Source organism: Pieris napi, chromosome 10 (assembly GCF_905475465.1).
Source record: "Pieris napi chromosome 10, ilPieNapi1.2, whole genome shotgun sequence".
In the NCBI taxonomy this organism is placed as follows: Eukaryota; Metazoa; Arthropoda; class Insecta; order Lepidoptera; family Pieridae; genus Pieris; species Pieris napi.
The window spans coordinates 8,706,701-8,835,194 of record NC_062243.1 but is presented as its reverse complement, the minus strand read 5'-3'; the positions used below and the strand labels follow the sequence as shown (position 1 = coordinate 8,835,194).

The following is a 128,494-nucleotide window of genomic DNA, read 5'->3' as shown; positions in this document are numbered from 1 at the left end:
TCATCAAAAGCTAATTTAATTATCGCCACGGTTTTCCTCAACCTTCGAATGTCATTCATAATTGAGTGTGGGAAGTACACTATTTAGTGATCTTGAGATGGGTAAGATGATAAATGATTTTTAATATAACTTTTATGAAAAAAAAAAACAATCAAATACCCATCACAGATCCTCCTCAATAACAATTCCTCTGGAACTACTGTTTATTGAAATATTTTTTTACTGTCACATTCTGCGATTCCCTTTTTAACATCCAGCTAAATAATATCGCTGTAAACTTTAGTTACTTTAAATGGTTTGTGGACTCAGTTTCCGCACTTATACGTACTTATACTTTATTATAATCCTTATATTATTCAAAAAGCTATTATAGACTAAATATGTATATAGTACACATAGGTAAGATAGTATTTCTCGGAACCATTAGACTATGAGTGAATACTAAAATGAGATTAATGTCTTAGAACAGTTAAAAGTGTATCGTGAGAATCCAGTATTTTATACTGTATATCAGATTTTTCCTATCGGTATCTGTGTTATTGTATTACTTGGAAAGTTTTTTAGAAGATTTCTAACGGAACTCATTGATAACTGAGAAATCAGAACTAAAAAATTTCTTCATGCATTTTCATGATTTAGTTGTGTGTACATTAATAATTAATTATGTTTGTATTTATTTTTACTTTTTTATTCATCCGACGTAAGCTGTCCAATCTGATTCCGTGCCGTTTTGTTGTTCACAATTTTTATAACACACGTAACCAGTGACAGAAAAAATATCTACGCAAATTTAATTATCAAAATCATTATAATAAGTAACTAAAATATACCTGACATACCAATATAATAACTCTTAACAATAGATTATAATTTCTACATGTTATAGGACAACAAGTGATAAAATAAATGCTGAGGCGATTACGAGGACACCTGACAACTATTAACTTTCATTACACGAAATATGATATTACTGCTATCAACTTAGAAATGTATAATTATTACTTCAAAGAGATTTTTACTGAAGCTTAGATTAACCCGGGGGTTTTCAATTTCCTAAGGCTATAATAGTCAACTTTTAGATAACCTAACGTTAACCAACATACAAAATAAGTAGAAAAACTACTTTTGCATTTGTCGCGTTCCTAAACAAGACAATGGTTTACATTTACCACAGCGGTTTTCTAATGTAACATATCATGATTTTACTATATTATTTTGTAAAATAAAATAAAAAAGAATGCATAGATCTGCCTGTGGCAAAAGTAAAATCATTAAATGGATGGAGAAATCTGTCTTGTGCTAAAGAGTTCACATATATTTTCGAATTTACTTATAACACCTTTATTATTTTACTTGGAAGTTACGTAATGGTTTGAACAAAGTCACAGACATGTAAAACCTATTTTGAGCGTCGTAACTCATTTCATTTAATCTGTAGAAATGTACTAAATAATATTAACATTCATTATCAATAACAACGTAGTTTTTTAATACATATTTTACTCTGTTTTCTAATACTTTCCCTAAAGCAAAGCAAACGCGATTGAACATAATATGTGTGTTGATAATTATTTTGATAGCGGAAATTTATTGAATGTGAGCGACAAGACCCGGCTGTGCACGGTTAGACATAATGATGAAATTTAAATTTACAACGTATTCATAATTTTACCACTGTAATTTTTGACCTACGGGAACGTACGTAGAACCATAAATTAGACATATAGTGCCTCAGGTAAGTTAGAGTATAATATCAGGGATTATATGTATATTTATTTATTTACTAACATATTTCAAAATACAACCATAAACAGTTATGTGTAGTTAAAAGCCCTTACATTTCATACATTACCTACTTGTATACGTGCGTATAGTAATAATTTAGTTGTGGGTAAACAAATTTTCAGAATGCAGAGAAGATAAAAATAATATTAATTAGTGTTTATGCTTAGACAATATCAATTTATTGTAGAATCAGATTTTATTAATCTCATATAGCCTAACTATATTGTAATCCGATAATTAATTTTAAATACTTTGTCGCGATGTTTTGTTTTTTGTTTGTATTTGTTGCGATGTCAATTGCCATAATAATTCTAGCTAGATCATCCATATTTCAATCTCTTTGTTGAAATTATCTTATTCGTCTTATAAGTAAAAAGTAACATATTTAATCGGTGATACTTTTCAACACTGAGTTAAATATGTGAGAACGCCATCAACCATCAGTTGCGAGCTTTACCAGCCACATATTTCCTTTGAAAAACCATATATTTAATTTTATGTTTCAGTACATCGCACGCACGTTGTCATAATATCTGCATACAATAGAAAACACAGCGTTTAGTTCTGCCATTCATGTTCTCAAGAGTCGCTTATATAATTTTGTTGATTTGAATGTTTAGTATCACACCGTATAACATTACATCTCTGCACACTCATTGTTTTTAACTTTCGCTTGTTATTCACATCATTAAGTATTCAACAATATTTGGGTGCTTAAGAATATTTAATTGCCAAAGAAAACAACAAATTGTTTAATTACTGTGGTTGAGTAAAACCTAAAAAAGTATTTGTGGTTTTTATGTATGGCAAATACACAGACAGGGAAATTATGAAAGGATTGTCCTGTAATTCATTGCAATTATAACGAATGTTTGTATAAACGAGACTCTAATAACAGATAATTTTACTAACATCCGTAGTCTCACGCGAGTGAGAGATTAATTTAAATACTATTACATTATTTACATAACTCCGTTTCGAGTACTATATAGCAGTCGTGGTTAGCATTTATTTCTATAAAAAAAGTTTCATTTAAATTAAGACCAGATCGTATGATTTATGCTATTTAGTATATACAGCTAAAATCGACCTAACATATATAATTTTCATTTAATTGCATCCATTTTGTAATAAAATTATCTCGTAAACTTCAAGTGGACAAAACTTTTGCTTTGATTCAACTTTGATCTCACCGGAAGTAATGTGGATAATCAAATATCAATACGATTACATAATGAGCAACCAATCTTATCTATCTTATTCACATATACCTAATTGAGGTCAGACTTACTCGTAACGCAAAATTTTATTTAAATTACATTAGATATTCATCAGAATTTACATTTTCATAAGTTATGGTGTTGGCCTAATCTTGAGAAGAAGAGCTTATCAAATTTTGCTTTTAAATTATGATAATAGTTAAGACAAGAGAAGAAAACGCTGAGGTATGGATAGAAATATGATGTGCTAAGCCATTGCCAGAGAAATGGTCGCATTACAGCCTATTCATTAGTGTTATGCATGACCTAATCATTACCGAGCTTAGCAATGACTCAATAAGAAATAAGTTGGATCGTATATACAGCGATTCAAAGTCTAAAATTCATTGTATTACTCACCCTTTAACATGCGGAAGAATGCACAATGATTTTTGTGCAGTCGTCTATTTTTGTAGATTCCTGCTGCGCTAATGTGTATTTTAATTACTTATGATACAGAACAATTTTCTATAACGACAATTACGAGATTTATGACATGTTCATTGTTAAATAGTGAATAGGCATAATGAGAGATTGTTAGTTTTGGGATCGATTACAAATGAGTGTCCAAACTCAAGTTGCAACTCTACTTTTTATTATTAGGTTTTTTTCAAAATTTCGGTTGCAGGGTTCTTTTGTTTTCTTGATTTCTATTTGGTTTTTCTGTTTGGTAGCCAAGCTCTAGAATAATAACTAAAATGGTTTTTGATCCTATTAGTGTCTGAATTTTTAAATAATTACTAATATATTTGCTTAAGGAACTAGTATACTCCTGGCTTTTTATTAAGTTTCAACTCAACAATTAATACCTGTATATTATTTCAAATTTAATATATGTTTAACTTGCTAATTCTTATTTGATATTGTTGATTAAAGAGTACATAACCACAAAACTCAAAAAAAAATATAAATCGCATAGACAATTTAATGTCCTTGATTAAGCGACCTGCGATCATTCAATTGTAAAAACTTTTCATAGACTCGGCAAAACAGGGCCAAAAATTCTTGCACAATCAATAATACAAGTATCATCTATAAATGTCAATGTTGCCTAGCAACCAGCCAATAATGAACGTTGATTGATCTTTCAATTAGGACTAGATAAATAAGATCGGATTTCACGGAACTCGCTTTGAACTTGCGAAGGTTAATAAGGAGTCTTATGATGGATGTTATGAGGTTTATTGATGATTTAGAATCATTAAAATTAAATGGAAACTTACAATTTACATTCACTATTAGAACTTCTCTAAGATTCTGTGAACTTACCTACCTATGTTCTATGTTCTGTATGTTCTTATAAACAAGCTAGGTCTGGATTGGATAGTTTTTATCTATACATAGTATAGACTATACTAAAATTATAAGAGGGAAAGATTTGTATGTAAGTATGTTAACGAATTGGCTCGAAAAGTACTGGACCGATTTTAGAAATTCTGTCACCATTTCAATGCTTCATTATCACTGATTAATATAGGCTATTTTAATTGCAAGAAAAAAATAAAGATCTCTACTAAAATTACAATAATGTTACCCAAGGTGTAAAAAAATGCCTATAAAATATCTTTCATCGAATGCGCTGCGAAAACGATTGATGATAGAACAAAAAAAAGTTCCACAATATTAAAGAACATATCAACAAAAAAATTTAAAAAAATAAATATCCACTCGTGCGAAGCCGGGACGCGCCGCTAGTAATTTATAAATCGATGTATTGTTTTTTTCAGATTCAATCTTGTATTTTATAGTTAGTATAGAGTTATTTATGTACTAGCGTGCCAAACGTTGACAAGCTTTTGTATATAATAAAATTAATATAAACTAATACATTTATCCTCCCTTTTCTGGAGTTGTCGTCCTCGGTTCCAGAGATAGGACCAATTCATCATTCGTCCCGGATTTCTGCTTACGTCACTATAGTTATGGAACAATACATTTTTGTAAATCTAAATGAGTTATTTTATTTGTGTTACTGCGTTCTAATAACATATTATGACTCAGTATATGCCGCATCTGGCCTGCCACTGTTATTTGTAAGTTCCGATAATAATGCGGTTTTTGTATATATTATAATCCTTGTAACATATATAAAGATTATAATTAATAATGTAAAATCATTTTTAATTCAAATACATTTTTAATTAAAATAACAAGTTAAATCTTTAGTTATTTACGCTTTAACCATTGAACAATTTTAAATTATCCTAACCAAATTAACTATAAGTTCTATAACAATAAGCTCGGGTTTTTTTGAAGCTAGTTAAAAAAAAGGTGCTAGGAAGCAATTTTAATGCATTTGGGCACACCGGACGTGATAGTGGTATCATAGTTCATAGTTCCGTTATTTTGTAACTAATAGACATAGTTGTCCCATGAATATTACTTACTTTAACAAATGATATATTATCACACATAAGGAATATTTCGCTGGAGCGATGCGTGGTGGTCATAAAAGTACCATATGTCGTCTCAAGAAATGAATAATTCGGCTGACTTCCATCATCGGACGTCAAGAAAGCAAGATCCTCTCAAATCGACGCCTGACATTCCACAACACAGCGTTTTAAGGGAATTTCTGCCGCCCAAAGAAGTATTTTTATTCAGATACAACTTAGGGGTGTTATAGAAATGAGCGTACCAATCCCGAAAACGTCGCAACACATCCTTTGACAGGTGGCAGGTGGCCATGCGCGCCTGCTGGTTTTTCTCATTAAAAAAAAATAGTGGTAATTAGTGTCTACACACCAAAAGTTTGTTAGCAACACTATTTTCTTATTCAATTTTATTTCAATATAGAAACATTTCCTTTAATATTAGATAAATGAAAATCACTATACGTAATTGTGTCCCTGTATCATTGCAGCATTGTCTTAAGTCAGATCTATAATAATCTGTGTTAATAATTTAAGTATGTAAGTTCCGAAGTAAAGCATAATATTGACCTTAATTTGTCTGAAACTATTGGTCAACATCTGTATGATATAAGTGTTTGCTAAATAGGCTTAATATAGGTGAGGTCTCCCTCACGCGCAAACAGCGATCAATGTCAAGGATCAATCATAAATCTAGTAGATCTTAAAAATAAGTAGTGTCCACACTACCTTTACATTACCATCTCAAGAACCGTCAGACTTATGTTGTTTCATTGATGTATTCATTTGTTTGTCGTTACGTTTAGCAGACGTTAATGGAATACAAGATTTATTAGAAAAGTATAAAACCTTCTTTTATGGGACAGGAGGAGGAACACTTAAAGTTGAGTGTTTACCGCCTCCATAGACACCTGCAACACCAGGAGGTTTGCAAGTTCGTTGCCGTCCTAAAAGGTGAGGCAAGAAGTTTATAAAAAAGCGCTCTGTCGTGGAATGCTTGACGTTAGGTGGAACGGATGAAATTTAACCACAGGTTAGAAAAGTTCCCCGGAAGGCTCTCATAAGATGAAGATGCATAGAGAGCCTACATCTCAGCAACGCCAAAGGATCTAGCCGATCGGAAAGAACAAGATGGTCGACGATTTGAGCCGCTGAGCTTTAAATGCGGTCAAAAGAAAGGAGCTGGTATTGAGGAGGTTCCCAGAGTTGGGAACAGTACTCCATGTGGCCGGATTTGTTGATTTACAGTGGCATAGGGGAACATTCTAAGTATATATAGAAAATTGAATCGGGAGCGTAAAGATATTCCATTATCTTAGTGCGAGTTATGACTCCCGTATCTCAAAGGAAATTCTTAGTGCTAGGTCTCTTTTCTGTATTACCCTTAACTCCCTTAAAAGGCATTAACTAATGGGGCATCAAATCGAGGTTACTTAACCTAAAAAGCTGTGCTTCGAATAATACATTGTACATATATTTTCTTTTTTAATTGTCTTTGTCACAAAGACTAATAAGTAGTTTAAACCAACCTAATTTACTAAAAGCATTAACATAAGAAAGCGTCCAATAACACTATTCATTTATTAAATTAATTATCTTCAGTTTAAGATTCATTTGTTTTGTTTACGCCTATTCCAGTCCGCGGTGGCCTACGTTTTATAACTTGTTCAAGCAATTGCGCGTTGCTACTTCAAAACGGTCATGGTAACGCTTTAGTGCAACCACCATATGAGCAGGCCCTTACCGGAACACTCTATAATACAGCGACAAGTTCAAGGGTCTGTTAGTGAACTTTCTCAACTCTTTCATTTTCCGTATGTGTGTCAAGTACTTACGTCCCTCGTCCCATTTACACCACATAATATCCTTAATCGAATGATTTATTTGTCGCTAAATTTTATGACATCGGAGACCCTTTATTGTTCCATTTCAATATGATCACATAATTAATGCGAATTGCAATCGTTTTGTTGTTTGTATTGGTTTATTTCTGTTGACGTTCTAGTACATACCTATTGTTGATAGACAAACGGATAAAAATTTATCATGGGACGTCGAGGCAGAATACAAAATTCTACATCGACGTTCGTCATTCTACAACTGAGCGTTTTTTAAGACAGTTGTGCCGTGGAGCACCAACTATGTGGAGCCACCGAGAAGAAGAGAGAAAGAGCGTAACAATTCTCAAAATTGCCAGTTGCGAGCCTCTGGCATTGAGAGTGTCCAGTGTGACATAAAGGCCGATTTACATTATCTTAGTGTTTAGGAGAGTGCTTTAGTACAACTTTTTAGGCAAGTTCTTTAGCGTAGCGTTTACTAAAGCAAGTAGCGTTTACATGTTTCAACTAAAGTACTATCCTATAGCACTCTCCTAAACACTAAGATAATGTAAATCGGCCATAACATCAGGTGAGCCTTCTGCCCGTTTGCCACCTGAATTATGAAAACAAAGGACGTTGCGCACAAGATACCACAAGACACACATTTATCATTAAACACTGACTGAATTTAGTCACATTATTAAATTATATTCCTACCTAATTGATTTATATGAATTTATTTTGATTTTTGGACATTAACTGAATTTGTGTTTCGAAATATCGCGGGCTACTCGCGATTTTCGATTGCGAGGAAGATGCATGGATTTTTCACACGTGTATTTCTTATATATTTCTTAAGTGTTTGATTGTATTCGTTTGATGTGTGATGTTTGAGAGTATAAATAAAATTTTACAAAATCTGTTACAAAAGTTTTTGGGTTTTATTCTTGTTTTGTTTAGTAATAAGTTTTCAATTGGATTAGTTATTAAGTTAGTGTAATAATCGAAAACAAGGTAAAAAATTATATAATAAAATTAGTAGTTAATAAATAATATGGTACTATTAAGTGGTACAGACTGAATGTTTTGACCTTATCAGTGTTGAGTGTTACTTCGGTTGACGTTCTAGTTCATACAATAATAACGGTTCCACTCGCAATAATTCGGTCGTATCACGATATTCTATCGTATCGAATCCAATTATAAGTATAAACACAAAAAGTATTATTGCTACTATTACTAGGAATCTGTTTTATCAGCTTTGCAGCGTAAAAAAGTATTTTTATGTAAAAACAAAACACATGAGTCAGAGTTTTGACCTTGCAACCTAAAATCAATATTTCATTATAAATGGTCCCCAAAGATAAAGTTTGACAAACGAGAGATAGTTTTTAAATTGATTCGAATTTTTTGCTTATGGTAATAAATTATTATAAAAAATGGGTCGCTTTTTTATCGGTTATATTTCATCGTTTAATAGATTTTAAAAAGAGTAGTTTCAATTCTAAAATTTGATTTAAATATATTAATGAAAGTTGGAGTAACCTTTAGAGCCGTATTACATATTATTAACAGTCCAAAGTAATTCCAATAACAAAAATATAATATTAAATTGTTATCGTATTTACATAACCACCGCTTTTTGAGAGAGTCGGTAATTAAAGTAATAAAGTAAATAAAGCAAATAAAATAAAGTAAATAAAGTAGTAGGTAATTAAACCTACTAATGTTGTTTACAACACTTTTGTTTACAAACGATTTTTACTCATACAAAGATATTTTTTCCCCTTGGTCCTTGAAAGATAGCCATTGACAGAGTCAGTTGGAAAAAGCTGGAGGCCTTTGCCCGTGAAGGGGTTCCGATCGACGGTACTGAAGGTAGCTAGGATATAGCATATATATGATAACAAGATAAAAATAATGTATAAAATGTAAAAAAGCTAAGCTGTATATTAGAATTTTTGGTATGATTGGAAATTAAACAGGCTTTATTATTATTTTTACAAAGATCTTAATCACACCTTTTATAACCATTGTGTAAAATGTAACAATCTAAAATTAGAGACTAAGATATTTAAACTGATCATATTATTAAACGCTAATTCATTTTTTTTTTGACAATTCACACCAATTGACCTAGTCCCATGCTAAGCTGGTGAAGCTTGTGTTATGGGTACTAGGCAACGGATATACATACATATTATAGATAGATAGACATATAGATACATATTTAAACACCCAAGACTTAAGCACAACACCAAATGCTCATCACATCGATGTTCGTCTCTGCCGGGGATCGAACCCGGGACCCATGGATTCTCAGTCAGGGGTACTAACCACTACACCAATGAGTCGTCACACTTTTGCGCACTAACAACCTAAAAAAATTGAATAATATGGTCTTTTTGAACAACGAAAAATCATTTACTTATTTATAAATGTTTCTGACACAACGCTTGCTTTTAAAAACTAATTAAACATCAAATGAATAATCCGAAACGAATGAACCAATTTTGATAAATTACTCGTCAATCAATTCGCGTCACTTGAGCGTGAGATGGGGTGATAAGTTGACATTCTTTTACGGTCCTCAACTTGTAACCGATGCTTGCAACATGCTGTTATTACAAAAATAATCTAAAAAAGGGGAATATCATAGGCATAACATTCGTGTCTGTACATATTTCCCATTAGTTAAAAATAGTCCTTTTCAATCCCAGAACTCCTTCTTATCTTAAAAAAAATGAATTTTAATTCTTGGGTCCTTGTAACTACAGATTACGCTCCTCTGATAAATTCATTTTGCATCGTTCTTACAGATATTCCTTCGTAGGCTTTTAGTCTTTTAGGCTCTTCACCATAAAGTTATGGAATTTGCTCCCAGATCCCATACTCTCTTAAATCTTCTACACACATCTAAAACTTATTCTTTCCATCTGTTTAAGTGTATTAAATAGTTAATCGTGACTTTTGATATTATTTTTTTTGTAATTGCAAATATATTATTTTAATGTGTTTTCGAAGCTAGCTTTTAGTTTTTTTATTTATTTTGGTTTTTAATTGTGTTTTTGTTAATTTAGTTATGCACTTTTTGAACTTAGTATTACTTTTTCCTTACTAGGGTTGCCTGGACAGTGACAAAGCCGCGCGTCTCATCCTTAATTTATGTTATCTGAATGTATATGTACCGAATATGTAATGCAACAAAGTGCTGATGAATAAATTAATAAGAATACATTTGCTATGTTGCTATGTATGCTACAATCTTACTATTGCTTTTTAAATACGTACGAATAAACTTCTTTAAAACTCCCTTTATTTTTGCAGTACAAAAAGTAGTGGAGATATCACGATATGTCAAAGAGTAATTGGATTTGCAATTACATTTGCTCAGCTTAAGAAGACGTGTCGAATCATTTCGCAACGTATGTATGATTTAAAATGCGGAGTAAATTTTGATATTTTAATCTAAAATTGCATCTATTTATATAATCTTTTTATATGTGACGCCAGTAGTTTTTTCTAACAAAACAATTTATTTAATAAAGTACGCCACATCATATACCTATGTAACATTATATACAGTATAAGTTTCAATCTATCTATTCTAAACTATATAACAATTTCGGTGAAAAAAAATCCAAAATAGCGAAGAAAAAATGAACTACAGATTTTAGTTTTTACCCGATGAATGCTTAACAATTTTTTTTTAATTGATCAGCCCACTACCAAACTGAATAATCAAACTCTGAATAGTGTTCATTCTGTTGTATTCGCAAAGAATACGAATGAGAAAACCCTGAACTCCTAGGTAATGCAGACAGAATTTTGAATATTTTGATTTTGACCCTAATTAATGCACGGATTAATGAACGACAATGTCAATTTTCTGTAAGTGGTAACTGTCTTGAACTATTTAACAGTTTGTATAACTAAACGCTGCGCCGGCTAGAGAACTCAAATTGTATTCAACCTTATAACCTTCTTTATGAGGGAAGCCGGTTGGTAGCCGTGCCGGTCTAAGACGGTTGCGCATTTAGATGAATACTGCATTAAGTTATTCTTTACAGTATATAGATGAGTTGAACAATGATGATGAAGATAATAAATAATAAATTTGCTAAGTCGCTGATGGTCCGGCCTATGAAATAATTTGGATTGATCTTTGAATACTTGCGAATGAAATCAACTTCGTAATAATTATGGTAACTTGTTGATACCTTGAGATGGAACGATTTTTTTGATGATTATATAAACCCCTGGAACCTCTGATATAGATCGTTTCTGTTACCATTTAAAAATGTTCCAGTAAAATTACTGGAACATTTTTAAATACACTATTTTTACTTTAATAATAAGATTTTATTCTCTACTTACTCTCATTACTTTCTCGTACTTTTGAAAGAACATATGAGAGTCATATCTTCCTAGTAAGTTGACGATTGATGTAATAACTGCAGATTCTCAAAGGAAGAGTTACAGCAAAACCGTCTTCGTCCTTTTGATGTTAAGTCTAATATCTCGTTACCTTTGAGTTACGTTTATCGCCGTCGTAAAACCCGAGTTTAAGCAACATTTAACATTATTGCCAGGTTCTACGTAAATACTTCTATATTTAGAATGAACTTGATATAGCCTATCCTGGTTTATGCAATTGATGGGAGTTATTATTAAATAAAAACCTTTCCTCTGGGTGCATTAAGGCTGCGTTACTCCGCTGTCTATGAAAATATTTTGATGATAATAATTAATCATTTAATTTATAACTTACAACTCACGACACCCATATCACGTTATTTTAATTTCAAAATTCAAAACAAAAAAATAACATTCTAAAGTCAATAATAAATTCTGTATTTATTTGTTCATTAGAATTTTTTTTCAAAGCTTTCTGGCTACTAAGCCAAACTCTAGTTTCAGACAAAGAAGTTGTGTCATTTAGGATGTTTCCCTATTACTTTATGTAACAACCTGTTTGTTAGATAAAAGCCGAGCCAATACTATGACATATTTTTAATATGTGGTAGCGCCCGCTTAAGCGCATGCACGATAATGTTGTACTTTGGCGCCATTTATAATTAAAGTAGCCTTTCACTCAATGTCATATTTCCCATTTTAAACGCACTCTAATATTATTCGATAACAACCACAATATATTAAGTTATTTTGTTAGAATCAAACTTATCTTAGTATGTTTTTAAGAAATGTGTGTTTAAAAGTCTTATATCCTTTATCTTGGGGTGTCCTTTGTTGACCCGCTTTGCTTTTAGCCGGCCTCTTTAAACGTAACTTACGATTAACACAATCTTAAAGTTTTTACTAGATTTTAGAAAAACGTGACCGAGATGCAATGACGGAGATTTTTTATCATATATGGATAAGCGGGAGACATCATACTTCGGATATTTAAAGACATATATTAAAGTAATGTTAATTTGGTTTTTATTTGGGATTGCCAGTGTCAAATAATTATTACTTGATTATTGAGTCAAACAATTGAAAGTGCAAAAATCAATATACAGAGGAAGAATGCTGTAAAACAAACGCGCACCTACATAAAGTATACATGCAGCCCCGTACCTGTCAAGTATATTTATTTACTTGTTATGTACAATAAGTATTTAAGCAAACAAAGTTGTATATCAGTGAGACGTGTTACATTATGTTAGTTTAAGCTTACGGCGTTAAGTCGCTTTAAAAGCTCACCTTAAACGCAATAAAACTTTGACGGGTAAAGCTTGTCCAACACTTGTTGCTATAATAACTTCAATGGCTCACCGACAAAATGTTACAACCATGAAGATAATTTGCAAAATAAATTCTTAATTATCAATATAAGAATAATTTTATAGTTACTATTAATAATATGGATGTCGAGAGTCATTGAATCTTTATTGTTTTGATAGTAATGATGTACTTTTTAATAAAAATCAAAATCAATAATTAATGTTAGGTATAGATAATTTAGACTAGATTTTTTAAACCTGAACATCTGTACTTTAAGTTTTTTGTACAGTAGGAAGGTACTTTATTAGTATAGTCATTCTTCAATTGGATCACAGCCCCAACTAACAGGATATAAACGACGCATTGAATTCCGCTCAACTAGCGGTGCAAGTTTATTGGTGTTGACAAAAAACCACTCATGCGCAATAGTTCGCATCTTATTGCTTATTGCCCTTTCTTTATGAAATATTGCTACATTGTGTTTATGCATTACAGTTCCTTAAACAAGCTGTTAAGGAGCACACGTTCATGTGAAAATTAATGTAAATAGATATGGATATTTCAGTCATACAGTATAGTAAAAATATCATTAGGATAAAATTAATATTTTGATATTATGTTTCAATGGGAGCCAATACCTCAATGGTCTGAGTAGACGAAGACGCGGCCCAGCTCACGTTGAGCCTTCATTAAAACGAAACTATTGCACGTGGCGTTTGATTATAATTGGTCAACAGTAGCTCTAGCATACGCAGACAAGCTAAATGTCATTTTAATTCATTGTTCAATCAGGATTTGGGATTCTTAGAGTTTTTATGGGTATTTTTCACTCGGTTTTCTTAAGTAGTAGAAAGTCTACTTTGGGTCGAGTCCAGTTCCTGGCTAGAGAAAATATGCTATTTGGAAATAGATATAGATACCTCAGATATAAATATTGGTTCATTTTGTATTCCTACATCACCAACAAGCAGTTACACAAAATGGCATAGGTAAGTGTTACTTGCGAACTAGTTTTAGGTACTTGCCAGTGGCTTTGTACTAACGATCTTTGCCCCCCCTTTAAGTGCTCGTTCAGACACGGCGGGAACCGCGCGATTGTCAGATCGTGCGGTTTGAACCGCAAAAATGTCGACTGTTCAAACATTGGCGGTTAGTTAGCGATCAGTTTCAAGATGGAAGTCGAAGAGTAACTAACGTGTCTGTGGTTGATAAAGAAAAGGCAGATTCAGAGAGGATCGACTGACACATGGTAAATTTGTAACACTATTGACTATTTGAGAATGTCAATAAAATCTTTTGATGAACTCATTGAACTAATCAGGGAAGATATTTCAAGCTCTGAAACACATAGGAGGGCAAGCGTGTTACCAGAAGAAAAACTCTCCACTTCATCAATAAATAACTCGGTGTCGAAGCGATAGCGAGCTCACGGTGCTCTTGTTATGACGTGTTAATCGCGCGGTGCCCGCAATGCTAATGAACGCTGAGTATGATCTTCATAGTAATAGAACCGCGCGGGAGTATCGCGATTCTATTTTCTGGCGGTTGGGTTGCGGAAACCGTGCGGTTTGATTAACCGCGCGGGTATGTCTGAACGATTACTTAATAACTCATACAAATAAGACCCGCGCGATTTCCATGCGATTCTCAAATCGCGCGGTTCCCGCCGTGTCTGAACGAGCAATAAGTCGTAAACCTGCAACAATAAAATGTCAATAAAAAATGAATAGTGTCAATAACTCAAAACTTATGTTATGTATGAAAAGGAGAAAGCTTTCACGTAGACAATGTTGCCAGATGACAACTACTTGTGAATTGCGTGAAAATTATAGTTTTTAGGCCAGTGGCTGTTTTGTTTTGCCATAGAAAGAGTTATAAAAACGTAACTGTTTATTACTTTAAGGTAAAAAGCGTAAAAAGTTGTAATAATTTCTAGATCTTTATTCTTTTCTTCGCAGAACAGATGTTTGATCAATTTAACTTTCTTCTAAAATAAATATGATTCTATTGAAACAAATATACGTTCACGAAAATAGCGTTTTTTAAATAATTTTTGAACTTCTCTATAGCCATAGTCTAGAATGTTATTCTTACATAAACCTACAGTAGGGCTGTATATACAAAAACAGTGATGTAAAATTGACTTTGATTTACGTGTTTGACAGTGTTCAGATAGTGATTTGACTTGTCAAATAATGTATAAGATCCGTGGCTTAAAAAAGGGTACCATTACCTCTTAAACACATTATTGAACCATAAGAACACTGTCTATTAAATTATTTTCAAAGAGTGATTATGTGAAAGATATAAAATAAGGATATCAGGCGTTCCATATTCGTAAAAATAACTGTTCCGCGAAAATATTTCTACCCTTCGACAGGTGGTGCAACCTCATTATTTTGATAAAATTCTAATTCTTCACTTCCTTTCTTCCCACAGAAGTCATTCTTACGGAAACTTCAAGTCATTTAACAGATGTTAAACCATTTTCTACCTTATAACCTTATAAATATTACTCAAAATAGAACGTATTTTAAAATAATGTCCTCCTTGCGTATACACCTGTTTTTGTAAGGTCACGTTTGTTTAACTAAAAAATATTAATAAAGAAAACAAAAATTACGTGTTTTGTTTGTGGCATTGCCTACTATTACGAATTATAAGAACTTAATATCGGTTCAGTAATTACTATGATGAGCATGGATAAAATTTAACTTCTGAAACGTTTTTGCGAATTCTAGGCGAAGTTAACTTAATGGTAAGATTACTAGTCAAGACTTTTTTAACTATTGAAATTACTTACGTATGTCAAAGTCCAATATTTTTGTAACATATGGGAGTCGACATATTTCAAAACTTAGCAACTATGAACGCGAACTTGAACAAAGAGAAATTGAAAAGAAAAAACGCATATCTCGTGTCTAGTTATGCTCTGTTTCTTAGGGTGAGATCTATAGTCCGCACTTGGACTTTACTCTGACTTAACTATCGAGCTAAGACACAGTCGGTATTTATAGAGCAAACTGCGAATCCCTCCCTAGTGTTGGCTTAGCTTAATCTCAAGTCCACGAAATCGACGACTTACCAAAAACTTTGACTATAAGCCTAACAAAAATAATGGCCTAAAATTTGCTCTACCATCATATCTTTTACTGGACTTTTTATTTTTGTCGGTTTTTAATGAACGGTGTTGCCATTTGGTATCAGAGTTCCATAGACTTTGGGAAAAATAGAATTTGAATTCAAAGAAATTTTAAATGATCTTGATAAATACCTATGAAATGCATGAAATAAAATAATTATACATTATTATGGTATCTATTGTTGTTTATTTACATTATTTATATAAGTGTTCAACCCCATTTTTGAGAGATCTTATAAATAACTGGTGTGATATCGTATCTGTCACCTGGCAGCCCTGGCATATTATAGTGACAACGAAATTCAAACTATAACCTAACCGATGACTCTCGCTTCACATCTGTTATTTTCGTTTCCCTGAATCTTCTACCATTTATTACCTGACTACCCTAAAAAATTTGAGATAGGAGTGGAACATATAAAATTAAAAAATCTGTTAGAAATAGAATTTCTTCAACAAAAATATAAATTAGTATTAGAAATATGTATTACACTCAAAAAAAGAATCAGAAAATAAATGTTTAAAATGAAACAAGTTTTGTTTTGATATTCTTTATTACCGAACAAATTACCTAGTTAAATTGTGCAATCACAGATTGCCGGAATGCTAGACCTGTAGGAGATCTTTCATTGTTTCTGTGTTACTCAACTTCTGCTGTCAGCAAGATCACCATCATCATAAGCATAGGGGATGCTTATGACTCTATATACCTATATTATGCAATACAGCACAAGCTATAATTATATATAACTAGTATATTTTGTCAATTTTGACTGTAGTCCTAGCTGTAAACATGGAAATTTCCTTTTCTACACTCCGAAAACCCTTTCAACAATATGCCTAGTTCTTATTTCAGAATAATTATAATTATTGTCAGCTCTTGTCGTTGGATATAAAAGTGTTGTTAACATGAAGTTAAGTGCCGGATAACCGCTGTCACCTACTAAAACTCCTTCTAGTTCACCATTTAGCAGCCTTGCATACGCCTGGCAGTTTCTAAATATCCTGCTGTCGTGTGAACTGCCAGGCCACCTGGTCACTATATCAAATATTTCCATATCAGGCCCTATTATTGCTTGCACATTTACAGAAAATTACCCTTTTTTATTTCTGTATGCTTCAGAGTGAGCGATACCTTTGGGTCTATTAATTTTTATATGGGTGCAGTCAATAGCTCTGATTATACTGTTTAGGTCATGGTGAGTATTAGATCTTATTAATTCTTCAAACTTCCTTTTGGCTGTGTTCATATTTCTTGGAAAATTTACAAATCTAGGAAGTAATTTACTCAACTCTGCAGAGACTTTATTTATAATTAAACAGACTGTAGATTGGCTTATTCTGTTCAGATCACCACACACCATCTGTAATGTCAATGAATTATTATTAGTTACATATATGTTATGTTTCTGAAAGTCAGAAGACAAATGTCTTCAACATATAATGTATTTAAAATCATTTGAGAATACATAGGTACCTATAATATTCAAATCGAAAAACCATACATATTTATGAACACAATATTACCTGAAAACATCCAGTTGCATTTTTATGCCTTAATGCAAAAAGTATTTGCAATTGCGGTAGGTTTGGCGATCCTCTGTTGTTATAAGGTTGCAAGTTTGTAATGATCAGTGGCAGGATCACATTTAATACCGTGTGTTTCAAAATACGGTTCCTTCTTTTGAATTCATTCTCACCGTACAGGATGGAAGGATTTTGGTTGTATTCGTTCCGAACATATACAACACTTTAGGCAAAATTTTCAATTGTTGATATTTGATACAAGTGCTCTGTTGCTGTTGTCAAAACAATGCGATCCGTTCTACGTAACAAAATTATTGTCATCTTTAAATAATTAATACATTTTCTAAAGGTTACTCGTAAATTTCTAGTTATTGCAATAATAAAATAAATGAATACATAAATAACAATAAATTGAAGATATATGTGTACCGTTTTAGATGTTTAAATATTTGTTATTGTTTACTTTTTTAAAGGATAATAAACAAAGTATTGCATGAACTGAAACATCAATTTGTATTTTGACATTTGCTGTCTTAGCTTGGGCTTAGCTTAATCTCACCGTTAAAATGTCTATAAATACGAAATCATAGTTTAACCTTAGTGTACACTAGGCAAAGTTTTTCGTAAGGTAAGTCTGAGCAAAGTCCAAGTGCGGACTATAGATCTCACCCTTAGTCTCCTAATATCAATATCAAGTATCGCCTGTTATAATAATCTACATTTAAGGTGAGTAGCAGAAAACCGAAGTTGTATTTTTGCAGGGAATTTAGGACCTCCGGGTAATAAACAATGTGGTAAATCTTATAAGAATATCATCGCGAATTACAATTGTATATATTTTCCATAAAGTATATTTGAAATTATTCTAAAAGCAATGAAATACAATTTGCCGCGTTACGACGAAATGTTTTAATTGATTGCCCAATATGTCCCCCAGTTCTTTGGATCTTACAAAACTTACGAGTCACTCTACTAAGAATCTATATCTGGATAAACCCATGTCAACAATGACATCATACTGTTTTAATATAATTTCTTAATGAACAGTTTAATTATAGACTAAAAATACCTTTAATAAAAAAGAAGAATCCTTTTCATAGTGACAGTTCCTAGCAAAAGTGTGCGTAGGCCGGGAATCGAACCCGGATCAACTGCTTGGAAGGCAACTATGCTGACCATTACACCACCAACGCTTGTGTAAGATCATGGAATTATAGAATTTATTATTAACTTACATATTTAATCAACTGTTACAAGAGTGACGTCAATGTCGATAACATAGATTATTAAAGAACTAGAATTTAGTATAATTAACACATTATTATTTTTTCTATAATTAAACAAACAACACTGCTAAAAAGATATATTTTAAGTTGGATGACAAGATGACACGATTCTTAATAAGAATTATATAATGCGTTAACATATTAATTAATTTACTATTCATTTACGTAATCTTATCAAAAATTCATTTTATTCATGAACAGAACAACACAATACAAACAATATATGTTATTAATGTTTAGATTTATGTTTGGGTGAAACAGGATTAACAAAACAAATAAAACATTATTTAATTGCCATCACGATATAATAGTATTATTATCATTTATTATTTACAATTGTAAAAACTATTTAAGGTGCTTAATAATACAGTATTTCTGTTGTAATGGAGTCTATGTTTATTTTTTAATTTAAGTCTAGTTTCACAAATTAAAAGTGATACGAGAATCAAAGAGATTATAGCGTCGAGTCAATTCCATAGTTTTGTGTTCCACAAAAAAAGTAGGCGCTATTTTTTTTATATATAACACAGATTTTGTTTTAACATGTATCCACATGTAAAACGCTAATCATCTATAACAAGGGAGCTAAGCTGCCTTTTTTATTGAGTCCCAGAAACCTTTTATTTCACGGATAGAGGCAAATATTTGTCGGCTTGTCATTGTCTTTGTTCTACCTGCTTCGAGCTATTTAAATTATAAATAAGGTTTTTGCCTCTAAAAGCTAGTTTTGATTTTTTAGCATATTGCTACTAAGCCAGCAGCATTAACTCTAAAATAATATATTATATGTAATTGTAATTTAAAATTACATTTTTAAGGTGCCTAATACTGGTTACAGCTACCGAGCTACTTTGAATAAGTTAAGTTATATGTCGCAATTTTATTAATAATGTCTGACCATAGCATTTGATGGTACTTTAGTCAATTTGAATACGTTTATTAATATAACTTATTTGAAATATGTTTTGTTGGGCAAATCGATGGGTTTTATTCATAACTAGCCGACCCGACAGACGTTGTCCTGTCTTAACTATGAATATTGATTTCAAATAATGAATTAAAAAATATTTCAGAAACAAAGTGTTTATTATTCTAATGCTTTATGTTATACAACATTCTTTGTTTGTTTTTCTGGCTCGCATATTATTATATTATCAATATAATAACTCCGATCGAAGCATTTATTTTGAACGATATTAATTTTTCTTACATCCTCTGACGATATTTGCAGCACGCATTCTGTCAATGTTGTGTTATGTCAAACGCCATAAGGTTACACCAAAAAGTTCGAATTGTATGGTGGTTAAGTATTCTTGAATTTTCTAATTTTCCGCGCAATTTTTTTCTTTTTTTTCTTTTATAAGAACCTTCTCCTGACAATTACAAACAAAAAAAAAATCTGACAAATCGGTCGAGCCGTTTTCATGTGATGTCGTGACAACGGAAAACGGGTTTCATTTTTATATATATAGATATGTCACTTAAGAGTGACAGAAGTGTACGGTTTAGAGTAAGCTTATAAATTACAGGGTAACACTGGATAAAATTATATTTACCGTGCAATATACAAGCATGTCCGATTCCTGACGTATCAGTTACTCAACAAGAAAAAAAAAACTTTATTTCAAAAATCTTATGATATTTAATATCATAATATGTAATATTAATAAATTTCCATTACAGTAGAACGAGCAGAGCGTCGAAAATCTATCGTTACACTTATGCATAGGTACTGAGATAAAAGCCATGATTACATTCAAAGCTATCAAATACTTTGTAACTTTTCACTATTTTATGGACTAAACTTTGTGTCATTTTACATTGTAACTTTTAAATCATTCTATTAAAAAGACCGTCAGAAAAATAATTTCGAATCTCAGACCAGAATACATTTCGGTTTAGTATCGCGAAAAACCGTTTATGTTTATATTATGTCTTCTTTGACAGTCAAAAAGTCAAAGTCAAGGAAGGTTCTCTCACGATTTCCTTCTAATTCTATTAGAAGGAAATCGTGAGAGAACCTTTTATCGATTTTATTCTCCGTAATAGTCGCGCGAAAATGTGCCCACGCCATGATGTATGGTGGTCGGGACTTCGCTAGAAACAATAATGCTTACAAATAATGCGAATAGTTTCGTCATAGAAGGCTCTATTAGTATTCAATTCGGGTAAGCTATTGTGTCGATATAAGACATAATATTCTCGCAATGACATACATTTCATTGGAATACAAGGTACAACTCCAAAAATTTCATTCTTGTAAATATGATTCTTTGTACGTGATGTGTTTGCTAAGCTATGACTAAGATTTGCTAGGCAAAACCAAAAAGAGATTTCGCATAATTTTTTAATTAAAATAAAACGTTTATACAATAAAGTAGTTTACTTTGAATGACTATAAAATTTCTATATTCGCGATTAATTCAATAAAAATATATTTCAATAAAACATCAAATCAAAATTTATTTATTCGTATAAAAAATCAGATTTCTAAATCTGTTTCATGACCATTTTTAAATCTAATAGGCAAGTAGGTGATCAGACTCCAGTGCCTGACACACGCACTTTTCGTTTCGACTTTTTGGGTCTAAGACATGTTGGTTTCCTCACGATGTTTTCCTTCACCGTTCGAGCAAATGTTAAAAGCGCACATAGAAAGAAAGTCCATTGGTGCACAGCCGGGGATCGAACCTATGAAATCAGGGATGAGAGTCACACGCTGAAGCCACTAGGCCAACACTGCTCTTTTTATTATTCGTATAGGTGACTAAATATACTTATCTATATTTAAAAACTAAAGAAAAAACTAATAAACAACTTGGTAAGTGCATCATTATTTTAAAAGAATCGCCATGCCGCGGAAGGCTGTATTAGATAGCTAATAACTAACTAACTTCCTACCCGTTTTTCTTGCATATTAAATCCAGGAAAAAGTTTAAATTTTATAGATAACTAGCAGACCGGCCAAGCTTTGCTGTGGCTAAGGTTTTTGTTATATTACATAGTAGCCAACTATTCAAGGGAACCGGTAGGAGAACACCAGCCATGGGGACCACCATGGTTTTTTGGTGGTTTGCCATTAATGGCCAAAATTAATAATGTATCATCAATCTATGATTATAACCAATCTTGGACTGATTCATATCTAAAGACCGATCTTCAATCTGCATGCCAATAAACATTTCTGCTATCCGATTGTTTATTTGACAAAAGATTGACAGCAATCTTTTGCGTGATCCTTGCCTCTCGACCGCGTTTCGTTCAATGCAATATGTTGTGTTCAAGCATACCAAAAGTTTGCTGTTTTTGGAACGAAATAAAATAAGTAAGACGAAAAGTAGGGTAAGTAGGGTCTGTTTCACAATGTATGGATAAAGTAGCAAATAGCTATGCAACGTTTTGTTTGTTTTTTTGTTACGAACAAATAAAGTTACAAAATTCTATAGAAAAACATAGAACCTTAACCTTTTTGTTGGTCATTTAATATTACTTGTAATGAAACGGGCTGTCATCGTCATATGGTATTTTTGTTTGTTAGGTTATTGAGTATTTTAGTACATATTATTACAAATATAAATTTTCTCTGAGTAGTTTGTGTATGTTGTTTTTGTGATTCGAGGTTGGTTCTTTAACTTAAAAAAATGTCTACGCAAAAACGTGAAAGAAGCGTCAATTTCAGCCGGGAAGAAGTTGACCTTCTAACTTCGCTTGTTGCTGACCATAAAAATATATTAGAAAATAAAAAGAGTGACTCAGTCACCTGGCAGGAGAAAGAGCAGTGCTGGAAGACGCTGGAGGCGCTGTTTAATAGCACAAGTGGGGTAAACTTTCGCAGTGCTAAAGCTTAAAGAGGGATACAAGAAAAAAGTCTGCCTTGAAACATGCTGAAACATATCGTACAGGAGGTGGCCCTAGTGCTGCTACTACTATCGAGGAAAAAGTCAAAGACATGATATTGTTGTCTGTCGAAGGAAATGAAAGTCAATTGAAAGGAAGAGCTTCTAAATAAGAGAAAGCAATGAGCATTTGAAGAGGAAGAAAGAGAGCATAAAAGAGAATTATGGGCCATAGAAAAAAATATATTGTTAAATAAATTAGGAAAATATTAGATTTTGTGCCTGGAGCGAGGATGTATTGTATTAAAAATTTCATATGAACTTCATATGAATTTCGCATTCATATGAACTGCAAAAGGTTATTCTTTACAGTATATAGACGAGTTGAACAATGATGATGAAGATAATAAACATGTATTTTTATTTAAATAAAAGCATTGAATTTTTATTTAATTTATCTCAAAAATGTTGTAATTTATAAAATATTATAGTAATAAAGCAAAATAATCACTTATAAGATTACTTCGTACACTTGCATTTCCCACGTTGTCAATTGCGCTTTGATCAATATCATCAGCTTGTTCATCTACTTGTTGCAGTAGTTCAAAATGTTCATCTCGCATATCAATAGCAATATTGTGCAACACTGCACATGCCACTATCACGGCTTGTACACGAGATACTTGAAGCAAAACCTTTTTTGACAAACCGATTTTTTCCAAACACCATATTATGTCCTTTCCACCACATTTCTGCTTCGTATTTGAGATTCGTTATAAAGATGTTCTGCTGGAGTCTTGAGGTTTTGAAATGGAGTTAGTAGGTAGTATCTATAGTAACAAATATTTTTGGTTGTAGCTAATATTTAAATTTTTTTTACAAAAGTTGATGAAAAGATGAAACCTGCAAGAAGTCATATATGATAGACATCACTTTGTGTAAAAGTGTCTCCAAAGCTTCTTTTGTTAAATGTGAATTCGGCGTCATTCAGGCCCTGGATATAATAAATTCTTGTCTTCTTATGTCTTCGCACAGAAGTACGTTGTCTTCTTCCAGCTTCAGAATTACTATCCCAATCGGATAATTGCATTTAAACTTCCAAATCACTATCACTAGAACTGGAAGATGACGAAGATGAATAAATTTTCCCAATGAATATTAAGTTAGGTCGCAATCCCAAACCCAAATCATACGAGTTTCACCGATAGCAATCCGAGATTGATTTGGCCAATCGAAGCACTGTCAAAATGGACAGATAGGTTGTTGGCATGAGTAAACATTCATTTTCATACAGAGGGCAATCTTCAATCTCTTATCCGCCCTCTGAACGATTGGTTGAATAATTAGATTGGTATCTCAGTCCATGTATTGAATATTGGCATGCTTTTCTTTAGAAATGGATTGAATTGTCAGTCTATGACAGCTAAAATTGGATTGAGATTGCATATTGGTTTTGGCCGTAAATTGTAGCGTATGTGAAACGTTGGTACTTTCAACACAGCGCCATCTGTTTGAATTGTGACTATCAAATAATAAACAAATATTTTGCAATAAAATAATATTGCGGGTATAAATTGAGATGTGAGCTATCCTATCTTTTAAGTTAGATCAAACTGCACACGGTGTGCAAATTTGATTGAAATCGGTTCGGTAGTTTAGGAGTCCATTGCGGACAAACAACGTGACACGTAATTTATATATATTAAGATATGAAAGTTAATGTAACTAGTTAAGGGCCGATTTATTTAAGAATTTTGAAATTCCGGAACTACAGTGTAAAGAAAAAGTTTTATGTTACATGAAATATTTGAAATTTGGCAACATTTACACTTGTAAAAATAAAGTTGAGACACGGCTAAAGAAAGCGAGTATCGAATTACAATGTTTTTAGAACATCAATCAACTTGAAATTTCTTTGAATATTGTGAAATTCGTGGTGGTTTTTTAAAATTATACATACTAGATTGATGCTTTTTGCTCATTAGATTGGTTTGGCTAGCGAGAAATAGTTCAATGAATACTATAAGATTATTTCAGTACCATGTATATCATAATTAGATTTTTCACGGGATAAAAACGAGTTTCTTTATCGTAATGACCTATTTGATAAGATTTTAAAAACCCTTTCAGATTATTTATAAGTGACTATGAAACCTACACAATTTTTTATTTTTATTTCTTTTAAGTATTGACGCTTCTCAAGGCAAGAAAGCATCGCACCAGTTCCTTATAAAGTACCATGCCAATCAATACGTTAACAAAAATCAAGTGTTTTCTCAATTTTCCAAATACACAGATATTCGTTCAAGAACAGTCTCCGACAAAATGAAACTCGGAAGTAATATTAGGTTTTGTAAAGCAAATACAATATTTAGTGCCATGGTACGTCATTGTCGATTCGACTAATCTGTGGCTGTTTTGTGTCACGTGACTCACATACAAAATCCTTTTGATCTTAAAACTTTTGGTACTTTGACTAAGCCAAGTTATTTATAGAGTAAAATAACGCTTTTTAAAGTCATGATCTATAGAGATTACTGTCAATCTCAATGTCAAAGGCTATTTTACGACATCTCGCGTGCAATGAAACGGCCCATAATAATCTTTCAATTAGAATTTTTATCATATCTAAAATTATAAATTACGTATATCAAAATTAGACTACGGAAACTAATGATTTATATAGAAAACTATATAAACACATATTACCTACATGATATTCTTAACTCCAGTGACCCTGTTTGAAGTTATCAATTCGTTTATGCACAAAATAGGAAATTCAAATGAATATCACAATTTTGGACTGAAATTGATACGAAATGTGTTAAAATTGGTCGGCATTATAAACAAAGCAGATCGTTTCGCTTAGTTAATTTCCAAATGAAGACCACACATTCGGCGCGCGTGTCAGACGTGTCAGAAGTAATCACCATCCCCACTAGTGGTTATATGAGTTAAGCTGTCATAAGAGAATGTTTTGGAAAAAAGCATTTCACTCTTTAGTTGTGTATAAACACATAATTTATTTAAATGGTTCATTGTGTATATGTACAAGTTATTTACATTTAAGTATAAGTAGCTAAATATACCACAATAAATGAGGAATATACAAGGTGTCTCAAAAGGAAGTCATATTTAGTTGATCGATTTAAAAAAAATTAAGCCGTGTATCAAAAAAAAATATTCTTTATTAAGTTACGCATTTTGGGAATTTATTTCTTAAAAATAATACCGTCAAATGTAGACCCTCGCATTCGCGGCACTCATTTAATCGAACAATAAAATTACTTATGACGGCTCGGCAGGTGGACTCAGTGATGGCTACCATTTCGTGACAGATATTTTCTTTCAGTTGCGCCAGAGAAGTTAGGCTTAGACTTTAGATTTAAGATAACCCCATAAGAAAAAAATTCCTTAGGGGTTAAATCGTGGGTAAACGTTCAAAAGCGCTCAGTTACCTGATTTAAACTTTCTTTTGAGACACCTGTTATAATAAATATATATTTTAATAATATACCTAGCTATATTATGTGAGTGAGTTTATGCGTGTACTCAATCGACTGAGTTCGTGGTCACCCTACAAAGCTCCCTGAAGCGAATATAATTTGTGAGAATGCACACTTTTTTAAATTATTTCGTTTACGAGAAAGTTAATTGTGGACCACCGGCCACGGCGACGATGAACAAATATTTTTTAGCCTTTTTCCCCAAAAATGCTTGTACAAAAACTTTCAAGAATGCGATTATGGAAAGCAATGTTACTAAAAAAACTACTATATCTATCGTTTAAATTTGTCTACTATAGACTTGATTTTTGTAAAAGAACATATCACTCTTTACGCATGTCAAGAGCCAAATACAATAATTGTTTTTGCAAAGAAAAGAAATTTAGAAAGATTTTTATGAAATTTAGATTATTTATTATTGTCTATGTGTATAGACTGTGATAATACTAAATACCATTCATAGGCTGAAGGCTCATTCAAGCGACGGATAATAGCCATCTCCTGAACAGGCATCTCACTTTACAGTCCGTGTTACTCGGGGAACCGGTGTGGTGTTTGGCCGTAAAGCAGCACCATCTGGATGTGTCGAATAATTAATTCGGCTTGTATGGGTATTATTATGAAAAAAAACAATTGTTCTTTAAACATCTGGTGTGATTGTGGTCAAACGTCTATTCAGTTCTGCTTAAGAAAAGTATGTACGTGATTGTTAATAGCAAACTACTCTTAAAATAAGTCTTATTTCCTAGTCATTTATGGTGACATTATAAGTACTATTGAGATATTTCCTTATGAATAATTACATTTTCAATTTTTCATCAAGGAAAATATTTAAATATTGTTACCACTTTATCCTCATCGTAAATCAATAAAAAAAAACACGTCACACGTACAGTCCAACACGTGCCATCCATTCATACACATTCCACCTACACGCTAAAAGCAACCTTATTGCATTGTACTAAGGACCCATACAATCGTGACCCATAACAATGAACTAGGAAGTGTGACATGTAATACTCGTTTCCTACAAAAATACTCGGAATTGTTAACTTTGTTAATTGAATTTGGCTGTCAAGTAAAACTATTTATATTCATCGGGAGGGATTAGATGTTAAAACCAATCACTAATTCAGCTAATACTTACCGTATGGTATTCATTAATTAGTTTTGTCATATTCGGTCCATCAGAAAAAAGGAAACACGTTGTTTCAGTAGGTAAAAAGAGCAGTGACGTAAGTTCGATCTTCAGCTGTAAACCAATGGACTTCTGTCTATTCCAGGCATGGTCAGGAAACCTGCATGGCATCCTTAGACCCAAAAAGTCGACGGCGTGCGTCAGGCACAGAAGGCTGATCACCTACTTGCCTATTAGAGAAAACAAATGATCACGAAGAGATACAGAAATCTTAGGCCCAGTGTTTGGTTTAATCAACCGGGTTAACAATACCATTTACTAAAGTTGTACATATATCTTCGACGACAACATAGTGGGGGAATTATCTAAAAAAATATTTTAAAAAAATGTGTTTTGCAGGTATTAAATTAAATGTGAAGATACCATTATAAAGAGTTGAATTATAAATATTGTTAATCAATATTTCGAATACAAATAGATTAAAATAAATAACTTTTGTTTATTTAAATCACATCAAAGTATAATCGTATAATATATAATTCACGCTACTGGGAAAAAATTGTTATTTTAGTTGAAGAGAGCTCTACTAATTGTATCAAGAGAAAATAAACGTATTTTAGTATGTTTTTAAAAAGTATTCCACTATTAGAATGCTTTTTTAAGATTTCGTATTAAGATTTCGGGGACTGTGGTGGGGCCCACTACAACCAACTGAGCCCTTTTAACCATTAGAATGCTACACTATCTCTGAATATCTTAGGTACCTATTCCAAAATATTTAAAAACAATTTCCAGCAGTGTGAAGGCGAGATAGGCCGCTAGTCACATCGGCAAGAGAGGAAAATATATTTTCCCATAATAATCATATATGATTTACTCCAAGAAAAAAAGTAGGCACACGTTTTTTTTCGTACAAAAATAGCGCCAGAGATATTATAAGAAACGTCAATAATGCACAATCCTCATTACTATGTATTTAAGTTATTATCGGCTAAAATTCGCTATGTATAAATTAGCGCCCGACACTGTAGTGACAGTAAGGGCATCAACACATTGGTCAGTCTTTAATTGAACAAAAATATATGAAACAGTAATATCTTTCAGTGGGGAAGGTTTCTGCGGTATCTCTTCTTTATACGTGTTTTTTTGTGAAATAATTGTTGTTTCGAAAAGATTGAATCCAGGATACCAAACTATGCATGTGTGTTTCATCAAATTATGGAAATGTCTTTAGCTTCTTTTAATTACTTATAGTACAAAAAACATACAATGCATAAAAGATGGTAAAACGAGATTCTTGCTTTCTTTACGAAATCAGTATGATGTGGAAGCTTATTAAGAGAAAAGTATCTTAAAATTAATCATTATGATGAATTCATTTCATAAAAGCCTTCTCTCATCTAAGCGTCAAATTTTTCTTCTTCTTACTAAAGCCTATAAAGGAGGTTGATACCATGGAGTATTAATTCGGGAAAATATAAATTTTTACACGTGTCTTTGAAATACGCCCGCTTTAGTCTTTTGTTGTTTGAATTTTCTCTATCTCTTTTGATAAAAACAATATCATTGGTACGCAACGCAAATTATAATAATTATCGGATTTCAATGTGTTCTTAAAATATTATTATCAAAATATATTTATATTTTATCATTCACGTTTAATCTTGATAAAAATCTTACTTTAGTTATCATGTGTGTAATTAGCCAATTGATATAATTTCAATCCAGTCCAGATTCTAACTTTATAAACTGTTCATTTACGTCACAGAAATTTTTTAGTAGATTAATTCTAGTCTATATAGTATGGAAGAAACTAACTTTAGCAGTAAGACCGCCCATTTCCTTTATCTTCATTTATTTAATTTTATTTTTCTCTTGTTTTGTGTTATTGTGATGTAAATAAAGTGTTATTATTATTATTATATAAAACATTTACGATGTTTGCTTTGCCGACGCGTGAAGTCTGGCGACTTACTCTATATATATTTTAAGTAAAATAATCTATGTTTTCTCAGAATATTAATTATTTAATTTATTATGCGCGGTATATTGTCCTACTAAAGACAGCATACAACTTTTAATGTAAAAGGCATTCTTCTTTTCGTTCCTCTTATAACCAGTTACTCCTGTTCCCTTCACATATATCCAGCTTTTTCAATTCCTATTTCACTGAGGAGACTGCCATTCGATTGTGAATATTCTACCTGTGGCCCAGACTAGGTAATCTTTTAAAAGTAGACTACGAACATTGAAAATATAACCCATTGTATTATTATATTTCCTGTGCATATATTTTTACATAAGAGTTGTTTTAAGTTCTGTACATTTTTTATAGATTAGATTGAACAGTCGTACTATTTTGTCTGGAACTGCTTATAGCAAAAAGACTGCTTATTGTTGGCTTTTATATTTTTTTCTTGTTTCGTGTGATTGTTTAATATGATGTGTACTATCATTATTCTTACTTAATTTATTATGTACATCTTCATACTGATATATTTATCACTTTTCTCTCACTGCCTCTGCTAACAGAAAGTCTACATAATTCTAATAACTACAAAACGTTTTAATATGAGTGTATAAAAAAAATTGTTCATACAATATAGAACGCGAAATCACGTTTTCTCGCATGGTGTAATTTAACAAGAGCAAACATTAGAGCTATCTATTTTTAACTAATCTAATACATAAACAATGATAGCATGCTTTCTGATCTCACTTGGGGTTTTTCCCTACAACATTCCCAGAATATTTCAGTTGAATGTGTGATGTCATCTCTTCGTAGAAGCCATAAGATCTGAATTTTACATTTACAATCTTACAGGAAACTGCTTTCAGTAGTAAGACCGTCTCTGTTTCGTGATAATGTTTTATTTGTCATTTTAATCAAATTATTATTATGACAAAATGAAAATGGAATAAACATCTCAGGGTTGAAAACTAGATGCTATGCCATTTTGTCGAATATATTATTTCATTTAAGATAGGTTGTGCCTACTAATTCAAAACTGTTTCATTGATAATTTAATCCAGGACCACTATGTTTAATGTAATGGCTATTGTAAATATTTAAAAAATATTTAATGTTATAAAATATTTACACACACGTTGAAAAAACACATATCAAAACCGTTGACGACGACATCGTTTAGAACAACATACCGGTTATATTGACCAAAATCAAAGGTCCCGGCTGAATTCTGAGGTACTTAATTACATATTATAATAACAACGTCATCGGCTGTTACGACTATCGGTTTTTACGACCAAATATGAGTAGTCCCTTCGATGTCGTTATTACAGATTTTGACTGTATAAAAATCTTGTATTTATGGTTGAACTCTTCCTTAACAACTGGGCCGATATATATGTGTTTTTATATATTTTTAATATGTTTTAGAATTGCATTTTATGTATCGTATGTTATACAGTGTAGATATAAAGAAGGCGTATGAAGCCTCGGAAGTCGGAACGCAGCTAGATATTTATTACATATATATATATCACTCTCGAGGTTATCAATTGCGTTTAAAACATAGTTTTCCCGTCGTGAGATCACTCACATGAAATGTTCATTCATATATGAAATATGTATATATCGAAACTGAAGTGGGAAAGCCCCAATGTTAGAATCTGATTTATAGACCAGATGGCTATTCATTACAGGCATCTACGTCATGTTTGCTTTTTATGAAGATGAAAATGTATATAGATCAAACAAAATCAATTATTATTTATAAAAAAACCTGTATACTACAGATTTAGAACACACACACACACTTAGAGATACACAGACATAGAAAAACCGACCCCGACGCGTTTCTATGCAATTTCGATATATGTAGTCCTATTAAAATCAATAGCGCCGATGTTCTTGGGATTGCGCTATACAAAAAGTCAGAGGGAAAGGTGCCCAGACTGATGGGATCAGACCAGACTTCCTCAAGGATCCTAACATATTTTAATAGTCCTCTAATAACAGTCAACATTCACGTTCGTCACTTTAACCTTTTGAGAGTATGACGTCACTCCCATCCTCACAACTTGACTTAATTTGTGACCTGGATGGGACAGAGGGCGTTCATAGGGAGACTCCAACGCGTTCGGTCCATTTTTCCTCGCTCCTAGTCTTTCCGGCTCTCTTTGCCTCATCTGTAACTGATCGCCAGGTTTCCAGGTTTCAGGAATAATTATAAAGGTAATCCAAAGGTAATCCAAAGAAAACCTAACAAAGATCATCCTCGAAAGGTAAATATATAAATTTTTAAAGAGAATCCTTACCTTTTGCCTAACGATATTTGTGAGTGTGGCAATGACGTTGGGGATTTTAATCATATATTCTTCGCCTGTACTCGACATGACCGTTCCGCTTTTATTTCCTCACTTTTATCCATTAAAATTCCTTTTCCTACTTCAATTTCTGTCCTTTTATCTAATATAAATATTGATGTATATAGAATTTTAGCCAGTTTTATTTTTTATAATAATATAAAATTATAACCATTTATGTACTTATATGTATTTATCTGATCCTTTTCTAAATTCCGCTCCAATTTCTAATCCAATAAAATAAATCTAATAACGCAGTTCCTAACTTTTTTACATGGCTGACGCACAAACCGTGCAGGCCAAGAAAGGGAAAAAAAAGAAGAGAATCCCAAGTCTGGCTAGAATGTGCTGTATAAACCTTGATACGTATGCTTTAGGCAATTATTCCTACTATTCATGTCGTTCTAAACATCCCTGCAAACATAAACCACTTTACAGTCACCCCAACGTGTAAAATTCAAATATTTCAAAGTAAACAACATGCCCTATATCTCGTGTTTGTTTAGGCGTGACAAATGGCTCTCCCACCGAGGTGACGTATTTTAAGAGAAATAAGACAAAAAGAATTGAATTGCGCCGAAGCTGTTTAAACAACGACAGTTGTTTTTAAACCATGCATTTATAAAAATTATATTTTGAGATAACCGAAATTTCAAAGACTAGATTTTGAAGCCAACAATTGTTATTACAGCCTACAGGTAACCCACATCACAGCACAAACAATATTTTCAGAAAGAGACGAAACAGTACTTTAGTTAAAAGAGATCAATTTGAGTGATTTAGTTTTCATGAATAAGGGATATAACATTATTTATTACAGATATTATTATTTAATACCTCGCCGATACCCTATGATCCTCTAATAGATTCCAGCTTTAACGTATAAATTTTATACGACATCTCACATGAGCGCAACGGATATGGAAGGAACATAATATATAAAATTTGGTAAATTTTGGGGTCCAAAAAATAAAAAAGCCAGTACAAAAAGTGTGCGTTGGCCGGGAATCGAACCCGGATCAACTGCTTGGAAGGCAACTATGCTGACCATTACACCACCAACGCTTGTTGAGTTATAATTCAAATTTTAGTACAAAAAATCTCTAACATATTTACACAAATGCGGCGACAAATGATCGAAATGGAAAATGTTGAATTCAGTTTAACATAGGTAAAAATTGTTTAGGTCTGATATCCTTCTATGAAAAGTAGAGTACCCCACCCACAGAACACGAATTCGTTTGAGTATTGTTCTGGAACATATATGTATAGGTAATATAAACTTTCTTAAGACAAACAAATAATTAATAAGGTGATCCTATTTTATTTTGGTCTCTTGATTTTATTAAAAAATGCCCGAAATAATTATTTTCTCGTCAGAGACTAATATATATAATTTTTAAGTAGGGCGCAGGTGTGGGAACTTGCCATTATTTAAATGTATTATCTAGACGTTTATAATAAAAACGATTGTTATCCACTATTTCCTACAATGTTCAAGACGAGATATTTATGAAAATGTTAATGCCTCTTTCAATAATATCCTTGATTTACGACCGTTTATTCAAATGCGTATTCCTTAATATAATAAACTTGGTCGCATCCTGCCTGATGATTCAAATCATACATCATACTTGACCGAATCACTGGGATCTGCAAAATGTTATATAATTGATAACTTTTGGTTCGTGCGGATATAGAACCTAATTGTACATTGAGTACTAATATAAACCTTAATGTTATGATTTAAAGTGGAAATTTCAATGTATCGCAAATACAGGGACCCCAAATTTGGCCCACTTTCGCCAGCCATCCGTTCGAAATGGGAGCAATCATTATTTGTTTAATGCGATTTTCGGCAATAGATGGGCTGGATATACATTTTGATTAGATTTTAGGATCTATCTAGAGATTGATCCGGAGACGGTTTTGCAGAATCACACTTGTTTATAACTTTTAACGTCCTGATTTTGGTTTCATTTCTACTAATAATTTTGCTTTATATAGGATGAAAAAATATTAATTCTTTACTATGTAATTATAAAATTTACATTAGTAAAACATGAACAAGGCAATGTTGTCCCACACCTGCGTCGTGCTTAATAAAATTCATTCTTAATTTTCAGAGCTTATAAAAATACAAATACCGCGACCACCTTTGTCTCTAACGAGAAAATACTTGTGTCGGGCAATTTTAATAAAATCATTAATCCTTGAAGATAAATAAAAGAGTGAAACTTATTATGTCTTCAGTTCAATTTCTTTACATTTATTATTGCAAATTATCCGTCAAAATCACTTTAGTATATATTCACACAGCATTAATAAAGTGAATCACGGTTATTTGAAACCCATACCTATTAGGTTGACGCTTAAACATTAATTTACCCGTTACCTTTTTCTCATACTTTGCAATTTGTAATAAATGAAATTGACATTGAGATATGTCGTCGGATCGTTCTCACCTCTGTTCCCGGTTATTGCATATTTGGAGGTCACAAAATATGGGTCAGCTCATGACTGATGCGTTCGTTTACCGTGCTGCTTTTGTTTTTTTATGTAATATCCTGTTGCTTGTCTATTATTTTTCTATTTTTAGTGTATTATGCAAACAATATTATATATTTCCATTTAATATGGTTATCGAATACTCGTACAATCAGACAATATCTATGACCAATGCAACAATGATAGAAGTCGACAAAAGACTAGCATAGAAGAGTTTTCGGGCGCTTAGATAAGTCATGAATAATAAGAAAACGACCATGGTAATTTAAATGAAGCTTTTCAATACTTGTGTACTAATAACATATGGATCTCAAGATTGGGCGCCCACTAAAGCGACAAAACTATAGGTGTGTCAAAGATCGATATAAGATAGGGAAGAAAACAATTAATAAAAAATAATTAAGAATAACTAAGGGAGCAGATGCAGAAAGGGACAATAAAAATAAAACTTAAGTGGAAATGGACGGGGACATGGCAAGAGAAACAGAAAAGTGGAGCAATAAAGTATTAAACTGGCAAACGCAAAAAAAGAAGACGATATAGAAGGTGGATAGACCAGATTAAGAAAACAACAGGTCCATGGCGGACAAGTGACGTACAAGACAGAAATGGCGGGATTTGTTGGCGGCCTTTGAAAAAAAAGAGCACACAGATATCTACAAAGAATGAGATGATAGAAATATAAAGGTATGTATTTTAATGTTATCTAAGTATCTGAAATAAAAGGCTGATATTATTATTATATAAATCTAATAAATCGTTAGTTTATACCCGTTATAAGCTCTTAAACCACAATTTCAATTGGTTTAAAATACATAACATATCTTTCTAATTTAAATGGCACGCGATCGCCAGGTGCGCGAGATTATAAATCATTGTATAGACTTATGCGCGCCCTAATTGTCAAAATTTTACCCCCGTTTATTATGCCATATTAACCCTTATGGATGTGAATTGAAGAAGACATTATGTCTAAACATCCTAAAATACGGCGTAAATCATTTTAACATTAATTGAGGGTATTATTTTTTTACTTCAAACAAGACACTTCATAAATTTTAAACATCGCGCATTTCTTTTATACTTTTTTGGTCTAACTGGAAATCAAGTTGTTTGGGTCCACGTAGAATAATGTAAGCCTAAATATGTCTTGTCAATCATTCTCGTGGAATAACGAAACTGAATTACAAAAAGTACACAAGTACTTTATTTGTATGTTTGTAACGAATAAACTCAAAAACACCAGGACCGTTTTCATAAATTCTTTCACCATTAGAATGCTACATCACTCAGTATGTTACGGATATATGTATTTAAAACAAAGTTTTAGAAATAAATATCGTGCAAAGCGGCTATGTAATAATATTTTTAACTACTGAGAAAATTCAATTAAATAATCTATAGAATTAACCTAAATCGTACAATTAATTAAAATAAATTTAAAAGGTTTGGTGTACCTTTTATAGTACTTTCGACCAAAATTACCAGTCAAGTACTTAGAAGTTACTTTATAATATGGCAGGTATTCTGATTGAAATTCAACACAAACACACCTGGAGTCGCGTGCCTTTTGTTTGCCTTTTTTTAATCCAGCACGAGTTTATTCAGGACCCTATAATCCTTTAAAAGGGTAGAAAATATTTGTTCAAGATTAAATTATTATATTGTTTGGTTAAAACATTCTTCTATAGGTCATATGAATGTGATATTTAAACGCATACATGTTTGACTGTTGATGTTGTCTGCAAAACAATCAAATCCAACCCAGGAGCTCAACATTAGCCATAGCCGTCAAATTATTTACACTTATTGCTTTAATAAATCTGGAATGTAATCAATGTACGCACTAAACCATTAATATTATGTGATTAAAAGATAATAAAAAATTAAATAAAAATATTGTAAATAAAGTTAAAAAAAGTGTGCGTTGGCCGGGAATCGAACCCGGATCAACTGCTTGGAAGGCAACTATGCTGACCATTACACCACCAACGCTTGACATATTCGATATTATTTTTTCATTTCATGAATTTTATCACATTGTGTAGCACACTTAATAGACTCGTTCCGATACATACAATTGTATATTTCTATCACTGATAAATGCTTGTTTCTTGATACATATAAATATGATTACTAAAATAAAACAAATATTATTTGTATATACAATTATATGTTATAACATATAAAGATAATTATAACGATGCAAAAACACAGAATTCTGGACAAATAGTAGGCATTTAAAAATCATTTAGGGTAAGATTCAGAGTCGAGACTTAGCGCTCAATGGGACACCAAACTTATTGATTTGACCCTATTTTACCCTTAGTGTCCTACAGGGTAACTGTAGGCTTCCACACAAGTATAAACCGATCAAACAGTGTTCTTACTACCGCAATACAATTGCCATTCCGTAAGGGGAACAAGATACAAATTTAATTATAATTATCGACTAGAGATCAGTCTCAAAAATATGGGAAATGAAGAAGGTAAGTTTAAACAAGTCAACGAACTAAAAATCCTAAAACTTCAATTTTATTTACATCTGTGATTTATCATTTACGAAATTCAGGTCATGAATCACAAATAAAGCTGGAATGAATAATGATACTTTGTTAATTATTTGCTCGAGTGTACGTCTGTTTGTTTAACACACTTGTTACAACGAAACGACTTTATTTTTGTAAAGTTCAGACATAAATGGGTGTTATTTCAAAATACAGAGCCAATTCTTAATATAAGTAAATTCCTTCTTAAAGTAAACAAATTTAACTAAAAAATAATATAATAGTTCTTTAATTAATAAAGATTGTATGATTATTATTTTAATGATTATATTATTGTAAGATTTTTCAAATAATTGCATGTGGGTGCGGTTCTTCATAAAAAGATGAAGTTTATGTTTTTATGTTAAATGGACTTGAAAAAAATTACGTTTACGTTTGACGTGTATTTTTACGTATGTACATATTGATTGTCAGAACCAATTTTATATAGGTAATCTGACCATCCGTATTTGTATTTTATAAAGTATACGTTTTACAAAGATCATAAATCGATCTGTCGGTCTCTGTTCCACAACGCAATGCATTTAACTATTCATAATTCACTAATATTTATTCGTCACGCCATCTGTAGAACTGATAGACGCAAAGATGAACTAACGATGTCTCAAATAGCTGGTATGTTTAAGTGAAGTTTCTAAAAGCACGATTAGTGTTAATTTTATTAACGTATTAATATCAACTAACCTACAACTCACAGACTTAGAATAAAAATTCAAGTATGTCAAACGAATTTTTATGTTTTTAGAAATAACTATTTTTACAAAGAACCTAACAACCTCTTTTGAATGATAAACACTGACTTTGTTTAATTAAAGATTCAGCACCAATTGATCCAGAAACAAAGCGATACTTTTCATTGTTTAAAGAAGTCTTTTGCACCGCCTGTACATCGTCACTGTTATAAGTAATAAAAATAAGCGTTTATTTACCACTAATCCAAGTGTCAAGTATCAAAGGTAATCCGACCTTGTTTTTGTTCCTGAGTGCCTGGATTATAATGTTTCTTTGTAAAGATAACATTTCTTACATCTTTAAACGTATTTGGTCTTTAAGTACTTATATTATGTTTCCACATCTCCAAATACATGTTGTATGACGTTCTTCTTAATAGGGCGAGGGGCACTTGAACAAGTGTCAATTTGTTGTTTTTAGTCAAGCCAATGATTAGCCTTCATACATACATATTTTTAGGTTTTAGATATTTTTTTGGTCCTCATCATGTTACATCACCATAAAAAAAATTGTGGCGCTACAACCTTTTTAGGTCTGGGCCTCAGATTTCTGTATCTGTTTCATGATCATTTGCCAATCATAGAGGCATGTAGATCAGCCTTCTGTGCCTGACACACGCCGTCGACTTTTTGGGTCTAAGGCAAGCCGGTTTCCTCACGATGTTTCCCTTCACCGTTCGAGCGATGGTAAATGCGCACATAGAAAGAAAGTCCATTGGTGCATAGCCGGGGATCTAACCTACGACATTAGGGGTGGCACGCTGAAGCCACTAGTCCAACACTGCTCTAATCATTCATCATTCATCACCATAAAGCAAGGAACATGAAAAAAATCTATTACTTACATCTCAGCTGGGATTCGGATTGCGAGGCCCGCATACTGACTGGGCTAACAATGCTCATATACAAAGTTAAATTACTACTTGGAATTGATATACTTAATAACCGAATAGACTATTAGGGTGGGTAAAGACCCAGAAATTTAGCAAGTCAGATAGTATGCTGATATGTATTCTATATGATTAATTGGGGCTTGTTTTACTAATTTTTGAAATAGTGTCGGAGAGTTTCTTGCCAGTACTTCATGCCCGCTCTACGCCCTTTAACATCTTTTCTCTTGACGTTCATAAGTGTACTTGGTTACCTATATGAAAACTGCGTAAAAAGGCAAAATTGTATAAGGGATACCATTGCCATTTCAACATAAAATTGGGATCTAGTACTTCTAGACTGTTTGTATACCATAATAACTTACCAATGCGTCTCCGTAAAGTTCAATTCGTATTGCTTTAATTAAAATTACAATTATACTTGCACGCACTGTCGAATCAAATAAAACATTATATTTACGCCCTTCTTAGCAACTATTTTCAAACTTTAACATGGAATAAAACTTTATTACGATCATTTCGTAGAAATAGAGCCTTTATTATAATGTGATAAGGACTAAAATTGTATGTAATGTTATTAACACTTGCAGCGTAAAGATGATTGCGATGTCTATCTTATTCCTATTGGATTGTAATTCGTACAGCCGAGAACAAATGTTGATTATTGTATTTTAGTTTAATACTTTTTGGATTGTATATCACTGAACCTGTTGTTGATAAGATTCTTTTTGAAAATTACATTACAAGTAAAATATTTAATATGTTTTTTGAGATATTTTATTAATTGTGCTTAAAGTATATAAGGACGTAATACCTCGAGATTAAAATTACTCTTAACATAACACATGTATAGGTTGGACTAAATACTAAAAATAATAGATTAAAAAACCTAAAAAACACGCTTTTAAAGCACATCAAACTAAAAAGTGAAAACTATAGACGAAAAATATGGCACAGAGCGCCCCATGCTTTTTCACAATAATACCAGTATTTTTTGTTCATTACCATTTTCAGCCTAAATTAGGAATTATTTTTCACTTTTTAGTTTGATGTGCTTTAAAAGCGTGTTTTTTAGTTTTTGTTTTTTTTTTTTGGATTATTGCCAATTGTCTTTGACAGGTGCGCAAAGTTTGAATAAAATCTGTCCGTTTAAAGTGGGTCAAAATCGAGTCCGAAGGAGTCGGTTACACACATACATACATACAGGTGAAGCTAATATAAAGCGTGTAAAATGTAGTTAAACCAAGAAGAATTTAAAATATATTCCTTCACTGATTGTACATAAACCTTATAATTTTGTTCATTTGCGAATACCGTGATCTTATCAACACCATCAGATCTTTTAAATTTTATAGCAGTTTATGTTTTATTCAAACTGAAATAAAGTCTACGTTTCAGTACCAATATTACCTTGTTACCAATGAAATATGGGGCTCCGCCTTACAGATTTACGAAATGATAAAGAGAATTTTATAAATGTCTTTATCAAGAAGAAACTAAGCAATCTACTTCATAAAAGATTATATCAGCTTTAACTTTGTTGTTATGTGTTTCTCGTATTACTGTTACTGTGACAATTCTCCCTTCCGAGTCTATTGTTTATTTTAATTGCAAAAATTTGAAAAAAATATCTCTCTATTTTCTGATTTACACGTTATTTTAATACAAAATATAAATTTCTAAGAGTAGCTATAGCATAGAGATTGATGTATAGATCATGAATACCACGCGTATCTCCGTTATTATAGTTGCTCAACAATCCATACTTAAAATCATTTTCTTCTACCTACCAAATTGTACCATGTGTATATTTTTTCAGTGTCCTTATCACAAATCTTTGGATACTTTTGTTATAAATTCGCTCGCATCTATACGAAAATATCAGTTTTTCAAAGTGAACAACCAACGGACGTTCGTACTACCGTTTTTTAATTTGAACAAAATGTTCGTACTACCAATTATGTTCAAGTTTTCAATGTTACTTGAAAGCTTCCCAATCAATGAAGTAAACAATTTTTTTTATTTTTTCTGTTCTTTTTTTTTTAATATTATGTAAACTGGTGGCTTGTGCCTGCGCATCTCCAAGGGACAACTAGACTCTAGTGTATATTCCTTTATTTTTTTGTGAAAATACTTATGTCCTTGTGGATTACATGTTTTGTTTTTATATTTAATGTTTTTGTATACAGTGCTATATAAAAATAATTTCTAAAAGTAACTCGTTGGTTGACTGGCACAGAATTTCAGCACAGAGATTGAGTCATTGCATGGGTATTTTTAATACTATTAACATAGGTCGTTTCTAATAACATTATCAATGCATCAACAGCAAAGCTCAGGTGTTTGACCAGTAAAAATTTTCCTCACGTGCAAAAGCGCAATAAATAACCTTTAAATGTTTATTTATTTTTTTATTTACATTTCCTCTGAAGAGCTGCTCTCTGAGTCTGATGATGAAACTGATTCTGTAGCGTTGTAAGCCCATGCTTCTACTTGAAGCTTGTATGTGTGTTTGAATCCTCGTACTGGCAACCTCACCTGTAATAAAAATCATATTGATGGGAGGAAGGATGGATTTTTAATAATTAATGAATAATCCATATTTGGTTTAACTGTTTGTATTAGTGTCTTTAAAGGTGGGAACTGACCAAAGTTACGAGGTGTAATGTAGCATTCGCATCGAGCATGTTAAAATCGGCGTAACATGCTCGTCAAAACTCTGTGCTCCACTTTCGCCGCCAGTGTTCACGAGATGTGATAGTGATAATGTTGATATCTTTCATTCTATTTAATTATTGTTTCATCCAAATTAAGAAGAAGAAAAAATGTTACTGGACATACAACTTATTTAAAAACACAGGCGTATGAGGTGGTTTGTTTTTGATTGCAATATTATAAACCAAATGATTACTGGACAGTATAAAAACTTTGTACGCAGGTCTTGATTTTGAAGAACTGTTGAATTTAATTGGACCAAAAGTACTTAAAAAAGACACAATTTATAGAAAATCATAATCATGATCACTCGCGACGTGCGACGCGTAATTACTGAACCGCGTAACAGTCAAAGGATTCGCCAAAAAATCGACAGCCGGGTGGATCACTCAAAGCAAGCAACGAGCGGCTCGTTGCTCGCTGGTTTCCCTGTAACACGACGTACTGACTGCACGAATGCTCGCTGTGTAACATTTCATTACATGTTACATTACACCTCGTAACGTTAGTCAGTTCCCACCTTTATATGTTATATTTGTTACATGTTAATGTATTAGCCCAGTTAATGTATTCATTATATTAATATGGTATATACAGACAAGTTGCCGAGAATTTTCCACCTCTTGCGTCTCATAGAAAAAATAGTTAAAGAACCAAATTTTTGTAAAATCTATTTAATACTGAATGAACTCAAAATGTATACAATTGTTTTTTTTTTCAGTTTACAATATATTGTATGACTTGTTTAATACCTTAACTTCTGGAGTATCCAGTTGCCAGACCTTGGGCTGTCCAAGCCGATACGGCATGCCTACTTTCACACAAATAATCATGGTGTCACGTGCGGCATCTATCTATAAAAATAAAATACATTTAATTATTCGTTTCTTTAATAATATACAGTATATTTTTGATATTCTTAACCTATACGTACAATTTGTGTCCCTATGGCAGAGTACCTTAAATGCTGGCAGCATAACGCTTTACTGCGATACTTACTCGTTGAGCGAGGAAAGCAGCAGCTCTGGGGTCACCGGTACTAACTACCAGACACCAACTTAAATCTTTAACTAGCACCTGTGCTCTTGAGCCCCACGGACCAAGAATAATAACTACATTATAAAATGCTGTTTTATAATTATCCCATCAATAGGCTACGTGAAGCTTATCCTAATTATCTTTTCATTATGTTCTCAGCCCTATTAATAATGTTCCATTAACATACAAAAATTACATATTATTTTAGGCTGGATAAAGGCTGGCTGGCTAGGCTGGTTTTGGTCCATTAAGGAAATATTGAAAAGGGAGAATGGTCTTGGACACCTGTATCTTATCTACTCTCACATACGGCTGCTAAACGAGGACATACAACACATACACTTAAATAAAAAATAAACTAGTAGCATGCCCGAAAGCAATAGAAAGAAAAGAAAGATGAAAGAAGGAGAATAGAAAGAAAGAAAGAAGAAGAATAAAAAGCGAAAAAATAGAACAAAATCCAAAAGTTATAGACGTCATTATGCCCTAAATCAGAAGTGGCAATGGGCGGGGAATGTAGCAAGATGCACAAACAAAGGTGGACTTTCAAGACAACTATATAGAAAGGACCAAGCGGAAGAAGGAGAAGAAAGCGCCCTATAAAAAGGAGAAGCGAATGGAGAAAGAAAGACATGGATAGACAAAATTTGGAAACAAGAAAAAAATATGTTCTTGGATTGTAAAATGTACAGAACAGGAAAAAGGTATAATAGTTTTAATGATTTCAAAATACTAGTGACAAAATTGTAGATTTTTTCCGCATCGAACGGAATATCTAAATGTTATCATTTAGCTATAATAATTTTAAGTGAAAATATACCTCAAGATAGTATGTCAAATACGTAGTGGTAGTCGGTTTGACCTGGAACACCTCGTGGTAAAATCTGAACATGTCATCTGCGGCTTCTCCCCTATCGTAGCAGCGGAGACCACCCATCCACCAGTGGCCGACCCATGTATGGGCAATCAGATCATAAATGGATGTACGGGGCATCACATATCCTGGTAACATATGTTTTGTTTGTGTGTACTTATACTGTTACTTGTTTCTAGATATTTTATTATTTTTGCATAATTATCCGCCAATAAGAGCACTTGTTCTAATAACCTGTGTCCTTCTAACTTTAATTTCATCGTTCGCTTAAATTTCTTTATGCAATATATAATAGAAGATACACCAAATAAATAAAGAAATACAAGTTACACATTTTGTAAAACAACAGGTAATACTGTGTACTGCAAAAGACTAACAGTAAAAGATTAACAGACAAGTTGAATTCCCAATAGTATCACGAGCGCCTATAAAAAAAAAGAAAATTCTACATGCAACATTTATATTTGGTAAAGATATTAGAAAAAACTAAAACATATTTAAACGTTTACTAATGCAATGTAAATTAAAAAATTCGATTATCTCTCACAATACAATCACCGCTTCTTACCAAAAGGGTCATCCTTAGCAAAAGAACCCACTGCTTTGCCAGTAATAGCAGCCGTGATCCAAGGCACGTACGGGTGAATTAAGGTTTGGAGAGGCGGTGCTGGAGGTCGTCGTATGCGCAGCGGATCTTGACATGGTGACCCACCTTTATAAGACATGTGATTTTTGGTAACAAAACAACGTATCGATCTTTACAAACCTATGTTTAAATAATCAAGAAGGAAATAAATTCACAAATCTCTAGTCAATTATTTCAGAGTCCTAGCCATCAAATCATGTCAATAAAATAAAATAAATTAAAAATAGTTTAGTAGTGTTACGACGCATTTAATTATATACATAAGTTAATTTCAAATGATAATTAGTTTCAGCGTTTCTCGCGCATTGCTAGCTAACCTTGGGAAATAGCTACTATTGACCAGTGGCCAGTATGCTCATGTATGAATAAAGGCGATCCAGATTGGAAACCGCAACCAGTGGTGCACGCTACGCGGTCTTTCGGCAGCTTCGTTACGTTCTGTGGAAATGTTTAACGCCTGATACAATCTTGAAAGCAATAATTACTTGCGAGTACATAATTGATCAAAACTATTTCTAATACAAGATCATTTACAAAGCGGATTAACGTAACAAAGATAATTCACATATAGATGAATACGATTGTCCTTTGTGTACTTTTTAGGTCTGGGCCTCAGATTTCTGTACCTGTTTCATGATCAGTTGTCAATCTAATAGATAAGTAGGTGATCAGCCTTCTGTACCTGACACACGCCATAGACTATTTGGGTCTATGGCAAGCCGGTTTCCTCGTGATGTTTTCGTTCACCGTTCGAGCAAATATATTTATTGAACCTGGGACCTCAGGGGTCAGATTCGCGAAGCCACTAGGCCAACACTGCTACGATTGTCACATATTAATTATTTATTATAGGTAATGATTGATAAAATGTACGTGCAATGAATGTGGACCTGTTAGACCTCGAAGAAACTAGAGATTGATCAACGAAGGCGCATTCTTATAGTGCTATTTAAAATATCACTTACCCCTCCTAGGGGAAGAGCATCATACAAATAGCAGAGCTCCCTCGGAAGAAGTTTCACTTTCTGAATATCTTTTTCTTCTTCCAGAAAATCTCTTGGAACATCTGAATAAATTACCATATACAAAACTAACTTTGTAATTAAAAATTGATTACAAACTGTTTTCTGCGTAAAAGACAGAAATTTTGTTTCACTACCAAAGTTTTGGTACACTTTTCACTCAATGGATTTTGTTTAATAAAACTAATTATAGACAAATATAAATTCAACTTCATTTCAGTGTGACTTCATAACTTTTTCTAAAATAATTCAATAGATGCATAAAAATATATCCATTGCAAATATTATTATAATATTGAGACTGGCATTTTGCCATTACATTATAAGTACTGTCACTTCAATAATTACCACTTGCGAAGTCAATATGGAGAAGACTGTCTGTGGTCTGCTTGCCGCTTCTGGCCATTGCAAAATTCTTGAAAGGGAGACATGCTGGCACCATGTATTCTGGATAAAGACATTTTCTTTCTTACACACTGCTTGTGAGTACATAAAAGAAAGTTCTGTAAATGCAATTCTCTATAATATTGCCAAATGAGCTTAGAAACCCTACTATACAATTATCGCTTAATTGTATAAGCTGTTGGATACTACACATGGAGTATGTAGAGTAACATAAAAGGCATAAACAGAAGTTAATCATACAAAATTAAGTCACTACTAGTACGGAACGGCTACTAAAAGAGGTCGTACCGAGGAGTACCTACAGCCTACAGGCAATAAAGGAAATGGTGGATGAATTTATCGTATACGCCTTATATAATATTAATAATAATAGCCTTTATTGCTGTAAAATACTTATCCTAGTAAAAAAAATGTGAAGTACTATTAACACTAATACTTAATCGGCAAGCCGGTTAATTTCTATTAAACAGCTTGTCGTTGGACGTAGGCCTCCTCTAAGAGCTTCCATTCGCCTCATAATTCATTATATTTTAAACATTATATGTTATTTTTGGAAATACAATAGCTAGACCAGTGCCGATAATTTTTGAAACCTAAAAAAATAATAGTAAGATGAAACCTATTGGAAAAGGAGAAGAATATTATAAAAATTAAAGGAAAAATAATTTACGGGCGATCTGAGGTCGGGAAGGGTAGGGGGGGGGGAGTTTTAAGGGTAAAAAACGGTTTATCTCGATTTCCGGCAAAACTAAAAGTCCTATCGAAGAAAGTTAAATGGCAAAGTTATAGGTAATAAAAAGATTTAAAACTTTTGTATTCACACATTTTTCACATAACCTCAAAATTTATGTGAAAAATTCAAAAAACCAAGTTTTTGGTTTTTAATTTTTATCTTTTACAAATTTCTTTTTTTTTTAACGAAATTTGGTGAAAACTTACCTTTCTATGTCCCAAATACGCTGTAATTTATTTGATTAAAAATATTTATTTTTTCACCTTATTTTGAATGAATATCGAAAAAACACCCTAATTTTCAATCAAAAATTCACCCGTCAAAATATCAGCTTTTTACAAAAAGTTGGTGTGCTTTCAGTTCGTTGAAATCTCTACTTTCCTATGGTAAAAAAATATATATATATTACCATAGTAAATCTTCTCAGAAAATGCAAAACATCGTATGCAGTAACGCCCAGACCCGTCATACCCTTCCCTACTTCTCTATGAAATACGAAAATTTTAGCCCATCTAAAGGCTAAAATTTTTTTTAGGTCACTCAGGTATATATAAGTTATCTTAAAATAGTAATAAATAGGCATCTAATTATAATTTAAAGAAGATTCGTTCGATTAAAAAATAAATATTTTTAATCAAATAAATTACAGCGTATTTGGGACATAGAAAGGTAAGTTTTCACCAAATTTCGTTAAAAAAAAAGAAATTTGTAAAAGATTAAAATTAAAAACAAAAAACAAAGTTATTGAAAATTAGGGTGTTTTTTCGATATTCATTCAAAATAAGGTGAAAAAATAAATATTTTTAATCAAATAAATTACAGCGTATTTGGGACATAGAAAGGTAAGTTTTCACCAAATTTCGTTAAAAAAAAAGAAATTTGTAAAAGATTAAAATTAAAAACAAAAAACTTGGTTTTTTGAATTTTTCACATAAATTTTGAGGTTATGTGAAAAATGTGTGAGTGCAAAAGTTTGCAGCTTTGCCATTTAACTTTCTTCGATAGGTCTTTTAGTTTTTTACCCTTAAAACTCCCCCCCTACCCCTTCCCGACCTCAGATCGCCCGTAAATTATTTTTCCTTTAATTTTTATAATAATCCTCCCTTTCCAATAGGTTTCATCCTACTATTATTTTTTTCACTTTTTATTTATTTTAAAGGCTATCTGCACTGGTCTAAGCTGTTAATACAAATCTAAAATTAAAAAAGGAGACTATCCATTATATTCTAATAACTTTTTGACTCACGTGATTTGACAGGCGTAATAAGCTTCAGTAACGCTATACTATGTTTAACTCCAAAATGTTTGTATTCAGGATGCAACAATACATCGGCGATTGGCATCAACAAAACTGCTGGCTCACATTCTTTGCCTGATGCCAGTTCTTCTACCGTTGTCTTGCATTCCACTTCATCTCTTTCGTAATCTCCGAATACTACGTTACCTCTGAAAAGTTATTGAATCTTCGTTTGAAGAATTTGGGCTAAATTTGTATCTACTTCATTTTTCCTTGAACTTGACTGGCATTAAAGGCGCTATTTATATAAAAAGAATGAGAACTCACCCACATTAAGATAGCTATTTATATGAAAAGAATGAGAACTCACCCACATTAAGATAGCTATTTATATGAAAAGAATGAGAACTCACCCACATTAAGATAGCTATTTATATGAAAAGAATGAGAACTCACCTACATTAAGATAGCTATTTATATGAAAAAAATGAGAACTCACCCACATAAAGATATATAATTAATAAAAACGGTTATAGGAGCATATGCATTCCATCTTCATTCTCATCATATACTTACAAGGCATAGCCTTTAGGTATCAGCGCGGCGTCGACAGAGGTTGTCAGAACAAATTGTCGGCTAATTAGTACCACTCGAGGTACGCGGAAGTAATGAGGCGTGCCGTTCTTTACTGGAACAGGTGACACTTCGTTAGTATTACTGCGTTATATAGTATAATGACCCTGATTTACACCGATTTCCTACTTTCTACAACTATCCTAGGTATCATGATGAGTCTAAAGTGGGACCAACGACGGTAATATATATATGTATATACTTAAGACCTGATTATGACATCATGTCATAATCAGGTCTTAAGTCGACAGTGGACTTTAATTATCAAAGTAATTAATTTAATTATTTTTATAGAGGACTAGCGGTTTTGTACCGTTTGTGGGTTTATTCATAACAAACATAAGGAAAAACAATTTGAAATTAAAAAAAAAACAATTGATTTTAGCTACTAAATACAGTAGCATAAGTACCTACTACCAAAATTTCAATTAAACCAATTATGTCGGAGTTAATAAATGTATATTATACTAGACTCTAAAATTCAGGAACAACTTTATGATTAGGGTGGCGGGTAAGTTTGCAATTTGACTGTTGATATTGACCTCGCCTCAAGTGTGGTGGCAATAAAAGCTATGACACCTGAATTCTTTAGGGAAATAAATATTGTATCATAAGTTGACTGCCCTGTGTTCCTCAACTAATTACGTTTGTTTATTCTGTTCTTTGTACCAGTTAGCCTGGTATCAATCCACCTAATTATTAGGTATTTGTTTAAATGTGATGATTTATATATATTTAGTCCACAATTTAGTTATAAGCTGTAAATCTTATAACTAAATTATAAAAAATCAGAGGTATAGGAATTATGAATTTTATATACCGTGTATATACTGTAACGCTCCAAGCCATGTGAACTGTAACTCGTCTAAAGGCCCTTCATCAGGATCGAAGGCTGGGTCATCGTGGCAGTCGAAGAACTGACAAACCACTACTGCTGATACTGTAACAAGGTGCTTGCTGCAGAAATATAGTAATTCTAAACAACCATACAAAATATAATTGCCTTATGGCTGTTTCTGTTAAACGGGGATTTTTGTTAAAGCTGTGTAATTGAACAGATTTCGATTTAATTATTGCCACTACTATCTAGAATCAGTACAAACCAATATGACTTAGGGTCCTTACAGAAAAGAGCGTACCAATTCTTAAAAGGCCGACAACCCACTCGCGAGCCCTCTGACAATGTGACTGTCCATGGGCATGTCGCTTAACATCAGATAAACCCTCCTGTTTACTCCCTTTTTTTATAAAAAACACGCTTGTAGGAAACAAAATAATTTCAATTTTAGGCTTAACTATCCGTGTATGTAGATACGACACAACATAAAGATAAATAAAAAAAACGTAAAACTAATGAAAAATACATTTATATGTTATACCGAACAACAGTCGCCACATCTCGCGTTCATCTGATATAGTGTTGACATGCGTACGAGTTGTTTGTCTTAATTATGTCAATATTATCGCATTTGTAGGACGTTACCGAAACGTTTTCGTATCTTATATATAGTTCTAGTAGTATAACTATACTACTAGAACTATATATGAGATACGAAAACGTTTCGGTAACGTCCTACAAATACGATAATATTATTAAATAAGGCTGATCCCCTATTTGCAAATCCGTGAAACACAGGACTGTCTGCCCCATGGCCCACTGGAAAGTTATTACTTACATCAAAGACAATATACAATCTATGAGATAATTGTAATAACGCTCGATTACAAAATTTCAATTTTGATTTACAACAAAATCTAATAAATTGAATTCAATTATGTAAATTAGGTTAATCTTAATATATATAAATTACGTGTCACGTTGTTTATCCGCTATGGACTCCTAAACTACCGAACCGATATCAATCAAATTTGCACACCGTGTGTAGTTTGATCCAACTTAAAAGATAGCATCGCTTACATCTCAATTTATACCCGCAATATTATTTTATTGCAAAATATTTGTTTATTATTTCATAGTCACAATTCTAACAGATGGCGCTGTGTTGAAAGTACCAACGTTTCACATAAGCTACAATTTAATGGCATTACCACCAAAAAAGCATGGTGGTCCCCATGACTGGTGTTCTCCTACCGTTTCCCTTGAATAGTTTGCTACTATGTAATATAACAAAAACCTTAGCCACAGCAACGCTTGGCCGGTCTGCTAGTTTCACTATATGTTTTGGATAGTTATAAAAAGTTCGAGTTCGAGTTCGAAAGTTCTTGTGGGTAAACCCACAAGCATCACACATAATATGTATGCGAAAATATATATTGCTATCGCTATTGAGGTTACGTGAATGCTTGCAGGAGTGTTCTACTATTATAGTATATGAACCAAACGGTTTGTTTAATTCTCAGTCTATCAATGTAGAGGTCTTTCCTGTCCTACATTTACCGTGCCGTGATTTGGTCATAAACGACTGTAATAGAGGAATAAATTATTATCAAACAAATAGAAAAAGGACGTAGTCAATCAAAATATTTCTAGGCGCCACCTTGCGAAGTTACTAAAATTGGATGAGTTAATTATATATTTGTTATTCATATTATACATCTTATGATTTTTACTGACATACCTACAAATGTATTTACGAGCTTTGTAAGGACCATATTAATATTTTTTCATCGTTCAAATTAATAATTATTAACTATTATTATTGTTAAAATAATCGTAAGATTGTAATAAATATGCATGTTGTTCGTTAAAAATGTGTTTATTTACATTTAAAAAAAATAGGTTTATCATGTTCATGAACCATTGGTATATATTAGGTCCTTACATATGAAATTGGCGTTTTACGTTTTGTCCACTTTGACCTCAAATATCTCCTCTTTGGTTAAGAATTCCAAATCAAAATTTGTACAGCTATTTACTCATGTATTTGTGCTTCGATGACCGTCATTCATTTGTTTTTTTCTTTTGTTTTTTTCTGTTTACGTCACTCATTTTACAAAATGGAAAACTTAAAGTATTGCATTATTTACGAGTACGAGTTCCGCCGTGGCACTAGTGCTGCGGAAACGACTCGAAGGGTGAATGATGTGTATGGCGGTCATGTTGCAAAAGAAAACACAGTTCGTTTTTGGTTCCAATATTTTCGTTCTGGAAATTTCGACCTGTAGAACAAGCCCCGTGGACGGCCTGAGACCCAAGTTGATAATGAAGTATTGAAGGCTATTGTGGAAGCGGATCCATCGCAAACCACGTCCGAGTTAGCTGCAGGCTGCTGTGTTAGTGATAAAACTGTTTTAATTCACTTGAAGCAAATTGGGAAGATTAAAAAGCTTGAAAGATGGGTACCTCACGAATTGACTGAAGCAAACCGGCAAAAGCGCGTCGACTGCTGCGTTACATTACTGAACCGGCACAATAATGAAGGTATTTTAAACCGAATCATTACCTGTGATGAAAAATGGATTCTTTACGATAATCGGAAGCGCTCAGCACAATGGTTGGATCCTGGCCAGCCAGCCAAATCCTGCCCCAAGCGAAAATTAACCCCAAAAAAGTTACTTGTAAGCGTTTGGTGGACTAGTGCCGGTATTGTTCATTGCAGTTTTCTCAAATCTGGCCAGACTATTACGGCTGATGTCTATTGTCAGCAATTGCAAACCATGATGGAAAAGCTAGCGGCTAAACAACCTAGGCTGGTCAATCGCTCTACGCCACTGCTACTTCACGACAACGCTAGACCACACACTGCATAACAGACGGCTACCAAATTAGAAGAGCTTCAATTGGAATGTCTAAGACATCCTCCGTACTCCCCGGACCTTGCTCCAACAGATTACCATTTTTTTTCGAAATTTGGACAACTTCTTGCAAGGGAAAAAATTTAACTCTGATGGGGCAGTCCAAATCGCCTTCACAAATTTTATTGATTCCCGTCCGACTGGTTTTTTTAGAAAAGGGATCAATGAACTACCTATGAGATGGCAAAAGGGCATAGAAAACAATGGTTCATACTTTGATTAATTAAATATATTATATTTAAAAATATTCGACTTTTTGTTCCTCCCATACAAAACGCCAATTTCATATGTAAGGACCTAATATATCTATTTTAAGAATTATTTTAGAACAAAAATTGTTGTTTCACTCTCACAAGTATCTTTCTTCACACACAATGTTTATTAATTATTGAGATGCGCGCGGCAAATCGCAAATCGCTCACATCCTCCCAGTTATGCATTACAATGTACTGATATAGATGCATTTGGGACACAGGGATTGGCCGACATGCAACATACATAAGTGTTGCTAAATTATATTAAAACAGATTGTAATGCCATAGCAACCAATAATAGGTCACGTTCTATGTGAATTCATTACAAAAATGTTATTGAATATAATTTATTTATCTGTAATGTTTAAGACTATCTAACATATTTATAACACAACCTCTTGACTCATTTTAAATTTTAAAGTATTCAATTATAAGTTTCTTATTTTAAGTGGTGTTAATAAAAACGTTAGCATCTCATCGCATATATGCAGTAAAACAATAATAGTTTTGAAACCCTACGACGCTTCCAGCAGCGTAGGAAAATTCCGCCCATGAAGAAATTTTACCATGACCGGGAATCGAACCATGGCCATCTTACCGTTTATCAAGGTACCATTTCTCTGTTGGTTAATTAATAGGGGTTCTATCTTTCAGTTATTCAGTACAATTAGTTAGAACATAACTTAAACATATTAACATATATTTGAATAATTTTCTACCTTCATATATAAACGTTTATCGCAAATGCAGATTAGTTTTTTGTTGCAATATGAATGTAATAGTGATTTTTTCTGTGATTTGTGCATTTGGTAATATATATTTTTTATTTAAGTTTATTACACTGTTTCTCACTAAAATACTTAAATCTAAAATCGTTCGCAAATGACGCATGGGATCAAAGATTTTGACAATTATTACCCCGCTCTATACTTACTACTTATAACTAACAGGTGCTCACTGTGTACTCGTAGATAGGTACAAATTTAAATTTTAAACAATTTAAAATCAATCCAGAATTTAAAACCGTTTATTCTCACCTTATATTTGACAATCAAAAAAGTTATACTTAATAGTAATTTGACGTCCATAAATATGGAGCAGCTTGTCTGATTAAAAGCAATGTTGAAGTATTTATAGTGAATATAAAATTTGTTACTATGGTCGTTACCATAGTAACAAATTTTATATAGTAACGGCTTTTCTATGTAAAAATAATAGTTACAAAGGAAACATAAACAGTAGGTACTTTAACTTTTCTTAACGAAGAACTTTTATAATTAGACCGTAGTTCTCGGATTAATAAGTAAAGCCCTTACTAGCTAGTACTCTGTAACGTCCAATAGCGTTACCGGCAGCGATTCTGATTTCAATAATGATTGTTTGTACCGAGCAATCCAAATGTTGGGATATCAGCGCTACGGATAATGAGAGAACTATATCGAACTTACATACAATAAATAACGTCGGGTTTAGTATTGTTGTCGCTACACAGTAAGAACGCAGCTACGTCCGAAGTAGTCATGGTAAATGCTACGAGAAGATTTTTGAAGTTATACTTCTTTAGGCGCGTTGTGCAAAATTGATGAGAGTGAATTTGAGCGCGCACCGTTACACAAGATGCTTCGGCATTGGACATAATTTAAAAACAACATTCGAATAATAATAGAATTTATGTTACACTTAATGTAAGAGAATAATAATAAATATTTATTTATTTAATTTTTCAAATGTAAACTGAACTTTATTGACTATAATGACTCCTTTTCCAGTCTTTGATTATTTAATTGTAATTAATTATTTGCATGCAATCAAAAACTATTTTTAATAATGCCAAAGAAGTATAACTTCTTACGCTCGTACATAAGTACACGCAACCTTTTTTTTTGTACAAAGAACATTTGGCCTTAGTTCTTTCTGGGATCAGTGGTAAGTGCAAAAGAATAGTATACAAGAACCGAGTATCTTCCTAATAGAGACTGTAAGTAGTGTCATTCGACACTTTTTATGTTAAATATACTTTTCATTCAATTAGGTTAGTTTTAAATTACTTATTAGTCTTAAGGCTAGTTCATAATGTTAAGATATCATTGTGTCAATTTATAAAAAAGTGCCATATATTATAATAAAATCCTCTGAACTGGTATGGTAAAACAATGGCATAAGAACTAATAGAATCATGTAATGCTTTAAAACAATTAAAGATTACACAAATTACACTTAAGTCAGGGCCTGAAATAATTGAATGGTAGAGAAAGTAAAGAGTACGATTATAAATAAGACTTGAATGGCAGAATAATTAGCTTAAGAAAACAGCGATATGTAACTTTTTATTACGAAATACTTGACGTTAGCTTACTTGCGTTTGTGATAGGATTTTTACGGTAGTTTTAAATTTATACTGTATAGTCCCCTAATTGCTATTTCATACATATTTCAGTCCTTTAAGTCACGTCAGGATGGCCGAGCGGTCTAAGGCGCTGCGTTCAGGTCGCAGTACACTTCTGTGGGCGTGGGTTCGAATCCCACTTCTGACAAAGACTTTTTTGCTTGAAATAAAAACATAGACTAGACTATCTAGCACATTAATCTCTTGATACCGTTGTACCAACTATTGTGGAAAAATCTTCAATCTTTATCACTTCTCAAAAATTATTTTAGTTTCGTTATCTCAGAGTTTTACAATACGTTTGGTAGGCGGCTCTGGGTTTGAATCTCAAAGAAAAAAAGTATTAGGTAATAAATCACAGTTAAAAGTTCTGAATTTTGCGTGGTTTGAGTTGAGAAAGTCCACGGAGACGGAACCATTTTCATATGATCATTCATGAGCATACATATCATGCACACTCAAACCTACATTTTTGTTTAACTGTTCATTTGCTTTCTTCATACTTTTACGTGCTAAGTTTTTGTTATTTAATGTGCCTCGGAAGAGTCTGGTCAACCACAGCTCAGGAATATCCTAGTGAAGATCAGCGTCTATAAAAGAATGCAACAATAATATAAGGTTTAATTATAATAAAAAGTCGACTTTCTACGACTGGATATCAATAACATGACATTTATTTCCAGCATCAGCCGAATTCTTTTCATCAGACAGACGGGATGACTGGGAGAGGATAGTTGGCGGTACAAAAGCGCCAAATGGATCAGTCCCTTACCAGGTGTCTCTCCGTATTTGGGGAGTAAGGCACTTCTGTGGAGCGTCCATCATCACACCCAGAGTTATTTTAACAGCCGCTCATTGTGTAGATAGGTACAAATTAAAATTTTAAACAATCACAAATCAATCCAGAATTTAAACGAATTTATTTTCACCTTAAATTTGCCAATCAAAAAAGTTTCAAAATTAATGTCTAGATTGAGTAAAGTCTTATTTAATTAACTTAATCATTGCCTATCTACATCAGACATTATATTTGTAACGAGATTGTAATATCATATATTAATTACAACAATTTGAATACTTCTTTTTAGGCTAAAACCCCAATATTTCCAAGCAATCGTAGGCACAAACCAGCTTCGATCGGGCGGCGCACCCTACAAAATTCGCAAAGTGGTTCAACACGAGAAATACGACGATGACCTTATCATCAATGATATAGCTATTATTTTCACTGATGAGGCGATGACGTTCAGCAGTACAGTAGATGCTATAGAGTTGAACGATGAACCGGTTGAAAAGGACGAAGAATTGTTGTTAACTGGGTGGGGAACTACATCGGTAAGCATTAAATCATTTTGTTACCGTATTGATGCGGATAGGATAATTGATATTAGACGATTTTGAACTATAAATAAAACAAACTCTATGTATCAGTTGAACGCTATGCAAATGATCTGATGCTGAAAATTTAGTAGCGTTTATAAACGAATTATTGCAAAAAAAAACTGAACGAGCGAGATAAATTTATTATTTTTTTATACGCGAGTAGTCAATATAGTAAGGTAAATTTTGATTAAAACTGATATCCCTTGTGTAAAGCATTACGTTGACCAAGGAAACGTATAAGGCCTACAACGCACTAGCGGCTGGCCGCAATGCGGTGTGCCGCTAACAGCATGCCTAACATTTAAAATTACAGAAACCTTTTACAACACAGATGTATAAAAATTATCTTACTATTGATTAATCATTTTGCAAGCCATATCATCAATTATCAACGCTCCTATGTTGTAGTACCCTGGACATCTGCCAAATGACCTGATGCAGCTGCAGCTAAAAGCAGTTACCTACGAGGACTGCAAGGAAGCCCACCAAACTGTCAACGCAGTCTTCACCACTCAGATATGCGCTCTCACCAAGGCCGGTGAAGGTGCTTGCCACGTAAGATCATTATCAGACATTAAGTAGTACGAGAAAGATCAGATCAGACCGATTATGTTGTATAATAAGATGACAGAATTTATGCACTGGCATAAATTTCTTAAACTTGGCCTTCCAGAAGTAGCTAGCAGCGTGATGCTTGCCTCCACAGCATAGTCGATATCAAATAGCTTGTTGAACAGTGGATATCCGAATTTTTTTTTCTCTTATTGATAAAATCAGTCTAATCATACCGTTTTAACTAAAACACTAATCAGCCTTGCGATTCTGTAACTCACTTTTTAATTATTTATCAGAATGACAAATCATAAAATGACTGCTTCACGACTGATTTGAGAGCGACCGCGGATGCGAAAACCGCTGTGTGAGTTCAAAAAGTGAGTTACTGAATCGCAAGGCTGTATCGATAAGCTAAGGTTATAATTGTTTCAGTAAAGCACCGAAAGTTTATTTAGAAACATTGTGTGCAACATAGAAATGTGTTGGAGTTCTAAGAAGAATAGACAATGCATATATAACATACGAACAAATTCTAACTATAGCAACCTTTTTACAGGGTGATTCCGGAGGTCCTCTGGTAAGAGAAGGAAGGCAAGTCGGCGTTGTGTCATGGGGCGTACCGTGTGCTAGGGGCAAACCTGATGTTTACACTAAGGTAATAGTGATATTAACTTTTATATCCTTCCACACTTCGGTCACGTTGTTAGTAAGTATAAGATTAGCCCATTTTTGGGACATGAAACGCTTTGGAAAACTTATATGTTGAATGTTTCACGAGAAAATTAATCGTATAGGAATTATGAAGTAACAATAAAGTGCGCATGGCCTTAAATTAATAATTTTGCATTGTAGGTGGAATCTTACATGAATTGGATTGAAAAAACTCTTATGGATGACGACGAAGATCACTGGTTGTATGTGCGCAGAAGAATAAATAACAGGCATTAATGAATAATTAACGAACTCTTTCTAAATATAAATATAATAAAAACAACGAATAAAAGTATAAGGCTAGTATAAAAATATATGTAAAACATAACTTGCGTTTAATTAAAAATGCGTATTTAATAAACCCATTTATTTATATTATTTTAATATCACAGAAATCTGGAAAACTTAGTAGAGATAAATTTAACATTCGTTGAAAATAACTCTGTGAACTAGGCTATAATAAGTCTCGTCATAACCATCGTGCCGAAAATTAATTGGAATTTTAAATAAAATAAATAGATTGATATAATTTTTTTTAATATAAATTTAATATTGAAGTATATTAAACTTCTATATATTATACTATTTAAACTAACAAATATTAAGTTTTACCCATAATTTTAAGATACATAGGTACTTTGATCGGTTAATTGAAATATTTCCGGCACTTACGACCTATTTGTCTAGTTTTTTACATCATTATCTATAGAAAGACATTTTTGACATCTCTCATGACAGTAAACCTTTGATACGGGTTTGAAGCTCTTTGAATATTAGTTTAGGACATTAAAAATTAATGCTATCTTTCATTTAAAATAATAATTAATAGAGTTTAATAAAAGCATGTCCAAAAAACTTATAGGAAATTTACACAACAGAAAAACCTGTAGGTAATTTAAAGATTTTGAATATAAATATAATTCAATCCATTTTATAAAATACATAATATCAGTCTCGTATTATTTTATAATATAAATATATATTTCTATTTTAATATACGTTACCCTTGATAAATATTAAAACCCCATTAAATGCCAACCAACGTTCTAATAAACATACAACGTTACTTATTTTAATAAGTAAATATAATTTACATCATCTCCAATATATATATCGATACGATAAATATAGGAACACGCAATCGAATCCAAAGATAATCGAAGAATTCTTGAACATTCTCACTCGAAATGTATGAAGAGAAATCGATAAATTGTTCACTAGATTCGTCAATTGGCTTCGATTCGATGCTGATAATTCCGAAAATTAATACATTATTACATTCATGAATTTCCATATAAACTTGCCTGTTATTTATACCATTTTGTTGGTCGAATTTTATGTTCTTGACATCTGTAGTTTGTAAAATTGGGAACTGCTTGGAGTCCTGACTAAAGTTACTAGATATAGAGATTGTTTTAAAGGTGATATCTGATGAATTTCTGGACCTGCGTAAATAAAAATAACGATATCATATGCCGGTCACTTGCCACCAAGTCTACTTGAGCCGAGTGGTATTGCAAGAGACGATAGCAAAAGACCGGACGGTATGAGTTTATTTCCATGGAAGATGGGCCGGGTACTGGTATGGGATGCAACCTGTTCAGACACGCTGTTGGTTCCCATCTACATGGAACCAACAACAGAGCTGGTGCGGCTTGTCAAGCGGCTAAAAAAGCTAAAGCATGCAAATACAGGGGTCTAGGCTCAGAATATGATTTTGTCCCATTCGGTGTCGAGACCCTTGGTCCGTGGGGTTCTAGCGCTATAAGGCTTTTTAAGGAAATAGCAGCTAGCTGGCAGCTACCTCAGATAAAGATTTAGCCTATCTATTCGAAGGGGGAACGCTGCCAGTATCTTCGGAACCTTGCCTTAAGGGACTCCTTTTAATAATATATTTTAGTCATTATATGTTAAGGTTAGTATTAAATATTTGGTCTTGATCAAAGGCGTGACCACTCTCGTCAGGCAAACTAGCAGGCACTTTAATGGTTAAAGTAGTGGTACGATCTTGTCGTGTATATCACATAACGGTTCTGAAATACCTAGATGGCAGCCGCTGGAACCAAAGTGGTGCGCGGCAATAAACGTCTAAAAAAGTCTGTCTTGAACACCAGGCGTCAAATTTGAACAGGTGGAATTTTCCATTGTGTCTTGACGTCCGATGATGAAATTTAGTCGCAGGTATTGTTCAGAAAAATTCTTCGGAACACTCCGAAAGACAGGCGTTAATAGATGCAGAGAGACCCTACATATCTACGGAAAACTGATGACGCGAAAAAAATATGGAACATATTTTAAGCAGACGTTAGCTTTTAATATTAGTTGTTGTAATTTTAGTTTTGCGTCAAAACTATGGGTGGATTAAAACACGTAACAGAAAGAGCAAGTTAATGAGAGTAAGTGATCACGAAAAGAGGAGAAATATACTTACAGTACAGAGCAAGATTGATCTGGCCCTCCGCAGGCGACTAGGACACAACCCCGAGTGGCCACTGTTTGAGATCCTACGTCCATTGTACCAGTGTGGACTCCTACATTGTATGACACGTCCGAGTTACCTTAAATAATAAAATTAATTAACTAATTTATGTACGATGTACCAACGCTGTACATTTCTGCTCTATGCTCTGTCTTTGACGATTTAATAATAATAAGTATTATTATTCGTATATTAATCGTCAAGGTTACGCCCCGACAGTAGTCACAGGCTCTCTCACACACTCTTCAGTATTCTTTTTCTAGAAGAGCGGGCAAACAGGCAAGAGGCTCACCTGCCGCTAAGTGATATATATGCCCATGGACACGTACACTGCCTGAAGGCCGCAAGTGAGTTACAGGCCTTTTAAGAATCGGAACGCATTGCAGTTTATTTAGCATTTAGTAATTAGTTATAATAAATGCATTGTTTAAAGCATCCCCTAGACCCGAGAACCATAGTGTACCGACAGCTACAATCTATCTGAATCGCGATAAGAAAGTTATTCCTTCAGGGCTTTCGGGTCAGTAAGTCAGTGATTACCAGTCGGGGATCCTCACTTAGGAGGAGGAGTAGAACTTGCCTTTCTCCACATTAGAATCATCATACATTTGTATTAAAAAGAGATGTTTTTCAGTGATATTGCCTATGGCATGCCATAGTTTACTTGTGTCAAGCGTAACTGTTCATGCACAGAGGTTTGAGAACTTGGAGAAACTGATCGTGATTGGTAACACAGACAAAAGATGTCGTAGCCAACCAGATGGACCGATCAAGTGTAAGACTCATCGTCCTCCAAGCACTGTAGTAGTAGAGGAGAAGAGAGGCGCTAGACAGAAACCGGTGGAAACAGATAGTCCACTCCAGATGTTTCCTTGCTGTTCTCGATGCTCAAACATGAGCTACCAAACAAAGAGACCAAAGAGAGGTCATTTGGTAATAATACTATTTTAATAATACCTATTTAATTTGACTACTACAAATGTCAAACGTCAAGTTATGTAAATAAATTTACCTTAAATATTTGAGTATTTTAAATACTAACCAAACCAACCAACCGATTACGTAATACTACTGGTTGTATCAGCAGTGATAGAGAAAAATAGAAAGGAAAAGCCTTTCCGACCCTTTGTTTACGTTTTTTGGCTGAACAAACTTTTAAAAATAATTGTAGTATTTATATATTGAAATGTTTACCTTTTCCCGCAAGTCTTACGTAGAAATGACAACAAACTTCTTCAAAGCATAAGTTTTCCGTGTACCCTTGCATAGCGAGTTCCAAGTCCAGCTTGACGCTGCGAGCCAACTCAGGAAAATCAAATGAACTACTTTGTAATTTTGGCTTATCTGTAATATTGTTTTTGAATAAAAAGTAATTTTCAAAAATTTAATTTGTTCAAACCAAAAACGAGCGAGGCGGTTTACAGAATATCGAAAATCAAATAAAATAAAATATACTGTATAAAATGGCGTATTTTTTTGAAGTGAAAACTTCTTTAGCGGCGTTGTACACTTTTTTTGGAATGGGTAAAAAATGTTAAACTCGCGTCAGGACTCGTGACCTTATCGAAAATTCGTAAGACGGATGGAGATTAGACAGCTGGCGCGGCGTATTTAATGTAATATAAATTGTCATGTTTGTGTACGATAGCGCAATAAATAAATATTGTATTCTACCCCATAAATGATAGTACTTTTATACTGATAATTAAAGCAATTCGTGCAAAATTATTCCCTAACCATTCCAAAATATCAAAAATGCACAACGTTAATATTCAAGTTTTCACTTCTGCCGGCACTCCTGGAGTGCAACCTGTCGTTTTTTTTTCTTTATAAACCTTATTTTAAATCTGTGTAAACTCTTTAACCCTATTTCACCTCATAGATAAAAATTATAAACACTTACTATTTCCATTTTTTTTAATTTCCTTCACAATAATGTTGTCAGACTTCATGGCAACTCCAGTGTTGCCATAAATACCGTTTGTCGAAACCACGTTAATTTTACTAATATATGCCCATGATGATACTAGCTGCGATGCTGAAATGAGATTTGGGTTTTGAGAATTTGATTTTTTTAAATCGGTTAAAAACAACTAAAACTCTATCGTTTTATAGTGTATTGTGTTAGTTTAAGGTGACGCGACAATTATAACAAATTATGAAAAACCTGAATGGAACTGCACTAACGTCGAAACTTTGTGGCTTACTATACCAGAAAATTCACTTGGAGCTAATGGTCGGCGTAATCTTCATATTGGATTGGTCTATATACCTCCCGATTCTAAGCAGCCGCAACGACTTATGACGTTTATTTCCTCATTCAGTCATATAATTGAATCAAACCCAAATGATTACTTCATAATTGTTGGTGACTTTAATCTTCCTATCATTAACTGGTCTCCCACGGGACCTATTATTTTAAAGCAGGGTACGACCCAGTTACAAGAAATCTCCGAAGATTTCATAAAAAAGTTAAATTCTTCTGGCCTAACACAACATAATTTTATTCCCAATATTTGTAACAATGTGTTGGATTTAATATTAAGTAATGTCTCTCTAGATAATACCAGAGCTGACATAGCATTGGTTAAGCCCGATATGCATCACCCCTGTTTAAGTATTGATGCAACTGACTTACTTCTGCGCAAAATGTCTCCAAAAGTTGGTCAAAAGTATAATTTCTATCGCGGTAATTACGAAGCTATTAATCAGGAACTAAGCGAGGTCAACTGGACACAGCATCTTAATGGAGACACTATAGATGAAGTTACAACAAAATTTTATGATATTGTGAATAGAACTATTATAAACAATGTCCCAATAAGCCGTAATAAATGCAATAATAAGTACCCCGTGTGGTACACTAAGTCTCTGATACACGTCATAAAAGAAAAACTAAAAGCTCATAGGCGTTGGAAAATGTACAAGAACCCGCGAGACTATGACGAGTTCTCGTTGTTACGTAGTAGGCAAAAGCGTATATCCAAAAAGTGCATGCTATCTTATGAACAGCATGTACAAGATAACATGGCTAAGAATCCTAAGGCGTTGTGGTCATACTTAAGAAACAAGAGGCAATGTAAATCTGGGTACCCTATTATGCTAGTTCTTGGAGATGAGTCATATAAATCGGAGCCTGAGATTTGTGAGGGTTTTAATAAATTCTTCAACAGCGTCTTCCACTCTCCTGACGATACTTATGACCTACCTGAACTACCTGAGTCAGATATCATATATAATAACATTCACATAACGGAACACGACGTCTTTAAAGCTATAAAAAATTTAAATATAAACAAGGGTCCAGGTAGTGACGGAATACCAGCAGTTTTCCTACAAAGATGTAGTAAGGAACTTGCAGCACCACTATCACATATATATAATCTGTCCCTTAACACATTCTGTGCATTCCCTTTAAAATGGAAAGAAGCACATGTAGTTCCTATTCATAAAAAAGGCTCCAAAAACAGAATTGATCATTATCGACCTATCTCAATCCTTAATTCTTTTAGCAAACTGTTCGAAAAACTAGTACATAATGTTATAAGTCCATTAATCACTAAACAACTACCGGAGCAACAACACGGCTTTACTAAAAATCGCTCAACAGTTTCTAATTTGACTATTTTTACTGACTATATACTGAGAGGTATGGATGAGGGTGACCAAATTGACGCTATCTACACGGATATAGAAAAAGCTTTTGATCGCGTTGATCATATTATCCTGTTACATAAGCTTTTCTCTCTTGGAATACGTGGTGACCTTTACAGATGGATAAAGTCATACATAACTAACAGACGGCAAGCAACAGTAATATGCGGGTACAAAAGCATGTTCACTAACATTACATCAGGAGTACCCCAAGGTTCAATACTTGGCCCATTATTATTTAATGCTTATTTGTACGATATAAAATATTGTTTTTACTTTTCTAAACATCTTATGTTCGCGGATGACCAAAAAATTTTCTTAAGAATAAAATCAATAGATAACTGTAATCAAATTCAACAAGATCTTAATAGGTTAGAAATATACTATAAACAAAATAAACTTTCAATAAATATAAACAAATGTAATAAGATAACTTTTTCGCGTAAAAACAAAAAAATTCAATACACTTACAAAATCGATAACACCCCAATAAAACAAGTAAAATTAGTAAAAGACCTGGGAATACTATTAGATGAAAAAATGGGCCTATCACAACATATCGATGACATAACAGGCAAAGCGTATATGCAACTAGGATTTGTCAAGCGGTCATGCAAGACATTTAATAACATACATTGCATTAAAAGCTTATATTTTGCTTATGTTAGAAGCGTGCTGGAGTATGCGAGTGTTATGTGGTCTCCATATTATACTAAGTATAAAAAAGCAATAGAAAATATACAAAAAAAGTTTGTAAAATTCCTTAGTTTTAAAAAATACCAATGCTTCGATTCTTGCAATTATTTTAATTTAGACTCATTAGAAAGTCGGCGAAGTCAGCAAGACCTGCTTTTTTTACATGGTATTCTTAATGGGCGGATCGATAGCCCCTATTTGCTGTCGTTAATTTCTTTTAAAATTCCTTCTCAATATGCGACAAGACACTCAAAATTGTTCCATGTGCCTCGTACGAACTCGAATTACCTGCATAATTCACCAATGTTTCGGGTTTTATCTAACTATAACACTAATTATGAGGAATTTGATATTTTCCACCTCACCAAGGAACATGTGAGAAAATATTTGAAGGGGCGGGAAGACTCGAATTTTGTTTAGGTTGTATTTGGTATTATTTTTTGTTTTAAATATTAAATTTCAGTTCTCTGTATATATTTTTTCTATTGATGCGCTTATTTGTTTCATTTTTCTTATATAATATTGTATATCTATGTAATCTGTTTTGGCTTTTTGTACTGTATAAGTGTTTGTTTTGTAATATTATGTATGTTAGCTGTAAGATTACTTATAATTAAATAAATAAATAAAATAAATATTATTTTAGTGGTAAAATCTAATGTATGCAAATAATAAATGCCCTACCTAATCAATTAAGATATAAATGTAATTTTGATAAAGGAAAAAAACTCCAATTTCATATTGGAATACTCCATAAACAATATATATATCGATGACAATCTCTTAATCTAAAAAAATAATATATGTATTTGGAAATTCACTTCAAACATCACCCATCTTAAATAATCATCTTAAAACCCATACCATGCAATTTCCCACTACTGCGAGGCCGTGAACCCAGTATTATATAATTACTAAGATTTATATCTTGAGCATTTAATATATCCTCTTCCATCAATACTCCAAATTTGACGCCAAAATCAGTAGAAAACAATTCACTTTTTGAATATGTTGAATTGCAATTAGCTTTGTTCAATGGCTTCCTGGAACTGCAAATAAATCAATTAAATAATATATTAATCGATAGTGATTTATCATAAAACTTTCAATCAGCTTTATCCACTTTAATCAGTTTATATAGGAAAAAGTATAATATTATTAATTAATTAAGTAAGAGATAACAGACAAACAAAAACTTACACAGAAATTATATCCCCATTTCTATTGAATATTAAATTACTTCTGACAATATCTTCATGTTTATTACAAGTTATTTTTTCATATACATGGACTCCAACGTAGATCGCGGTTTCCTTCGCAGCTGTTGAAACCGTCTTCACTATCTGAAAAAAAGTGACTTATAGAATCAATAAAATGTAAATAAAAACTGTTTTCTTTACAATTACTACTATCAAATATTTATAAGCTGGAATAAAAATTTATATGCCAAATTCCCTAATAGACGTTTCAAATATATTAAAATCATTAATTTATACATATTTGATATTACATAATTGATAATACATAATATTTTTCATATTTTTAATTATTGATCATATAAATTAATAAACCCTGTAAAGGGTATCAAAAATTGAGTTAGACTCATTTGAGTGTTCCCCTCCACGGAAATCTTTAGTAAAAGGCGAAAGATTTATACGTTTTGAAGGGAAACCAGAGTAACGAATAAAAGTCTAGGAAACCTTATGTATGAATTAGCTGTCAACTTAATACCGCGTTTTAAATATACAACAGCGCCATCTATTGATAGAGTCGAATATGTAACTCACACACTTGCTTCTCATTGCCTCATTAGTCTCTCTTTAAGGTCTCCAGTTCGATCCTGGTCGGGTCAGTTCTTTTTTTTTTGAAAATTTTTAGGCGTAGACCTAACTATGCAATGGTGCTTGAACAGGAATCTGACATGCCGTCAGATGTCTCATCGTAGTATGAGAATAATGTAACGAATGGGCTTTGGAAAACATTATCTCTAGAAATTATTTATTTTATTTTATTATATCCATCCTCAAATATCGATTATGGATCGAATAATAATAGATACCTAATATGCAAAGCCTGAATGGATCTAAGATCATCTTTTTCAGACCCAGGCGCATCACAAAGTCCTTCATCAGTTATATACGAAGACAGCCTATGGAACACCCATCGTTCCACTATCAACATCCGCGACCGAGCGCGATTATCATGCGGAGCCTCCGCATGATAATCGCGCCCGGTCGCCCTCGGCCCCAGATCCGCCCTTTCGTCCCCCGGACGCCCCGCCTGCTCAGCTGCTTCGTGCCCCAAAAGGACCACCATTCAGCTCCAGCCGTGACATTTTGTGACGACTGACGCTAACACCCCTAGCCCCTCGGATCTATGTGTTCTCGTGTGTGGAGGGAACCTTTGTGTATCGATCAGCTCTAATTTTGACTTAAATAGCCTTAACACTACAGACAGGGTGAGTTCGTTTGACGATATCAATGAGAGGACTAGGAAACTTAATGCCATGAAACGTTTGTATTTAGTATTGTCTTTGATTAACATAACCCTTACACATTTAAAGAAAAACGCTTTTTACCGGATTAAAGTTATGTATTATTATAAATTTACAACTATTTGACATAATTTTAAATTTATCCGACGTTTCGCGTGCTTTACAGCGTGCGTGGTCACGGTGACGTTTGTATTGTTTGGATGATTTTAATTTGTAATTGAAATATTTTGATGTGAAACATCTATAGCCGCACGTAAAACCGATTTCTGGCGTGGCGACGCATGCGGCATGCCGTGTCGACGCGACGCCACGCTATATGATGGTATATATATTATACAGTCTATATGCAGTAGTGTGTATTGTGTGCGTATTTCGAAGTCACTGATTAAACGAATGAAGTAGTCACGATTTGAAATGAATTCGTAAATTTTTGTATTTAATGAAAATAAATGTTTATTCAATAAATAGTCATCGTTATCTGGATAAAAAATCGTAATATTTTATTTTATCATTATGACATATTTAGTTCCTATCACAATCTGTTCTTTTCTGCATATTACTTTTACAAAATAATGTCGATGTTTCACATCTGCCAGGCGTCCCGTGACGGCTCACATTTTTTTTTATTTATTATATTATTTATTTACAATCAAGTAAAAGTACAGTATTTACAATTTTCTTAACCTACAAAATAATAATAAAAATAATTGAAATAATTTAATTTGTAAATCACAGTTTAACTGATCTATTTCTCAAATAGTGACCATAATACATAAGTGCGAAAGTACAGTCATTTTGAAGACCTGTCAAAATTTTCACGGTTTTTGGACTATGGATACTAGAATCTGCAGTGAGCAGTGTTGGCCTAGTGGATTCAGCGTGCGACTCTCATACCTGAGGTCGTAGGTTCGATCCCCGGCTGTGCACCAATGGAATTTCTTTCTATGTGCGCATTTAACATTTGCTCGAACGGTGAAGGAAAACATTGTGACGAAACCGACATGTCTTATACCCAAAAAGTCGACGGCGTGTGTCAGGCATTGGAGGCTGATTAACTACTTGCCTATTAGATTTAAAAATGATCATAAAACAGATTCAGAAATCTGAGGCCAAGACCTAAAGATTTTTATTTAGTTTTGATAGTACAGTTTGATTTTATGTTACAAAGCATTGGGATTTTCAAGGCTGTTTTTGTGTAGGAAGTATATAATTCTGTAAGTAAATAAATGTAGTAACCAAACAGTATATACAATATTTAAAAACTGTGCTCAATATCTATGAAATGTGATTATATAATAAATTACCTATTTACAAATTCAGTTTTAATTTTAGTAAAGTATACTTGGTAATATGTAATGTATCTAATATGTGTTCCTATAATCAATGAATGTACTTATTAACAATAAAGCCATTAAAAAAGTATATATGTGGTTAAATTTTAAATCGTATCATTTGACATTTACTATAATATATTCTTAATACGTTGCTATGGCAACCGTGTATGTAGGTATAAGTGACGATTATAGGAACAAGAAATAAATGTTTGATGTTTGTGATTTCAGGACTATGACCTTAGCCTAGTCAGTCTGTCCGTCCGTCAGACGCGGACCTAACTAATTAAATGTTATACATTATACAAATTATACAGTATAATTATTATAGATATAAGGCGTAAATTGGATAATCATTTTGATGGTAATGTACCTGTTTTGAATTTCTTGCTTGACTAAATACTGACTAATTTCGGTATATTCAAAAAATTTAATTATATAAAATGCCAATTTTGCAGTAGGTACCTATCATATGAAGTGTTTTTGCTCAGAAGCTATAATTTAATTTTGTGCGTTGAATATTAATAGTTTTATTATGATTCTACTATTAAAATTATAACGCAAACAAATGTTTAGTAATAATTTTTTTTGTTGCCGAAAACTTTGAAAAATTTCCACAATATGTAATCCAATTCCATGTGTTAGATTAACTACATTTGACTGTATTCGATTTATAAATAAAATTAAGTGAAATGTCTACAACTGAATGTTTAAAATGTATGTTGTTTGTTATAATAAATGAATAAAACATATAGTTTTTATTATATCCAACCTATAATGTTAATAACCTCCTTGTGCATATATAAAATAGTTTTAAAGAACAATAATAATCAGTAGTGACGTAATCGTATGAGAGTGAGATAGAGCGAACGTCGCATAACGCACAGTGTCATGGAGCGAGAGGTGGAAGAAAGCTATAGTGAGAAAGATTGACAGAGAGAGAGTAAGGGAGATCGAGAAATATACACGCTATTGGTTGATGTATTCGTTGAGTAGTTACATATAAGAACTTTAGATGGCAATTCTGTCGCAACGTCTTGTGCAGTAAACGCAAATTAATTTTGTTTATATATTATCATTAGCACGTATAGTGTGTAAACAGTGTGAATATAGATATACAAATACATGGAGTGATCATATACTAGTACATAATCATCTATTTATTGAGTTCCGCCGGTTATAGTTGGAACTTTCAACATAATATTGTCATCCATCAAGGTATAAGTAATTAAGCATAATATATTACCTACATACATATTATATATAATTGATAATACATTACATACTACGCTGAAGGCTCCTCAAAAATAGTATGTACTATGTATTTTCAATGGCGCCAAACCATAATATCCACCCCGCATGCGCTAAAGAAGGCGCTGCCACAGATTGTGCATAGATTAAAATTACATATACGTCTAATAGGTAGACTTGTCAATAATAATTAACATTAGGCATTTCACTCCTTGGCATTTGCGCTACAGAAATGACAATAAATATAATAATTTTTATTTTATTTTGATAGTAATCTATATTTTTTTTGTATTTTGATAGTAATTATCATTAGAATTGTAAGTACGTTAAGAGAATTTAATATTTTCATTACATTGAGACAAATTTATTAAAAAGAAAAGCGTATCTAATTTACTGCAAGAATGTAATAGTTTGTTATTAAATAGCTATTCAATATTCCTAAACAAGGAATCTATCTAGAGTTCAGATCTTATAATAATATTATTGTAAGATCAGCCGATATATTTAATTAGCCGTTAGGTAAGACTATATTATTCATTCAACTGAAGATAAAAAATGGTGCGTGTACTTATCGCGCGTAAGAAGTTATACTTCTTTGGCATTATTAAAAATAGTTTATGATTGCATGCAAATAATTATTTACAATTAAATAATCAAAGACTGAAAAAGGAGTCATTATAGTCAATAAAGTTCAGTTTTTCATTTGAAAAATTAAATAAATAAATATTTATTATTATTCTCTTCCATTAAGTGTAACATAAATTCTATATTTATTCGAATGTTGTTTTAAAAATATGTCCAATGCCGTAGCGTGTTCCGTGGCACCTTCATTCTGTTAATTTTGTGTCACGGTGCGCGCATCGTAAAATTTCACTCTCATCAATTTTTCATAACGTTTAACTTCAAAAATTATGACCTTGGTTTAAGTATTATGTATATCTATATCATGAAAAACTTTTTAAGGAAAGGTCTAAATTTTCGAGTTTACAACGCATGCCATTATGATTTTAATTAAATTCTGGACTAGGTTTTTGTATCGTTCTCTATCGAATATTTCGGATGCGTCATCTGTCATTCGCTTTTTACGAAACACTGAAAACTTGACGTTGACGGTTTGCTCAAATTTAATCCGTTAATCGGATTAAATTTGAGTTAATAGTAAGTTTATACATTTATATTTAATACATTACCTCATCATAATTATTATCGCAACGGCCACATGATTCTAAGTTCTTATCATTCACAGTTTCTAACAGAAGTATATCCGCATTCTGAAATGTAAAGATTCTTTATATACATGTTTATAATTTGCAATAAATTTCTAAACTATAATCTTTCAAAAAACGAAATCAGTTTCGTAACAAATGAAGTAAATTGTCTCTTTCCCATCAATTCCAAATAGAGCAGTGCTAAAAAGAGACAACAGTAAGTTGTGTTTAAGTGTTTATTTCTTAATAAATATTAATCTCGATTAAGTACAACATAACTTCATCTGAGAAGTTTAGGAAAATACAAAGTCGCGAGCATATCGTGTTGTTAATGCCTGCAAAAGTGAAGGAAAACATCTGTTATAGAAGAAACAGGCATATATACTTTTTTGGGTATATAGACCCAAAAACGGCGTGTGTCACGTTGATCACCTACTCTACTTACATATTAAGAAAAATGATCACGAAACAGATACAGAAATCTGAGGCCGAGCCAACGTAGAAGGTTGTAGCAGTTTTTTTAAGTTTCTTTATATTTTTAAGTTACCAATTTGGCCGCTTCATGTATAAGAGATGCATAGTTTTTAGTGTGTGGTTTTCCGTTGCCTATTATTGCTGCTCTGTAGACATCCTAAAACAAAATTACTATTACTTAAAAAAAACTTCCAGAATGTAGTTGCAATCTACATACTAATTTTATATTGATTACTTCCGCCCGCGGTTTCGCTCAACTCAACTTCATATATAGGGTCCTTATGCTTAATATATTAGGATTTAATTGAGGGTAGATACCTATAGTCTATGCACGTATAGCAAAAGAAACCATGAACCCTTCTTTTATTTCCAAATCAATTTTCATACCACAAATTGGAGGGTTTTATCGTCAGAAACAAACTTGTTATCAAATATAAACAATATATGCAGCTGAATTGGTACATCACTTATCTCACGCGTGATTTCTCTTTCCGATATAAGTAGGAAAAATACTACATTATCTATCCGACCCTTCGTTTTTAAAAGGGACCATCGCGAGCGCAGCGTCACGTACTCACATGCATTCATATTATGAGTAGCTATTGTACAAAGTGACAATTTATACCTACAAATCTTTGAGGAACAATGTTTTTGTTTAATATGAGAAAGAGTCTTATTTTAGTAAATGTCGGATGTAAGTATTTCAGTAAAACATTCCGAATTTCAGTAAACTTCTTGCGAAAAACAAAAATAAATATTTCTTAAATCTGTATCATCTGTTACATGTACGAACCTACATTTTTAATAGTTTAATTTCGAGTACTCGTGCGGTACTGATATTTTACGACTTACATTGTGCCGAACACCTTTATTTTACGGAATTAATTTTTGTTTTATAGTTCTTATATAGTTAATCAATTTTTATGGGCAAAGTAATTACCTTGTGTATAAAATTTCATTTTGAAATTGTTTTTTTTTTGTTCTCACTGACGCAAGTAGTCAGGCAATTAACTTGAATAATGTATTTATATTTCTAAAACTTCTTTTATTTTTTGTTTAAATTATTTTAATTGTGGTTAGTTGTTGTACCTAAGGGCAAGATTCAGAAACAATACTTAGTGTTAAGTCTTGACTCCCGTACGACAAAAAGTATTTTCACCCTAATTGTATTTGATTAATATTCTAAATTATTACAATTCTATTATACATATCTGTGCATAAAGGTTCTTGCTTACCTTTGTATCCATTTGAAGTTATAACTAACTTCAAATGGATACAATTTTTAAAACTTTAATTATTGATAATCAAACGTTAAAAATATTAGACTACTCTTATCTTCTAATAAAAATAATTGTCTTACCTGGCACATTACCATCTGACCACAGACAAATAATAATATAATATTTAATAAAATGGAGCTCATTTTAACACGTCCACCCCGCACTGCTACAAAACACAAATACGAATCGTCAATCGGCTCATGCGTGCGCGGTGCTTAATCCTGACTATTAACTATTTAGGCACTAGTTATATCCATGAATAAGCTTAGAGGATAATTTCTTTAAGAATGGCCGTCATAAGACTAATTTTTTTTATAAAATAATACTTACTTTATTTAAATGCTGGCTGTATGTGATTTCGTATATACAGCACCTCATTTCCACCTTATTATTTCTGGGTAACTATGTAAATGCATTGTGGATTTCAGTAATAGACTTAAAAGTTTATAGTACGGATTAGGTACTTATGAATAATTTTGGTAACATTGGTGACATTGACGATAGTATAACTGCGATACATTGCAAAATTCTACTATGAAATGGCGGGAAATCTAACTGCAACAATTGACGTTTATTAATAATTTACTGGTAAGGTTGTAACGGTAATTTTATACTAACACGAAGTATCAGAAGATATGAATAACAGTCTTCGTCAAATCCATGAAATATTCTGGCCCGAGAGAATCTCTTATCATCAGCTGCTGATTAGAGATTCTCTCGGGCCAGTGCTGATGATGGGAGCTATGCAATTAGGTGCCAATTTACAGGACTATAAATCGCCGAAAGTGGAAGTGGATGGGCCATACACTCCGGATCAAACTCACATTGCCAAGCCAGGCAAAAGGAAACGTACGACGGTAGCCTAAAACAGACCTGGCAACGAAGCATCATAGCAGAGGCGATGGAAGCTGGAATTAAGATTTGCCCACGACCGATCAGGCTGGTTTTCTACACTGGATGCCTTCTGCCCTATCTGGATGACATAGGACCTTAAGTCGTGAACAGTTATTATACCATATTATCAATAAACAAATGGTACATATATATTAATCCAACCGTGTCTATCATATCGAATTATATTACTTAGATTATGTCATGAATTATCAGCGTGTTTATACTTATAGTTTCCGTATGATGACCGATAGAGGTAGGTCATAATTGTTTTTACGTAAATTAAAATAATTTAATTTAATAATTTTACATCAACAGTAGGAAATAGTACGAAAGGCGAATGCATAGTTTATATTAATTTATGTACTGTTCTTGCTTCCTAGTTTCAAAATTCAAGACTTTATCGCCATATATACAATATAGAAATATAAGAAATTATATGATACTTATTATTTATTTTTACTACAGCAATAAAATTTTAGAGCCATAAATTTTGTTGTGTATTTTGACGGGCAAAAGTAATTTTGCGATATATTTGGGGCCATTTTACGAAAGGTGTAATCCACTATGAGTAGTGCAGTGTTGCCTCGCGGCTTAAGTGGGCGACTGAGGTGTCATTCCAGAGGTCGTACGTTCGAACCATGGCTGTACACCAAATGTGAATTTTCTTTCTATGTGCAACCTACGGTGAAGGCGAGGAAACCGGCATCCAAAAACAAAACCTACCACCTACTGAGGCAAAGATCCATTTATGGTTGTAGCGCTACTAGATTATTATTATTATTGTGTAATAGACTCGTCAGTCGAACTTTGTAAAGAGCTAACTTAACTGCGATTATTATATGGATAGAGGGCCACGCTTGTCGCAAGCTATCTATGGTGTCCTTTTTGCACACCTACAAAAATATAACAATATAATACTTAAATTATTAGGCTCATAAATTAAAATTGGAAGCGATCATACGATCGATAAAATAAGATAAGATAAAACAAACTTGCCGTTTAAGACGGAAATTATATCAACTTGTTGATAATTGGTTTCCTATTTATATTAAACTACTCGATTACGGCGAGTTCTTGTGCGTGCAACTTATTTTCATCTCTGTTTTGAAATCATAATTCTAATAATACTACAAACAAACAAACGCGATTTATTTTAAATTTAAGCATAAATAGTAAAATTGTGTCAACGAAACACTAATTGCAACACCAATTTCCCTCTCTTTTCCGTGACCTAATCCCGATAACGAAGGTGCGCTGAAGGTTCCAATTAAAGATGTGTTTTTCCATAAAGCTGCACTAAATAGGACCTCGTTTTGTGACGAATTATTTGATTTTGCGTTATACTATAAACATACGTTTTTAACTACAGAATCTGAATCCCTTTAAACACGCACAGTATACGTAACTAGTTGTCATTTCATTGCTTTTTGCAAAATAGTTTGCCTGAATCAAAAATATTTTCCCATTCTGATATCTTGACGTGAATGATCGCAATTATCTAAACAAAAACATGATAAAATAGCAAAATATTATGGTCTGCCTGTAAACACTACACTAATAATATTATTAAGTAGCAAAATTATTATCTCGTATATTAAATGATTTGTCGTAGCTTAGTTTAGCTTTAATATTATCAAACTGTTGATCAATGGGCCGGGTAAGCCCGTGGTTTACCCTGAGTGAAGGAATGCCAAATGGATTTAAATATCTTGGAGCTCAACACTATGGCAGTACTGTGGAGGTGGCGGCATATTTTAAGCCCAAAAACGTGTCAGGGACATAAGGCTGTTTACTATACATGGCAATAAAAAGAAAAAATATATCAAAGAATCGCAATGAATCTGAGATTAAGAACCATAAAGGGTATATTATTAAACATACATTTTATGTATATGTTAGGTTTAAAATGCACTATGTAAATCAACTGAATCCCTCAGAATCATTTCGTTAAGTATTTCAAATGAAACAAAAATAAGGCAATGTAAAGAAAAATCACATGCATAAATAATCATAGTTGACAAGAGGTTCTATATAATCGTTTTGGTGATTTATTAATTAAACGTATTTATTTAAATAATTATTTAAAAACTGAAATAAATAACACCATTAATGAAGTAACTATGTATTTATATTCACATACAATATAACTAAAAATATTCTACTTTATTTAATACCAATAAGATTTCGCGGGAACCCGATCCTCCTTAATACCCATACTTTCCATTACGTCCATTTCAAATGTTTGAAGTTTTGGTGAAAATGTAATCTAGAACAATTAATTAAAATTATTAAGTTTGCTTTTATTTTTTTAGCAATCATTGTTTAATTTTTTGGGTTACAAAAAATCTCATCTCATCATTAAAATATGTTAATACATAAGTGATGCATATTTAATGCTATTCACAATAAATATTGTACGATAATTTCACTATGATGACCTGGAAAAAAATGACAATCCTATTGAAAACTCTACAATATGTGTTTTAGCTATGATATTGCCGGAAAAAGTCAATTGTATAACATTACATATATGTATTTACATAATTGAGCAGTGTTGGCCTAGTGGCTTCAACGTGCGACTCTCAGCACTGAGGTCTTAGGTTCGATTACCGGCTGTGCACCAATGGACTTTCTTTCTATGTGCGCATTTAACATTCGCTCGAACGGAGAAGGAAAGTATCGTGAGACATGTATCTAAGACCCAAAAAGTCGACGGCGTGTGCCAGGCACTGGAGGCTGATCACCTACTTGCCCATTACATTGAAAAAAGATCATGTAACAGATTCAGAAATCTGAGGCACAGACCTAAAAGAGGTTGTAGCACCACTGATTTTTTTTTATTTATATAATTATTCTAGTACATATATACCTTAGCAGCATCATCAGCAACGGTGTCTTTATCGGGGTTCTCTATGTAGAGCATCTTGCTTTTGTAATCTATGGTTTCCTCGGCTGACTTTGGTATTGGTATAATTCTACTACTTGATTTTGACACACGGACCTATAATAAAACATAAATTTTTAACTTTGTCTAACCATTTAAAAACTTAACACTTAAGAGTGATCTAGATTATGCTATTAGATTGTAGGTACTGAACATAAGTTCTTTTTGCTAAGTCAATGTTTTTAACAGTAATTTCATCATGCAACATATGTAGTTTATAACAGAAAACAATGTGTTAAAGTAATTATAAACTATTTAGTGCTTTACAAGTACAAACCTTTTCTCCATCTTCAGTGTATCTCCATTCAATTTCTGTCGCTTTCAGGCTCTCAGGATCAACCAGTTTGACATCAGTAGTGACTAAAAGTGGTGCCTCTGATTGTACCACTATACCTGGAAAGTCTTTGTCTTTTCCCACCTAAAATATATAATTATTTACAAATTACATCAACAGCTCTTTGAAACCTGAAATACGGTAACCATATAATGGCTTCAAATTAGGCAATCAATCTTCTACTGGCTACTTAAACGCACCACTGTGTAACTATGTGAACATTAAATAGGATCTAGAATATTTTCTATAAATTATGAATATTTTTTCTCAACTTACAACTCTTAGGTTTGTATTAAGCCCTTCAACAATAACCCAATTTCTTTCTTGTATTACTTGCATGACAATTCCTTGCTTTCCTTTATCCCTGCCAACCATAATCTCAACTCGATCACCCCTGAAATTGTATAATAAATGTTACAATAATGCACCAATTTTTACATTATATAACTTATAACTTTTTACTATTTGCTTATTAAGGTAATGTCTTTAAAGATTTTTGTATACGCACTTGAAAAAGCTCCACTCCCCAATTGGCTCTATAAAAACTTTTTTTCTTCTAGTGCCGCGTTCATTTTGTCGCGCGAATTGTACTGTCCACGGTCGATATGTGGTAAAACGGTAGCTTTTACGTGCTACTTGTGCATCGGTGTATTGGGGATGGCCTTTAGGAGTTTTCCAGTAAACCTAAAACCATTTTGTAATTTCACATTAGAGGTTATTTAATGATATTCTAAACAATTATGTATTTATGGAGAATCATATATTTACTTGTTCATAACTTCTTTTAACGTAGGATTCTGGAAGATTCGAATATTTAAGAGTTAAATCTCCAACTTTTTTTGATAAGAAATTAAAAATTCGCATTTTGTTGATTATTGACCATGAACGATAATTCATAATACGAAAATAAACTCCACAGAGACAAAAAGACTAGGCACAAGACTAGAGACTCATACAGACTTAAGCAAGTTAAGGATCACCGAAACAATCATAGCTGCGGTTGACTTTACGTGGTTGATGGATTTCAATTTTAAATGATTAATAACGGGCGATTTAAGTTTTATTAATTGTTTTTTTTCTTTTCGGAAACCATTTAGGTAGCAATATACATATCGATCGTACAATATTATGACAGTAAGCGCAGCACAGGATATACGAAGATACAGGTGATGGAGGCAAGTGAACGGTTCCAGTAAGTTTTAATGCATAGTTTCTGAAAATATAACACTCTAAAATATATTTGAAGTCATCGACTTTAGACAGTTAAATTAACTTCAGTGATTGGCCAAACCCAATAAACTAAGGTTGACATAGAATAAACCAATTAACTATTCAGTTGTAAACTTTCAATTAATAACATGAAACCTGTGAACCAACGGTGAAATTAAAAACCTACCAAGTTAACAGTCAACGCAAATACAGAAATGGAGTATCTTACTTTTTTGGTATTGTGAATTAGTTGATTTTTTTAAATACTAATCTTTAACAAGTTTTGACTCTTTTTTAGGATATATTGTATAAGAATAAATACAGCGAGTGTATTATATTGACGATTTACTGTGCTAATACGAAACACAACCACTTCGTTTGGCTCAAACGTAAAAAAAAAAGGACCTAACTGAAAAACGATTTGGAATTAAGTATAATAAACAATTTTGATGAAACTTGGACTATACTCTAAGTTGGATGGTTTGGAATTTGAAAAATTCATTATATGAAAATTAATTAAAATATTTTATAACAGCCAAGATGTTTATGAGTGCTTTTATGTCAATTAGGATATCAAACACAAATAGGAGGCAATGTTTCAATGTGACAAAGGGTGAGTACAGAGTAACTGAGTAATGTCATTCCCATACAATTTTTTTAGCGGCAGTATCACGCTCCTCGAAAAGTGACTGTCCCAAGCTCCAGGAAGCAATCTTGTTGACATCACTAAAAACAACGATTTTCATTGTATCCATAGACAACTGACGTAAATCAGCTGTCCAACTAAATTGGTTGCTCCAGATGGCAGCACATCATCACGTGAATTTTCATGGCGGTGTTGTAGGGCTAGTCCCGTATCGTCTTGTGATTTCACCAAAAAACTGCTGTTTGGAATATTTAGTGTAAAACAGCAACAAAAATTACTTTGTCGGTAAGTAATATGTTATTAATAAACGTAATGCCAGAATCTTGAACGCTTGAGACAGTTTTACGCGCTACTTTTGTTTGTCAAAGTAGATTGAAGTCATGGGGTGTTTAGGGGTGGTTTTGGGGTGTATTTCTTCAGCTATATTAATACGGCGCCGGAATGTCTGACGACTGAGTGGGCGCCATAAACCTGGAGCCATTATTGATTCACTCCAGAGCCCGTCGAAAGAATTTAGGCGAATATATTATCAGAACGTCGCTCAGTCTTGGAAGATGTACACTGAAAATCGATTTTTCACACAATTGGTCGTGTCTTAAAATAATTAATATGCTACATTTACTATAACAGTCAATTAGCATATAAGATTGTTTATTAATCTTCAGATTCAGTGTTAGATAAATAAATCATTGTCATATTTTTAGTGATTCAGGATGAGTGAATATTGGGTGATCAGTGCCCCTGGCGACAAAACCTGCCAACAAACATGGGATACCCTGAACAATGCCACCAAATCTGGCAACCTTAGTGCCAACTATAAATTCCCAATTCCTGACCTAAAGGTGAGTAAATAAATGTAACTTGGTCCACCTGCAACTAATTAAATGTTTTAGACCTTTTAAGTTGATAAGGATGTCTTTATATAAAAATGAGACAAAATAAATATGGTAGCAGTGAAAATACAAAAGTAGACCAACGGGCATATGGAATGATATTAAAAATGGAAAGATTAAATATATACATACATATATTTCCCCATAAAATTATAAACATTATGTCTATCTTTCTTGATTGGTCTGTTACCTTGATAGTTCAATGTATGCCTCTAATGAAAACTAGAATCTTGTAATTTAAAAATATGAAATCTATTTATTTTGAATTAAAAGTAATATGTTAACAGTATTTGCCCTGAACTTTATTTTTTAATGAATAATGATGCTTAATATTGTATTATTTTAAGATATTGTTAATAACCTAATTAATTTTAGTGGTGAAATTATAAATGTTATCTAGGTTGGGACTTTGGATCAGTTGGTGGGGTTGTCCGATGACCTTGGAAAGCTGGACACCTTTGTTGAAAGTGTTACCAGGAAGGTCGCACAATACCTTGGTGAGGTAAGTAATATTCTACCAAACTTAATAAACCATTTTTGCTTATGCTGAAAATTGCTCTTAGTGTAAGGAACTTGGACATAGAAATTTGAGTCCAATAAAAAAAAATGTATAAATAAATATAAATGTGTCAAACTGTGCGCCATCAAAATAAAATAAGTATATTTGTGTCATTGAAATGCTCACAAAGCATACAAAGTTGTTTTTAAATAATACATCAGACAATTAATAATGTTCCTGGATATAGTGGCATGATCAGTTTATTCAACGACATAAAATTTAGACAACTTGTACATTATAATTGTCTATTAAAAAACTGATCTAAGTAACAGATACAATCTGAAGCCAAGACCCATATCAGGTTGTAGTGCCACTGTATTATTATAATTATACTTATATTTCTGTTACCATAGTTTGTATTGCTTTTTTAAATGTGTCACAACCAATTGTTAAGTGTCACATAAATTTAATTTTATTTATGTCCTTATAATATATATTATGCATTGAATAGCATACGCAAGTTTTATTAAAATTATATTTTTACCATCAAATCTTTCCAAACTACAAATAAATATTTATATTGGCGGTTTAATTGTATTTATGCATGAATTTCAGGTACTTGAAGATCAACGCGACAAACTTCATGAAAACCTCATGGCAAATAATAGTAAGTACTTTTTTTTTATCAGTCATTTTGTACTTGGCACAAAACAATCAATTCATTTTATCAGATTATAGTTAAAGTTAATAGGTGTTTAGTGCCATTTTTGAACTTTAGGAAGATCCAGGGCAATTGCATGAGAAAGATTACTATTTTAGACAAATTAAAGCATGCGTGGGATAATAGATCTTAAAGCTGTATAAAAAGGGCGAATTCGGCATGAATGAATAAACTAATAAAATAGGAATGATAATAAATAGATCATAAAAGCACAGGAAAGTGCGAAACATTTAAGCATGTTCAGTTTCCGTCTTCAAGTTTAATTTAATTTAACTCTTTTTATTTTTATTTGCATGTATATTTATTTTATTACCGATACGGTGTTCTCTTATATTATTCGCAGTTTAAACATTTTCTATATATTACCATTTTCTAAATATTTATGTATTTTACATAATCCCATTTCGAAATATATTTCGCACTAAATTAGTAAGCAATGGATTTTTAAATTACTTTAAAAATTCATTGATGTTGAAGCTAAGAATGCTCAGTGGACAGTGTATAGTTATGGTTCGTCTACATACGACTGTTTCGAACCAGTTTTGCATCCCTGTGTATATATGAAGTAAATTGCACCATTTAAATGTTATTGTTCTCTGCTTACGTCGGTAGTGTACTGGGACTGGCCACTTTTGATAATTTATTTTTACACGTATTTGTTTATAGCAGTTTCATTACATTAGGCGAGTTATGTTAAGGAATGTTTTAGATTGAGAATGCTAGCTCTGTCATTGCATTTCAGTGTCTGAGAAATGGAAAAAAGTTTGCGGAAGTGAGTAATTATTGTAAATGTATGTATTGGGGTGTAATATGTAATAGAGCTTATTTCAATTAAGTTAATGCTTATGTTAAATACGTATACAATAATGTTTTATTTAAATAATATGTAGACAACAGGCTTTACAGAAGATTGCTTGTAAGTTGCTTCGAATAACTTTATTGTATATTAGATGAGGTTTTCAATATGTAACAAATTGTAAGGATACTCTCGGCTTAAGACTAGCATCGAACTGATAATAAATGATTGTGTAATCTTTTATCGGGTTATTTTCGTGTATGAGAAAAAATTGTTCTACGTAAGGGTCACATAGGTAGATAAGGTTGTGTCATACAATTATTGTTGTCCGTCAAAGAATTGTAATACACAGTGTAAGTACATTTGCACCACGGTAATGCAAAATGTACCACAGATCGCAATCACTGCCTCACAGACATTCATAGCTTAGCCATTCCGAGCTTCCATAATGTTCATGCTTCGTGCTTCTTATTTTTATTATTACTATTTATTTAATTTTATTTTTAATTCCTGTCCTAACCAACCTAAACGAGGCAATCCATTTACGAGGTATCACTCTGCGTATTTTGCAGAGTTAGTACAATCGCTCGGAAAGATTTTTAATATAACTAAAAGCAAAATAAAAGAGGCAAGCGCATGTTACGTGCCGGCTGCAGGCGTGGACTCGTATGGCGACCCAGGAGGCGGGGAACCCCCGCCTACACCGACGTCGCCCATCTGCGATTCCGCCTTCTCTGAGCACCACGGATGCTGGCCCTGCGAACATCGCGAGCACTCGGACTGTGCCACGCACTCGCAGCCGTCCAGTGGCCGAAGCTCCCCGCGCTGGGACGATGACGAAGAGGATCGCCTCCACATCTTGAACCAAGGTTTAGGATACCGTCCTGATCCTGTTTGGCATTTGAGGCTTTCCTGCGGCCGGACGCGGATACGGGATCAGAGAGTTCAGTCCTTTAAACCTTGCCCGCGAAGAAACTGCCGTAGAAGCCGGGATCTGGGTCACCTGATCCACCAGGAGCTTAAAAACTGTGACGGTGTCCAGGTGACCTTGTCATACTTTTCGAAAATTGTGTCATTCACAAGATAGCGAATTTGTGTCTCGCTGGATGAACCTGTCTATCCGCCTCTGGCCCAAACCTAATAAATCGAGTCTCAAATACCAATAACGCCCTGGTAGGCGTAATGCTAGTTTACCTTGTAACTGGCGCTGCCTGTGTTGGAGCTTAGGTATTGTGGAGGCAGTGATTGCGATTTTAATTTCATCAGCAGGTGGCGCTAGTGTCGATTAAGCGCCATCCTGAATTTGAAGTCTAGTAAAACATTTTTAAATTTAGGGTGACGCAAGTAAGCTAGGTGACCTAATATCACTTTGTTGTTCGTGTCCAACGCATAATCGCTTGGCTATCACAATGTATTGGTAAATATTTTAAAATACGAATAAGTTGCATTATGCTTGAATACTTACGTATTTTTAGATATTACCGAGTAGTGAGCTAATTATATTGTAAGCTAGAAAATGCTATGTAATAAATAATCCCGTTTGCAAATCAATGCGTTGCTTCTTATTTTTATTTTGCTTTTTATTTATTTAACTATACAAATAAGGTGAACTTCGTTATTTTATAACCAGATGTATAAATTAAGAAACGTAAGTTATTTCAACTGTATTAAACTCGCTGGGTATTACAAAAACAGTCTCCATTAAACATCACAGGTCCACTTAGATCATAATATGTATGTGATTTTATTTTGAAAAACTCTGGGTTAACCTATTAACAAAACAAACATTAAAATAATTTATTTAATTATTATATAACTTTGTGTTTTATAAACCTACAGACGGATTTATAAGCCTACACAGAGTAACTATATTTCCATTTAATGTTATTTGTTTATTGATCGTACAAGAAAGATTATTATCAACAAACAAGAAAGTTCCTTTGTCCTGAAGGGCTTGCCTACCGGCCAAAAACCCAATAGGGGCACCACTCATCTGAAGAATAAAGAACGTTAACTTGAAATTATTATTATTACTGTTACCAACTAGAAAACTAAGTTATTAATAACTGCAAAAAGCGATGAATTTGAATTTTTATTTTTACCCTTACCATGAGGTAATTATCAATAATTTTCACATTTATCGTAATATATGTATATGAAAAGAAATTGCATTCATAATAAGTGATTGCATGTTGCATGATTTATGTTTATTTGTATCGTTTACCGATCGTTTCATCTCTGAACGTTAAAATTAAATTCACAACAGTTTTATTACAAATTTATAACTTGTGATGTGTTAAAGATATAACATTTATTACATAAACATATTGCTCTCTATATTTCAAAAACTTACGTCTTGTCCTGGCTACCACGGCGGCACATTTACTTTAAATAATTTGGAAGATATAGGCTATGATACTCTGAGATTATTCTTAGAAATATATTTGTAAACAAATGTGAAGTATGATTCCTATGTATTTAATAAAATACACTCGGATTTGCATTTTAGCTTCTATTCTTTAATATTGTCGTGAAGAATATGATATGTGCTCAATAACTTAATGAAAGACATTGCATGTTTTTTGTCACGTGATCGGTTTACAATTTTAAATTTAGAATTACATGTGAAATTTTGCCAAATAAGTTCAAAGTTTGTGATATTATTTTTGATTTTCTTTTTTTTGGCACATTGACTCAATTTTTTCATTAAAAATAGCTTTCATAAGCTAGTTTAAGGTTGCCCTTACCAGTAACATTCTTTAGCAAAGACATTCTATTAGGGAAGTTTTATACCATTGATTCGTAGCATACTTGCTGCCGTACAACTTTACTACTAAGAGGACTTTTGTAAGCAACCCTTTAAGAAACAATATTGCATGTTTGTCATTACTTAAATTGTGCATTGAGAGATATGTAGCGTAGTAATAGGAATGTTTTGCATGGTACTATTATCTTACTGTTTTACGTTAGCTTATTTCGTTTCGTTGATATTTGTTTCAGCACTTATCCCAAATATCTAGATTTAAATAGACTTATTTCCTTTTAAAATGTGGCTTTAAATTTATAACTAGACCTTAATAAAGTGCAGATGTTTCCATAGACAAATAGTTTTAAACTTTTTTTGTGTGGCTAATATTTTCAGAGGTTAAGGAGGTTATATATGTGCAGGGGTTTATTGTTTTTGGTATGCTAATGTATGAGAAAGGAATCCATTTTTTTTATTTGCTAATAAAATAGTTAAAACCTTTCGATTAGATATTATTTTTTGATTATTGACTAGAGATAATTTTTTATTAGTTTAGAATCTTTTCTTCGTCATTTATCCGTATAGAATCGATCAACGCGGTCTCACGTCTACGTTAGATGACCTAGTTTTCAAGGCAATTCAAGTTCATAAACATTTGACCTACTATGCGGAAATAGAGCTATGAAATATTAAATTAACTACCACTAAAATATTCTTCAAAGAATTGTAATAAAACATTGTTTGTCTATGGAAGATGGTAAAATACTGAAATGATAAACAGATAGAGTTTACAGCCAATAGCTACGAAGTCTTAAGAACTGTCAAATTTTTTTATAACCTTTACAAATCTGTGCAGAACATTGTATAAACTATATTTCGGTACACGGTACATTTCAAATTCGCCATGGGAATGACTTTATCGCCCATTTTTATCTATTAGAAAACAAATTTAATTATGAGATTTTAATTTATGAGAAAATTAATCAAAACTAAATTAGTTCCTAAAACAACGTAACATTATCTTAAGTATCTTATTTGGGCAAGCATAAGATCCTCTTGGGTTATCGCTAAAGTCTTGGATCTCCTGAGAAGACTTCGACAATTTAACGCAGGGTTTCTTTCTTTTCTATTTGTTCCGTTTTTTTAAAATAATTGCTCTTAGTAGAATTCCATTTTTGACAGTTCTTAAATCTTTCTAAACCTTAGCAACTGTGCCAAATTGTATCTCATAAATTATAATGTATTTTCGGTGTTTTCAGGTGACCTGCCCACTTATTTGACACGTTTCCAATGGGACATGGCCAAGTACCCAATCAAACAGAGCCTTCGTAACATCGCTGATATTATTAGTAAACAGGTAAGCAATAATCATCTTCTGTGGAGATAATTTTAATATTCAAAACAAGACAAAAATATTAACTTATAAAGAATATTAATATATATACATGTGTATAACAACGTATCATGAGTTTGTGATGGGTGAAAAAAAAAGACGGATCGCGGCGCGTGTCTGTGATTGTGGTTCTGTTCTGTGGTCATAGATCAAACAATGATAAGGGGGCGTCCATAAATTACGTGAGGTGTTTTTTTAAATTCTCTGTACCTTCTTCTCCCTCCCCCCCCCTGGTGAGATATCGTGAGATTTTATTCAACCCCCTCCCCCATCCTCCAATCTCACGTGAGATTTTTCAAAATGTGGGTTTCTTACGTAAACGCGTTGGATTGTTATTGTAAAAAGAAAAAAAATTGCTTCGTGCTTTTATTTACGACTAATACCAAATAAGTGAAAAGTTAAGCGTTTAGGTATGGAGTTAGCGGGAAGTTGCAGAGGTGGCCTTTAGGGTCAACCGTTTTTATAAGTTTTTTTTTCAATCAGAAAAAAAATTGCGTGATATTTGCCGAGACCCCCCCTCTCTCCAACGTAAGATTAAATGAGATTTGACTCGACTCCCTCCCCCCCTTAAACACCTCACGTAATTTATGGACGCCCCGTAAGTACATTCATTCATATATCGAGTGTTTCATTTCATATTTTAATAGTGCCTTCAAGATTTCTTAATAATTTATTTGCTTGTCCTATAAAGTAATGAAATTGCATTTATCATATTCTGACCTATGGCCACAGATCTAAAAAATTCTTACTTGTGTTCCAGGTGGGTCAAATCGATGCAGACTTAAAGGTCAAGTCTTCTGCCTACAATGCTCTAAAGGGAAACCTACAGAACTTGGAGAAAAAACAAACGTGAGTATTTTGGTTTCAATCTTTAAATATTGTACTTCAATACTTCCAACTTTCCTATTTGAACCGTCCTAGCGCCAGTGATATTTGATACTGCGAAAGGACCTGTTTCATTTTTTAGCTAAGACTACATTTGAAGACTCGTAATACTTATTAGTGTAATTTCAAATGCTATCGCCGAGAATCAAACCCATTGAAATTATGTTTTCTGATCACTAAATTTTTTTATCTATCTTAATATTACCTGAAGTTTACGCGAGTCGGATATATTTAAACAAAACTTTAACAGAACTTTAGTGAATTTATTCAATATATCAAGTTGTCTACCAGTCAACAGAGAGCGACGACCACATACAATAGTTTGAGATAAAGCTAGGCAATTTTGACTATACTTTTTATATTAGCGCCATTTATAACTAAACTGCCCATTTGTATTTCCTTGATTTTTATAAGTGACTTATTTATTAACACTTCGTTAATAGTACGTATAAAAACAGGCAACATAAATTATTAGGAAGGCAACGAGTCGCAGAGACTGATCAATAGTTCTGACCGTTCTAGGCTATTCATCAGGACACGCCCCTACAAACACTAAAATATAGGTCGTATAACGGGTGAAAAGCACTTCACCCGTTATACGACCAAAACCATAACAAGTGACTACAGGCTACCAAAAAAAAAAATAATAATAATAATACAAAATCCTTATCGTATTTGGCTGTACTTCTATTGGCTTAGTTAAAAAAAAATTATTGACTGCAACAAACCCTTTGGGGTTCTGGCATAAATAGAATGCTCGGCCCCGGTGACAGATTTTAATAACTGCGCAAAATGGACGCATTCTTCTGCAAAGGTTTCTCCTAAATCAGTGGCATATAGTTGTTTTTACTGCTTTGCTTTGCTTCTAATAAATTTACTGTCGTCTAGTTCATGCAGTTTCCCTAAGAAACCAAACGTTGCGCCCCCCTAGATTGTCGCGCCCTAGGCTAAAGCCTAATTAGCCTAAGGGTTAATCAGGCCCTGACGGGTCGGCAACCTTATCGCTAACAAGCGATCTCTTCCAGACTTCTAAGAAGTCCATAACAAAAATGAAATTACAAGTCGCAATACAGAATTTTCCAATTATTAAATACAAAAGCTACTCTTAAGGTTGTTGTGGCCTCTTGTTAGATTAATCCGATTTTATTATAATTTTTTTCTTATTATACAGTGGCAGCTTGTTGACACGTAATCTGGCTGATCTAGTGAAAAAGGAGCACTTCATCTTGGACAGTGAATATTTGACTACTCTTCTTGTTATTGTGCCTAAGTGAGTATCCCATATTTACAAACGTGAAAATCACGTTCTAATGAATAAGGGAGCGTTCAAGTATTACGTAACGCAATTTTTGGAGATTATTTAGCCCCCCCTAAACTCGCCGTAACGTTTTTCAGTACCCAAGTACAGTACTGTGCCCAAGTATAGTAAAACGTTTCGTGACTCTTTAGTTATTATTATGTGGTGTAAGTCGAAAAAAATATTAACAACGCGTTATTTAATCCCCGCCCCGCATCGTAACGTTTTACAAAAGGACCCCCCCCCTCCCTAAATTCGTTACGTAATACTCGAACGCTCCCTAACACAATATCAAACTACCTTCTAACTGTTTTCATTGTATGAATTGAAAAAAAAAAAACATTTTACCTTTTTAATTTTTTTTGCCAATTAATATTATTATTATTAATATAACAAATGAATGCTTATTCCAGGTCGTTGTTCAACGATTGGATCGCGAACTACGAAAAGATAACTAACATGATAGTGCCGCGTTCCACGCAGCTCATACATCAAGATAACGATTATGGCCTCTACACTGTTACACTCTTCAAGAAGGTTTGCTTATTTTTATAAATTCACGACTCTTAGTACTACTTTATATGTCCGAAATTAACTCGGCACAATAATACTAACTAAAAATAATTTATAATGTATCTTAAAGGAGAATTGCTATCGTAATAAAAAAGTAATAATACATTTTTGTATGAAAAGCATTTTAAATGTGTTCCGTGGGTGTATTAAGGACTAAACGGAATGAATATCCAACGTTCAAATAACATATTAAGTCAAATAACTATGAAAATTCGAGATTTCCGAGCTGACACACAAATAGCATTGACGTATACGAATAATTGGCGAAAGTATTGTAAAAATTGTTATGTACTTCTCATTTAAAGGTATATACTTTAAAAGATAATTTAAATGATAATAATAAAAGCCTTTATTGCTGTACTTATACTAGTACTTACATAAACATGTGAAATAATAAAAAATAACCTTAAAAATATTAATAACATTTTTAAATTATACCCTAATATACGTCGATTTGTGCATAATCTTAGTATTAATTGTTAACATGTTTTGTTACAAATCTTGTGTAAAAAATTTATTAATTGATATAAAGATAATTTGGATTGTTATTATATATTAGTTTATTTGCAGGTAGTGGAAGAATTCAAGCTTCACGCCCGCGAGCGTAAGTTCGTGGTTCGCGAGTTCTCGTACAACGAGCAGGATCTCGCTGCTGGAAAGAATGAAATCACCAAACTGGTGACTGACAAGAAGAAGCAGTTCGTAAGTATATCGCGGGCTTCAAGCCAGAGGGGCGTATAAAAAAAAATCGTTTTTTTTTTTATTACGTCAATTATTTCTAAGTTTATCGATACACCACCTCTGTTTTTTTCATATTTGTAAGTTAATTACTTTAGAAGATATTAATAAAATACTTTTAGGCGTATAACTGAAGTCAGATATTATTTTCATGCCAGAAAGACGTACCGCGGTCGTAACCACTAATGACGAATTGTGTAACGGACCACAAAGTCGTACGTACATACGATTTCATACGATTATCGATTTTCATATGACCTACCAATATATTGTCGGGCCATATAGACGTATGTTCATACGACTTTCGAATTTGTTTTGATTACCAATAAAATGTCATGCCAAAAAGACGTATGCGTATACGACCTTGAATTCGCGCCGCGCTCTTTCCACCCGCGCAGTCGCAGTGTTCAATAGTCGGCCGTATAGAGTGGACAGGCGGAACATAGAAACGGATTGATGATGACAGCAATGACTCTGTAGCAGACCCTAATTACCAACCTGAAGACGAGGAAATTCAGTGCTCGCCAATGTCACCTATTACGTCCTCATCTTTAGTTCAAATTAAACAAACAGTCAGCATTACTAATCCACAAGAAATAGAAGAATCGCCCACACTTGAAAGTAACCTTGATGGAATGGAAAATTTAGGCTTTAACGGTGATGACTTTAATGTTCCAATATTATATTCCAATAAATCACCATTGTCAGTATTTTGGACAAACAAGGATTACAGGTAAATTAGCTTGGAGAAATTTTTGCGTTTGTAGTAGTGTATGGTCAGCAAATAAAAAAAAAAACAACATTTTATTTTTAGTTTTTATTTTTTTAAAGGTAATATACGTTTGTGGCTGGAGCACACCAAATGCGTACACGTCTACGCATACGCACTACGTACTAATACGGACGTGAAAATGTGTATCCACTGCATTGTAATCTATGGAACTGTATGAGGCAGATAAGCCAGTTCCAAATATTACAAGCAGTGAATGCCGGTTTTCACTTCAGTGAAGACGTGTATGAATTAGGTGTTCTCCGGCCATAAATGTTTTATTCTAATAATTCATCAACCCCAGGCATATCACAATCATCCCCATCCTCGCTTTCATCAGATGAATTATTTAAATTAATTATGATTCGTTCTGATATTGTGTCTAAAGCTGCGTCTCTACCCTGATATTTGTTTTCCTCCTCAATAGCATGCAGACAAACTTTTCTCCATTCCTCTACAGTTATGGCGTTCATTTTTTCTTCAGCTAATGACATTATAACCTTCATATTCATTGCGACATTCTTTTTTGCGACATATGTTTTCACTATCCCCCATATATTTTCTATAGGATTAAACTCCGGATGGTATGGTGGTAAACGCAGCACAGTATGACCGTGCTGTCGTAATATTTCGTCTATCTTGTACTCTACAAATCTCGCCTTGTTTTGCAGAATCAGTTCATATAATTGAGGCTTAAGCAACGTGGATGAATGCTCAATGTTTCGCAATGTCAGCCAGTCAATCATTTGCTGTTTTCTAGAATTACTATTCGGTGCAGGATTTTGTATTGAGTTATGATATGGTGCGTTGTCAACAACAACAACACTATTTGGTTGTAAGTTGGGTATTAATTGAGTTTGAATCCACCTTGAATAGTTGTCATAGTTCATATTGTCGTGGTAATCTCCACTTTTTTGGTTGGCTTTAAACATAAGCAATGCATTTGGTATAAAGCCATCCATACCACCGGCATGAACAATGATTAAGCGGTTGCCTTTCGATATATGTTGCTTCAAACCTGAAGTGCTTCCATCTGACCAAGATTTCGAGAGGGTATGTGATGTATGTATATATGTTTCGTCGGTGTAAACAATTGGTCGGCGTTGTTCACGATATTCAGCAATTTTCATCAAATAATTAATTCGCAAGTATCTAATTTCGTGTTTTTCCATAAGAAGTTTCCGGTTATCTTCTGTTTGCTTCCAATTAAAACCTAATGACATGACGTGTTTTCGTAACGTGCTGACACAACCTTTATAATCGATATCTTCTTTTAATTTTGCGTGCAAAGTTTTCAAAGTGGGAATTTCTTTATTTGTGATGTGGAAGTCATGAATTGTTCTTCTGATAACTTGCTGATCAAAGTTATCGATTACTATTGTAGGTTTACGATTCGGTTTCTTTTTAGGAGATTTAAATGTTACTTCCTGATCTGAAGGTCGACATTTGCTTTCTGATACTACCTTTCTGACGGATGCTATTGAAATTCCCGTTGATTTAGCAACTAATTGAGTGGGAGTCATAATACTGCTCGGGTTGTTATTACACTCATTTTCGAAATATTTGTACAAACAGTACAAAACTTCTTTAGTTTGAGAAGTCAAAGGCTTGCCTCGACCATGTTTTAACACTGGAGCCATTTTTAATTAACAATATAAAGTTGCAACACTTACACACAAATTAAACACTTCAACAAATATTATAACAATAATAACAAACAATAACAACAATCAACAAATACAAAATTTAACAATTAACGTAATAATTATAATTTTTGAATGAAATGTGTGCTTTATGTTCTAACAGTACCAAGCGACTGACGCCGGACTGCACGTGGCACCTGCGGACAGCGTAAACTGGTTTATTCTGGTTTTGTGCGTGTTTCCACTTTCCACTATCAAGTGACGATTTTTTGCTTTAGATTGAAATATCTCGGAAACGGTGCGTCCTAGGCCAAAAATAAATTTTGACCCCCCCGTAGACCCCCCGGAGTTTTAAAAACCTAGATGAAAGGAAAAAAAAATATATATCGGTCTCTCCTCTTTGAAGTTTCACTTCTATCGTGTGTGAATCGCGCACACACCTTTTTTTTATAAAGTCAAAACCTTTTTTTTTAAATAAAAACTTGTTTTTATTGATAACAAAAATCAGAGTGTTGCTAGGGATAAGTATAATATTAAATAGTAATGTTAGGATATCGAAACATTTTTGTATAGGCCAGAACGATATAGTGGAAACGCGCTCTAAGATCTGAGTAATATACACACCACTACATATGCAAAAATTTCTCGAGACTAATTTCACTGTACGAACTACTAGAATCATCGGTTCCATCAATAGAAAAACAACTTACACCGCTGTTTACACCAGTAGCATCCATACACTCAATAGGAAGCCCTAGCATTATAGAAACTTCTGAAAACCCACATAACGAGAATCTGTCAACTTTCATTGATGACAGCGATGACTCTGTAGCAGACCCTAATTACCAACCTGATGACGAGGAAATTCAGTGCTCGCCAATGTCACCCATTACGTCCTCATCTTTAGTTCAAATTGAACAACCAGTCAGCATTACTAATCCACAAGAAATAGAAGAATCGCCCACACTTGAAAGTAACCTTGATCGTCAAAAAGTGAAAAGATGCAAAAGAAAAATACCGGAAAATTGGAAAAAAAAACATTAGAAAAACGAAGAAAAATTGCGGTGAAACATACATATCAAGTCAAGGAAAAAATGTACCGGCAAAAAAGTGTCGCAATGAAAATTGTAAGTGTCAACGAGCTTGTCATACAAAAATTGATAATAGTACGAGAAAAAATATTCATTTGTCATTTTGGGGTTTGGGTAGTATTGAAAGACAAAGGGATTTTATAGTATCGAACGTGGTTTCAACTGAAGCAACAGGATCACGTGTGACAAACTCGAGAAGGAAATTCACTTTGAATTACAGTTTCAAGATTAATTCGGAAACGGTAAATGTGTGTCAACCTTTTTTTCTTCGTACACTGGATATCAGTGACAAGATGGTCCGTACTGCTTTGAAGAAAGCGCGCCGAGGAGTGGGTAATATACCTTCCCCTGATAAAAGAGGTCATCACATACCTTGCAACAAATTTAGCGAAGACAACATAAAGTTTGCTAATGATCACATAGATTCATTTCCAAAAGTGCCTTCTCATTGGTGCCGTAAAGATACAAAAAAGATTTATTTGGAGACCATTCTTAATAAAGAAAAAATGTACGAATTATATAAGCAGCAATGTTTGGAGAACCATAAGAAACCCATTGGAAAAACTTCGTATAAAGAACTAATTTTAAATAAGAATATAGGTTTCCACAAACCAAGAAAGGACCAGTGTTGGTGTAACAAATATGAGCAATTAACTGAAGAAGAACAAAAGGCGAAACAAGAAGAATACGAAGAGCATGTTAACAGAAAATACTATGCACAGGAAGAAAAAACATCGGCTAAAATTAAAGCAATAGAAGATAGTCGCTCGCATGTTTGTACTTTTGACTTTGAAGCAGTGCTATATTGTCCTTTGGTTTTAGGAAAACCTGTATTTTATAAACGGAAGTTAGGTAGCATGAATTTCACAATTCACAATGCAGCGACTAAACAAGGCTATTGTTATTTTTGGCCGGAATATGAAGGCAACCGTGGATCAAACGAAGTATCAACATGTCTCTATAATTACGTCTCAAATCTCTCCAATGTCGATCACCTGATTTTATTTTCTGACTGCTGTCCAGGGCAGAATAGAAATTCTGTGCTTGTTGCTATGTTCAATTATATCATTACATCACCTGACAATGAGATTAGAGTCATTGACTATAAATTTCTTGAACCTGGTCACACCTACATGGAGTGCGACAACATGCACTCGACAATTGAACGAGCTTCTGAGTATGCCAAAATCTACATCCCTGATGACTGGCAAAATGTCATACGACTAGCTCGTAAAGACAATCCATATAATGTTCAAGTTATGGAACACACAGACTTTTTGGATTTCAAATCACTGCGAAGTACTATTATTCCAAATACAATGAAAGCCACTGATGGAACTGTTTTGCAATGGGCTAACGTAAGATGGTTACGATTTAATAAAAACATTCCCCATTCGTTGTTTTTTAAATATGATTACTGGGAAGAATTCAAAGAGGTAAAATTAAAGGAGAGAGTGACTAGATCGGAACATAATTCGAATCTTGCAAAACTGTACCCAGGACAAATTTTGTTAAAACAAGCAAAACATAAAGATCTGATGGAAATGTGTCGAGATGGGACGATAACCAAGAATCATAACTACTACTATGAAAAACTTCCTGTTCAGTCTGTATCAGGATCGTTGCCTCAGACTAGGCCTCGTCAAGATGATAACGAATTGGAATTATCTGCAACACGAGCCTCATATTTAAGACGTCGGTCAGGGAAAAAGAATTAATCAGTTCATTTGATAAGAACCTACATAGATGTTTGAACTTATTACTTTTGCTTGCTCAGTTGGATCTAAATAGATTAAGTCGTTTGCCTGTACCTGCTCTAAATTTAAATGAGATTGCATGCAACTAAATGGAAAGTACTTACTATTCATGTTTTTCATCTTTATAGATATTTTTATAGATGTATTTTTTTTGTTTGTTTATTTTGTTTCTATTTAAGTAAACATCTATTTTTTAATAGGTAACCAAGTTTAATACTATTCATGTTTTTCATCTTTATAGATATTTTTATAATTAGCAGTTTTTTTAGTTTGTTTATTTTGTTTCTATGTAGGTAAACAACTTTTTTTCAACAGCTTTAAGATCTCTGCAATCGTGAATGCTGAATACGACCAAAGAAACAATAATTATCTTTGTAGTACTAGAGTGTTAATTATACCTATGCTAAGTTTTTCTTTTAAAAGTTTAATGGTTCCAAGTTCCTTTTTAAATAATAATAATTTTAAACTATTTTTGTGCCTTGTTTTATTTCACTGCCATCGAAATTAACCCTAAGAAGCCCTTACGTCTGTCTTGGAACAAAACTAATTTTATATTTTTGACAAGCCAGACGGACGTGTAATCTTCAAAAATGGTAGAAATACTGCATTTAATTATATAAAAAATATTTATTTATGATATTTCACGATACTTGAACTAAGTTCAGATGTTTTTTTAAATATTTCATTGCGTAAAAAGCTTTTGTATTTTACGTCCATCCGATAAAAGCGTTTTCTGAGAAAAGAAAACATACGGTTTGCCTACAACTGTCGAGCCAAATGGAAGTAAGTGCAATATTGCACGTTTTTAAATACTTACAAAGAAAATAATCATTTCACGTTATTAAGAAAGTACTTTAGTAGACACATGTACATTTTCAGATAAAGAGATACATTGCAAAAAAACTTATTAAGTTTTTTTTGTCTCCTGAAAAGTAGGGGTATTGCTTATACGCCCCTCTGGCTTGAAGGCCACGATATATTTATAAAACAAACTACAAAGCAGCCGGGTCACTAAGAGTAAGATTCACCAATGACAAACGACTCGCCCACACACACACCCACACAGACACACACATACATAATCACGTCATTTATTCGTTTTTGAATCTTTTTTTTTTTTTTTTTTATAAAACAGGGGGCAAATTAATTAATTAATTAATTATAAGTGATATTTTAATATCACTGTGTATTATAATTGATAGTTGCTGCCCTTATATATGTATTCTTTTAAAAAACCTGCTGAAATATTTAATAACTACTTGACAAATGGAAGATTTGAAAAGACATATATTTATAATAAATATGTAGGTATTGTTATAATTTCTATTTGATTTAAAATTTTAGTTGTTAACTAGTTTAACTTATAGTTAAACAGTGGAGGCGGAGTTCATTATTTCTTAGTTATTTATTTTCGAACATTTACTTGAATAAAAATCAATTGCTTGAAATCCATTTTCAATCCAGGGTCCTCTCGTCCGTTGGCTGAAAGTGAACTTCTCAGAATGCTTCTGTGCCTGGATCCACGTTAAGGCATTGCGTGTCTTCGTCGAGTCCGTCCTAAGGTATTTTGATTTCATTATTGGGGCCATGCAGTACTATATTGAGCTGCATTAATTAGCCAGCGAAACTAACATTAGCTCTACTACTCTAACATACGAAAGATCTATTTTTTTATTGTTTGAAGGCGCATCAACTCGAAACTACTCCATAAATAAGAATAAGCACTCAGTCCCATAGAAATAAAATTTATCTTTGTGTTAGTCACTTTCCAATAGTGAACAAAATTTTGGAAAGATAAATTATTTTACTTGTCAGCTTGAAATATTAGGTCCTTACATATGAAATTGGCGTTTTGTATGGGAGGAACAAAAAGTCGAATATTTTTAAATATAATATATTTAATTAATCAAAGTATGAACCATTGTTTTCTATGCCCTTTTGCCATCTCATAGGTAGTTCATTGATCCCTTTACAAAAAAAAACCAGTCGGACGGGAATCAATAAAAGATGATTTGAATTTGAAAGATGGTTAAGAATTCCAAATTTTGATTTGGAATTCTTAACCAAAGAGGAGATATTTGAGGTCAAAGTAGACAAAACGTAAAACGCCAATTTCATATGTAAGGACCTAATATTCTAAGTATGAAATTCTAACGACACTCGTCTTTTTGTAAGCATAAAGTATTTGTATACAGTGTCTCTGCTGGTTATGGTCAGACTAATATTTTACTTATTGGAATGTTGCAAAATTTAAATTAGAACTATGTAATTAGTGCATTTATTTTTTTCTTGAAAAAGGAAAAATAAAATAATATCACCGAAGACAACATACATAATATTAGAGATAATTTGTTTCCCAGATACGGCCTCCCTGTAAACTTCCAAGCGGTAGTGATGGTGCCGTCTCGCAAGAGCATGAAGAAACTCCGTGACGTGCTACAGCAGCTGTACGCTCATCTGGACCACTCTGCCCATCACCACTCTGGGGCGCAACAAGAGGTTGGTGTAAATAGAAATAAGAATCTTTCCTAATATTTGATGAACAAATTTAAACGTCTTACCAAAAGGCTAGATGCTATGAATAAACCACAGCTTAATTAAGACCTGGTACGGGTTGCAAGCGCTACAATCATTATTAATAAAAAATCTACAAACCCTATAGTCAACTCAAATGTATGAAGACATTAATCAAAAGTCCTAAAAAACATTAATCAGTGTACCTACACATAAACAAATTATGTGTACACTAATCTTATAATTAATCTTGTAAATATATGATTAGTAATTGTATTTATTTTGAATTCCAGAGTGCTGAGTTAGCAGGTCTTGGATTTGGTCAATCTGACTACTTCCCATACGTGTTCTACAAAGTCAATGTTGATATGATTGAAAAGACCGCTTAGAGAGGATGCTGAATGGCTGTTATAGGTGAAGCATTTCTTAAGTTTTCAATTTCTAAAATAATTATTATGTATAGCCGTAAAAGGAATAATTATTTCTGTAATTATTGTAATTTTGCATCATCGTAATTTTAGACAAAGCTAAATTTAATGTATTACATTGATTTAAGATGTTTAAAATTGATCCCTATGTACCTACTCATCATAACGAATTGACTTGTAATCATTCAATAACATTTCATTTTTTGAGCCTGTGTATTAGTTGACATTTTAACAAGTAATGTTTTCTTATTGTTCATTTTGTTGCAGGTACTGTTACCAAGTTCTGTGCATGACCGTTGTATTAACAACTAGCTGCAATATCGCCTTGTACAATAAAAATAATTGTTATACATTCTAAACCTATTGGTTAGTCATTGATAAATTTTATTCCAATTATATTTTTCTATGCAAATCAAATATCGAAGCAGGTTGTTTATTTATATTAAATTTTTATTTATAATGTTGCCATTTTATGCTTCAGGAATGAAAAAAAACGCAACAAATTTGTTTTTTCAGTATTATGTTGCGTTATTAGAGTAGATATAACAACTGTTACTAAATGTAATATAATGTTCAATAAATTATATTGGTATAATGCAAAACTGTAAATAAGAACATTCCTCATAAAACTTGTGTAGTAAATAATAAATATTATTCAAGTTACTGTTTGTTGTTGGGTTTTATTTACCATTAAGCCCCATATTCATGGTAAACATTTGTTTAGCAACAGTTGCTAAACATTGTTGGTGAGCGGCGAGAATGTTGCTAGCAACTATGTTTAAATCAATACAGGTTGTCCACTGTATCTTGCAACTGGAGATTCATACAGTTCTCTTTCATACACATTCAGAGTATCAAAACAATTGATTAGCAAAATTATACCAGATGTATGTCAAGAACTAATTAACTCACTAGCAGGATATGTCAAGGTACAAGAACACTATTTGTGTAATCAAGTATTTTATTAATTAAAAAACACAAAAAAAAAACAGTGTATGCTATTGCGTTGATTCATCACTGAGATAGTTAACTAAGTTTAGTATAGCCGAATCTTCTGTTTCGTCTCGTAATGCATCTAGTCTATTTGTTTCGTGTCTCTCAATTTCCCTTATTTCAGTTTCCTGAACATTATTTGGTGTTGATGATGGATGAGAAGATGCCGTTTGATATCCATATGTATTATATCGTCCCATTTTTAATTCATACAGTATATTATTAATATGGTACTTTGCCTGTGTCACGGCTTGGTCATCTTTAACACTTCTTAATTCAGCAGCAATATATTCACCATATATATCAAATGGATCCTTCTTCTCCCTTTCATCCATCTTTTTTTTAGCACTTTTCAAAACCTCTAATATTTCATTTGATTCATCTGTCTTATTTCTTTTCCTCGAAGATGTAGATGTTGTAGCATTCGGCCTTGGTGATTGAGATGGCTCTGACTCCATACCACTTTCAAGTGCATTGTTTTCATCTACCTGTAAATTATTATCTTATTATATATTTATTTATTTTTTAGGTTCCAAGTTCGGAACAAGAATGGAAACAAATAAGTCGTGAATTCGAAATACGATGGAATTTTCCACATTGCATTGGGGCCATTGATGGGAAACACGTTATGATTGTGGCGCCAAATAATTCTGGAAGTGAATACTACAATTATAAAAATCAGTTCAGCATGGTACTTATGGCAATTGCAGATGGCAATTACAACTTTATTTACGCAAATTATGGAGCTAAGGGTCGGTCGTCCGACAGTGGAATATTTCAAGAAACACCGTTTTATAATGCATTGTTAGAAAACTCACTTAAACTGCCACGGCCTGAACCAATAACACAAGGCGGAACAGAAATGCCGTATGTAATTGTAGGTGACAGTGCTTTCGCGCTAACGGAGAACATCATGAAACCATATCCTGGCATTCATGAATGTGGGAACAAAAAGCGTATATTCAATTACAGACTATCAAGAGCTAGGAGGATTATAGAAAATGTTTTTGGCATTTTATGTGTGGTGTTCCGTGTATTCACTAAACCTATTCCGTTAAAACCAGCCAATTGTGAACTCGTGGTAATTGCTTGTGTATATTTACATAACTTCTTAAGACGTAACTCAGTTTCCAGATCCATATATACACCTCCACAAACTTTTGATTTTGAAGACTCTGAAGGTAACCTATTAGAAGGTTCTTGGCGAAGGGAACTAAGTTCGTTTCCTATGATTGATTTGCAAAGACGGGGCAGGCCTGCATCACAATCAGCTCTTTGTATTAGAGAACAGTTTGCCGATTACTTTATAACTCCAGAGGGAAGAGTTCCATGGCAAAATAATGTAGCGTAATTGTAATAATTTTACAGACAATAGTATAAAACAATTATATACAAAAACAACTTACTGTTTTAATCATAGTATCCGTTTCACCAGAAGTAGTTGCACCACATAACAAAAATTCCAATGGCTCGTAATAAATCCATTTACATTTTTCTATTGCGCCGCTGCCTGTAGTTTTTTTTGCCGACATCTTTTTTTTCTCTCTAGTAAATTGAGTACGCAGTACATGTATTTTAGTTTCTACGTCTTTTTTGGGTATATTTAGGACTTGAGAAATTTCTTCGAATGCATCGTTCTTTTTGTTTCTATCTTTGTATTGTTTTATAGAACAATCCCATAATAATGGTTTTGATTGAAATAATTCTATTAATTGCATTATTTTATCATTGCTCCACACTACTGCCATGTTTATAAACTGTTGCAAACTCGTCCACACACGTCAACAATTGTCGCTAAACTGATGTTTACGCTTGTCGGGCGAGAGCTTGTCAACATGATGCTGTCAACTCTGCAACACGCAGTGTTGCCAGCAACATGTTGACAGCAACTCCGCAACACGTTGATTCAACTTTGTTGCTCAACAAATGTTTCCCATGAATACGGGGCATTACCATCTTTGTTTCAACAAACTAGTCAACACACAAGACCAAAAATTTAAAATAGCCATTTTTCCTCATACCATCACGTAGTTCAGAAATTTTATATACTTTTATGATTCATAAATTACACTTGAATGTGTGACTAATAACCATTTAAAAATTACATATTATAGTTGGTTTTGCTTGTGATGAAGAAATACCATAAATAAGTTGGGACAGACAATTATTGAAAGTGCTTCAGGCCTGTAAAATTTAAAGAGAACAGATGGAACTATTTAGAGAACTAACAAGCAATAAAGTTTAAGAAAAATGATAAATTTAAATTATAGGTATATATGCCTATTTTACTTAGTTTGACTTATAATCCAATATGTATATAAGAATTTATCTGTATGTCTTATTGTATTAATGAATGATTATATTTCATGTTTTAGTAATTGAAGACTGCAATAAAGTATAGGGGTGATATATGTAGTATGGAGTAGGAACAGTCAATATTATATTGGAAGGAACATATCATTTAAATTTAAAAACAGCTTATTTCAAAAAGTTTACTCTGTTACTTATTATGAATAAATGATTATAAACAGTTAAATTTAAGCTTCATTAGTGCACATTTTTTACAAAATTACATAGCACAATTTCTCGTAAAACAAATTACTAGAACATTACTTCCATTCCTCATTTTCTTCGCTCTCATTATCTGGCTCCAGCATTTTTGACAACATACTATCACCTTCGTTCATTCGATTAAACAATGATGTTAATAACTTCTTGTTTAAGTCGTCAGTTTGTGTTCTTTCTCGAACAGGTACTTCCACGTTCTTTTGTTGATCATTTTGTGTCTTCTCTTCTTGTTCTGGCATATTAATTTTGACCATCTTTTGTCAACGAACCTTTTAAGCAACTGTAAAGTTAAAAGGAGAAGTAGTTCAGTATATAAATTTCAGCAGCAGTAGTAGGCTTTCTTCTTACAAATATTTTTTTTTTATCGCAGGTATATAGATGTTTGTGTAGGAAAATAGAAATACTGAGTGTTCACGGCAATTTAATAAACAAAAAAACTACATTTGCTTTGAAGTTTGAAATTATACGTCAATTTGTTGTATTGTCATAATAAATGATAATTGACTTTACTGTATATAATAAATTGCCAGGTATCATTTTATTTATTTCTAGAACCCGAATGCGGCTAAAGCTAAAGGGATTAATTTATTGCTTATCCTAAATATAATAAACTCTATGATTTATTTACTTTAAGTTCTTACTTTTCCGGTAATTATTAGTCACCTACTAACACATAACGATTTACAATACCACTACTTTAGTACTTCACGATACATTATCATGGTTTTTTGCACTATCCAATTTAAATTGGAATGTCATTGCAAATAAAAACACCATCGGGTGAAATATAAAATAAAAATATGACCTTCATGACTTGCTTAGACGTGCTAGATATATCACAGACATTGATTAAAATTAGGGCATTACAGGCTGCAACTTGCAACACTTTAATTTAAACGTCACCGTTTGTCCAATATCCATCTTTCCGACCAGCTACATTTTCTTGGACTGGTGATAAATTTTTGTTAGAAAATCTAAGAAAAGTTAGTAGTTATTATTTTATTGACAGTGTTTTAATTTTTTAATTGTTATTTTCTTTGATATGACAAGAAATATACATGTGTAGAAGTCGGCATCAAGTGTAATCCTCTTACATAACATCACATAACCTGCATTAGCTTATCATCTGATTGTAAATTTCAGAGTTAAAATGTTAGGCCGCGTAGCTCCGGGTGTCTGCGCCCAGGTGACCATGGTGGTCAACCACCAGCAGAACCGTAACATGGCTACTTTGAAGTCCATTTCGCTTCGTCTGAAATCAGTAAAGAATATTCAAAAAATTACCCAGTCCATGAAGATGGTGTCAGCTGCTAAGTAAGTTTTTAATTGTTGCACAGTGTTATAACAAGGAACAAGGATTTTTTTTATTTTAGAAAATGGAATCGTTAAATTGACATAAATTTGTACAGTTACAGTTAATCTAGTGTCATTCAAAGTATTACTTTTTTTATAGAATAAAATCTTGTTATAAGAATCATAACTAGAATTGTTCATATTTTTCTATTCTCTTATTAACTCTAAGTACATAAATATGTACTTTAAAATTAAAAAGAATATTTTTGGTTCATGGTTCTTATTTTCTCTTGTAACATTAACATTTTAATTTGTATAAATTTTACTTCAAGAAATGTAGGATGTTGAACACTTAACTACTTACTTTTTTAAGTAGATGATTTTTTTATGCAGTTTATTTTGTTCATGACCTGCAATCCAATTTAACCAGCCTTGTTCATTATTGAAACTAAAAAAATTTCAGATATACTCGTGCTGAGCGTGAGTTAAAGGCTGCTAGACCATATGGAGAAGGTTCTGTTACTTTCTATGACCGTGCTGAGGTTAGTTTAGTTAGATAGTATTGTCTTTTATTAACATAACTTTTACACATTTAAAAAAACACTTTTTTACCGGGTTGAAGTTATGTATTAATATAAACTTATAATTATACATAACTTCAATCCGGTAAAAAAGTAGTTTAGTTAGAATTAACAAGGGTTGGATTTAGAATTACGTCGACTGAATTTCATGATATTGATTATGTAGGTGTCTCAGGGGACCTTGATTGGAACACCTCCAAGTTATTTTTGTATTAAAAAAGAAGATTTAAAATTTTGTGAAATGTATTGAAATTCATAAAGAAACCATACATTTTCTACTTTTCTATTGGTTATTGTTGTGACATGTGCAAAAGCACAAACAATAATAAACTTTATTAATTAAATTGTTGATGATAAAAAGATGAGGAGTATACAAAGGCCCTCAGACTAATGTCTTAGTGTGGGGCCCAACAACTGTATAAAAATTTGTTCTTGTGTTGTGGATGACCAGACTCTTTCCAGGTACAAAAAATAAGAAGACTGGTTAAAATCTTGAAGATTTGCACATGGAAATAACAATTTTTGTGTGTATTCCATCGCCAAATCTGTCACACAAGTAATAATTATTCAGTACTACTGTAATGAAGCTGTGATAGCAATAATTTTGTTATTTTCTGTAGTTTGTATCTTGAAAAAATTGAACCACTTCGGAATTAGCCAATTACCTCAGATGTGGAATAATCATTGACAGTGTTCTTGGATGATGGTGTGGCATTTTTGCCCAGTGAGTTTATGGAATTGAGGGCAGGAGAACATGCTTATTTTATATTTTCATGCATAGTCTATTATTATAAGATATTTCTTATGGTAGTTTAAAGAATAAATTTTACTTACAGGTAACACCGCCTGAAGATGATCCTAAGAAATTGTATATTGCCATGACTTCCGACAGAGGTAAAGTGCTAGAATATATATGTTTCGGGATAGTTTAAATTGGTTTAATCCATTATTTATCAATTTTATTTGGATGTTATACAATAAAAAATAAATTAAAGGAATGTATAAAAAATTAAATGCTCATATTTATTTTGCTAACTATATATAAAAAAATAAGACATTTTGTTTTATTAGGTCTATGTGGTGCAGTACACACTAGTGTCTGCAAAGTAATTCGTACCAAGTTGCAAGAGCCTGGTGCTGAGAACATTAAAGTGATCTGTGTGGGAGATAAGTCCCGTGGATTTTTGCAACGTCTGTATGGAAAACACATCATTAGTGTTTGTAATGAGGTAAACCTGCCTGCGATTTTGTCTAAATATGTTTATTATAGAAAAAAATTATACAAGAAAGAAATGTTTTTAATAATGGATTTTATTTTTATTATTTTATATATTAAAACAGAAATCCTAAAATACTAATTCTCTTGTAGATTGGTCGCTTACCACCTACATTCAAAGACGCTGCCACAATTGCAAATGCAATTCTGACCTCCGGCTATGAGTTTGGATCCGGCAAGATTGTTTACAACAAGTTCAGGTCTGTTGTCTCCTATGAACAATCTGACTTGCCTCTCTTCAGCTTGAAATCTATTGAGGTTGGTGCTTGATAATATACTAATATTTATATTGTTACAGAATAATTTATTACATTATAAGCACAAAAGAAAATTAAAAAAAAAGTGTGTGTACTTATGTACATGCGTTAGAAGTTATACTTCCGTATGGAAAAAAAAATAACTAAAATGCACGATAAATATTAAAATTAATCAACAAAATTATTATTAGTAAATACTATCACCGTCGTATATGAAATTGATTTAATAAAAACACCAAAATAATATTTATTCATTCACACTGTTTAATTGTACTGTTACGAAACACGTGTTCTAAATATAAAAATACTAGAATATACAACTTGAACATAGTTATTATCGATTTTCATGCTACCTAGAACTAACTTCATTCTGTTAATTTTGTGTCACGGTGCGCGCGCATCGTAAAATTTCACTCTCATCAATTTTTCATAGCGCGCCTAAAGAAGTATAACTACAAAAATTTCTACACAATACTTTTAATACTAAATTTTTACAGTATAACTGATTGCAATTTTTTTCTATTAAATATTAACTTTCAGAGTGCTCCAAAACTGGCAACATACGATTCCCTCGATTCCGACGTGATGCAATCATACATGGAGTTTTCACTCGCATCCATGATTTTCTATGCGCTCAAAGAGGGCGCTTGCTCCGAACAATCGGCTCGTATGACATCTATGGACAACGCTTCCAAGAACGCTGGAGAAATGATTGACAAACTCACGCTTACCTTCAACAGAACTCGTCAAGCCGTAATTACCAGAGAACTTATCGAAATTATCTCTGGTGCTGCCGCTTTGGAATAGATTCTAAAGTGAGCTCCTGTCGTATATTAGGGCAAATGGTCACTTCAGCTAATTGTAAAATTTAATTTGAAAAAGGTTTTGTCACTTAAAAATATCAATTTTTAAATAAGTTCGCAACAAATAATCATGTTTAAAATATTATTCCGTATTTATTACTGCCGTAGATATACAGTGCTGACATTGCCGATCGAGTTAACCGACTTCATGTAAACACACGCGATACGTAACTGGCTTTAAGATCTTACATGTATTTGGGGACACTCCTTCGATTCCTGGCCGTACTTTGTAAGGATACAGTGGTGGTTAGCAATAAATAAGTGTATAAAATGTTTTGTTTTATTTATTAGTAAAAATATATGTAGTTAATTCATCAATGTGCCGTTTCCTGTTAAAATTTTTATTACATTAAGGCTTACTTTCTTTAGTTATAATCCTAAAAAAATATTAAACCAAGTTTAATCACATTATGTTCTGGTAAAACGATTTTTCGATCTAATAACCGCATTATTGTTAACATGTTTTTTGATTGATAAATTATTCTTCTACACTGAATTTGAGTCGTTCTCCTATTACGCAAAGCAAAAATATGAAGATTGACTTCATATTAATTAATGTCTCGATATCATGACTGGTGAAATTAAGAGTTCGGGTTAGTTGATTGGAAGATAACCGCTGATTAATCGTGTATTGGTGAGATCTAATAAATTCAATATAAGTTTTTAATAGAAAAGTCTTAATTGAATCTTTTTTTCTTCTTCACTTTTTGTCTTTGTTTAAGAGTAGGTACGTTTTATTGAAAACGATAAATCGTACTTTACTGATGGTCGATACTTCCTGTGGTTACGTCATACTAATACAACCAATAAGTCTATTAAGATCACACCACACATGACCAGTACCGGATAAAGCCAGCGCGGGGCCTGTAGCAAATTCTGCCTAGGGGCCCTTGGTTAGGATTTAAATAGTTCGCCTGTTTCCTCAAAATACTGATAATCGATATTATATAAAAATCGATTAGAAAAGTACAATCTCGGCTACGTAAACTCGCAAAATAAATGTATACCTATATAAAAATTAAAATCTGAAGGGTACAAATAACATGCTAGTCTAAATATGTATATCGATTATAATTAAATTTTGAAAATTAACGCTAAAAAGATAAATACGTACTTATTTTTACGATTATACTTGACGAAGTCGAGTTTATTTTTAAGTGGAAGCGAAGCATAGACTAAGCGCTTCGCGTTAAAGGTATGCAAGATATTTGACGCTACTATCTACTACGTCAGACAGGTATTGGAGCGCGGGGCCCCTAAGTTCGCGGGGCTCGTAGCATTTGCTACTCTTGCTATGTGGCTAATCCGGCACTGCACATGACCACCCGAGCACAAGCGCCGCTTCCCGTGGGAAACCCTCAGTGCGGAACCGCCGGCACCCACATCGTGCACAAAAACGCAAGTCGCTCACCCATCATGTCGATTGCCGAGCTTATCACGCACCGATCATATCTGGCCACCGCCTTATTATTGAGGTGATGGCTAGATTGGTACTAAATAGTCTAGTCGACAAGTTGAAAATGGAACAAAATAGAGATACTACTCTTAAAATTATGTGCGATAGCTCATTGGATCCGGAATGACGTCTAGAAAAATGTGCTAAAAGCGTGTATTAGCACATAAAAAAATGCAAAAGTTATAGACCATTAAAGATGAAAAAATAATGGCATTTAGTTTTTTGCCAATATTTAATAAACTATTAATATTTAAGAAATTTCAAATAAAGATTCTGAAAGAGGAGGAAATTTCTAATGAAAAACTCCTGACTCCCAGAACTCTATCTCCATTATTTATAATGTTAATTTAACGCTGAAAATAGGTCTGCTCTTGACATTTTTAGGATTCGCGCGTGGCGTCAAAAGCGACTACGGCACATTAATTAATTTATTTAAGGTATTGAATATTTTTTTTTAAATTTGAAAAAATTATGGTGTGTTCTGAACACTATAATTAATTTATTCCCGTTAAAAATTTTACTTAAAGTTAATTTTTCAACAAGTTAAATAATTGTTAACTAACGAAATTTTCTCGAACGACCGTCTTAATTGTAAGTGAAAAAAAATGTTTAAATAATGGTCGTAAAAATATTTCGCTTCGTAGAGCCTTTCTTACATACATACTTAACAAGATCGTGCCATAAAAGTTAAAAAAATATTTATACTTTGTTTATAACAATTTTTTTACTTAAACAAAAACTTAAAAATCCATGTAATGTTGTTAAAAAAAATTTTTTTTTTCTAAATCATCATATAATCGTTTTTTTATTAATACAAGATATTTATTGATTTGCAAAAAAAAAAATTCCCGCCATTTGTTGATAAATTTTTTTTAAACAAATTGATTAAATCAATATTTTTTAAAAAAAATTTAACACAACTTTATTACATTAAAAATTTTATGATTTAAAAAAAAAAAATTTTTCCTTAATAACAATTTTTAATTGTTTATAATCGTTTTTTTTAATTTTCTATTGTTTAAATAATTAGTTAAGAAATTTTTTTTTTCCTAAAAATCATAATTGACAGTCTTCTATAAAGTAACAGAAAAATTTTTTTTTTTTATCAACAATTCTATTGTTTATTAACTTACCAATTTGTTAAAAACAAAAATTCAACCTTTGTTTATTTTTTTTCTAAAACTTCTAAAATTAACAAAAACAACCATATATAACAAAGTATAGAAAAATTTTTTTTGTAAATTTTTTGATTATCATGAATATTACTTTTATTTAAAATTAAAAAAAAAAATTTCTTTTTTTGCAAATCAATAAATATCTTGTATTAATAAAAAAACGATTATATGATGATTTAGAAAAAAAAAATTTTTTTTAACATCATTACATGGATTTTTAAGTTTTTGTTTAAGTAAAAAAATTGTTATAAACAAAGTATAAATATTTTTTTAACTTTTATGGCACGATCTTGTTAAGTATGTATGTAAGAAAGGCTCTACGAAGCGAAATATTTTTACGACCATTATTTAAACATTTTTTTTCACTTACAATTAAGACGGTCGTTCGAGAAAATTTCGCTAGTTAACAATTATTTAACTTGTTGAAAAATTAACTTTAAGTAAAATTTTTAACGGGAATAAATTAATTATAGTGTTCAGAACACACCATAATTTTTTCAAATTTAAAAAAAAATATTCAATACCTTAAATAAATTAATTAATGTGCCGTAGTCGCTTTTGACGCCACGCGCGAATCCTAAAAATGTCAAGAGCAGACCTATTTTCAGCGTTAAATTAACATTATAAATAATGGAGATAGAGTTCTGGGAGTCAGGAGTTTTTCATTAGAAATTTCCTCCTCTTTCAGAATCTTTATTTGAAATTTCTTAAATATTAATAGTTTATTAAATATTGGCAAAAAACTAAATGCCATTATTTTTTCATCTTTAATGGTCTATAACTTTTGCAATTTTTTATGTGCTAATACACGCTTTTAGCACATTTTTCTAGACGTCATTCCGGATCCAATGAGCTATCGCACATAATTTTAAGAGTAGTATCTCTATTTTGTTCCATTTTCAACTTGTCGACTAGACTATAAAAAGGGAGGCGCGAAAAAATTGAAACCCCGCGAAATGAGGTAACACCCTCGTGGTACCCCGCGCATTCAACGACGCGGGATTGGAATCCACGACGCTCTATTTAGATCTAGTCAAATTGGTCACTTATAATAAATTGCTACATTAATATCATTATATATTAAATAATAAAAGTAGTAAAAAAATGCTTAATGCTTATGCCAATTATAATGAACGAAATATGTATTTGATATATTGTTATTCTATTAATTTCCTTGAAGCAAGGTAATTAGAAAGTATTCACACTACACAAATACCTTTTCCGATTTTTAACGAGTTCACGTAATGAGATGAGACGGACGACAGTGCTTCCCGTAAAATTCGAGTAAATAACGTAAGCACTAAATGATTTAAGTTTAAATAACTAGTAACATATACAGTATTAAAGCCGGTTGCAGTATGAAAACTAAGCTATGCTAAGCAAACTAGGCTAAGCTAAGCTAGAAATAAATAGTGTGCACACCAACAGCTAAGCCAAAGCTCAGTCAGTGTGGCGAAGGATGTGCGGGGTAGCGGGAGGGGCTTAGCTTAGCTCGTGTAGCTGCGAATCGGCATTACACAACTAACTTAGCTTCGCATATTTTAGTTAGCTCACATAGCTTAGTTCGCATAGTTTGCGGTCTGCACACAAGTATGGAAAACTGCGTCAGCTATGCGAGCTAAGCTTAACTAACTTAGCTCTTGGTCTGCAACCCGTATTAATCAAATGTGATGTAATTCTGGCTCAATAACACTCGCCATAATTGAATAAAAACGAAATTAGATAAAATTTTGGTGTTTTCTTCCAGAAATTACTATGATATATATTGTTTTTATATCCGAGTGAACCCTTGAATTTTATTAATAGTGTACGTAATTCCTTCCTTACATAAAATTCGAATCTACGATGAAATTTTGATTTATATGTTAGGTAGCGGCTTACCGCACAGTGCAGGTTCTTCCGAGACCCGTATTATACTCTCTATATCCTATTTTAGTTAAGGCTTGGTATCTTACTGGTTAACTAATATGTCATATGAGTCATAAAAGCGGGGTTCTTTTATACACAATAATTAATTTCATATCTTAATTTTTTTTCCTGGAAGATTTAGAAATATTTCTACCTCGTAAGGATTTTAAACAACAAAATCTATTATACTATTAGGCAATTATGTACCAACATTACTATAATATAGCGTTTTATTTAAATCGTTGCTCCCGCTGCAATTGGAAAGTATTAAGTAAATAAAACAAATCACAATAACTATTTATTCTAACAATCATGATATTACATAAGCAGTCTTAATTTTAAAATTATTCTAAAACAAATGAACATGTCACACAATACTTTTTTTTTTGTATTTTGTCAATAAAAAAATTCTAGACCTATTTTAAACATAGAAAATAAATCATTAACTATTATTGCTAGAGAAAAGAATTACATAATTTTTATTCCATACAAATAGAATACCAATTGGCTTGTGTGACGTACTTTAAACTTGAACATACCCCCCCCGCAAAAATAAAATTTAATAACATTAAATGTTACGAATGCAAAAGAGTTTTAAAGTTAATATTTGATGTTTAAAACTTCATAATTTATAGCCTCGCCGATACTTAGCAACTTTCAATAGCGATCGCGATTTCAATATTCAGTTTTTGTATCGCGCAATCAAGCGCTACATTGATATCAAAATTGCATGCAAGAACTACGCGGTCGTAATCGCTTTGGCTATTGGAACTTATAGAATACTGGCGCAGGTCATGAAACGTATGTCTATTAATCAATGTAAGAGACCAATAAAATAAAAAAATCTTAAAAACGAGTATGTCATAATGAGCCTTAAACTTGAATATTAAAAATACTTAATCAAATTTGAAACCAATTGTAATTTCGCATTATTCAATCATTACTATTAGTAGAATAGAGGTTATTCGGTGGTGTGATTCACTGTCTACAAATTGTCTAAAATTTGTATGAAGAATTAAAAAACTAGTAAAAATCTGAATGAAGCTATTAAATATGTAATACTCAAATTCATTATACATTATAAAGGGCACATTAGTGTAAATTAAAAGCTATATACATTCGCCGCCTGCGACTTTCTCCCTGAGACACCAGACTGAAATCTGTAATAAATAAAATCATTTATTGACTTATCAAAAATGTTTTGAATTTATTTTTAAAAAATGCTGTAGAGTCTGCGGGTAAAGATAGCAACACGGTTCATCAAAATAGTTTGACAGTAATCTTGATACTTTACTGAAAAAAATTAAAAGTATATAATATATATTGTTAATAAAATGGAGGTGCTGTCTTGCAACATAACTTGTGTGATGTGGTATTGTATAATTCGTTACATACTCTCTGAAGACAACGACTAATTATACAGGGTAATCTTTGTACTCTTTCATTTAAGCAAGATTGCCATAGAGGGGTACCGGGTTCGATTCCCGGTTCGAGGGCAAGTTTTAATTTATTTAAATTTGTGCGGTACCGGGCGAGTGCCTAAACCGTACATGGAGGACAGGGTCGAATTTCTAAAGACAAGTACGAATTATAAAAAGTCCTATACTTGACGCTGGCTAATGCACAAATCGTGCCAGAACCATAAAAAAAAAAAGATTGGCATAACATAACTTTGGCTAATTCGGTTCGTCTAACCCCGAACTAAGAAAATCCTAAGACCATTTGACTCCTCCAGTCGCATCTATGAATTTTAGTGACATTTTTGAATCTAAAGCCTGTATTCCTATTTGTGTCTTACACAAGCACTTCTTGCCGTCAAATATGAACAACTTTATATAGAACAAATGTTTTGCAGTTGAAGGAATAATGAAATTTAAAAAATGAGGTAGCTGCAGAATTTTGCGTATTCATGTATATGTTATATATATGACTAGTGGACCCCACAGACGTTGTCCTGCATGATATTTCAAGCTATTAGGATATTAAAGTATGAAAGTACCGACTGCAGCGCCACCTGCCGGGCTGATTTGCGAATCTAAACCATTCTCAGATCCCCTTGAACATCCCCAAAAACATTTCATCAAAATCGGTCCAGTCGTTTGAGAGAAGTTCAGTGACATACACACTCACAGAAGAATTATATATATAGAGATTGGTATTAACAGTCGAAAGCAACACTAATTTCAGAAAAAAACAATATTTTATTTTAATTCTTACATAATATGTGTTAGGGGGCGTCCATAAATTACGTGAGGTGTTTAAGGGGGGGAGGGGGTCGAGTCAAATCTCATTTAATCTTACGTTGGAGAGAGGGGGGGTCTCGGCAAATATCACGCAATTTTTTTTCTGAATGAAAAAAAAAATAGGAAAATGTTTGACCCTTAAGGCCATCTCTGCAACTTCCCGCTAACTCCATACCTAAACGCTCAACATTTCAATTATTTTGTTTTTGAGCTCTCCGAGCTCAATAGTACGATATCTGTGTTATTTTGAGTTCTCCGAGCTGAAAAAGATAGCTTCTTACGCGTTTACGTAAGAAACCCACATTTTGAAAAATCTCACGTGAGATTGGGGGATGGGGTTGAATAAAATCTCACGACATCTCACCAGGGGGGGGGAGGGAGGTACAGAAAATTAAAAAAAAAACACCTCACGTAATTTATGGACGCCCCCGTATAAAGAGCTGAGGACTAGTACTAAGTATTCATAATGCAAAAGCATATAATTTTCTTAGCATACCTTCATTCAGTTACCGCTGGTAGTCTTGGCGGTGTCCTCCAAACTGCTGAAGATGTTCTCTTAAGTCTGGAACGGTCTATGGTCGGGAATATTTCTCTAAGATCCGCTGTCTGTTCACGGACTGAGAATAGCTTGTCTATGTCTGACGTCATCAAACGGTCTTGAATGCACGCTTGGCGGCGAAGGGTCTGAAAAACAAAATTTACCCCAAAATGGACGACTGTGACGACAGCAGTGTAATATAAATAGTGTTAAACTCCTATGTATCGGCCTTCGATTTAACGAAAAAACCCCTAAAGCGTCGAAACCACTCGGCTATGATTGGTTAAGCTTGTCTTCCATACAATGCAGTCTACATAGCATTACAGCCACTCTCAATAACGACAATTAAATAATAAAAAGTACTTTTTAAATTGCCGAAAGCAGTTAAAACTGCGGAACTGTGTACGTTCTTTTGCCGCTATGTATATTGTCCTAACCCGTAAAGCTCGACTTTCGGTATCATACGTATCAAATATTTTAAGAAATCCGTTCTTTTGTTTACAAATTGGGATTGCTTGACATGTGCTTTATTACAAAGCTGCCTCATTGTCGCAAGATATGAATAAAACAAGTAAAAAAAAGGGTGCGTGTACTTATGTACGCGCGTAAGAAGTTATACTTCTTTGGCATTATTAAAAATAGTTTTTGATTGCATGCAAATAATTAATTACAATTAAATAATCAAAGACTGGAAAAGGAGTCATTATAGTCATTAAAGTTCAGTTTACATTTGAAAAATTAAATAAATAAATATTTATTATTATTCTCTTACATTAAGTGTAACATAAATTCTATTATTATTCGAATGTTGTTTTTAAATTATGTCCAATTGCCATCTTCCGTGGGCAACTTCATTCTGTTAATTTTGTGTCACGGTGCGCGCGCATCGTAAAATTTCACTCTTATCAATTTTTCATAACGCGCCTAAAGAAGTATAACTTCAATACAACATAATTACTGTTGCAACAAAAGACGACGAAAATAACAGACTATACGCAATAGCGTTGCAATAAGAATTGTTTTTATGTGATTACTAGTCTTCTATTTCTTTCTATTTAACGAAAACTCTTTGTAACGTCAAAATAGGTCGGTAATAGGAGTGTCGTTATATAGAGTTTACACTGTATATTCAATTTACTAAATCTGTTCCGTTTTATGTTTTTAATAATAATTGAATTTCAGTCACAGATCCATTGAATTAGTTCAAGTTCTGTAATTTTTTTATTTAAAATATATAAGTATCCTATCCTACATAATGTTATCTATTTTTCACAATTTTTTTTCTCAAAATTGAATATACGTCTATAGTTGGTACCTTAGAAGTAGACCAATCAGGGTCTGCTCTTCGTTCGGGTTCAGCTTCCTCATCAGAGTTGAGGTACTGGAACCCGCCTTCCATGTATACTGGGTCTGGTCGATACTTCAGCGGTGTTGGCACTGAAAAGACATTGGTAACTAAAGATTAAGTTTTATAAAAGGGCAGATAGTATGTAATAACGGGGGGTTTACATGGGCTTAGGGAGCGTTCAAGTATTACGTAACGAATTTTGGAGGGGGGGGGGGGGAGGTTTGTAAAACGTTACGATGCGGGGCGGGGATTAAATTACGCGTTATTGATAATATTATTTTCGACTTTCCAGTACTTTACAACAAAGAATGGTATCTTTTAGGTATGAAGAGTCACTAGGTGGTCACGATACGTTTTACTATTCTTACAGAAAGGAAGGGTAGAAAAGAAAGAAGGGTACAGAAAAACGTTACGGCGCCTTACACGGGGGTCAAATAAATAATAACATAAATCAGTGACGCTACAACTTCTTTAGGTGTGTGCCTCAGATTTCTAAATCTGTTTCATGATCATTTTTTAAATCTAATAGGCAAGTAGGTGATCAGCCTTCAGTGCCTATACACGCCGTCGACTTTTTGGGTCTAAGACATGTCGGTTTCCTCACGATGTTTTCCTTCACCGTTCGAGCGAATGTTAAATGCGCACATAGAAAGAAAGTCCATTGGTGCACAGCCGGGGATCGCACCTAGGACCTCAGGAATAAGAGTCGCACGCTGAAGCCACTAGGCCAACACTGCTCTCGGGGGGTCAATATCTAAAAATTCCGTGACGTAATACTTGAACTTACACATTTTTTCTACGAGTATGAAGGCTCGTGAATAAATATAAATCGGACACTGGTATATTTTGTTCTCTATTCCACCCCCAGATTATTCACATTTGAAAAATAAAAATACATTTAAATTTAAACTTTACATAATTAATATGCTATTAAGATGCTTTGCGTGCTCTAAGTTTTTTTCGTTAATATTAGCAGTTTTAGTGATCTAATATTTCCAATAATTGTAGGCAAGCTATAACTAAATGCTGGAATGAAATGCTATTTTGATACGCGGGAGTCACACTTCGCGCTCGTCCCGATTCAGGGTACACAAAGTAAAGATTAGTTAACTTACTTTTTTCACTTTCCAATTTCTGTTTCATTTTTAACTTTTCCTGGTACTCTTTGTTCTTTCTATCCATTTCGCGTTTCAATAGCACAGCTTCTCTTTTATCTCTGAAATATTTATTTATACTTTATTACCTTAATCAAAAACATACACATATCAAAAATAAAAAAAGCAGGTTACAAAAGTTATAAGGCAACGGGCGGCCTTATCGCTAACAAGCGATTTTTTCCAGGCAACCCTAAAGTGGAACAATGAAAAAGAAACACCTACAGAGGGTAAAGTACAAGTAATGCAAATATTATTTAAAAAAAAAATCTCAAAATAACACGTTACTATAAATAAAATAAAGTAAAATTTATAGATAAGATAACAATAAAAATATGTAAAAACAAAAATTTTAAAACAATCAAAAGGTTAAGCAGAGCTTAATACGAGGCAGAAAGAATATGATCAAAAAGAAGAATTTAATTTCTATTTTACAAGAAATAGATTAACGAAATTATTTATTGTTGGGATGCATTGTCTTTTTACCTAGCCTGAAAAATATTCTACGTAAGGGTCGTTTTCTAGAATGTCAATAACTTTAATATACTTTCAGGAACTGTTGTGGAATATTCGACTACAACACGATAAATACAATATGGACCATAAAATTAGGCTAGGAAGTACATTGTCTCCCTATTTAATATACAAATACACACATACATACAATTAGTATTACATTATATATGTATACTAGCAGACCGGCCAAGCGTTGCTGTGGCTAAGCTTCTTGTTATATTACATAGGAGTAAACTATTCAAAGGAAACGGTAGGAGAACTTATGTGAAAGGTAGATAGATAGCTTATGTGAAACGTTGGTACTTTTAACACAGCGCCATCTGTTAGAATTGTATCAAATAATAAACAAATATTTTGCAATAAAATAATATTGCGGGTAGAAATCCTATCTTTTAAGTTGGATCAAACTAAGCGCGGTGTGCAAATTTGATTGATATCGGTTCGGTAGTTTAGGAGTTCATAGCGGACAAACAACGTAACACGTTATTTATTTATATTAAGATTGCAATACATATTTTAATTACACACCTTTTTTTAAATAATATTCGAATAGAGTTAAAAAAAAATTAAAAATCAAAACACACGAATTATACTAATATTATGAAGCAAAAAGTCAATTATTGTATGTTTAAAAACTTTTTTTTTTAAACATTCTTTCTTCAAATCATTCTTAAAAACTACTCACAAATCAGCTTCCTCTAATTGTTTCCTCCTCTCTTCGGCCTTTTTCTGCTCTTCTTCAAGTTTTTTTTGTCTCGCAATCTCTTCTGCGCGCCGCCTCTCTTCTGTCTCTGCTACTTTACGCGCATATTCTAGCTTTTTCTGTTTAATATAGGATGAATATCACGAAACTATTAGGTAATTTAGATTTGTCGGATCTAATAAAACTAATCGAACATATCGCTTATAAGCTACCGTTAATCGGACTATTTAATTGTTCGATTTTAACTAGAGGTCACACTTTTATTCATAATTTGTAGTCGCCAATAATAAACAAACGGTTAAGAGTATTAAATATTTGAAATTTTTATTTTTTTTCAGGAAACTTAGTAATTTAAACGAAAATGTTTCTAAAAAATCCAGTAAACGCGAACCTTTTCCATCTCCTTCAGCCTCTCTTGTTTGCTCATGTCAGCAAGCATCAGCTTCTCCTGCCTCTCCCTAGCTGCTGCAGCCAACGCAGCTCTTCTTTCTCTTTCCGACGCCTCACGAGCTGCAGCCGCGGCCGCCATCTTTTCTTCTCTTTTTCTATAGACGTAATGACGTAGACAAAATTTAATTAATATGAAAAAAATTACTACAGGATTTGACATACAGGAGTTTTACTCAGCTCTAAGTCTTGATTTTGTGTCTATACCGGTTGCACAAAAATTTAACTAAATCACAGCTAAAATGAAATTCTGTCAGAATAATTTATGCCGCGTTCCGTAGACGTATTTAGAAAAAAAAGGCAGAGATGTGGTAAACATAAAGTATGGAAAATCATTGTATATTTACATATACAGGATGAAACTTAATGCCAAAAGTGTAAAATTAGTTTTAGTCCATCAAGAATCAACACAAAATTTTTAAAAGAAAACAATTATAATCTTATTATAACATTAAAAAAACCTTAAACAATGTGCATGATAAGTTATGGGTAAAAAAAGAATTTATTCAACACTTAAAAATAAATAATGTAACAAAAAATAAAAATATAAAAGTTTTCTGTCGAAATAACCGCGAGTTAGTTAAACTAAACATATATGAAATTTAAAATTACCTCTTATGCATCTCCCTCTTAGCCTCCAAAAGTGCCTCCTTTTTCCTTCTGGCATCTTCTTTCTCCCTCTTTAGTTCTTCTGCGGCCTCTCGTGCTCTATTAATACCGCTTAATTTGGATGTGGACATAGGGATTTGAGATTTTGTAACAGGAGTATTTGCTGTCGGCTTCGAGGCAGAGTGGCTCACCTAAAAAAAATGCTTTTAATTAAATTAAAAGATAATAATTAAATAAAAAAATACGATATATTGCTGTGTCCATTGCATTTGTTTTTTTCATAATCAGCAAAGATATAAGAGAAAAAATTCATTCAAATTGAAAACAAAATGAACATATTATGTCATGATCGTAAAATAATGACGAATTTGAAAAAAAATCCAAAATCCACTTTTTATCATATGATACTACATTGACTAAATATTACGACTATATTAAAAAAAATCCATGTTTTAAATGTCAAATTAATCAGTAGGTAAAGTGACGGATTTGATAGACGCTTATTGATTTTTTTAGAAAACTGTGTAATTAAATTTGAATATTTTTATTTTGTTTCAAACGAAACCCTATTTGCTTGTATGCTAATTTTCATAATTACAGAATATGAATTAAAAAAGTTATGACCAAAAACCAAGATGATTCTATTATTTTGAAATGGCTGCCCTGTAAATTTTACTATTTGTCAGATCCGTCACTATTCTACGACTATGACGATTATTTAAAGTTCTTTTTTGATTTTTTTGTTCTTAACCCTTAATTTATATGATTCTTCATATAAATTAAGGGTTAAGAACAAAAAAATAATTAATTTTCTTAACCCTTAATTTATATGAAGAATCATATAAATTAAGGGTTAAGAAAATTAATAGGTATTTCGACATTTGAACCAAATAAACTTAGCCTTCTATGTTCTAATGTGAATACACTGTCTATTTCAAGGACAAAAGAATGTCTAATTTAATAATTTAAAAGTAACACACCCAATGCCTATATGATAAATTAGTAGTATTAATGTAGTCTTATCATAAAGTAAAGTTTGGACAATATTGCATTGCTCTATGTGTAGAGCAATAAAATTGAAGATTTGTCTGTATATTGACATATATTACCTGTGGCATCTTCGACTTGAATATCAAATTATTCATTTTGGCAAGAGTATCAGAAGCGACACTAGAGGGTATTGTTTTATCAGGCGGGGTTTGATTCTCTTTGGACTCCTCCTGTTGAAAATTTCATACTTCTTGTAGATAGTTTGTTTTTACATTATCTATCTACATATATCAAATTTTAAAATATTTTATCATTTATTTACAATCAAGTATACAGTATTTAGAGTTTTCTTAACCTACAAAGTAATAATAAAAATAATTAAAAATAAAAAAATAATAATATTAAAATATATTATACCTATTTATATTAATTCAATATATCCAATTTTAAAATTTGGATATATTGAAATATGACGCAACTGAGTAAAATAAAAATAATACAAAAAGTAGCCACGTCACAATAAAAAAAATTAACTTTATATAAACTTTAAAAACGTAAAACAAATGAATAATTGGAAAACCTACCTTCTTGGCCAACGCCCGTGTCTTCGTCCTAGTAACTCGTGATGCCATTTCTTCGAATTGTTGCACTTTTTCTTTAACTGCCGACCTGCAACATTATTTTTAGGTTATCAATACACATAACAAAATCTATGTCCTTTGAGAAAATAATAATTAATTAAATCTGGGATATATCGGAACTTGGGAAACTATTAGGATTTACAATGCAAAATTTGCGCGTGCGTCACAAAAAAATCTACAGGTAAAATACATCGATCGATCGTAATAATATATTGTTACGAAGACGGGTCAACTGCAATAATTTTAGATTTTTTCCACTAGTTGGAGAACTTTTTGCAAGCTTTTTGAAGCAGGCTGAAATATGATTTATGACCGTTTCAGGAGAGGGTCAATCACATATTAGAAAATCGTAATTTACTAGTTTTCAGGAAGCTGAAACATTTTTTCAGACAGTTTCCGAACAAGGGTAGTCGAGTGGTAAACTTTTCAGGAAATCCGTTTTCAGGTGTTTTCAGGCCTGGTTATACCCCTTTGATGAATGAATATTCTAGAACGAATTTTCTAGGTGTGGGACAGGGACGGTATGATGACGCGAGGGAGAGGGAAGATCGGAACCTTCTCGAAGCTAGACCGAGCACTCTAGAACGCCGTACAACAAGGACGGAGCAGTGTGCGAAAGAGATAGCGAGTACGCACGTTCTAGAATTGTGTGATCGCTACTCAGTAGCGCTTCCGCTTAGAGAGTTCTCGAACATCGTTCAAGACTGTGAAAGTGCGAATATAGTGAACACAAGTGATAAAATACTGTGTGAAGTGCGTATAATTAAAGTAATTAGTGACAGTATTTTGTGTACGTGTAATAAGTGAATTTCTGTGCGTATTCTGTTTTTTTAGTGTAAACAAATTCCTCGTTGATTTGAAAATAAATCCTTGAAGAAATCTACTGCGTTTTCTATCCCATCCCATAGCTCGTAACAATATTATGAGAAGCTTTTCAAAGAAGTTTCTAGAAACGTGACCCATACAAAAATCTGCCGTGAAATAGTTTGTCAATGCCTATTAAATACTGTTAACTTACGTTGGCAGTGGGGTGGGCTTGAGGGGCGGAGTCTTCTCTTCTATGGAATCGTCGTCAGTCATCAATGAATTGTCGTCAGTTACATTTGTAGGCTTCGGATCTAAACAGGAGTTTATATAAATTCGTATTTTGTATTTAAAAGCGGTTGATTTGGGTAAAACTCGTCATAGTCGTAGAATAGTGACGGATCTGACTAAGGGAGCGTTCAAGTATTACGTAACGCAATTTTTGGACATTATTGGAACCCCCCCCCCATGTAACTCGCCGTAACGTTTTTCAGTACCCAAGTACAGTACCGTACTCGATAGTAAAACGTTTCGTGACCACCTAACGACTCTTTAGTTATTATTATGTGGTGTAAGTCGAAACGAATATTAACAATAACGCGTAATTCAATTCCCGCCCCGCATCGTAACGTTTTACACAAGGACCCTCCCCCCCAAAACTCGTTACGTAATACTTGAACGCTCCCTAATAGTTAACTTTACAGGGCAGCCATTTCAAAATAATATAGTCATGTTAGTTTTTTTAGCATAACTTTTTTAATTCATATTCTGTAATTATGAAAAAAGCAAACAAAAGGGTTTCTTTTGAAACAAAATTAAAATAATAACATTAAATTACAGTTTTCTAGGAAAATCAATGAGCATCTATCAAATCCATCACTTTACTGACTGATTATTTGGGAATTTAAAACCAATGATTTTTTTTTTAAATTAGCCGTAATATTTAGTCAATGTAGTATCCAAATATGATTAAAAGTGGATTTTGGTCAAGAATGTCCGTAATACTCGAACGCTCCCTCAGTGATTTATTCTTGGTTTATCGAACTCTTCAAGTCTCAATGTATTTTATTAAACTAAGCTATGGAGGCCATATATTTTAAATTATTCCAAAAATGTTTGGTGCAAAGAGAATTATACGAAACCAGAGATGTCTTCTGATTTTGTCGTCGAATCTCATCAACTGAATTGTGAATTAATGTATAAGAGAAAATTCACAAACCTTTCTCCAAGACGACGGTGGCGTCCATAATTTGTTTGTTTGTGTTATCTTTTTCAATTACTACCGTTTCGTTCATCTTCTGAAAATAATATTTAAATCAATTGAGTAAAAACTAATTTTAAAATGTCCTCGCATAAATTCAATTAATATTAATGTACCCTAGTAAACAATAGGAAATAATACAAAAATATTTCGTTCTATCAGAATTTAATATATGATTTATTTGTAATCGTCCAAATATGGGTTATCATTAGTAAACTAAAAAAAAAGGGTGCGTGTACTTATGTACGCGCGTAAGAAGTTATACTTCTTTGGCATTATTAAAAATAGTTTTTTATTGCATGCAAATAATTAATTAGGTACAATTAAAAAATCAAAGACTGGAAAAGGAGTCATTATAGTCAATAAAGTTCAGTTTACATTTGAAAAATTAAATAAATAAATATTTATTATTATTCTCTTGTAACATAAATTCTATTATTATTCGAATGTTGTTTTTAAATTATGTCCAATGCCGTAGCATCTTACGTGGGCAACTTCATTCTGTTAATTTTGTGTCACGGTGCGCGCGCATCGTAAAATTTCACTCTCATCAATTTTTCATAACGCGCCTAAAGAAGTATAACTTCAAAAAGACAATTATAATAGAAAATATTTATAAATGTACTGATTTTTAAGAAAAAATATACAGGTTATACTTACAGCTTTGATAATTTCAGCATGAATATCTCCATTTGGCAAAACAACATCTTTATCCAAATCTTTTGATAAAGTAACTGTTGTGTTAAATGTCTCAAGAACCCTCGTTTCATCACATGCTTTGCTTGTAGCTGTTACATATGTTTCATTGATTGCATCACACATTTCCAATCCATTAAATCCTGTATAGATTCCATTTTCTACAACGATACCATTCGGTTTGATAATTCCATTTTTTGGTTTTTCAATATCAATACTTTCGGATTGTTTATGTTTTTTCTTTGTTATTGTTTTTTGTAAGATAGGTGAATCTGTGGTAGTTTCAGGAATTGATATTCTTTCTTCTTTGGGGGAAATTGTTTCTGGTGTCTGAACGATTGAAGCGATTGCTTGAGGTGGTTCTTGTTTATCTCTAAAACAAAAAATTATTTGATAAAATAATCTGTTAATTCTTTATTCTGGAACTGGAAAATAATTATGGTTTTTGACACTCTGACATGTCGCCCAATCGGTAATACAAGGGCATAATTCGAAAAAAAAAAAGGAAAAAAAAGTGTCTAAAGATATTGAATTGTCCCACTCCAACTCGAGTTTCTTAATAAAATACTTTTTATTATGGAAGTTTCAGATTTATTCTTTGATAATTTCACTATAGAAGAGTTAAAAATTTATTTCAATTAAAAAAAAAAACTATAAATTACGATACATTTTTCCTCTTATGTACTTATTCTGATTTTTTTTTGTAAATTTAATGCGTTTTCAATCATTTATGTTATGTCGCGATTAGTTTCCTTCGTTTTTTATTATTCATAAACTGTAAATAATTAAAACAGCGAATTATAAAAATCTTATACTTGACGCTGGCTAATGCACAAACCGTTCCAGAGCCATAAAGAGAAAAAAAATTACGATTGACTAAAAAAATAATTTAAGGCCCATATTATATATATAGTAGTACAAAAATTATTCAATCATAATAGTTACTTGTAACAACTTCAGTTTAAGAAAATATAGGGATTTATTACACTTTACCAAAAATATAAGTGAGGCCCTAACTAAGGGAACATTATATTGTGACATACATAATTAAAATGTCATTTATTATATTTAGATATTTATAGCATACTAATTTGACATAGCTTTTTGTGTTTTTATAATTCTATTATCATCTTATGTACTGTTTACATGGCACTAAAATAATTATTAAAAGTCCTTGTGATGATGTCCTTAACATAACCACAAATAGAATTGTAATATGAAACGTGTAAAAATTGTACTTAAGATATAGCTTCGAAGCAGAGTACTTAAAAAAAGGGTGCGCGTAAGAAGTTATACTTCTTTGGCATTATTAAAAATAGTTTTTGATTGCATGCAAATAATTAATTACAATTAAATAATCAAAGACTGGAAAAGGAGTCATTATAGTCAATAAAGTTCAGTTTTCATTTGAAAAATTAAATAATTAAATATTTATTATTATTCTCTTACATTAAGTGTAACAAAAATTATATTATGATTAGAATGTTGTTTTTAAATTATGTCCAATGCCGTAGCATCTTCCGTGGGCAACTTCATTCTGTTAATTTTGTGTCACGGTGCACGCGCATAGTAAAATTTCACTCTCATCAATTTTTCATAACGCGCCTAAAGTACAACTTCAAAAATACTTACGAAGCTTTTCGTCCGCGTCTCGTTCTCTTTGGACGTTTATCTGCTGGTGATGCTGGAAAAAATATTATCTTGTAATCATATTTACTTAATTAGATCAATTTTTTTTTTTAAATGAAATTAATTAGATGTATACGGGGGAACTTACCTATGGAACTGTCTACTACACTTTGGCTTCTCTTTCCGTCTTCAGATACTTCGGGTGTCACCTGTAAGACAAGCAAATAATTAGAAATAGTAATACGAGTTTTATTATCGAGTATTTTTCGAGCTGTGTACTTTTATTTATTTATTTATACTTTATTACCTTAATCAAAAACATAAACATAACAAAAATAAAAAAAACAGGTTACAAAAGTTATAAGGCAACGGGCGGCCTTATCGCTAACAAGCGATACTTTAATAGTTTATAAGTAATGTCCGAATATTAAGTAGTTTGTTGTCGTATTTTACGTCTATGATAGCAATAATCAAATAACTGGCAAGTTGTTGATAGTATTTCCGATGGCTCATAAAAAATAAAGCACCGATTTAAATTATTTTCACAATAAAATTGCTAACGTCTATTTCAGTTGAAAATAATGATAACTTTTTTTTTTTTCGATAGGTTACTTATAATTTTTAATAACTTACTTTTTTAGCCCTAGTCCGTTTGGGCCGTGTTTCAGCGGGAGGTGGATCCATTTCTTCACCGTCTTTTTTCGTGGCTCTTGAACTGGCTCGGGTTGAGCGAGTTGAAGCTGTAATATCAATGATGTCTGGTTATCATATTAAATAAACCAAGAGGAAAAACACTGTTAAATAAAAAAAACCTGTGGCACTCGGGGACTGCCGCGGTAAAGTTATAATTATTTATTATTTTTTTATTTATGAAGTATTTTTATTCTTGGATATTAATTCAAGTTTTTTCTTTGATATTAATTCCATAATCTACCACTCTACCAGACTCAGACTAACACGCCTATATAGTCTGTCTCACTCTAACGCGTACCGGCTGCAACCGATGTGAGACGTCACGTTACGTCATCGTGTGTTAGGTTATTTTCGTTACGGAATTTCTGGATTCGGTCTCCACGCTCAAGGCCCGCGATAGAAGCTATGCAATAGCTTAAAACTTTGATATTACTTAGAGTTGAGTTTGAATTTAAAATTATGAACACAATTCGTACAGAAAATGTAATAATCAATTTTAACTCAACTTTGTTTTAACATTTCACTTTGCAAACATAAAGAATAAATTAACACAATATAAAACCCAAAAAGTATACAATTTAAATAAAACTTCAAGTAGACGTAGGCACTACTATAGCGCAACTGAAACGGCGATAAATATTAAAAATTGTTATTTAATATTTAGTATACAACTTACCACGTATAGGTTCATCTGTCTGTTTCTTTGAGCGAGCGCTACGTTCCGTAGTTTCCGCTTCGCCCTCATGGGACTTCTTCTTTTGCGCTGCTTTGCGTGACTCTGCAAACAGATGTAGGAATTAAGGGAATATTGTATAGCACGTCTTTCAGGGTGAATTATCCTTATCTAGGATGTCGAATCGATAACCTGACAGATCATGCTGGGGTGGGACGTACGTACGCACGTACGTAAATGAAAATTGTGAAATCTTACTTGGAATAGCAGGTGGCGGCATAGCAATGTCATCTTGAGATGGATCCCGTTTGATTTCAATGTTCACTGGCAATGATTCCATCTCCATTGGCTCGGGCTCAGGTGGGATGGATATCTTCTCTTGTTTAACTGAAGTTTGTTACAATATAATATAAAATTATTTGTATAGAAAAGTTACGAAACCTACTCTTTGCAAATATATTAAAATGCTTAGCCGGGAATCAACCCCAGAACTCTTTACCCAGAAAGTTAATTTAGACTAAAGTGGTTGATCCTCAGTACTTAAATATACCAAAAGTTTTAAGTTCCAACTTCTGTAGTTTAATTCATGAGTGAGATTGAGGTATCCTTACATTCACTATTACCAAGCATTTTTAACAGGAGTACAGATATTCGGAATGAAATGCTATGAATGTCCAGCATGCGTTAAAGCATGAGCTGCTACAGATTATAAAGATGGTAGTAGCATGGCAAATACATTCCGATTTTTAATTCTCATTCATTAATTATTAATACTTTCATATTTGCATTAATAAATTATATTTTTTAGTAGGATTTAATTGAATATTAAATACAATAGACAGATTAGACATATCTATGTGTTTTTCATTATGGTCTTTCAGTAAATAATAAACTTACCTAAGAATGTAACAGGTCTCTAACAATATTATTATAGTTTGGGTTGAATATTTATTCCATGTCTTTTACATGAGCAACATTTTTGAGTCTTACAACCTTAGAGTATAAATCTCCACTAGTATTTAGCACATTAATAATATTTAGAAGCATTCAATTTATTAGCACAATTTTTACTTAACATCAGTGATATTTAACAGTAAACATCAGATTATTCTGAAATTAGATCTAGAAACCAAAGAGATACAATTGTACTATCAATACTCACTCTGCACAGCAGGTATTAGTTCATTGTTTTCTTTTTCATCATCTTTACGACGACGGCTCTTTTTTTCAGTAGAATTCTCACGGCGTAATTTTTGAGTTAAGTTAACATTTACCTGAAAGATTACATACTTAAGTGGATGTTACAGACAATGAAAACAAATCAAAACTAACTCAATTGTATTAACATCACGAACACAATCACTACTCCACTCTACTACCAAGTTCTATCATTTACAATTGTTAAGGAATACTTGATATAAAAACTCAAAACTGCCAAAGTAATTTTACCACCAAAAATCATGTACTAAGAAACCAATATTTTGTCAGTTTGTTAACATTGATTACTTAAATTCTTTAATTTACTTTTATACACTCTGACTACTAATAAATTTACCCAATAATCAATACTTTATCCTTTCTATATTATTCTGAGACAACACAAATACTGTTATACACTCATAGTTCTAGTTTCACTATGTTAATCCTGTTAGTGAATAAATCAACTCCCATACTTATATATAGGTCTTAAGCTCAACCTCTTAACTTAACTCTTAACCTCAGCTTAATTGACTTAAACACTCTCAGTGTATAATATATGAAATATAAAGAAAAGCTTTACTCAAATTGAGATATTTAAATTTTGGTCTAAGTGTGGGAGTTAATAAACAAACACAATTTGCCATATTTTGATACCTCAGAAGAAACAATAATGACACTTTCTTCATTATTCTGTAAGAAAAAGTTATTTACAGTACCATTGAAACAGGAAAAAAATATTCAAACTTCCGATGACAGATTAGTCACCGTAGCTAAACTCATGATAGCCATTTACACATTATATTATTAATTTACTGAACTATTAACAATTTATACCAGACATTATATTAATAACTCATAACAGAAAGTAACTAAATAATTTTAATTGACACCTTAAAAACACATGGTTCTGGACATTATACTTGAAATATTAAAAAACTTTTGTTCTATTAAAATTCATTAATACCAAGTATTAATCTAATATGTACCTTTAATGATTAAATAGGATAAAAAACTTACTTGTTTACTTATAATGCTTTGAGCTTTAACAGATGCATTCCTCTTAACCCGTTTATCTTGTTCAGGACTTAACATATCATCCACTTCATTTTTACTCCTTTTTTTAGGTCCTCTATTCTCTTTCCCACACTCTGTGGAGCTATGTTCATCACTAGTTTTAGGCTTGTCAGTAGGTTTAGGTTTATCATCTATAATTATTCATAAATATAATAATCATAATTAAGAAAAACTTAAAAATTTATTTTCTATAGTAACAAAACTGATCACTGGTTGACATAAATTTAAGATTAATCATGTTGTGTTGCAATAATCTTCTTAATTTTAGCTTAAAATAAATGAAATAATATCTAAATCCTTGAAGAAAAACCCGAGAATTGGTACTTGTTAGTAATATTAAAATGAATGACTAAGCCTAGGCATTAAATTTTCTGTCATATATATGAAAAATTATAATAATTAAGGTAAATGTTTTATTTAAAGTTCATGATATAATGTAACAATTTTCGGTAAACATATTCTTTCATAAGGATTTTACCTTCATCCTCGGTAATACTTTCAAGAATTGTCTGGGCATTTTTATCTTTTAGCGTCTTTTCACGAACTGTCGCCCTCCCTTTTTGAAACTCCTCTTCAAACTTATCAAAACTTTCGAGTGCCGCCTGGAACACGATGTGTTGAGTTTTTAAAACTTTCACAATAAAAATTACACGAGTAAGTTAATATGCAGAATAATACTGAAGGTACACATTTTTACATAATTTTTCACTTGTCGATTACCTTAAGCTCCTCATTAAATATTGTGTCATATATGTTTTGTATTCCAAGGACTTTTGGTAATAGAAGTTCATTAAAAATTGACATAATTGGAAATATGCACTGTTTTCATAAAAGTTTTATAAATTTAATCACAAAACATCGACGATCGAAAACCGTTTGAAATTGAAAATCTAAGCACAGATTCAAATAAACCAACATTCATCTTACGCCATAGACAACAGAGATATTCTTTATCAACCAATGTGGAGTATATGATTGTTATTTTTAAAACAAGTAAATAGTATTATTGAAAGGTTTTATCGCTTACTATACTAATTACTTTATATTAGGGTTATTATTTCTAATTATAAAGTAAATTTAGTATTTGTAATAGTTACTATTTAGTGCAACAGATGTCGTGGAAATATTTTTTTTTACACCTGATTTCTTTAAATAACAAAACAAGACTGTAAAAAGAATTCAGTTTATAATATATAATTTATTTTAAAAAATCTCCGTGCTTATTTAATAAACATAATAGATACTGTATCCTCCTCAATTTCTAGTCAACGGTTAATTGACAAGGGGCGCCATCTCTGTCAAAAAACATGTAAAAATATACAATGGAGTGTCAGTCTGCCACTTAGCATACACTGTGATATTGTAATGGCCAATGCGTTTGGCTTAAAGGTCTCGTTACCAGGCCATAAAATTATTTAAAAAAAAAAGCCAATGCGTTACTTTGGTTTGGCGCCATTTCTATTTTGAACTAATTATTGAACTTATGTGTTAATGGATAAAAATTGTAGATAGTGCATGTCAGAATAATTCGCATTGAGTCATATATTTGCCGTGGCACCGAAAATGACTATCCACGTCAAGTTCACAACTTAAACATGTGATGAAAATAAAATAACAACATTTAGATAAAAAAAGGGTGCGTGTACTTATGTACGCGCGTAAGAAGTTATACTTCTTTGGCTTTCTTAATTGTTTTAAAATACTAAATAATTAATAACAAATATTTAACGTTAATAATTTAATAATATTTAATATTTGGTGTATTATTCAATTATTAATTAATGTTAATAAGTAATAATAATAATTAATATTTATTATTTTATTATATTATTCATTCAATTTAATAACTACGTATGTTTCATAACTTTTTAACAAGGTAACAATAGGTCTTTGTGAAAAAGCATTGCTAAATTTCTTTGATAAAATAAACTCCTTTATTTGTTTAAAAGGTAAAATTGTCATTATATTCATTCAAAATTCTTGGCATAGCTGCTAACTTCACGCATATTCTATTTCTTTTTACTTGTAGATTGTCTTATTCCCATCTCGCTCGCGCACGCTAAAATCACACTTTGTGTCTCAGGTGCGCACGCGTCGTAAAATTCCAGCTCCTTCCACTTGACCGTATACAACGCAGAGCGGTTCGAATCGTCGACGACCAATCCCTCTCCGAGCGGCTTGATCCTTTGGCGTTGCGTAGAGATGTGGGGTCACTCTGCATCTTCTATCGCATTTACCATGGAGAGTGTTCAGAGGAGTTGTTCGGATTAATACCTGCAGCTGAATTTCATCATCGGACGTCGAGACAGAATACGAAATTCCACCCGTATCACCTCGACGTCCGCCGTTCCACAACTGAGCGTTTTTCAAGGCAGTTTTTGCCGCGCACCACCACTATGTGGAACCAGCTGCCCACTGAAGTATTTCCGAACCAATTCGACTTAGGGTCCTTCAAGAAAAGAGCGTACCAATTCTTAAAAGGCCGGCAACGCACTCG

General features: G+C 32.6%; 8 protein-coding genes, 1 long non-coding RNA gene and 5 other non-coding genes across 17 annotated transcripts; 5 read left to right on the top strand and 9 right to left on the bottom strand.

Annotated features, from left to right (window-relative positions):
- Positions 1–16,640: 16,640 nt before the first annotated feature.
- Positions 16,641–18,057, bottom strand: LOC125053239. The gene is made up of 2 exons (XR_007117550.1): positions 17,633–18,057; positions 16,641–17,469 (listed from the first exon to the last, which is right to left on the bottom strand). It is a non-coding gene; the product is annotated as an uncharacterized LOC125053239 (long non-coding RNA).
- A 696-nt stretch (positions 18,058–18,753) lies between these two features.
- Positions 18,754–18,825, bottom strand: Trnag-ucc. The gene has a single exon. It is a non-coding gene; the product is annotated as a tRNA-Gly (tRNA).
- A 13,895-nt stretch (positions 18,826–32,720) lies between these two features.
- Trnag-ucc lies at positions 32,721–32,792 on the bottom strand. Its single transcript has one exon. It is a non-coding gene; the product is annotated as a tRNA-Gly (tRNA).
- A 3,366-nt stretch (positions 32,793–36,158) lies between these two features.
- Positions 36,159–36,230, bottom strand: Trnag-ucc. Its single transcript has one exon. It is a non-coding gene; the product is annotated as a tRNA-Gly (tRNA).
- Positions 36,231–40,838: 4,608 nt separating this feature from the next.
- Positions 40,839–48,669, bottom strand: LOC125053104. The gene is made up of 10 exons (XM_047654316.1): positions 48,547–48,669; positions 47,670–47,781; positions 47,103–47,302; positions 45,067–45,165; positions 44,662–44,762; positions 44,014–44,134; positions 43,619–43,762; positions 42,997–43,178; positions 41,891–41,992; positions 40,839–40,961 (listed from the first exon to the last, which is right to left on the bottom strand). Exons 3-10 carry the CDS (start codon positions 47,197–47,199, stop codon positions 40,839–40,841), a joined length of 969 nt encoding a protein of 322 aa, XP_047510272.1. The 5' UTR covers positions 47,200–47,302; positions 47,670–47,781; positions 48,547–48,669.
- A 3,812-nt stretch (positions 48,670–52,481) lies between these two features.
- Positions 52,482–57,297, top strand: LOC125053041 (chymotrypsin-1-like). Its single transcript, XM_047654216.1, has 6 exons — positions 52,482–52,545; positions 54,806–54,989; positions 55,211–55,457; positions 55,914–56,060; positions 56,617–56,715; positions 56,913–57,297. Exons 1-6 carry the CDS (start codon positions 52,506–52,508, stop codon positions 57,006–57,008), a joined length of 813 nt encoding a protein of 270 aa, XP_047510172.1. The 5' UTR covers positions 52,482–52,505; the 3' UTR covers positions 57,009–57,297.
- On the top strand, positions 54,187–54,270 carry Trnal-cag. Its single transcript has one exon. It is a non-coding gene; the product is annotated as a tRNA-Leu (tRNA).
- On the bottom strand, positions 57,124–71,873 carry LOC125053039. The gene is made up of 9 exons (XM_047654214.1): positions 71,719–71,873; positions 70,432–70,515; positions 69,867–69,947; positions 64,801–64,943; positions 64,465–64,649; positions 61,154–61,288; positions 60,445–60,594; positions 59,203–59,329; positions 57,124–58,216 (listed from the first exon to the last, which is right to left on the bottom strand). The coding sequence occupies exons 1-9, from the start codon at positions 71,779–71,781 to the stop codon at positions 57,862–57,864; spliced, it is 1,323 nt and encodes a 440-aa protein (XP_047510170.1). The 5' UTR covers positions 71,782–71,873; the 3' UTR covers positions 57,124–57,861.
- On the bottom strand, positions 65,168–65,280 carry LOC125053446. Its single transcript, XR_007117583.1, has one exon. It is a non-coding gene; the product is annotated as a U5 spliceosomal RNA (small nuclear RNA).
- Positions 71,874–74,638: 2,765 nt separating the features above from the next.
- LOC125053042 (probable 39S ribosomal protein L24, mitochondrial) lies at positions 74,639–76,741 on the bottom strand. Its single transcript, XM_047654217.1, has 6 exons — positions 76,579–76,741; positions 76,319–76,494; positions 76,087–76,204; positions 75,754–75,894; positions 75,402–75,533; positions 74,639–74,798 (listed from the first exon to the last, which is right to left on the bottom strand). The coding sequence occupies exons 1-6, from the start codon at positions 76,705–76,707 to the stop codon at positions 74,700–74,702; spliced, it is 795 nt and encodes a 264-aa protein (XP_047510173.1). The 5' UTR covers positions 76,708–76,741; the 3' UTR covers positions 74,639–74,699.
- A 1,051-nt stretch (positions 76,742–77,792) lies between these two features.
- LOC125053040 (V-type proton ATPase subunit C) lies at positions 77,793–97,076 on the top strand. The gene is made up of 13 exons (XM_047654215.1): positions 77,793–77,950; positions 78,370–78,507; positions 78,959–79,060; positions 79,673–79,724; positions 84,580–84,677; positions 85,474–85,562; positions 86,770–86,868; positions 87,309–87,432; positions 88,039–88,170; positions 94,931–95,028; positions 95,827–95,965; positions 96,274–96,394; positions 96,676–97,076. The coding sequence occupies exons 2-12, from the start codon at positions 78,379–78,381 to the stop codon at positions 96,367–96,369; spliced, it is 1,158 nt and encodes a 385-aa protein (XP_047510171.1). The 5' UTR covers positions 77,793–77,950; positions 78,370–78,378; the 3' UTR covers positions 96,370–96,394; positions 96,676–97,076.
- Positions 97,077–97,216: 140 nt separating this feature from the next.
- On the top strand, positions 97,217–98,802 carry LOC125053038 (protein ALP1-like). The gene is made up of 2 exons (XM_047654213.1): positions 97,217–97,337; positions 97,931–98,802. Exon 2 carries the CDS (start codon positions 98,030–98,032, stop codon positions 98,750–98,752), a length of 723 nt encoding a protein of 240 aa, XP_047510169.1. The 5' UTR covers positions 97,217–97,337; positions 97,931–98,029; the 3' UTR covers positions 98,753–98,802.
- A 1,998-nt stretch (positions 98,803–100,800) lies between these two features.
- Positions 100,801–104,510, top strand: LOC125053036 (ATP synthase subunit gamma, mitochondrial). Its single transcript, XM_047654210.1, has 7 exons — positions 100,801–100,952; positions 101,113–101,283; positions 101,726–101,804; positions 102,680–102,737; positions 102,915–103,072; positions 103,213–103,377; positions 103,917–104,510. Exons 2-7 carry the CDS (start codon positions 101,120–101,122, stop codon positions 104,181–104,183), a joined length of 891 nt encoding a protein of 296 aa, XP_047510166.1. The 5' UTR covers positions 100,801–100,952; positions 101,113–101,119; the 3' UTR covers positions 104,184–104,510.
- Positions 104,511–109,063: 4,553 nt separating this feature from the next.
- Positions 109,064–126,883, bottom strand: LOC125053292 (inner centromere protein). 4 transcript variants are annotated; one of them, XM_047654589.1, is made up of 22 exons: positions 126,718–126,883; positions 126,476–126,599; positions 125,941–126,128; positions 125,578–125,613; positions 124,886–124,997; positions 123,982–124,110; positions 123,727–123,828; positions 122,991–123,097; positions 122,506–122,566; positions 122,361–122,412; positions 120,693–121,101; positions 119,991–120,069; positions 118,986–119,085; positions 117,911–117,995; positions 117,446–117,556; positions 116,340–116,527; positions 115,672–115,825; positions 115,263–115,399; positions 114,023–114,123; positions 112,875–112,996; positions 111,518–111,705; positions 109,064–109,938 (listed from the first exon to the last, which is right to left on the bottom strand). In XM_047654589.1, the coding sequence occupies exons 1-21, from the start codon at positions 126,799–126,801 to the stop codon at positions 111,520–111,522; spliced, it is 2,667 nt and encodes an 888-aa protein (XP_047510545.1). In that variant the 5' UTR covers positions 126,802–126,883; the 3' UTR covers positions 109,064–109,938; positions 111,518–111,519. The 4 variants fall into 4 exon arrangements, with proteins under 4 accessions (XP_047510545.1, XP_047510546.1, XP_047510547.1 ...); XM_047654590.1 differs by having other exon boundaries at positions 119,991–120,066; XM_047654591.1 differs by lacking the exon at positions 125,578–125,613.
- Positions 126,884–128,494: the final 1,611 nt, after the last annotated feature.

What these genes read in the sequence shown, in the direction of transcription:
- LOC125053104 (XM_047654316.1), bottom strand. Translation starts at nt 47,199, where the DNA reads ATGCCAATCGCCGATGTATTGTTGCATCCTGAATACAAACATTTTGGA. An exon ending in TATTACGCCTGTCAAATCAC is followed by an intron (nt 45,166 to 47,102) that starts GTGAGTCAAAAA and finishes GTCTTTATCCAG; the next exon opens with AATACATGGTGCCAGCATGT. An exon ending in ATTTGACATACTATCTTGAG is followed by an intron (nt 41,993 to 42,996) that starts GTATATTTTCAC and finishes TTATTTTTATAG; the next exon opens with ATAGATGCCGCACGTGACAC.
- LOC125053041 (XM_047654216.1), top strand. Translation starts at nt 52,506, where the DNA reads ATGAATGTAATAGTGATTTTTTCTGTGATTTGTGCATTTG. An exon ending in TTCTGTGATTTGTGCATTTG is followed by an intron (nt 52,546 to 54,805) that starts GTAATATATATT and finishes ATTTATTTCCAG; the next exon opens with CATCAGCCGAATTCTTTTCA. An exon ending in CCGGTGAAGGTGCTTGCCAC is followed by an intron (nt 56,061 to 56,616) that starts GTAAGATCATTA and finishes ACCTTTTTACAG; the next exon opens with GGTGATTCCGGAGGTCCTCT.
- LOC125053039 (XM_047654214.1), bottom strand. Translation starts at nt 71,781, where the DNA reads ATGAGCTCCATTTTATTAAATATTATATTATTATTTGTCTGTGGTCAG. An exon ending in GTCAGATGGTAATGTGCCAG is followed by an intron (nt 70,516 to 71,718) that starts GTAAGACAATTA and finishes ATTTTGTTTTAG; the next exon opens with GATGTCTACAGAGCAGCAAT. An exon ending in GCGATAATAATTATGATGAG is followed by an intron (nt 64,944 to 69,866) that starts GTAATGTATTAA and finishes ACTTTTTTTCAG; the next exon opens with ATAGTGAAGACGGTTTCAAC.
- LOC125053042 (XM_047654217.1), bottom strand. Translation starts at nt 76,707, where the DNA reads ATGAATTATCGTTCATGGTCAATAATCAACAAAATGCGAATTTTTAAT. An exon ending in ACACTGAAGATGGAGAAAAG is followed by an intron (nt 75,534 to 75,753) that starts GTTTGTACTTGT and finishes GTTTTATTATAG; the next exon opens with GTCCGTGTGTCAAAATCAAG. An exon ending in TTGCTGATGATGCTGCTAAG is followed by an intron (nt 74,799 to 75,401) that starts GTATATATGTAC and finishes TAATTGTTCTAG; the next exon opens with ATTACATTTTCACCAAAACT.
- LOC125053040 (XM_047654215.1), top strand. Translation starts at nt 78,379, where the DNA reads ATGAGTGAATATTGGGTGATCAGTGCCCCTGGCGACAAAACCTGCCAA. An exon ending in TCCCAATTCCTGACCTAAAG is followed by an intron (nt 78,508 to 78,958) that starts GTGAGTAAATAA and finishes AATGTTATCTAG; the next exon opens with GTTGGGACTTTGGATCAGTT. An exon ending in CTGATATTATTAGTAAACAG is followed by an intron (nt 84,678 to 85,473) that starts GTAAGCAATAAT and finishes CTTGTGTTCCAG; the next exon opens with GTGGGTCAAATCGATGCAGA.
- LOC125053038 (XM_047654213.1), top strand. Translation starts at nt 98,030, where the DNA reads ATGATTGTGGCGCCAAATAATTCTGGAAGTGAATACTACAATTATAAA.
- LOC125053036 (XM_047654210.1), top strand. Translation starts at nt 101,120, where the DNA reads ATGTTAGGCCGCGTAGCTCCGGGTGTCTGCGCCCAGGTGACCATGGTG. An exon ending in AAGATGGTGTCAGCTGCTAA is followed by an intron (nt 101,284 to 101,725) that starts GTAAGTTTTTAA and finishes AAAAAATTTCAG; the next exon opens with ATATACTCGTGCTGAGCGTG. An exon ending in TGCCATGACTTCCGACAGAG is followed by an intron (nt 102,738 to 102,914) that starts GTAAAGTGCTAG and finishes TTGTTTTATTAG; the next exon opens with GTCTATGTGGTGCAGTACAC.
- LOC125053292 (XM_047654589.1), bottom strand. Translation starts at nt 126,801, where the DNA reads ATGTCAATTTTTAATGAACTTCTATTACCAAAAGTCCTTGGAATACAA. An exon ending in ACTAATACCTGCTGTGCAGA is followed by an intron (nt 124,111 to 124,885) that starts GTGAGTATTGAT and finishes AACAAACTTCAG; the next exon opens with TTAAACAAGAGAAGATATCC. An exon ending in GACAGATGAACCTATACGTG is followed by an intron (nt 123,098 to 123,726) that starts GTAAGTTGTATA and finishes TTGATATTACAG; the next exon opens with CTTCAACTCGCTCAACCCGA.